At 25.7% G+C, this 133,466-nt stretch overlaps 5 protein-coding genes across 9 annotated transcripts; all 5 read right to left on the reverse strand.

Annotated features, from left to right (window-relative positions):
* Positions 1-9,834: 9,834 nt before the first annotated feature.
* Positions 9,835-16,360, reverse strand: LOC135922065 (trypsin-3-like). Its single transcript, XM_065456485.1, has 7 exons — positions 16,248-16,360; positions 14,539-14,735; positions 11,114-11,301; positions 10,942-11,033; positions 10,425-10,678; positions 10,065-10,207; positions 9,835-9,987 (listed from the first exon to the last, which is right to left on the reverse strand). The coding sequence occupies exons 1-7, from the start codon at positions 16,358-16,360 to the stop codon at positions 9,835-9,837; spliced, it is 1,140 nt and encodes a 379-aa protein (XP_065312557.1).
* Positions 16,361-37,259: 20,899 nt separating this feature from the next.
* On the reverse strand, positions 37,260-70,610 carry LOC135931608 (protein disulfide-isomerase A4-like). Its single transcript, XM_065468843.1, has 12 exons — positions 70,476-70,610; positions 70,217-70,355; positions 55,337-55,488; positions 55,159-55,230; positions 54,494-54,649; positions 50,073-50,221; positions 47,586-47,745; positions 46,766-46,876; positions 44,526-44,648; positions 44,220-44,420; positions 37,625-37,784; positions 37,260-37,446 (listed from the first exon to the last, which is right to left on the reverse strand). Exons 2-12 carry the CDS (start codon positions 70,339-70,341, stop codon positions 37,353-37,355), a joined length of 1,503 nt encoding a protein of 500 aa, XP_065324915.1. The 5' UTR covers positions 70,342-70,355; positions 70,476-70,610; the 3' UTR covers positions 37,260-37,352.
* An 8,514-nt stretch (positions 70,611-79,124) lies between these two features.
* On the reverse strand, positions 79,125-86,976 carry LOC135931243 (SOSS complex subunit B2-like). Of its 2 annotated transcripts, none has more exons than XM_065468219.1 (8): positions 86,856-86,976; positions 86,662-86,803; positions 86,549-86,620; positions 83,261-83,333; positions 83,169-83,217; positions 79,725-79,876; positions 79,455-79,633; positions 79,125-79,397 (listed from the first exon to the last, which is right to left on the reverse strand). In XM_065468219.1, the coding sequence occupies exons 1-8, from the start codon at positions 86,956-86,958 to the stop codon at positions 79,382-79,384; spliced, it is 786 nt and encodes a 261-aa protein (XP_065324291.1). In that variant the 5' UTR covers positions 86,959-86,976; the 3' UTR covers positions 79,125-79,381. The 2 variants fall into 2 exon arrangements, with proteins under 2 accessions (XP_065324291.1, XP_065324290.1); XM_065468218.1 differs by having other exon boundaries at positions 83,136-83,217.
* A 10,154-nt stretch (positions 86,977-97,130) lies between these two features.
* On the reverse strand, positions 97,131-102,237 carry LOC135931548 (serine protease 1-like). 4 transcript variants are annotated; one of them, XM_065468747.1, is made up of 6 exons: positions 102,040-102,184; positions 100,546-100,816; positions 99,004-99,065; positions 98,782-98,871; positions 97,854-97,999; positions 97,131-97,633 (listed from the first exon to the last, which is right to left on the reverse strand). In XM_065468747.1, exons 1-6 carry the CDS (start codon positions 102,080-102,082, stop codon positions 97,454-97,456), a joined length of 792 nt encoding a protein of 263 aa, XP_065324819.1. In that variant the 5' UTR covers positions 102,083-102,184; the 3' UTR covers positions 97,131-97,453. The 4 variants fall into 4 exon arrangements, 3 of the variants coding, with proteins under 3 accessions (XP_065324819.1, XP_065324818.1, XP_065324816.1); XM_065468746.1 differs by having other exon boundaries at positions 98,782-99,065; positions 100,546-100,801; positions 102,040-102,195; XM_065468744.1 differs by having other exon boundaries at positions 98,782-99,065.
* Positions 102,238-111,849: 9,612 nt separating this feature from the next.
* Positions 111,850-116,423, reverse strand: LOC135922232 (cysteine-rich venom protein TEL1-like). Its single transcript, XM_065456643.1, has 7 exons — positions 116,303-116,423; positions 116,160-116,250; positions 115,934-116,109; positions 115,751-115,851; positions 115,355-115,482; positions 114,513-114,639; positions 111,850-112,037 (listed from the first exon to the last, which is right to left on the reverse strand). The coding sequence occupies exons 1-7, from the start codon at positions 116,396-116,398 to the stop codon at positions 111,998-112,000; spliced, it is 759 nt and encodes a 252-aa protein (XP_065312715.1). The 5' UTR covers positions 116,399-116,423; the 3' UTR covers positions 111,850-111,997.
* Positions 116,424-133,466: the final 17,043 nt, after the last annotated feature.

Below are 133,466 nucleotides of genomic sequence, written 5' to 3' on the forward strand. Positions count from 1 at the left end.
TTAAATTTTTTTGAGCTTTTAAAATTTATATATAAAGCATAAAAAATCTAAATGTTGGAAATATGAATAATTATATTTTTTATGTAAAAGAAAAATATATAAGACATTAAAAAATGATAGCACAAAAAATATTATAGAAAAATATGAAATTCCTCATCAGCATTAGCTCTAATTTCTTTGAGTTCTAATAAAATTGTCTCTGCTATTCTCATCATCTCAATCAAAAATCAAATCAATATCAGGTATTTGAAAAGCATTACATAAAATAGTTGTATAATTAAATAATTTATTAATACATTCTAATGCGAAAAAAAAATTTGGTATAAGTATTGAATCAAGTAACTTGCTTGCTTCTGAAGAAATATCTTTTTCAGACATTGTGATATTTCTATAAGAGCATTAATAATCGGCTCTTCTAACTCGATAAAAGCTGTTACTGCTTGATGTCGAAGACTCCATCTTGTTGGACAAGATTTTTGCAATTTTTTTCTCCTTGTTGGGCAAGGAGTTTCAGATATAATTCTGTTCAAATTATTTTGACGCTTGGGGTATCTAAACATCTCATAGATGCTAGATATTTTACCTGATATAAATATAAAAAATTTAATTTAATAATTAAAAACCTAAGCAATTTGATATCAATGGTAAAGAACATGAATCCGATATTGCTAAGTTGAGTGAATGTGCAGCACAGTGGACATATATAGCTGTTGGGCATTTTTTTTTAATACCATTGAATTGTCCACTCATTGCACGTGCTCCATCATACCCTTGCCCACGTATCATATTTATATTTAGCTATATTTTTTAAAATAATTATATAATAAGATTAATTATTACTTTTAATTTTTTAAGATTCACAAATATTACATCAGCTAAAGCAGACCCAGTCATGCTTGAAACAGGAATAAATTGGAGAAACATTTCCTTGATAATGTTTTTGTATCTACATATAGCGCACACAACGACATCTGCTCAATGCCAGCAATGTCCGTGGTCTCATCTGCCAAAATTGAGAAGCATGGGGCAGAATTGATTTCAACAATCAATTTTTCTAAAATGATATTGTTGCAAATATCAATTATCTCATTTTATATCCTAGGGCTGAGATAAGTAGCATTTTTATTGGTACTAATGAGGCTCTCCATTAATACAGGATCTCCTAATGCTTTAAATTTTAAAAGTCCACGGAAATTACCTTCGTTATCATTATTATTAAAATTTAAGCTTCCTGAATCCTTGTGGGAACGAAGTGCTAGGCCTTGCAAGTCACAATATAAAATAGTCTCAATAGTTAGTTTTATCTTGCCTCTATTTTCTTTTGCAATTTTAACCCTATTTTTATCAATTATTGATGAAATGGGAATCATATCCCCCTTTTGAATTGATTCTTTTGAGGAAATCATCAGTTCACAGCTTTTGTTTATTAAATTATCATACTATACTTTTTTGCTTTTTGGCATGATTTTCACCTTCAGCGTTTTTTAAAAAAAAGTATAATATCCATGACTAGAAATTTGAAAATTATAATACCGGGAAATTTAAAAATAATAGATAAATATTACGCCACAAAGAAAACTTGAAAATGAAATTAATTGATAAAGTTAATTAGTAAATGAAAAAGGTAATAATATAAAAATTTAAAAAGAAATAGATATGAATAATTATAATAAAATATAAAAAATAATATTTTTGAAAAATATGTCTGGCATCTGCATTTTGGCTTGGGGGGGGGGGGTGTCCTCCTGCCCCCCCCCCCGCTGCGTACACCAATGTATCAAACTATTTTGATAATTTTTAACGATTAAATGGCTTCTTATACGATTGAAGTGAACAAGTTCCTTTTTAAATATTATATTATGCAATCATGTTAAAGCAGGTGAGTGAAACAAACTTACTCAAATAAAGTATTAGATGAATTGGGAATTTTTTATGCTAAAAGGTAAAGTAGTTATCTTGTTGAGTTTACTAAACACTTTTTTATCTATAATTTCTAATCAAAGGAAATATTAATTATATTTCTGTTATTACATTAAAACAAGTATTCAATGAATTTAAGGAAATTTTGATAATGGTAGATAACTATTCATGATCTTTACTCTGAAAATGAATATAGCAAATCAATATTACAATCCCAGAATATCTTAGAAGTTAGAACAATTATAAACCTCAGCTAAAATGAGAGATATATTGATATTGAAATGTTTTTTACAATTTGCATAAATGTTTATATAAATTTTCTGCAATTTAAATATATTTATTAAATTATTATAAACAATTACATATTTAGAAATAAAAACCTTGAATTATTTATTAAAGTTATGTGAATATCATTTATTATAATTTTAATTCTTTATAGGTTATAGCAGCATCCATAGATTTTCTATCTTTATCCCTTATTTCTCTTAAATACATCACTTGATTCAATATTGAAAACATGTATTATATATTTAAGATAGATATTCATTGCCTACATGCCTAGGAAAATGTTTTAAAACATGCTGTTTGGAAGTGGCCTAAGTATTATAAAAGTTAATTAATATAATCATTTCTATTTATATTAATATTAATATAACAAACTAATGCTATGCCAAATATTTTTATTACGGGTTTTCTACATTTGATTGCAATAAATTTGATTGGTAAATCATCACCACCTTCGCATGGCTCACCCCCAAAATGTGGAAAAGGTTTTGAGCATGATTTTATCCAATATTCTAAAGGTTGGGCTCCAATTATGCATTCAGTGTTTATACAACGTTGATAGGGTATCCATGGTCCCCATTTACCATCTGTAGGTGTAGGACGACCAAACCTATTAATACTTATAGGAGGTATAGATACACATTTACCATTGTAACACCAACTGTTTTTACCGCAATAACTCATTTCCAAAGCAGGGCCGCCTGCGCTGACTGACGTCCATCCTGAAGTATAGCCTAATTTTCCGCAAGGTAAAAGTTCGCAAATAGGTCTTTTATCCGCTTTATAATAATAACCACCCATTCCTTTATTAATATAGCATTGCTCATCTAACGATATATCATATCCATAACCGGGCTTATTATACGTATTATATTCTGACGGGGAATTTGGATTATCATACAAACATTTATAGCTAATTGTTTGTTTTAATAACACCTCTCGAGAACATTGTGACCAAAATTCTACTCTCTCTGCCGATATTGCTCTCATTATATAACCTTTATTTGTGCATGCTGGAACAGCCACATCATCATGTCCAAATCCTAAGCTAATTGTCAATTTAGTAAAAAAAATACATTTATTAGTCTATTTAACTTGTGGCCTAATTCATGTGTTATTTCTATAAATATGTTGTATCCTTTATGAAGGCCGCCTTCAACAATAGCACAAGATAAAGATTCGTGGCAAATTGTCCCAGTTTGTGCACCACCTACGATCATTGTCGATTGATCATCAAATAAATCAATCCTTTAAAACGAATAAAATAAATATAAGATTAAGGTTTGGTGTCTCAATAATAAATTATGTTTTTTTCTCTTATCCATATTATAATAAGTAAAATAAATTCACGCACTACCCCGTGTATAGCAGGGCATTATCCCATCTCTTATCCTTTAAATTAATCACTGGCGAATTTTTCGAAGCTTGATATTTGCAGAATAAGTTTAAGTATTCTTGCCATCTCCCATCGGTTTGCATTGTAGAAGGTTGGCTTGTCATAAATATAATTTTTACAATATAAATTCCTATAGATTTCCCTAAACTGGGATGTCTAAATATCATATTGGCCATGTTTATAGTAGCTAATATGTATTCAACAGCTTTTTTCTTATTTCCCGCCATGTATTTACTCATAAAACTATAAACATCCATAAAAACAGCTGTTTCAATTTTGAGTTGACTCGTATCATCCATTGTTTTCCTTTTAGATTTCACTTGGCGAAGTTTAAACATTCTTGCTGGGTCTGTATATATAAAAATAAAGTGATATTTTAAAGTATTCGTTATACTAATAGAAAAATTGGTATTAAATAACTAAATTATTGGTCAACGATGTCTGTGATATTTTAAAGTATTCGTTATACTAATAGAAAAATTGGTATTAAATAACCAAATTATTGGTCAACGATGTCTTCTTAATTTCTTTTAAATACAAATTTTTTTTATTAGTAAAATATTGTGTAAAACATAACATTTATAAAAACTTTATAAAAAAGTGATAAGTCACTGAAACTAGGTGAAATTTTAATTTTATTTTTTTTTAAATATTTTTTTATTAAAAAATAATAATTATGCGATCGTGTGACGATTGCTGTATTTTATTATGGCCATTAGTTAAGGATTTTTTAATTAGTAAATTTTAGTTTAACGTATAAAATTTAACAAATATTTTTTCCTCCTTTTTATGGATTACATAAATTTTACTGAGATCATAATCTCAAATACAAGAACCATGGCTTTCTTATAAATAACACGTGTAGTTATATTAGCATGAAATAGGAGATAAATGCAGCATCTTATAGATTAAGGTGCTCAACATGTTTAAGCTGCTTTTCTGATAATATTTAAATTTCAAGAAAATAAAAGGAAGTTATTTATAGTTTGCGTTAAATTTAGACAAAGAGAACTATATATATTTTAATAATTTTGAGAAGAATTATGTTAAAAATATCTTGTTACCTTAAAGCCCTTTTATTTTGTAAGTTAATATAATATAAGGTGTTTTCTTTAATTCCATTTTTTTATAATAACTTTTCAGGCCGCAAATTATAGGAAGGAGAACAGGAAGAAAATCTTCTTGTCATAAATTTAAGTAAGTTAATTAAATTTTTAATTGATATAAATTTATATAGAACTATTTTTGTTTTTCCTTAAAATTATATTTATATCTATTATATTTATTTATATATTATGTTTATTCAAATAAATTGCTTAATTATCTAGCATTTGATTTAATAGCCCTAACTTAGTAGCATCCACTATAACAGCCTTTTTTAAATTTAAAAAAAAATATTTTTTAGACTATATCCTATATATAAAAAAATAGATCTCGAAAATTAGGCGAATTCAACGATAAAAATATAGCCATTTTTAATGTAAAATTAAAAAATTGTGAAAATTTTCACAAAAGTTATGCAATTCTTAAAACTTCTGAGTAATGAAACTTTGAACATTATTACATCAAAGAATTTCCACCAAGCCATACGATCGCATATTTTAAATAAATAAAATAATATTAAAAATTTCCCCTAGTTTCAGTGACAGTTTATAATTTAAAAAACGTATTAAAAATCTTATTATAAACGGTTAAAATATCATAACCAAGTATTCTTTAGTTGGGTTCCCAAAAAGGAGCTATAGTTAAATTTAAACATATCAATTTACATTATTTTTGCTGTAGAAAGAGAAAGTCACTTGGTTCATTAGTAAATATCTTGATTTTTGAGCATAAAAGTTTTAAAAATTCGATTTTTTAAATATGATTTTATTAGTTGATTCTCTTAAGATCTAATAAAACAATCTAAAATTATGAAGAAAAAAAACAATTAAAAAGTCATTTTTAAAACTGATAAAATAATATTAATAAATATTAAGCAGTAAAACTTTAAATGCTTAAAAATGAAACTCTTCCTAAATATTGGAATGAAAATGAGATATTTTTAGCTCTTAATTCGCTAGCTTAGAAGATATTTAAATTTAATTTGTCATGAAAGATTGTGTTTAGTATACTAATTACCATTTAATTTTGATATATTGTTGATATGATACAAAATGACTAAATCGAAGAAAGGGCAAACTTCCCTAGAAACATTAAACTTTAATACATGTTTTGCATAAAAATTTGGTAAGCTTTTTATCATGATCTTTTTCTTCGGCGAATAAATGGTACCTATCTATAATAATTATAATAATTTTTAATAATTATTTAAAAATTAAGAAAGTTGATTAGAATTGAAAAATTTTCGATTAAAGTAAAATATGTATACTAAAATTGTACAATAATGAAGAAGCCCACCCTAAAGCTCTCAATGATCTATAAATTGTTATGGAACCTTTGTTAAGTATCATAACCACGGACATAGACAATTCAATTTAATTATTAAATATCTAGAATTTTCTAAGGCAATTATCGAACATTCTAAATCTAAATTGTTAAAAGTTCTATTCCTATTACTATCTATAAAATATTGATTTATATGTGTTTTAACAAGATTCATAAATTATTTTAAAAAAAAATTAATATAGAGATAGATAGTGCAATATAATTTATTGTTTTGTAACTAAATTGTCATAGAAACTCAAACTGATCATGCAGGAGATGCAATCTTTAATATATCCGACAAAATGACATGCATAACTCGAGGAATTGAAATCTATTTTGGTATGGTTCCCCGGATCATCATTAATTTCTATTATAAGATTGGGATCGAATAGATTTGTATTTTTATACATTATGGCTTCGATATTGTTAATAAACGGTTCTGTCAGTTTTGCTAAAAATATTTCTAAATCATACATTTTATGACATCTTGATGTAATATCTGACAGTTCTTTCATCCATTTATTTTCCGTTATTATATAATAATCAAAGGTGGGAGCTATGGGGAATAGAGTTAAAATTTATGACAATTAATATAGTTAAAAATATAAAATATTAGAGATTTTATAGAATTGGATTTATAAGAGTTAGTCAAAATTCAGCTACACCATTATCCTGTATTCAAAGTTAGCACGAATTCGCGGCGAAATATACAAAATATGCTGTATTTGTGTATATTTTTATATACTTCGCCACGAATTCGCGCTAACTGTGAATGTAGGGTAAACTACCATTGGTACATAACATATTCCTAGGTATTCTAGAAAGCTATACTTGATCAATCTGAGAGTTGGAGAATCTCAGAAAATTTAATTTAAAAAGTGTTTTTGAAAATTATGATGCTCTTTTATGATATTAATTTTTTTAATTCTAAAATTTAAACATTTAAATGTTTTTTAAATAATATAAATCTTTACCTTTACCTTTTTAATTTTAATGTATATTATCACTATGTCTAATTTATGATGTAAATAGTTATATAAATATAAAGGTTTAATAAATTAAAGATTTTATATAAATTATGCTTACAAAACGAAATATATTTTAAATATAAATATTGATAATTATATAATAGTATATTAAAAATCTATGAATTTTAATATTCATTCATATCAATGGGGGAAGAAATCTAAATGGAGTGTATAAAGTATCTACATTAGTATATTTCCACAATTTATTTTGAATATAATGTTATTGGTAAGTTGTTAGACATTATATCTATATGGCTTAAAATATATTTAAATTAACCGGAATTATTACATTGGGTAAAAATTTCAATATGCAAACTCAAAATTAAATTTTTAAATATTAATTCTGTGTCCTTTGAATAATTTCATCTTTTGGGTAAGCAATAAAATAAAAGAAAGATATTGAATAAGATTTTACTTAAAGATTTATCGTATATTTCAAAAAAAACTTGAATCTCTTGTTCATTCATCACCAAATCGATATATGAAGAATTTGGCAAATATTTCTATTGTGAATTTAATTTTTGAGAAAAAAAATATGACTTAACATTTCACAACCAAATTGTGTAAGATTTATAGTATATGTTTTTTACACGTGTTAGAGTATATTTTCGACAAAATCTGACTTTCAAACTTAAAAAAACCCCTAATTGATCATTACGCTATTTATTAACATTAGTTAATTTATTAAGCCCATTTTATAAATGTGAAATATCTGATTTTCCCGGAAATGCTATTAAAGGAAATATTATAATAAATTTAAAACATAAACATTTACTAGATTTAAATAATTACTTTTAATTAAATCAAATTATTTATATTTATTTTAACGGTCATAAATTTTAAGCAAAAAATAAAGACTTACATTTAAGCATTGAATTGATTTAAGAATTTCCAATGTTTGATATGATTTTGTAATCAAAATTAGGATAAGATTTTTGAATAACATATCAGAATATAATCCATCGCACAAATTCAATCAATTAATACTGATATAATAAAGAACATTTCTTTTTTAAATTTTAGAATTTATATTTTTTAATAAAAAGTAAAATAAAATTATGGTTTCCTGCATTCTTTTAGATATCTTATTATTCCTTGAAATAATAGTTATATCATACAATAATATACTAGAGCCAACAAAACTGTCTAAATCACCAAATAAGTGCAACAAACCTATAAGACTATGAAAATTATGAAAATCTTTAAATTTTTAAAGTGCAAATATATTTCTTTATCGGATCAAGGCTGACCTCTCCTCTGTAAAATAATAATTCACCGGGTCAGACAATATTTTTTATCTCCTGTTTGGATCTGCAAAATCAGGTTGGATGTATAGCTCCATTTATCTATCCATGACACTATAATATACAGAATAAAAAACCAAATCAAATATATTATTAGTATTCTATGAATAATGCAATATTATTTTGAACTAGAGAACTTAATGTTTGTTTATAATAATATAAGAGACTTTCTTTCTAGCATTAAATTTCACTTAATTTGTATCTTCTATGTTAATATAATATTATTGACTAAGCTTTTAGTCTGGAAAAACTAGGAATGTTAAAACATAAAACAAAGAGAAAACTAGCGAAAAATTATTTAAATGAAATTTTTTTAACATGAATTTTGGAAAAAGAGAACTTCTTAGACTTTTAGTTGCATTATGGGTCTCGATAGCTAGCTTTTAATGAGCGTGGCTGAGTTTACTTTAAATCAAGGAAGCATTAACGTCTGCATAGCTTCTAGGAAGTGTTATTTAAGAGGTGATATGGTAAAATAAATATTCAGGGCTAATATTTATTGGGGGAAGGGGATAGGGTTTGAAGGCCATGTTTGTGGGTCCATAATTTTTATTTTAATAAATTGATACCTTAAAAAATTAACGTTTTTTAAATATAAGTTGATAAGATAAATATCTTCATACTGACTTAGAATACCCAGGGATGTGAAACAAAATAGGGTTCAAGAGTTTCATGTTAAAACTACAGGCAAAACAGGAACTGATTTTTAAACAACACTTCGAACTCTGGGTAATATGAACCCAAGCGGGTTCAGACCCTTTTAGAAAAATAAATTTGATTATGTTCCTGTTATCATGTTTCTTTCTAGTTTAAAATTCCTGAACACTATTTTGGTTCACTATCATATTGTATATTTTTAATTTAACGTGATTTTTAAGATATTTATATAAATAACAAGTTATTAGTAATGTATTTAGAAAATATAGTAATTATAGTTAGAAGTTGATTATATTATTTAATTATGCCTATCCCTATTAGCGAGATTTATAACATTTGCAAGTAATTGCAAGTAAAAAAAACAAGTAGTGAATAGTTTGATATGTCAAAAGTCAATATAAATAAATGAAATGGTAATAAAGGCAATTAAATTTGGTAAATGTAAATGCTCACCATTTGTTTAATCGTTTTTTGCATCTTAATAATTTGATTTTGCCAATATTTATAGACCTATCCGATTTCAAGGTAACATAATACAACAAATGAATAAAATTTGAGCTAATCACCAAAATAAAATAAATATGGGATATTTGGGATTTTTTTCTTGTTAAAACTTTTATTCCTATATTTAAATTCAAATTTCTAAGATGTATATTTTACTAAAATAATAATATTATTATAAATATTTCACAAATATGAGGTATCATAATCTATATATTATCTAATTTTATAAGTTATCTAATATCATACAATTTATTAAAAATATATTAATTTATAAAGTAAAAATAAATATATAAGGCGGTAAATATTTTGAATTTCAAATGTTAGACTGTATCCAATCTAAAAACTTGCCAACATCAGTATAAACGCCTGGATATCCCGGTTCCCCGCAACCCACTCCCCAGCTGACAATTCCTGTCAATTCCCAATTTGTTCCAATTTTACAAGCCATAGGACCTCCTGAATCTCCCTTTAAATAAACAAAATATTATATTATTTTTTTTAAAAAAATAATAAATTCGATTTTTATAATTGAGAATTTTTAACTTGACATGAATCCTTTTTGCCATCCGATACTCCAGCACATATCATATTATCATCCACGATCCCCATGACATTTTGACACTTCACTTTATTGACTATATTTAGACACACCTCACGCAACCGATTAAACATAGGTAAAGATAAATCTATATTTTATTTATTTATTTTTAAATTAATGATGTTTATATATAATCGAAATGGCCCGATTAAGATTTTAGTCAAAATAATACTTTCTACCATCTATGAGCAAAATCTCCAGGATTAATTAATATTATTTTGGCAATCTTAATCCGGCCGTTTTTAAAAATTCCTAAATATGGCTTTTTAGCACTAATCGAAGCATATTTAATTAAATTTGAAAACTTTTCGTATCGCCCCATCCAGTTACATAACAGCCATATCCATCTTTGACTCTTTCTTCGGCACTGGGTAAGCATATAGGTTTGATCGCGTCACTGTAATCCACTAAGCTTTCTAATTTTATTATACTAATATCGTTTTTGACAGTTGTCGCATAGTAATTCGGATGTTTAATTACAGATTTGGCAGGAATTTTCACGATATTTGGATCTTTAAAATTATTACTCCCAAGGTATATAACTAAGTCTTCTGCAGATCTTTTTTTAAAAAATATATGATTTAGATGATCATAAATCTCAAATATCAATTTAAAATTTTATTTTAACCACTGATTTTTGCGAAAAATTTTTCATTATAACAGTAAAATTAAATGTTATACAATCTGATTCTCGTTTTTTCCCTCTCTTCATAATTTTGTTTTCAAGAAAATAAAATATTAAATAATTTTATATAAATTTTTTTTTTGGGGGGGGGGCATAAATTTATGGAATCTATCTGAGTGTGATTTTTTATTTAATACATGTTGACAGTGCAATGTGCGGCGGTCAATATAGTGTCCCGATTAATTAGAGTCCCTCCACAAAATGGTTGTCCATAATAAGTCAACGCTACCTATAAGATTGTTTATTTTTAATAATTTAAAAAATATATATATAATTCTAATGATTTTTTATCTATAAGCTTAAACGAACTTGCCACGGCCAGGATAAAGGATTGGATTCCTGTCCCCCAAGTATAGATTGACTTATTTTGGAACAGTCAGGAGCAGCAGGGACTTGTTTCGTAACACCACACGTGCCTTCTTGCTCGAAATGTATATTAGCTGGGGTTGTTGGCTTTATAGGATCACATTGATTTGGTATTCTTATGGTTTGGGAAGCTTTCATTTTTTTTAAGAAACATTATAGTTTATAAATTAAAAGTTTTCCCAATATAAAGCACTATTTAATATTTTTTTATTAGTTAATGAAAGTATTATTCATACCTCTATAAAATTTCTCATTTATAGATTTTGCAAAAAGGGTCACTCTTATAGACAAATAAAATAAGATGTAAATTTGATACATTTAAATTTTATTTTTTTTAGGTTAAATGTAAATAAGCATATAAATTAAAGATTACTTTTCCCTAGATATTATAACTTTTGCCAATATATTTTTTAAAATTTTTGTAAAAAATTTACCCCCAAAAATGTGTAAAAAAGCAATATGTTCAAACATGATTTGATAAAATTGGCTTGTTTAAAGATCGATATCGCTTATAAAGCCAACATCGTATAGTATATCATACATATACCTTTCATATATTTTTTAAATTAGTTGGAAATAGACTATCAATATTGTATCCAATTTTATTCGTGGTATAATAGTAATGATCAATTTTATTGTAATATCTAAATATAGTAGCATATTATCTTCCCCATAATTTGGAATTATAATAATTTTAATGGATTTTAAATGTAGAATAATTATTTGAATACTATTTTTCATTTTAAACTAGATTACATATTTCTGACAAATCACCAAAAAATACGATTTTCAACCCTACCCCTTCAAACAAATTTTTATTAGAGTTTGTACAAATTTTAATTAAGATAAAAATAAAATTTTAGTATCTAGCTCCAAACAGAGGCTGAAATATGGGCCTCTAAATGTCGAAAAAATAGAGCATTTTGTGTGATGTACATTCAGGGGCGGACTGGCCATAAAACCGGGGGGGGGGAGGGCATTTTGCCCACGAGGCCGCGAGAAAATGTTTATTTTTGAGGCCGATCAGAAGAAATTATCAAAAAAGAGGCCGATTAGGAAAAAATATTATTATGTTCACATTATTTTCTCTTATCATTTATTTATTTTTAAAAATATCTCTATGATTTTAAGATCACATTCCTTGAAAATTGTCATATATTTTAATACATAAAATATCAATAACGTCGCTTGACGTTATACATCATTACCATGTTTCTTTGTTTTTTTTTCAAATGAATGAAAACGCTTCCGTTTGATTAGGGTAAGCTAAGCTTTGATTAATTTATTATATTATATTTTTATACATTGCTTTATTGTAGAAATAATATAGCCAACATTTCTTGTTCTTAATTAATTGAAATCAAATAAAATACAGGTCGGTGAATCAGATAAAAAGATGGAGGCTTGAGTGAAACAGAATAATTCATCTGGACAAAATAAGTTGAGAAGGCTGCAAAAAATAGGTTAGATAAGGTAGTGGGGCACTTGAAAAAGCCCTTAGATGGATATATGGTAAAGATAGCATGCTCCTAATAACGATAAATGCACTTCAATTTATATTGGATAATAAATCATTTGAGGAAAACTTGTTAATTTATGTAAATTTAAGACTCTATGTACAGCTATAATATATTTGGAAATTTTTGAAATAATGAGCTGTCATATCTTCAAACTAAAAATTGGGGTACTTTGTCAGCATGGAAAATGATAGATGCTAAGTCTTCTATATCATCGATTATTACATCGATTCAAAATAAAGCAATAAAATGGCTTCTAATTTATATGAAACACTTCATATTTAAAGCTCCCGGAGAGTATCAGGGTACAGAATGCTCTGCCAAAAAATTGAATAGGACGAGCGAAGATAATATATAGTGACAAATGCCAAGATGAACGTCCTCAAGAATCGATTGACCTTTACAATATGATAATAACTTAGAGTGTGATAATAAATGTAACAAGTGTTTAATATGCGTGTATGAAATTCTTAAAAGATACAATATGAATACAAGTGACACTAATTTATTTTGCATATAAATACATATTAACTTTGTCATTTACGCAGGTTAATTGCGAGAGAACATTTAGTAAATTAAAAATTATAAAAATAAGCTGAGAGCTAATATTGACCAAGAAAAATTAGAAGCGTTTTTAATGATGTCATTTGAACGAGAACTATTAGCGCAGATTGAACTAGAAGATATTCCTGTATATTTCTGCAAAGTTTCAAAGTTAATGAGAGAATTATTAATGTAAAAATTATATATTTTCTTTATTCTTTTATTTGAATCTTATTAATATCTATTTACAATATGATCGGTGGCTGATTTTATAAGTGCAGCAATTTTATTCTCTGTAATATTGTATAACTGCAATAATTTTATTCATTTATATAACTGCAATAATTTTATTCATTTATATAACTGCAATAATTTTATATGTGTAATTAATTGATTTGGTGTATTGAGTATCTATTTTTTTTCCAAAATGGGGGTATGGGGGCGAAGCCCCCATATAAATGAGGCCGCTATAAAAAAAATGCCCACGAGGCCGTAGCGTCGCCAGTTCCGCTCCTGTGTACATTTTATAATTTTGTATATCTTTGGATTTAACTTTTTTAAATATAACTTAATGATAGGTTTTTAAAGTGAAATAATTTTAATATTGTTAAAATATTGTAAAAAAACCGGAAATGGAAAAACAAAAATCATCGTAAAATTACATCGGTAGTTTTTTCCTCTCACTTTTTTTTTTCAAAATCAGTTCATTTTTTATTTTTAAAAAAATAACTAATATTAAAAAATTTACATATAAATCTATATTTTAAAATAGAACATGAAAAATATTTAAAAAAGAACAAATATATTAAATTTAAGAAAAATAACATATTAAAAAATTAAAATATTTTTAAAAAAAGGAGTATTAATTATATTAAAAATTCAGGCCAAAAAATTTTAAACATAAAATAATTGGACCGAATTATTGTAATAGCTCTATTTTGTTTAAGTTTATAAAATGAGGAGATATATATTTTTTTCTTTATGGATTCAAAAGGTTTTAAAAAAAATTAAGAACAGCTTGCCCGAATAAGCAGAATGATGTAGCTGGATAATCACCCATCAGGTAGGAATATTTTTGGCATTTTAATGAATTAACCCTGAGATGAAGGTCATGTATATTATTTGAAGATTTTGTTTTGTCGAATAATTTTTGATATAAATTTACAATGGAGCGCATGGCGACAAAAGTCTTCGAACTGATTATATTTGTCGAAAGTGTAATAGTTTAATAATGCTATGTCCAGGCGCAAACTGGTTGCATAAAGAAAAGAGTCGTCATCTATTAATGATTATTTAAGATAGGGTAACAATCTAGCCATTCATGGCCGGAGTTGTTGAAATAAAGTGTTCCGAGGAAAAATTTGTATTGATAATCATCGCTCAAGTTGAGGTAAGCGAAGTAACGAAATACTAATCTTAGATCTACATCTTTTTGCTTTAATGAATCTGGTTGAGGTAAATTTGGCAAGGCAATGATGTTCCAGCAATTTAAGACTTCGTTCATCCTATCAATATCAATTACAATTATTTGGAAAATGATGTGTTTTAAGGAATTTTGTAGAAGATATGAAGGAAATAAGGGGAATAATAAAAGCAGATCGCAGTCCTAAGCCTCCCGATTCGCAGGGAATAGTTGCATGAAGCCAGGAGTTAGAATCGAATTTGATATTTAGTGACTCTAGCTTCATTCTTAAAATGTTTTATTCGTATTCTTTTAAAAAAGTTTCAAACGCGAAATCACCTAAGGTTTAATCAATATTAAATTTGCGGAATTAAAAGGGCATTTTTGAGGATAAAATAAGCTTGAGGGTAATTTATTTAAAACTGGTGGTCTGAGGAATATAATTGCAGGTGATATTTTAAATTTGAAAACTCCTTCTCCTCCTAACTGGGCTCCTAATATAATAAAATATTACAGGGGTGTTTGTCGAGGAGTTAGTAGGGGGTGGGGATGAATAAATTTCATATTTTTTGATATTTAAGGATAAATTGAGTTTATCAAAATGTTTATAATTATATCAAGGCATTGCTGAATTGGTGAAAGGGTCCCCGAAATCTGCAATCGTCTAGATACCAAACATGTAGAATGAGTTTGAACGAAAGAGCGATGTCACTAATAAGGTGTTTAAGAGTGTAGCAAAAAAGCAAAGGTCCTAATGGATCTCATTGCTGAAGGCCCTCAGCCGATTTAAGAATAAAATCGTTAAACCTAAGTAAGAAAAGGATTCTGTCAGGGAAAGTTTTTAAGAAGTAGTTCGATCACATTGAATTAAAATCATTGGATATGTAATACAATAAATTCTTCTTTGAAGTTGAAAAAAACTAATCGACTGCAGTGATTTGCGGCTCAGCCTTCTTTTACTCCAAAACCAACTTGGAGAGGGGTGAACTTGAAGCTATGGTGAACTTGAGGCAATTACAAATAATATTTGGAATAGCTCAACTGTAGAAAATTCTATTAGCCATTGGATACTTGGTTTTTAGATTTTTCAAGTGCGATTAATCGAGCACTAAAGATTTCTGAATCAAGATTATGTGGCAATTTTCCACTGATAGGGAGGGGGTATATTTTGGGTCTGGATGTGTTTTTTAAAAGTTGGTTTTTCATGCTTTTGTTGTCATTTGCCAAAGAGTTTTCACTGCAAGAGCTTAGGAGGGCTCCTTTGAGTGAAATTGATTTTACTATATATTAGTGTGTGTTAGAGGTTACTTGAAGATTTATTGGGAGGATCGATGATGTGTGGTGATAAGTTTTCAAAATTAATGTCAAAATTTTTAATTCCCTTAATGGTTTGAAAAAGTACTGTAGAAAATTCTAAATTTGATCTTTTGGGTTTTGTATAATTTTGTTAAGGGATTTGGTGTAGACAGGGTAAATTAGTTTAAGAGCAGCTTTGGTGTGAAATAGTAGGTCTAAAGTTAGATGTTTAAAATTAGAGATAATCTAAGTCTGGAATAGGATAATTATTAGTGTTATTTTCGGTTATGGTATATCTGCTTGTTGAGAATCAAATAACTGGTAATCATTTGGAATTGAAATCGATTGTGGTAAAGAGGTTCTCGGTGTAATGTTAAGGCTAGATTGCTCCAATATTGTACCTGGGGATATTTCTACCAGGGCACATAGCATCTGTTAGAACTGGGACCTTATTTTGTTATAAGATTATTATTTTTGGTATGTATTGACCTAACAGTATGAACAGTTCTTCTTGTTCATTAGGATATATAAGATATCTTAATAGGTATTAGTCAACCATTTTAAAATTTTATTTTAAGAGGATTATCTAATTTTATTGGTGTTGGAGTAAAAATATTAGTATTAGTTATCTGCATAGGGCCTAATCTTTTAAGCCCAGCTCAAATTTTTTTTATAACTTTATCCGGCCCAGCCCGATTCCATACGAAATTAAATTTTTCCCGAAAAGCCTGACCCGAAATAAATTATTTGCCCTTCCGGCCCGAATTTTTATAAATATAAAAACATAATCTACAATTAAAAATATAGCGCCTTGTTTCTTGCAAGAATTTTAAAATATATCAATAAATTTACAAAATGTAATGATATCTTATTTAAAAATTCGAGCCCTCGGCCCGTACGAAATGTTTTAAAAAAATATTAGGCTCTACCCAACCGAAAATTATTTTTTTTAAATAGGGCTGATGCGAAACCCGTTCCTATTTAGTACTATTATCAGATAGATTCAGGATGTAAATTATAAACTTTGATTTTTTACTACGCAGGATATGGAGTTTGCATATGCAAACAAGTTATTAATATACTCAAAAACTAAAATTTGATCTCTAATTTTGGTGACTTAAAAATATCATTGCACTATAAGTATGAAATGAAAATATAAATTATCTGCTGATTTTGGATTTATAGCTATTAAAAGTTATCAATCATATGAAATATTTATTTTGATCTTTAATTTCGTTATCTCAAAGTTAGATTAGAAGTTTAGGGGATATGATATCGAAATTAATTAATTTTGCATTTATCCCACTAGTAACAAACACCCTTGGGAAATCAAACTAACTTTCTATCATAGTCAATTAGTTTCAATTGCTATATGTCGAAGATTGCATTTCAAGCCATTCAGCGCCATGATAATTAAAACTTTTATTATATTTGAGTTTAATTTTTTTTTTTAGATTATAATGTTTTTTTAAGTCATGTTATTTTTTAAAATATATTAACATAACGAGCAGTATAATCAAAGTGTGACAAAATATACAAAAAAATATAAAATGTAAAAAAATTTTTATAAAAAAATATTTAATTTTTTATATTATAAAAACTTGTAATCTTTTGAGAGAATATTATGGGTAAAAGAATGAGCATGTTTTATTAATAAATAAATAGGAATATCTTTATATATTCGGAATCCCCAGAATTTGCAGTCTAATAATAATTATATCGATTTAAAATATTTTCAATAAAAATTTTAAAATATTTCTAAATTTTTGAAAACTTAATATTTTAAATCAATATTATATATATTATTAAATGGCAAATTTTGTGAGGATTCCAAATATATAAGGGTATCCCTATTTATTTATTAATAAAACATGTTTATTCTTTTACTTATAATATTCGCTCAAAATATTACAAGTTTTTATAAAAAAATGTTTAGAAAAAGGTATATAAATATTTTAAATATTTTAAAATATATAAAAATGTTTAAAAATATATAAAAATGTTTAAAAATATATAAATATTTATAAATTCAAATATTTATAAGTATATATAAAAATATAAAATGTAAAAAAAGTATTTTATATTTTAATATAACCATTTTAATAGGGAAAAACATTATAGGAGATGAATTATTAATGGTTTCACAATTTTATTGTTATATGATTAATTTAATTTTTGTGATATTCGTTTAATTTTTTAAATAAAATTTACTGAATTAAATTATTGCCCTAAAAAAAATTTTTTTAAGTTGCAAAAGATTCATGAAAGGGAAGGGATAATTTATTAGGGGTTAATCGATAAATGTTTTCTTCTGTAGTTGCTACCCTTCCTTTTTTAAACCTATAAAGCTAATAATATTAATTAAAATAGCACAAATGACAAATATTATAATTTTTAAATAAAAACTTATATAATATAGTAGGGAAGAGTGGGGTTAAGCTAGACTGCGTGACAAAGTTAGCGCATACTAGCCTTTTGTTTTTAGAACATAAAGACCATAAATTTAATTTGGAAGATATATTTTATATTTATATGTAATTTCTTACCTATATTCATATTTTGGATAATGTTTCTGGTATGATATATTTTGTTAAATACCATTTTTAACACATTAATTTTAAAATTTACCTTCTAGTATTTTTTTTTCTTTCAGCAAATTATATTGCTCCCAATGATTTAAAATTTTGTGCATAGGTTCCTTAAGTTTTCACTTTCGCTATAAAATTGAATTGATTGGAAGCTTATAGCTAAGCTAGAGGCAGTTGCGTATCCAGGATATATCCTTAAGGAAAGAAGGAGGTGGGGGGTTGAGAAAGAATTTTTTTTTGGGGGGGGGGCGACCCCAAATACGGTTTCGTATAGCCTCGGGTTTTTCTTAATAAATATATTATTGATTGGTTATCCTGAGATCATCTCCCTTAAAGTTTCCTGAACAATTGGAAGCATTATTTCTAAAATAGGTCAATGATCTGTGCTTACTAGTGTCTGATTTTAACTAATATAGTAGCCAACCTAAAGGAAAAAATTATTAGTTAAATAATTTACACCAACATTGCGATTAAAAGCAACTAAAAGCATTGTTCTGAAAATTAACAATGTTTAGTGCCTAATTGTAAATTAATTATATCCTTGGTAGATAGTAGAGAGAAGAAAAAAAATTGCCAAAATTGGCATTTTCTAAATTAAAAAATATTTAAAAAAAACTATATATCTGACGAGGCTAATATATTGTGCTTGACTACCTTTAATTTCTTCTCAATCAAATATGAGAACCACAAAAGGAAACTGTATTATAAACAAAATAAAAATTATTACATCAGGCTTTAAGCGTTAAATGAGACGAGAGTAGGGTTTTATTGTAAAATTTTATTTTTATTCTATTTGATAGATATTTTTAAAGCAGAAAAAAATTATTGGATAAAAAATAAAAAATTATTCAAATCAGGATCATACCAGAATGGGAAATATAAAAGTTATAACTATTTTGTTTGTATTAATATTTAGTGCTTTAATTCTTTAATAAATATACCCAGCCACAAAAAAATTACGAATCACGAACCAAAACTATTATTTAAATTTAAAATCAGCCAATGATGCATTATCTCTTATATTTATGTCAATAATTAGTGCGTATTTCATACTTTTTTAGAGTTTCAACTCTTTTGGTAGTTAGTTCATAGACATTATTGACAAAATGAAAATAGAATTGCCAAAATTGATATCATGCTAGAAGGAAAATTAGAGAAGCAATGAACAATATCAAATGCATGATTAGTACTTACCATTTCATTAATCAATCAGTTTTTTCACTCAAGGAATAAAAACTAGTTTTAAGCGAAATAAAAACTAACACGCTTAGGCCGAGTCTTAAATATTTAATTTTAAATTACTATTCAAAATCAATCATGTCTAAATATATTAAGGTTTATTTTTTTCCGATTAGAAATATTTTTGAATCTTATAATTCTATGATCAGATTTTGTTCTTTTCAATTTATTTAATAGATATAGAGTAAAATAGTTAAAATCTCATAAAATTTCAAATCGAGTAATATTTTCAAAAATTTGATATGAATCTGATATCAAGACGCAACCCTAAGCATGAAATTAACCAAACACTAATTTTAAAGCGCAAATATTTAAGCCTGAAGGTAAACAGTATAAATAAAAAGTTATTAGCATAATGCGAAAATTACTAAAATTAATATTCAAGATAAACCCGAATCTAGAAGCGCCAAAGTATAATAAAAAAAATTTTACCATCATAATGATAAAAAAAAATTTTTATCATCTTTATTTTGCTAGTTCAATACTTTTATATTTCATCGGCTGAATATTATAATATTCTATATCCATTTTTTTAAATTTATATTTTAAAAGGAAATAACACATGCAAATAAAATAATATTCCTAATTATATTTTAATATTTTTATTGTTGATTTGGAAGAACACACTATTGAAAAATTGTTTTTTCGAAAAAAAATGCACTTTGCAAATATATGGATTTAGAACACAATAATACTCAACCGTCGATTTAGTAGTGGTGACATAATAAAAAGTAGTCAAATAGATTTGTGGCATTTTTGGAAAATGTAATACCAAAATAAGATGGGTTTGTTTCGGTAAAATTGAAAACGGTTATAATAGCTGATTTTTTACCCTCGGGAGTTAAAGTTGAGACATTTTTTTAAAATTAAGTTTAATACTAAGTGCGCTTTTACAATTTTAAATAGAAAATGTCAAACCTCGATTCCATGCAAATTATAGCGTCTTTGGGAATAATCCCATTTTCATTTTTTTGTGCCTTTAATATTGTTCATTCGTAGTAGTTTAAGATTTTTTCTAGTGCTGTAAATATTTTTAAAAAAATCAAACGCGTTCGCGTTCAACGTTCATTGACAAAAATCGAACGCGTTCACGTTCAAATTCAAAAAAAGGAACGCGTTCATACGTTCAAAATTTTATGATAAATTTTTTTTAAAATTTAATTTAATATAAATAAATGCCTTATATTTTTCAACACAATATATTAACCATGATAAAAAATAATAGTTTTATTTTGATAATATAATTATAAATACAATATAATAGAGCGATAAAAAAATAAATTTATAAAAAAAATTTCTTATTAATTTTTAATAATTGCTTTTCAAAATTTTCATCTGATAGGCATGAACGCTTGTCAGTTACGACAGCGTTAGCTATACTAAAAACTCGCTCAACAAGGGCAGATGAAGGGATTGCGGTGTTATACTTGATAAACAATTCTTTTAAAAGGGGGAATTTATTAAAAACATTTAATGTTTTATCCATTGTTTCAAAAAATTGAGCTATGTTATCATCCTCCAATCTGCCCTCTTCTTCCTCGTCAAAAAAAAAGGATATCTCGAATTGATTTTAAAACAATGAAATATTTTTGATATTTGGGCCATGGTAATTCTAATTCATCTAATATTGAATTTTGATTTTCAGAATCTGATGATAAAATATTTCTATCCATGCAAATGCTAATCTATTAAATTAAAATATAAAATATTCAAATTAATACACTTTAATCTTATCTTCTCTAGCAGTAGCACTATGGTACGTTAATTGCAATATGAAAAAGGAAAAAGTAAAAACAGCTGATTAAAAATATAAGACTTTTTTGTTAAAAAATTGGATTAAATATTAATTTTTCAAATAAATAAAAATATAAGACTTTTTTGTTAAAAAATGCGGATTAATATTAATTTTTCAAATAAATAAAAATAAAAAGTGTTTTTAAAATTGAACGAACGTAAAATTGAACGCGTTCATCAAAGAAAAGGAACGCGTTCACGTTCAAAGTTCGTCAAAAAAAAGGAACGCCGTTCATCACCTTTTTTCAAAAAAAGGAACTTCGTTCACGAACGCGTTCGTTTACAACACTAATTTTTTCACATCCTTTAAAAACAGAATAAGAATTTCTTATAGAATTATATAATTAAGGAGGTTATATCAATTTTAAAAAATCAAATCAAATTTTCGTATTTATATTATAAAAGTATATTATTGTAAACATAAATTTTAATTAATCATATTTTCATCAAGGGGGTTAAACAACCAAACCTCCTCCTTCTATCCCTATGCCACTGGTTAGAAGTGATAAAATAAAAAGTTTTTAATAAATCTCATCTTGGGGACACCCTTTTTTAAATTACCTAATTCATATTCTAATCTCCTTACTCATGCAATTTCCTCTCGAATCTTATCAGAATACGCAAAAATAGTCCCCTCCCCTCCCAATATCTCCTTAAGGATTTTTTTTTAGTTTATTGACAGTTGTAACAAAAAATAGATTAGAACTAACCAAAAAAATGGTTTCAAATAAATTTAGCCATGAAATTGTATTTTTTTTTAAAAGGGAAATAAAGAATGCGAGATATTTTAACAATAACAGCAGTTAAATATATTTTCTACCATAATATAATACATGCATACACTTAATTCTGCATATTTACATATTTTTTAGTAAAAAAAATCAAATTATTATAAAATTATTGATATTCATCGTTTCGTTCAGGAGAATAAGGGTCGTAATTGGAATACTCGTTCGTAGAATCATTCATGGAATTCATTTCATATGTCGCATAATTATATAGCGGATCTATATTGCTAGTCGCCGGATCTTCCGTTTGACTTTGGGGTCTATAAGGGTTTGAATATCTCCACCAATTCCAGCAATTCGTGTAATACTCAGGATACAACGTTGCATCTTGTTGTCTTTTAGTAAATAATACGTATCCTAAGATAACGGCGAATATTGATATCCATATTAAATTCCCTACCAATATGTATAGTCTGATCGTGTTCTTATAGATGCCAATTGCAGGAAGAATAATGTTATCATCCTTCTTTTCTGGCTTTTTATCCAACAAATAGTTGGGCGGAAGTGGTGGATATACCAATACAGCTTGATTAAAATTCGTGATTATAAATCCACTCGAAACAAAATCGGACATTTTCCCTCGTTTAGGAGGCAAATCTTGTATCTTAATTATGCTAGAACATACACCATTTATGCATATTTTAGGCTCATCTTCGGCGCAAGGAACTCCGTCCGGAAGTTTCATTAATGGATACGACGAACTACCTTTCTCGTAATCACAATAAAGAATACATCTGTTAAAATCGTACTTCCTTTTGGAAGTTGTAAAAGTTCGAGCTCTTTTAGCTTCTGAGCAAAATTCAGGACTGATATCATCTAATGTTATTTCCTTTTCGCATTTATTAACCTATTATATTTTGTTCGCAAAATATATTTTTTTAAATTTGAATCAACAAAAAAAAATATATATAATCTTCCAAATAAAATTATTTACCACAGGTCCTGAGCATTCGACAAAATATTTTAAAATGGGGTTGGATTCTCCCCCGACGCAAGGTTTCCCGCCAAAATTTGTGGTAGGTTTGTTACAGCTTTTAATCCATGTTTCATAATTTGGGCCAGTTGGATAGCAAGATTGTTGACATTTTGCGTATGGAATCAAAGCACTCCATTGACCATCTACAATATTCGGTTTAAAACTCTTTGGCCAATCTACACAATTTCTTTTAACGCACCACCCATTTTCACCACAATAACTGCCTTCCAATGCTGTTCCCGCAAACTTGTAATACGCCGAATTCGTAGTAACAATTGCACAAGCTAAATTTTCACAACTTTCACTCATGGTATCCCTCATGTAATAGGAACCTACTCCGAATTTTGCCTGGCACTGTAAGTCCAAAGATCTACTTGTTCCGGGTTGAGAAAAGCCTGAAAAATCAAAGCTATTCGTTTTTTTAACTTTGTGAATGCAATCGTAGTCAGGTGCATATTTTTTTATATCTTCTTTACTACATAAGGACCAGTAGAGAAATGGCCCCGCTCCGGGGTCCATTATGAAATTACCAGTTTTGCATTCTTTAATACCAAGATCATGGTCATGAACCAAACCTAAACTGATTAAGACACATATATCAAATTATTATGTTATAACTATGTTTACAACTATACCAGTGGCCTATTTCGTGAGCAGCTGCCACATGAATGCCGTAGCCCATATGCAAACCCCCTTCCACTATTGCGCAGGCACCTCTACTGGTACACATATTTTTAACATAAGCCCCACCAGTGACCAAAACAGAACTATTACTCCATACATCTATTCTTGATTATATATATAAAATACATATAAAAAGAAAGACAGAAAGAAAGAAAGAAAGAAAGAAAGAAAGAAAGAAAGAAAGAAAGAAAGAAAGAAAGAAAGAAAGAAAGAAAGAAAGAAAGAAAGAAAGAAAGAAAGAAAGAAAGAATATAAATTTTAACTTTTATCATAACAATGACAACTCTAATTTCCTTTTTCAGAAAAATAGTGTAAAATGTTAGTGTTCTCTTCCAATGCTAATTAGTTGACTAAGCAATCATTATTTTTATTTTTTTTAAAATCTGTCACTGAAAAAATTACTACAAAATTTATTAATTTTTTAAAAAAAACTTTTATTATTAAAAGTAATACTATAAACGTTACTTTAAAAAAGTAACGATCGTTACTGGTTATTCAGAAAATCACGCGTCACTCGTTACTTGAAAAATTAAATATTATATATAAAAATCCCTATATATAATATATATAAAATTATACAAAAATAATATATTGTAAGATGAGATATTTTTATATTAATTTTTTTTCCTAAGTAGGGGAGACTGGGGTTAATCGAACCGATTTTTACAAAATTGGCTATAGCTCCTGGTTTTTTTAGATAATATAAAAAATATTATATGATTAGACACATAAAACTATACTCTATAAAGGTGCCTTATAAAATATTTTAAGAATATAATCATTTATTTTAAATTTTATTTTTTGTAAAAGTGAAAATTTTGTCCAACAAGCCCCAATAGCCAGGTGAAGAAAACCACTTCAAAGGGCTTCTTAAACCTTTGGTTAAATTGAAATGCATTTTTATTTATTAATAATCATACGTATAGAATAATTTTATTGTTCGAAATATCATAATACTTATAAATTGAAGCTAATTAAATATAAAAATTGAACTAAATTTGTTAATTTAATTAACATTTTGGACGTAAAAAAATAAGAATCTTAAGGAGAGATTATGATTTCTTAGCATAAATCCTAAATACCAATCATAAACACAAATTGCCTTTTCATGATTTAGAAATTTTTCATATAAATGCCATAATTGACTTGTATAGATTAGCAAGCCAGCTCTAAATTGACAAATCATGTTTATCTAGATGTAATAAATACTCATCCCAAATTATAGAAGACTGTTTAAACTTTGATATAAAATTAATACATATAAATGATTATGTATTTTATTAAAAATTAAAATTATGTCATGTAAAAATCTTTTGAAAATTTCATCAAAATTTTATTTCATAAGATTTTTTTTCTATAGATGTAAACTAATAAAAACTATAATATGATAAAATTTTAACCTACTGGTGTATTTAATTTTAAAATGAGATTAAGTGGTTTGCCAAGCCCCGGGGTTTACTTAACCCTAGTCTCCCCTATAATATAAATAAAATTATACAAATATAATATATTAAGATAGGATATTTTTATAGCAATTTTTATTAATTTTTAACAATTGATTTTCAAAATCTTGATCAGATAAACAAGAGAGTGCTCAACACATCTTTCGCCATGTAAAACACGTTCAACTGGTAATCTTGGTATGAGTTTTGTTTTTAAGGAATGAAAATAATTTTTCTTTGTCAAGATATTTTATTAAACGGGAAATAAGTTCAAGCTTTCTACATTCGTTGACCTATAAATATTCAGGGGGAATCTAATTTAAGTTGCGGGTGAATTATCGCTGATAGTATATATTCATCTTTATAGATAAGTTCGTATCTTTTGAAAATAAATACAATGAAAATATAAATTGTAAACATTATTTCAACTGCATATCATTTATCTATGTTTTACAGGATTATATTAATAGATACCTTATAAAACTTGAAATTATTTTAAGTTTTAATATTACAATAGTTATCCTGGGAGTGAGATATCCCAAATGTTCTAAAATCCAAAGATTAGTAGCAACAGGTTCCATAACATATAAAATCATTTATATACAAGTCATATTTTTTAATCAACACTACTAAGCATGCAATATATATATATGAATGACCTGTCATTATCTGAAAATCTCTGATATTCGTATTTATCACAAGATTCGTCAAATTGTTATTCTCCTTAATAAGACTATTAATTTCAAGCATAAAAAAGCTCCATCTTGTTGTAACCGGTTTAATCAGATATCTTCCCATTTTTTCTTTAAAAATGGCTGCACAGTTTCGAGGCTGCCCATATTTATTCCACAATTGACGAATTTGAGTTGGGACAAAATATATTGATTTAAAAAATATTTCATATTGGGGCCAGGACAGGTTAAATCTTCTTCACCTGAAGAAATATGTACAATTGACATAGTATTCTTTATAAAATAAATTATAATATTAGAGAATAAAAATATAAATTTACATATCTAGGTTGATTCAATATTAAATTAGATTAACAATCTTAACTGAAAATTTAACAACAAAAATTTTAAATAAAAATGAAGGAATTTAATTGTTGATTTGATTCTGACTTAACGGCTTAAATAATTAATAAAATTTATTTAATAAATAATAATAATTTTTATAACACAATAAAATATGTTTTTTCTATAATTTTTTCTTAAAAAATTTAAAATAATGAGTAACGTTTTGGGGTTACCATCACGTAATAAAAAGGAACGCGTTACTGTTACCCGTTACCTCTAGAAGGTAACGAATGGCGTTCCTTATTCAAAAAAGGCACCGTCGTTAGTAACTATTTTACTTTTTTGACGTTACTTTACAGTACTAATTAAAAGGTTAAAGAAAAAAAATTACAGAAATTTGATTTAATCTAATTATTAAATATCTTCTAAAATGGGTAATTTATGTCTTGATAGTGTTCGTTAAAAATTTCGATTTCAATTTAAAAAACGATATCCAAAGACCTAAGACGAGATTTCACAAAAAGAAAATCTTATGATTTGGGTAATATTTGTTTGGCTAAAAATTTGGATTCAGCCCGAAATAAAACTAGTTTTGATAAAAAAAAATTATATTAAAATTTTTCTAAATTAATTATGCATATTTTTTTAAATAATCATTTCCTATTATTTTTTTATTTTAAAAACAAATTTACAAAATAAATTCCAATAAAATTGATTTCGATTGATAATTTAACGGTTCAGGTTCTGGTTATGGTTATTAAAAATGCCTTGAACCCTGGATGAGAGTCTGAATTAGGCCCCGAAACTCTGCATTAGTAAAAGGAAATAATTGATAACCGAGCACACACACGATTGCGCATAAATGTCAATTATAATATTAAATAACAGTTTATATACCCCGTATACAAAATGGCCAAGTCCCATATCTTCTCATTAGTTTTGTTATTCATTAGGGCTTGGTAAATACAAAATTTGCTTAAATATTCTGTCCATAAACCTATAGTTCCCAAAGATTCCAAACAATCTGTCATAAAATATATCTTGATTATAGAAAATGTTATATCCACTCCTAGGGTTGGGTGGTTAAATAAAGCCTCCACCATGTTCATGGTTATCAAAATATATTCGGTGGCTTTATCCTTATTTTTGTAAAAATGATACATCCTAAAATCGTAAACATCCATAAAAATAGCTATCTCTATTGTGAGTGGCGTTACCCCGGCATTAATTTCTCTACGCTTGATCACCTTCTTCAAACGGGTTAGCTGTTCTATAAAAAAAAGAAATGAAAGAAAACTTAATTCTAAAAAAATAAAGAATAAAACTTAACGCTGCTGAATCGTTGGCTTCCATTAAATAGACGTTCCACGAGGAGGAATTTAACATTTTACCAAATTTTGAAGGGTATAATTTGGATATTTTATCAGGATTGGCCCTTTTTATCGTTATAATATCATTCGAAGTGGTAATAATGATGATCTATATTTAAAATAAAATCATATATCATATTAAAAAATGACGAAATAGATTTTTTTTTCTAACAGTTAATTGTGAAAAAAAATTTTTGCAGCTCTAAATCTTTATCTATAGTTCTAGATCCTTTTTGGGATCAAAAAATATTAGTTCTTTTCATTTCATATCATGTTTTCCAAATGAAAGTGTTAATTATTTTTAAAAAAAATTGTTCCCCTGCATGGGCGTAGCAAAGTTGGGGGAGGGGCGTTTTCTTCCTCCAAGAATTTAAATTTATCTGTTCCCTAAGCTAATAAAATTTCCTTCACACACCCTTAACCTTAATATTAAAAATAATTTGGATTTTTAATTTTATTTGTCCAAAATCATATTTGTACTGCAACCCAAGTTAATATATCATATTTTCATATAAATATATATATAATAGAGGTTAGCGTTGAAAGATCTTTTTCACATTTGAAATTCATTCTTACATATATCTAAGATGAGCAAACAACTCTTGGAAGATATTATGCTAATACTTTTTAATAAAATTTTTAAAATTGATACATTACTATGTTTTGTATTTTTAAATATATTTTGCCTATAAATAAAATAAATATTATTTTTTATACTAAATTTAAATCTAGTTTTAATTATGATTTAAATATAGAATATATTTTTTTTTATCAAAAAAATTCCTAAACCCGAGCTAAACCAGGAACCAACCCAAAAATATTTCCCTGAACCGAACTCGAAGCGAACCCATTAAAATATTTTTTACATTGAACTGAACCCGGCTAAATTTTGGATTTGCATCCCTGCTTATACCAAGCACTTAAAAACAAAAATTTAAAAGAAAAATAGGTAAAAGTTTATAGTTTTATGTTTTTTAAAAATATATAGCGTTATTTATTCACAGTATTTTTACATTGTACCCCTTCCGGGCTCCTGCAAATGGGAGAGCTGGAGGGATATTGACCTTTAGGGTCTGTCAAAAAAAAATTTCTTACGAATTTAAAAGTGGTAATTTAAAAATGTATAAACATTACATAAATTACGCTTAATATTACATAATTCAGTCATTTATATCCTAGCATAAATATTGCATAAATGTTACCTGATTCATATTCTAAGCTTCTTATTTGCGAAATTTTTTAAAGATGGCGAATCTTGTTGGTTAATTTTATAACTTTAGATCTTATGGAAATTGTTGGGTAGAGGGGGGAGGGGTTGAATGAAAGAGCCGTTGAATTCATTATCGCCCCTAGCCAAACGCCAAAAGTCTTGGCACATTCCTGTTTTCAAAACAGCTATCAAGTAGAGAAGATAATAAGAAAAAAAGAAGTTCGCGATTGAAAAAAAAGAGACCCTATGGGATTTTAAAAAGCTTTATATATATAATTAAAATATTAATCAAACAAAAAATAGAAAACCATTTTAATATAAATCGTTAACGCTACGCTGCAATGATCGCAACCAGCGATTGTACCAATAAAAACGCACGAATCCCAGATGAACGTAGAGGTTAAGTTTTTTAAATTTGGCAGATAAGAAATTTCTAATTTAGGCCGTATAAAATTTGATCTTTTTTGCAAAGAAATGTAGAATAGTATATCCTTGGTGGACAAGTCGTGAACCGATAAATTTATGGAATCATTTTTTTCGCACAGTCTTTTTGGATTCAAAATTGCGCGCCTTTTGTACATAATATACACCAAGCGTAGCATGGGATCTAATGAATAAGAATAATTTTTAGTATAAAATATACATATACAGGTATATAATTCAAAGTTTATGATAAATTTTTATAATGTATAACTAATTGTAACTAGTGTTACGTAATCGGCTAATTTCCGACTCCTAAAACGACTTAGCAGAGTTTTTAAGTAAAAAAGTAAAGCTAGGCATAACCGAATTTAAACTAAGTAATCGATAGTAGGCATCGGCTAAGGAGTTCGGTTAATCGTCCGTTAGCGTTACTATGAAATTACGTAATAAATATAAATGGAATAATTATATATAAATAACTTTAATAATTATAAATTAATAATTAGCGCTAGGCTTGGTGCTGCGTAACACTGATAAACCATTAACCAATATTTTAAATTTTATATGGTCTGAATATTATTTTTAAATGAATAGTAAAATAATCTTTTAATTTTTATAATAAGCTTCCCAATAAATAATTCAAATATGATTTATGTGCGAAGAGGTTTGAACAAGTTTTTCAAACTGTACCAATATTTATTTTTAATAAAAGAATAGAACCTAGATGATAAACCGTTATTTTTACCTAAACTTAAACTTTAACCACTCTCGATAACAAAAATATAAAATAGTATTAAAAATGGATACTTACTATATATGTCGACTAAATCCCTTTCCCTGTCCATGATATTTTAATGACTTATTCTTACCCCCCCACATATTAAAGGACCTGTTACTGTTAGGCCAAAATAAATATTTAATTTGTAAATATTAAATACAAGTTTTTTTTTTACTTTTGTCAAAGGTAATGCTCATCTGTTATATAAATATGAAAATATCATTATTTACAAAAAATTCTATATTATGATGAGATTATATGGTATATGGAACTTACAATGGAATAAGTGTATTGAAACATCATAAACATTGTTATATGTTGCAGAATTATAATTGTGGATTTCAAATAGTTCATCGAACATTCTAGCTCAATTTTTAATTTGTAAAAAATGTAGTTATTTTATTTATTTACTTTTATTTAAAAACCTAAAAGAATTCTATTTTTTTTTATCTAAATTATCAGATTATTTCTGTCTGCGTATTTTTTGCAGTATAATAAATAATTAATAAAAAAAAATGACATAAATAATCTAATTTATAAATACAGCATCAATGCTTGTTTAACCCGATTCGGGTCGATTTTTGAAATCCACTTGATTAAGATTCCAGCCAAAATATTATTATTCAAGTCTCGAGATTTGTCAAATGGAGACCTTTCTGCCATTTATGAGCAAATTTTTAGCCCATACATAGTATTATTTTGGTTAAAATCTTAATCGGGCCATTTTAAAACTTGACCCGAATCGAGCTTTTTAACAATCCTAGATTGGGGGAGATGAACTTTCCTTCCTCACCCATTTGCTTTATTTTTAAAAAAATATATTTTCTTTAGATAAAATAAAGATAAGGTAAAAAATGAGTATATAAGCGCCTAAAAGATAAATTCTATTCTATATTTCACTATTTTATTATAATTAATATTAAAACATTATCTTAAAAAAAGTGTAAAAAAATTAACTTGCTAATAGATGTTTTTAGATCATCTGTATTAGGCAGAGTTGTTAAAGTATCTAGATACAAAAATGTGGTATCTGTATCTAGATAGATTTTTGATTAAAGTATCTGTATCAGTATCTAGATATTATTTTAGAGGTATCTGTTTATCTGTTTTTAGATACTTTTTAAGATTCATTTTGATATACTTCTATTTAACGCCTTTTTATATTATAAATAAAAATACTTGAATGTAAAATATATTTTATTTCATATTTTGATAAATGTGATATCGAGATAAAAAATTTTAAATCATTTCATGAATTTTCACAATCCTAATTTAGGTTTATTCAAAACTTATCTAAGAGTATAATAAAAAATGTATCTGTGCCTAGATACATTTTAAATTGTATCTGTATCAAGATAATTTTTTAGAAGCTGAATCTGTATCTAGATAATTTTTTAGACGATGTATCTGTATCTAGATCCATTTTAAAAGTATTTTTTAACAACTCTGATATTAGGGCATATTAAATTACGATAATATATCTAATACAAAGCAATTGGTTTAATTTTAAATACTATCTAAGAAAACTCCTTACCAACTAAAAATCTTGCTCGCGTTAATTGAACCAACATTCCATTAGATTTTACTCCTATATCCATATTTTTACCGTAATGTTGCTGTTATTGACATCAAATTAATTTAATAACAAGTAATAAAGTTTCAATTAACGAAACTAAACATCTTGGATATTATATGATGATAAATAAATATATACACCTAGATTTCGTAATGAGAACGACCCTTAAAAATACCTAAATGCTTCCCACAATTCAAGACCGAGAATGAATTATCTAGTCTGAATGATCTGCCTCTGGCATTTTTTACTTTGAGAATGGCTCCAAATAAATTAAAAAAATTCTGAAGTCCTCATACTCTTAATGGCTTGCACGATTCATTTACATTAGAAACCTACCTTTACTTTCATTCCACACTTTAAATGGCATGCAAAAAAAGATATAGTATCCATCCATTATCAGTAATAGTTTACCATCCATCAACTATTTTATATTAATGCTTCGATTCGCTATAAAAAGAATAAATAATATTTTTTTAAATTATTCTAATTACGTGTCTTAATAAATCTAAATTTTTATAGAAAAGCTAAAATAGTAAACAGTTTATCTAATCCTCTTATTTCATGTTAAATAGTATATTTGAGTAACCCATTTGCATCTACAACAGCAAAACGAAAACTTTATTTCAATTTACGAGGGTTCCTCATTCAAAACAAATAAAATACTCCCTTAAAGTAGAATAGATTTTATATAAAAAAATTAAATTTCAAAATAAAATATATTTTAGCATTTCTAATTCACGAACAAATTATTAAAGATCTTTATTTCATCTGTTCAATTATTCAAGAAAAAAGAAAGGTAAAGAGTTTTTACTCTTTGAACATTATGCTAGTTCGCATTTACGATTCGTATCAAATTCAAATAATGCCTTAAAACATCAATCAAGTAATATGGAGATTAAATAAATCAATATCTCTATCCAAGTAGAAGGGATGATAGATAGATTGATCATGTTGTAGAAGAAATCATAGATCTCTAAAATAATTAAGTTATAGTATTCAAATAATATTATACATATTTGGAGTATAGTAGAAAGGCAATATTTATTTTAAATAAATGAAGCATGATATTGTTTCCTAATACCAATGATGTATATATACTACTAGATTAGCGATTCATTTATTAAATGCATTTTAAAATGTCCATACATATGAAGCGCCTATAGCGCCATTTTGTGGTTTGTATGTCCATTAAATGACATTAATGTGCATTCATACAATGATAAAGACAATTAGTAGAAGTGCAAACCACAAAATGGTGCTCTATGTATGAAAACTTATAATTAATGAATGGCCAATCTAGTAGAATATAATCATTGCCTCTTACTATAATCTTAACTTAAAGTGGATAAGACTCAATTCAAGAAGGAAGAAAAATAATCTAATAAAGGTGTGAGAAAAGTAGAAAGTGTTTTAATATATATTATATGATTTACGGGTATTTATTATAATTGATTTTTAAAGTATAGTTAAGAAAAAGTGCACATATCTTTCTAATGAGGATGTCATTAATTATTAAAGAAGTAGAGTAATGAGCAAAAATTCAAACCTATTAAATCTTGACTCCGAGTAAAATTTGAAATATAATTTGGCCTCCCAAATTATTTGAATCGATCAATCCAAAAGATTTAGAAACCTTACCAGAATTTCATACTATCTCAAAAAAATCCGAATAGTTCTTAAATAAGATTTAGTTCGATCCTGTTCCGGGGAAATAAAATTAAGAAAAATATTGGATTGAGAAAAAAAATATTCATTTTTCAATGAAAGTATGAAAAAAAATAAAAAAAATTTAAAAAAAAAATAACATAAGGAGAGTTTTTTAAATATATTTTTCCAACTTGTCCACAACTTTGACTATTGTCGAATAAAATTACCGAATGATTTATTAGATATTCACTTTCTATTTATTACATAACCGTTGTACTTATAAAAATGATATAATTTTAACAATCCTCATTAAAAAATATAAATTTTAATAAAGGTATAAAAAGCTTGCAAAAGTAATATAATCTCCGTTGATTATTATAGTGTTCTTTTAAATCATTATTTCCTATAACCAATTGATTAAAAAGAAAATATGGGGGTTTAGCATTTAACCCTTTGACGTCTCACTATTTTGCCATCATTTAATATAATTATATATATATTAAATTTATAAAAGCCTTTACATTTAATTTAACATCATATAATATAAATATAATAAAAATACGTAATTTATAAAATTATTAACTCATAATTTTTAGATTTCATCCAATCATATTTTCATATTTTTTTCTTTACCATTTTACTGAATTATATGATTTTATAACGAATTTTGTGTATAATATTTAATAATTCAAATTTTTTTATTCATTATTAAGATTATTCTTATTAATGTATAATGGATCTTTTTTACGAAAATATTTGGCTATTTTAGCAGCTTCTATTGAATATTCAACCTATTCGTATTTATACTTTTAAAGAAAATCTTATACCGTTATTGCTAGCAGTCTTTTTGAATGATATTGACCTACTTGGTATCACTTAATTATTTCCCAATCTTGGTATCTAAAACAATTTCACCTTCATTCACCAAATTAACTATATTTTCTTATTTTTCTTCTTTACAACATGTAAGCGTGGTTGGCGCTATTAGGTATTTCAGCAGAGACCTGAATAAATGATTTTTTTTAATTGGTAATTTTCTCTTTATTAAAATTTTTTTTGTAAATTATCCAAAAAATAAAAAATATTTCCCAGGAATCTAAAAAAAAAGGGGGAAGCGGCAATTTTTTTCTTTATAGATGAATAAAACATTGAAAACTGGCTATTAATTATTATTTATTCTTATTAAATACATTTACACATATTTTTTTTCACTGAATTTAATTTAGATTTTATGTAATAAGTGTTACTGAATAAATTTTTTTATAGATTCGATATCGGATATTGGTTAAAAAATTAGATCCGTTACTACTCTAGAAAAATATGAAAATTTATATAACTATAGATAATTTTTCTTCCTTTGTTGATGCGAAAAATAAAATTTAATTTAATTTACGAATTAAATGATTTTTTTTAAAAAGAAATTTATTTTGGAATTCTTTTTTTTCGTTGTGATTCCGAATTGAGAATCATAAATATTACAATTTTTTAAAAACTTATATCAACAATTTTTATATCTTTATTTTAACATCAATGGCAAAACTAACAAAAAATCAGAGGAAAAATATGGGGCAAACTTTAATATGCTCAAAGCATTTTGATTGCTAACAAATGCACCAGCATAAAATTATTATAAATCAACACATATAACAGTGTGATGGTATCAATGAAATATTTTGTTTATTCAAATAAAATCGTATATTTTCCAACAACTCACTTTTTCTTTAACTTCACGAATAAAAAAAATTCCCAAATAAATTGGTTATTATATAAATTTAGTTTTATTTTCCTGCGTAGAATATAACATTTCATTTCTAACATGATTTTTATTAGTTTAAATTTTTTATAAGTTATAAAAAAAATTTATAACAAAAAATAACCATTTTATTTATTTTAATAGTTATCAATATAGAATCAGAAAAATTTTTCCATTCCTGCTATCGACATCCTTCCACTTTACAATTCAATTAATATGAAATTCCATCTATAGAAAAGATTCAACAAGGTGATTCTCTTGGCCCATTGCTATTTTGTCTCGGAATCAAGGATATGATCAAGGCAATCAATGCCTCCTGCTCTCTCTCAATGTTTGTTAAATGGATGATGGTGTAATCTGTGGCTCATCCAATGAGGTTAATAAAACTATAGATATAATTTTAGAGATCGGCTCTTCTTTAGGGATAATTCTCATTCAAAGCAAAAAATTCATCTATCTAAACAGTTCCGAAATTAACTCACAATTTTAAAGTCATTAATCAAGATCAACTAATTTATTTTGGAAGGAAATTCAGCTGTTTGCACCTTTGTGGATTCAACCCTTGAGACTCTTATTTGGGTGATATACTTCCCTTCCTTTAGTAAGTCGTTATTTCTGTTGAAAAACTTTTTTAATATACCACGCACGCTCTGTTTTTTTGTTTATATAAAGACAATTTTTTAATACACATTAAATAAGGGATAAAATAAAACTAAAAAAAAAATTGTTGACCAAAATATGCATCAGAATCAGAATTTTAAGAAGAATTTTTATATAAAATAAATCATCATATGTTACAGGGTTAGGATTTGAATTTTAATTTTTAAGAAAAGTCTAAAGGCAATATGATTTAACATGATATTACAAACTATAATATATATGATGTATATATATTGATTTGTAAAAGATAAATAAACGGACGAAAAAAAAATAGAAACATTTCTGAAAAATTGGTATCTTACCGGATGAAAAGTTATTGGCAGAGACCAGTATTATAACCCTTTTTGAAAGGTTTATAACCGATAGTGCCAATTTTGTTCAATTCACGAGGGTAAAAAGTGAGTTTTTCAAATTAACTTCGTTTTAGTATAAAAAAATATTGAAGATAGATGAGTTTAAAAAAAACACCTTTGAGAGTAGTTTGAAATGAAATATCATAATTTTCATTATTCCAAGCAGGAAAAAAAGAAACAAATATACATAATAACCAATTTGTCTGAAAATTGGGATTTTTTTTCTTCGTGTAGTTAAAGAAAGGTTGAGTTATTGGAAAATATAAGATTTTGTTTGATTAAATAGTAATTTATTTCATTGATTATCTTACGTGTTGATTATAAATAATTTTATGCTGGTGCATTTATTGGCAAATTTAGTATATTGTTTAGAGCATTTTTAGGTTTAACCCATATTCTCCCTCTAATATTTTGGGTCTAGTTATGCCAATGTTATTATAATAAACAAATTGTTGAAATTTAATGTTAAAATGAAAATGTGTAAGCTAGCAGAAAGGTTTAAACGAAATCTCAAGGCTTCGGCAATATTTTTCTGGGTAAAATATCGAGTTAGCCGTTTTAAATAATCGATTCAAATAGAGCCGTTAATAACACTAACTAAAATATAACGTGTTAATATAAAAAAAACTGTTTTAATAACTATTTAAAAAACAAATATTAAAAACTCATTATTTTTAAATTTCCAAATAAGAGGTAAGAGATAATATCCATGAGTTTTTTACATTATATAGAAATTTTGTAAACACATGTCATTTTAAAATCATAAAATTGTGAAAGATTGTAATATCCTGCAAAGTTTATAATCTTATAAGGCGGTCGATGTCAATCATTTTTAAAAAATAGCGCTTTTTTAATGATTATATATGTCAATCATAATTTTTTAGACCTTCTTAATGTATTTATATTTTATTGTCTAATATATTTATTTATACTAAAATTGTTTGTGCAATTTAAATGATAATAAAAAAAATAACTAAAAATTGCATATTTTAATACAGTTCATGTTGTATAAAACTTTTGTCAAATTTAAAAATTAGATAAATGAGTGCATTATGTTTGAGAAGAATTCAAAAAAACATTTTAAAAATATGAATTCATTCAAATTTTAATTTATTATCAATATGTATTTAAAGTTCGATTCTTTCCATTTTAGGTTCGTCTATTGATGTTGTTAAATTGACCAAATGAGCTTCTACAAATTCCACTAATGAATCGAACTCCCTAAACGGAAATTTATGATAAACAATAGTATTGTTAATTACAATTTTGTTCAGTAGTCCTAATATATTTAAAATAATCTTAGTAAAAAATATAGTATTTTTCTAGTAAACACAATCCCGCTATATGCGCGAAAGTTATAACTGAGACTGAGAAACAGGTGTAAATAATTTAAATCAACCTTTTGCCTTGGTATATAACCGGAACTTTATTTATATGTGGCGGTTTAAAGAGTACGAGAGTAGGGAAGCCGGTAATCTGAATGATGTCCTTATCGATGTCATTAGCCGTAGCGTCTATTTTCGCGATAATTATTCTGTTTTCTTCCAAATATTTCTTACCTTTAAGTTATGTTAGTAATATGAGATAGTCATTAGTAATTAGGCCTATGATTCGAATTATTTGAAAAAATAATTCATTATTTGTTTATAAAGGGTCAACTTGATTTACGTTTTTGTATTAAAAAATAAATCACTTTCATGTTTTATTCTAAGAATGATATTTGTGATTGGTTAAAATAACCTCTAGTTATTTTTCTTTGCTTAAAGTATTAATGTAAATATAATTTGGAATAGACGAGACATGATTAACTCGCGCCTTTTTGAGGGATTATTAATTAGTGTTATTTTTATTTATAAGAACTTGGCTATAAAAGGACAGATTTTGGTTATTCTTATCAATTTTTATATTATTTGGATTTTATAAATTATAATGATTGAAAAGAGTCATTTTACAAAGATCTAGGGATATACCGATATTTTATATCAGATCGGATCGGGCCGATATTTCGCTCATTTTAAAATATCGGTTATCGGCAAATATTATAAAATTTTCCGATCCGATATAAAATGGCGCTTTTAACAAAATTTAAAAAAAATTATATCTAAAAAACCATTTATTTTTATAAATAAAATCGAAATACATTTTTATGTTTAATTTTTTTAATAGAAATAATTAGTTAATAAACATTCTGCAATATAGTTATTTTTTTCGCATTCTGTTTAAAAAAGTGTTCATTAATCTCTTCAGTATCTGTTTTTAGTGATGCTAGTGATATTAACAGTCCCCATCACCGCCGACATATCTCTGATATAAAATGAAATCTTCGATATATTAATTTTAAATATTAATTTCAAATTTCATAATATATTTTTTTATTACTAATTATGTAAATAGATTAATGTTATTACTTATTATATAAATAATAGCAATTGAATTGAATATAAACTATAACTGACCATTATAATATATTTAAATGACATATGTTATGGTATAGTAAAATTATAGATGTTGTACTAATAAAAAGTATATTAAAAATTAAAACCGGTATCTTTGCAGAATACAAAATTAGATATGATATCGGATCGGTTATCGGCCGATATCAATTTAATATCTGAAATATCGGATCGGATCGGCCTCCAAAAAGTGGTATCGGTACACCCCTACAAAGATCCAATGATTCCGACAGCCATTTCGCTATCTGTTGTGTTCATATTGTTCCCAAATCCCTACTTGGGAGGGGGGGGGGGGTTATTCAACTTTATCAATATTTGAAAACAAATTATCGAATAATTTACTATTCGATTTGTTTTTGAATACCTATTAATTATTAGTAAGATTCAGACAAAATCTGGGATTTTTTTTTCCAAACTGCAGTCTTCTTTTTATTTCCAAAAGTGTTTATAATTTATAAGGCAAAATAAGTCACATCGATTAATAATCATGCTGAGCCCTGTACCGGAATGCAGAGAGGATATATTTCAAATTCCTTTAAATTAAATTTAAATGCATGTCTTAATTCCTAGTATCGTTACTGTCAGACCCTCAACGCAGGAAGGGGTGGCAGTGTGGTAAATTAGTTGGTTTGACACGACCACGACCCTGGTTTTTGGTCGAAAAAATGAACCAAAACCAAAGCAATCAAATTGGTCGAGCACCGACTTGAGTACAGCATCGACCCGATTTATTTTATTTAAATTTGAATATTTGAGGAGAATATTTATTCATTTATAGTTTTCTTTTTTTTTAGTGATACAGTGATAATAAATATTTTCTTAGGTAAGTAACCGGGACATCGATTATGGTTTACGATAAAAAAGATGATAACATCGATTCGGCGTAAAAGTTTAACCGGTTAATATATATTCATGATTCTCCCCTGACTAATTATAGATTTTATGGGAGATACACTTTTATATAAGCTAACTTAGGTAGTCTGGCATCATCAAATCTATCACATCAATATTTATCAACATAAAAACATGATATTATAATTAGGAAATGAAATTTATATTATATTATGAAAATGGTTTGATGTTTTTTAATAAAAAAAATGATATGCTGCTAAATTGTAATATCATTTTAACAATAAATTAGTGATTTTCACGCCCAAAATTTTAAGCAAAATATAATCATAGTTCATTTGATAAAAATTTTAAATCTTTTATAGTTTTTTTTATCGTTTTTCTGAAATTATTTTTTAAGTATATTAAAAGAAGTGGTAATTTCTAAATAAATTATTTTTAAATATTTATAACAAACTTTTTTATGTTATTTATAAAATCATTTTAAGGATATTTTAATGTGTTAATTGTCATAATATTCGCTATTTTTTAACATTTTTGAAATTTTTTGGCACAAAAGGGTAAAAATGATTATTATAAAGATAATAAATTATAAATATGTACCCTGGATAAGTGACAATTATCATATCGTTATTTTTAAAGTTTTTTGAATTTTTTTGACGCATATTGGCAAAAATAAATGTAGCAAGCATGTTTAAATAAAAATTCAGGAAAGATGTACCCTAAATAAGTGGCAAGTGTCATAATATTAAATTTTAATTTGTGAGTACCGCCTAGATAATAGACCCGAGCACCAACTTATATTATTTTATTGTTTCGACCAAGCAAATTAACAATAATAAATATATGATTATTTTTCTGTTAATATTTCGTCCTCTATGCATAAAAATATGATTGGGCAAAATATTCACAATAATATAATATGGTTTGGAGTAGGTGCTCCGGTCCATGCTCGGGTCGATGAAAGGAACCTTTTAAATATTAAATATGAATATTTTTGTTAATTTTGAAATATTCGTCCTCTATGCAAAATATAATTGAGAAAAATATTCACATTCAGTTCACAATAAAATAATATAAGTTGGTGCTCGGGTCTGATCTGGTCGGTGTTACTCTCAAAAAATTTAAAAATTATAGATTATAACACTTGTCACTTATCTAGGGTATATCTTCCCTGAAATTTTATTTAAACATGCTTGCTACATTTATTTTTGGCAATTTGTGTCAAAAAAATTCTATTAACATTAAAAATAAGATTATGACAATTGTCACTTATCCAGGGTACATATTAACTGAAGTTATATTTAAATATATGCTTGCAATATTAATTATTTCCAATTTGCGACAAAAAAAAATCTAATACCTTAAAAATACAGATATAATTATCATTTATATAAGGAATATCTTCATTTCATTTATAATTTATTATCTTTATAATAAAAATTTTATTTTTACCCTTTTGTACTAAAAACTTTCAAAAATGTTAAAAAATAACGAATATTATGACAATTATCACATTAAAATATTATCCTTAAAAAGTTCTTATAAATAACATAAAAAAGTTTGATATAAATATTTAAAAATTAATTATTTAGAAATTACCACTTCTTTTAATATACTTAAAAAATAATTTCATAAAAAAGATTTAAAAAAAACTATAAAAGATTTCATTCACCTAAAAGATTGTTTATTTATATTAAAATTCACAAAAGAATTTCTCAAAAAAGATTTAAAATTCTTATCAAATGAATTATGATTATATTTTGCTTAAAATTTTGGGCGTGAAAATCACAAATTTATTGTTAAAATGATATTACAATTTAGCAGCATATCATTTTTTTTATTAAAAAACATCAAACCATTTCCATAAGGCTGTGTCTTAAATATCAAAAATTGCATAAAAATTATATCGCGCAATTTGCGCGAATCTAGCGAAAAAAATAATATAAGCCATTTTTAATGGAAAATTAAAATGTTGGCCTAAATGATTTTTTCGATTTTGCGCAAATTACGTGATTCTTAAAAATTATACGATTCGTAAAACTTTTTTATCAATAAACTTTTGCAAATTGAGGGAATAAAAATGGCGAATGAATATCAATTAATATAAGACCTTATAGACATTAGTAGTGTTGTTAAACGGCTCATTTTGAGCCGATTTTTTAAAACGGCTAACTCAATATTTTAGCCAGAAATATATTGTCTAAGTCTCGAGATTTCGATAATATATGCCTAGACCTTTGTTCCTTCTATGAGCAAAATCTTGAGGCTTAAGTAATATTTTTCTGGACGAATAATTGAGTTAGCCGTTTTTAAAAATCGGCTTAAAACGAGCCATCTAACAACACTAGACATTAGTGGTGTAATAGTGACCTTATATATAGATACAGCTGCAAGTAAAGACAAATGGGGAGAGATTATATAAATATTATTATATATTTTAGGTTCAGGAGCTGCTAGATGAACAGCAAGCACCTTAAATTTGGAAGATTTTTACTGGCTAAAAGAAAATGTGGAGGATATATGTAAGCACACTGAAGCAAGTTTCAGTTTTTAACAATCTAAGGATGCTATTAATGTACAAATATCTCCACATGTATTATAACATGAAATTAGAACTATATAATAATCTATATCTTAGGATTATGAGCCAAACATCCAAGATATGTTAAATGTAAAAATATCATCACAAATATTATAACATTAAATTAGAACTATATAACAATCTATATCTTAGGATTTAGAGCCAAACACACAAGATATGTTAAATGATATAGTCAATCAGAAACAAATTTGAATTTAAAATGAAATTTTCCCTTCATATTTATAATTTTCTATATTATTTTCCTATTTATAATTTTGTATATTATCTTCATATTTATAATTTTGTTATAATAAAAATTATTTTATGTTTAATGAATTTTTATAAAATGTGATTTAAGTCATTTTAGCAGTTAAAAACAAATCAAAACAACTCTTTTTATTGAATATTTATAAATAAATGCTATAACTTTGACAAATTTAAACATTCATAAGATAAGGTAATGGTAATTAAAAAATAAATGTATATGAAAATTATGGAATAAGGGTTCATAATTAATTTGTGTACAAAATAATATTTTGAAATAAGCAGTCAGCCTTAACAATTTGTATAGTATTAGTAATATTAGTTTCTGATGATTTATATAATTGTTTAAATTTGGAACTCATGAAACTTATTATCTTTTAATAATATAAAATATAGAATTAGTAAATCATTCACATCAAACATTTTATATATTATAAATTGAAAATAAATGTATGATTCGGGATATGTTTCATATCTCTCCAAACTTACGAAAGTTTTGCGATTCGCAAAACTTTTGATAATTTTTTTTTTTAATTTAGGACACAGCCTAATATAATATTATATAAATAAAAAATATTATATAATATCATGTTTCTTTGTTGATAAATATTGATGTGATAATAATAAAATATTCAAATTTAAATTAAATAAATCGGGTCGATGCTGTGTCGGTGCTCGGATCGGTGGATTTGGTCGCTTTGGTTTTGGTTCATTTTTTTGACCAAAAACCCAACAAAAAATTATGCTAATTCGACCCAACCAAACAATTTCACCATACTAGGTGGTGGTTATGACCGAATTGCGTCGTTGAAATCTTAAGGGAGGGTACCCTCATAGTTAATCTGCAGTCAGTATTAATTTTTTAATTGAATCATTTTATATTATTAGTAGAGGGGAAGAAGGAACCTCAGCACCATGTCAGGGATCTGTTTACTATAATAAAACAACGGAAAGATCATGAGCACTGCTTAACGTTCTCTCGAAAGCTGTATGCGGAATAAGAGAAAGTTATCTCGCATTCCAAATGCGTGGTTTATATAATTGCTTCTCTACTGTACATCTATAATCTTATCTGGGGACTGTTTTTAAAGAATCTAGGTAGCTATCAGTCAGTCTTGTTTTTGGTAGCTGATATATTTAACACTAAGAAATTGAGACCATATGCATGGATTAAAGTTATAATGGTTAAATCTAATTAAATCTTATGGTTTGACTACTAAATAGATATATGTATTATCAACAATAAAAATTGATCTATTCCAATGCAAATAAATTTAAAATACAAATTACACCTTTAAATGAATACGCCAAATTTTTAAAGATATTTTTTTATTGAAGGTAATGATTTGATTTACCAAGATTATAAAATAATAAATTAGCCGATAATAATCCTACCACTTTAAAAATAAATAAATTACCCTTAAAAAATGTACAACTAATTTTTAAATATCTATAAAAAAAATTATAATTATACAAGTAGTATTGTTAAACGGCTCGATTTGAGCCGATTTTTAAAAATAGCTAACTCCACATTTTATCCCGAAATACGCATACCTGAAGATTTTGTTCATAGATGGCACAAAGGTTTGCACATCTATTAGCGCAATCTCGAGACAATATTTTTTTGGCTAAAATAATGAGTTCGATGTTTTTAAAAACCGGCTCAAATCGAGCCGATTTAACAACACTACTACCACGTTTTTAAAAAATAAAATTTGTTTTACTCATCTTCCCACGGTCCTACTACTCCCAGAATTCGATTCCTTTTTCTATCTATCTATCTATCTTTTTTCCTTTCTTCCTTTATATTTTTTATAAAAAAAGTATTTATTCATATAACTAACCCAACTTATTGTATATGGGTTCCAATTTCTTGCAGTGGCCACACCAAGGTGCGTAGAATTCGATCAAAATTAATTTTTCCCTATTCCCCGTATCCGTAAAGACATTAGGCAAATTATGAGCCACCAACGTCTTAACATTAGCTTGGGCATTGGCAGTAACTGCGGGTGCAGGTTGAGACCATACAATAGGTTTGAGATTATCTTTTTTTTGGTTTGAAGAGAAAATTTTAAAATTCTGAAATATAAAATATCTATGGCAAAAAAAAAATTCGCGATTAGTATATTTTTTATAAAAAAACATTTAACCATCTTGAAATTCCTTTATGAATGAGCGATAGTTGTCGACCTCGAATTCCTCCGGATCCATTCTGAATCGCTTGGACTGTGTATAGCACCCGGCGTTCACTTCCTCGCCACTCTCGTCAAGTTCTTTTTGGTTATAAATTATATCCGCGCATTAATTAATTTTCGACAAGAAAATAATGAAACCTTGGCGGGATTATAACCCCGAACGGCTAGGGTTGAGTCGATTTTTATAAACAACTAACTCAATAATTTATTCAAAAATATATTATACAAGCCTTAAGATTTTTCTCATAGATGGCACACAGGTTTGAACATCTGTTAACTAAATCTCGAGTATAAGGCCATATTTTTCCGGCTAAAATATTGAGTTCGCCATAAAAATCGGTTCAAATATAACCATTTATCAACACTACCCGATATAGTTAACTTTATTAATTAAATCGGGTATGGCAAAAAATATTCTTTTGATCAATTTTTTATTTAAAAGACCATTCTTTTTATATATTAAACTATCAAAAATCGCGAAATTTTTGAGTGGCCATTAATTTAAATTGCATTAAAAAAAATTAGATATCAACTTAATTATTACGCAACATTCCGAGATAGACAGAACATTCATGTAGATCGCTAATATTTGGACCAGACCTTCAAATATGTTTTATGCTGAGTTATCATAATTCATGTTTTTGTATTAAAAATAAAGTGATGTTTTATTTCTGGAATGATATTTGTTAATATACCATGTGAATTATTTTTCTTTGTTTAGGTATTACATATTAATAATTTGGAATAGGTGGGTAATAATTGACTCACGTCTTTTTAGGGATATATATTGGTGTTACTTTAATTATTATTCATGTGTATTATTTTATTTATGTTATTTTTATTTATATCCGAAACCTGCAGAGGTACCAATTTTTCGTCCGGATTTTTCTTAGCCCAACCCGACTAGGATATTTTTTTAAAAATAACTTCTAAACCCGGATATATTTTTAAAAAATTAAAATATGGCGGACCCTGCAGGTCTCTGATTTATATTATAGTGTTGGCATTATTTTTCATTGTGTTTCTTCCCCACAAATAAAACAGTGGAAAAATAAAAATTGGGAAAATCAAATAAAAACTTAAAAAATAAAAAAAATTTGGAAAAAGTGGCTACCCTATTAAGTTAAAAAATATTATTGCGTAAAAAGGTAAACCCTCATCACAGTTAGCGCGAATTCATGGCAATATCTTCGCCGCGAATTCGCGCTAACTGTGAATAAGGGGTGATTAATTGCAAGAAGTTCTACTACCAGTTAGTGTAGTGAGACGAAACAAGTAAATAAAAAAGTTATCCTAATATTGTTTTTTTTATTTTTAAATTATTTTTTTAGTGGTAGTAAATTTTTTATTTTTAAAAAAGCAGTTTAATTAAAGTGTCAAATACAAATATGAACAATATCAAATTGAAAATATAATTTAAAAAAAATCAAATAAAAATATATTAAAAAATTTCTATAGAAAAACATTGGAAAAAACTATAAAAAAATTTAAAAATAATACATGTCACACTAGAGGAGAGTTTTTTTAAGGTATAAAAAATGGAAAAATAATAGTTGCACAGTGATAGTTAATAATTGAACAGTGGTAGTTTGAGGTAGCGAAATAGTAGAAGTATTAAAATAGTAAAGCAATGGCAATGTAGTAGTGAAAATTGAGGGAATTGTGTGTTGTGTGGTGTCGGTTTTAATTTTATTGATAGTGCCATATTTGACATTATATATCATTATTTCTAGTTAAGTAAATTTTTAATTTATGTTTATAGGAATCCCATATTTGAACAAATTGGATATGTGAGCAAATTTTAAAAGGGCGCACTTCCAGTAATAAAATAATCTATAAAACTAAAGATAAACGAATTTCCTTGGGGAGTTTAAAAAAAGATATCTTTTATTAAAATTGTACAAGTGCTCAGAAAGTCAGAATTAGGGGCAAGACTAGTTTCAATAAAACTTCACTAAACACAATGACATATAATACAGCACAGACTGAATATTCATTCAATTAAGTTGGTTTTCCATTTCCATACATTGTTATTATGAAAAAGAACCATAAATAGCGTATCACTAGCTGATTTGTATACAACGACGTTACTTCGAAAAAAAGATTTGCAGAACTTTGGATTTAAAAAGATGCTATTCATTTTTAAGGTTAATATTTATTTTTCCTAGTTAAATTTTTTTAAAAATCCGCATTACGCAATTTCTTTAATTCGTCCTGGAATTCCGTTTCGTCAGCGATGGCAAAAGTTATCCGTGGGTGAAAATCCTTGGCTACCTCTAACACTTTGGCCCTCCAATATTGAGTATCTATTTTTAATTTTAAATAGTAATAATGATGTTATAAACATAATAAATAATAAGTTATCAAAGCCTTTGCTTAACTACCCCTTCCCCCGCCTTCTTACCCTGCATTCAGTTAGCGCAAATTTGCGATGAGGTCTACATAGATACACATAAATACGGAATATTTTGTATTCGCCACAAATTACTGCTAATACTAAATGCAGGGTAACCCCTCGTTCTTGGTTAGCGCAAATTCGGGGCCAAGAATACAAAGATATAGCATATTTTTTATTTCATCACGAAGTCGCGCTAACTATGAATAAGGGGTTAAAGGTGAAACAAACTTTTAAAAATGTCAATCATTTAAGAATAATTTAGTGTAAACCTCAACCAATATATTTTTTTGTATAACCATTTCCAAACGAGACGTAAAACATTTTCGAGGCAGGTTTTTAGCCTTTTTTTACTTCCAAAAAACAACGTGCGATAATAATTTGACCTAGCAAATCTTTTTGCATAATATAATATAAAAAAAATACTTTTTTTTGTTTTTCACTTCAAACATCAGACGACAAATATAATCGTTTTAATAATAAAAACGCAAAATTGTATGCGATAAAAAAAATGGCCGTTTTTTAATCACTTTGAAAAATATGTCTTGTTTGGAAATGGCCTATAAGAAAGTATTTGATCTTGAAAATTTAAGTGAATTCTTTATTTTATATTGAAATACTTTGGATATGATCGAAACTCCAATCGATGCCGTAAAAAACGACGCATAGAGGTAGCGTTAGAAATAAGAATTGTCGATTAGCTTTCGTCATTTGACCCACCAATGGTCGCCTCCATTTTTCGCCGAATGATTTTAAAGTTTGAGAGGTAACTTCATCATCCTAGTGGGGAAACATGTAATAAAAATTGTGAGCTATTTAAAAATGGATTCTGATTATGATGCGAGATTTTAGTGAATTCATATGCTTCATTTATTCGTGTTATTTTTAGCTAATTTATTATAGACCGTCCTTAATTTGATGAATCAATTCTTTTCTTCTTTTATTCTCTCAATTTTTGTTAAAAAAACATTCATATTTAATCGTTCATTTAGATCCCATATAAAAATAGCATTCTTATAATAAAAAAAAGGAATTTGTGAAATTAATTTATTATCATTAAATATAACTCATCTTTAAAAAAAAATAACGAAAAATAGTTTTAAAAAATAAAATTTAAGAAAATTATATTTTATAAAATAAAATCGCAGCATTTTTAGATTTTCAAACAAGCTGTAATCACTTGTCTATATATGTATTGTTGAACGGCCCGGCCCGATTTTGATCTATTTTTAAAAACGACCCGTTTAAAATTTTAGCCAAAATAATATGCTGTAAGCTTACTCATAGGTAGCAGAAAGATACCTCTATTTGCCAAATCTCGAGGCCTGTATTAAATTTATTAGTTAAAATCTTAATCGAACCGTTTTTAAAGATCGACCCAAATGGGCCGTTTAACAACACTTGTCTACATGTGTAGCCATTTTTCAGTCCAACGATCCTTTGCCCTAATAAATAAATATTTCGCGCTTTTCCCTCCTTTATAGTGCCCCAATCATTAATTGCCTAAGGCAGCATTCATAGTGGGTCCGAATAAATAGAATTAATTAAATTAATATTAATAAAGAAAAATTATATTATAAAAATAGTTTGGCTGTTAATGTCGGGTCGGCCACTATGAATGAGGCCGAAGGGTGATAGAAAAATATTCTTCTTTTTTTAAATTATATTAATATAAAGGTATTAAATTTATAATAAATATAAAATATAATTTTTTATTTTATCCGAAGAATGGCGTGCTAAAATGTTAGAAGAAAAAAATAGCCAGTGGTAATCGTATTCTTCGAATCTAATCTTGAATAACTCTTATTTGCCTTTATGATAATGCCCATTTAGGTGAAAGTCATAATTGGGGCCAGGGAAGGAGTCATGGGGAAATCCCAACTTGTAAATATCATTTTAAGTTAATAAAAAATTTCCCCCTACACACCCCCCCCCCATCTCCCCAATATGTATGCCATATATCACTATAAACAACAATTTGAAAACTTAGTAAAAGTAAATAGTTTTTTTTAAACAAAAACCATGAATCAAAATTTTTATTAAAAAAAGAAGTGAAAATCCAAAATTATTTTCATAAAAATATAACATAGTTAAAGGTCAACAAAAATGACTAAAAAACCTCCAATAAAATTTGTGAGTTGAAACCCAACATCTAATACTACCCCCCACACCTCATTATAAAAATATTGCCTACCCTATTTTTTTGCAATTGCATATAGTATTTAGTTTTAAACCTAAGGGTTGGAGCGTTAGTTTTTAAAACTGGATGCCCTTCCTGACATCAACCCAAAAGTGACTTTTACACCCCGTCGAGGAAAACGGTCATCATATTTTCTATCACAGACAAGGGTAAACCTTTTAAACGCCGTCATTTGCACTTCCCCGCTAAGTTGAGGCAGAAGGTAGTAGCTGGTCTTTTAATGTGAATTTGTTGGGAGTAGGGATTTAATATGATGTCAACTCGACTTAAAGACCTATAAAATCTATTTTTTTGGCCAAAGCCTGTCCGAAGCTCGGCGGTAAAATTTTTTAGTACTAGGTCCTGTCCGTGGCCCGACATTATATAAATGGAATTGAAAAATGTATTCTCAAGATTATTACATAATTCTAAATCTATATTTTAATGTTAAGAATTAAATTTAAATATTCAGCAATAACTTTCCATATTAATAAGAGTTTGAAATACTCCTCAAAATAAAAAAAAATCTTCAAAGATCTTTGATTTGATTATATCGAAATGCTCAAACGGGATTAAAATTCCAAATCTTTTATATGTAAATCTTTTGTGATTTTTTATGTATAAAAAATCTTTCATGATGAAATCTTCTTTAGGCTGTGCCCAAAATATCAATAAAATTAAATTTACAAACTTTCTGAAGCTTTAATGAAAATAAAAAACTACTTTAAATATTAAAATAAAAATGTGTACATATCATAATTCTAGAAAATTTTATAAATTAATTTAACAAACGATTTCGTTATTTTAAAATTTGCGAAAATGAAACTTTTCTAATTTTTTAAAATGATTTTGGACATATCTAGAATAAGAAAATTTCCCGCCTCTCAATTTTTTTAACAAATCTTTTTCAAATCGCGAATAATCGTACCTCGGGGAAAACGAATCTTAAGCTCTCGTATTTCGATTGAAATTTTTCGGGTTGCAGCAATAGGATAGTATTATTGGGCACGCGCGTACTCATCATAACCTCTTGATTGAAGGTGTGCAAAAAAGTAAAATCATCCCGCAAGGAGCTACCTTAAAAAAAAAATTTTTTTCGAAAGATAAAAAAAAATTGTTTGTAACCTTATTATACTCACAAATAGTGTTGTTAAATGGCTCGTTTTGAGCCGATTTTTAAAAACGGCTAACTCAGTATTGCATCCAGGATAGTATTACGCAAGCCTGAAGATTTTGTTTGTAGAAGGAACAAAGGTTTGGACATCTCTTAGCGAAATCTCGAGTCTTAAATAATTTTTTTCTGGCTAAAATATTGAGTTAGCCGTTTTTAAAAATCGGCTCAAAACGAGCCGTTTAACAACACTACTCACAAAAGTTACTCTGATATTCATAATAATGGACGCTATTTGACGCTTATTTAACAGCTGAGTGAATTTTATATTTTTTTTACAAAAAAATTAATCAGATAATATTTTTTAAAATTTTTAGATAATTAAAAATAAATAAACTAATTTTAAAATTTACAAAAGTGAAAAGTTAATGATTAATCCTAATTGATATGAAACCAATTTTATTTATAATATAATATATTTACATTTTGAAACCTTTCTTTTTCTTCTTTTTTTTTACATTTTCAATTAACTTTAACAAAATAAAATTTGAATACTAAAGAACTTTTTGTCGATTATTACGATAATCATGACGATTCCCTTAATCCTTCCTAGATCTTTTTCGTTCCGTTATTACTTTCTGCAACGAGAACATTCATGATAAGGTTTAAAAGATATTCAACTTTAAGAGATATAACGCCACAAATCTGAAAGATGTTCATAGATAACTGTTAAACAATTATAATATCTTCTCCTTTGCTCGGATCTTATAGGTAAATATTAGGCGGCACATTTAATCTCCAAAGACACTTTTTCTTAATTAGATGATGTTGGATGGCTGGGCTCTGCTGATAAGCTGTCCACATAAACTATCATTTCTACCAGCATACCAGCCCTTCTAAAGTTTTTCATAGTCATAACGGACGTTATAAATTTTATTGAAATCAAAAGATTCGCTACAAGAGGTCATATTATTATAGTTTGCATGGATATGAATAAGAAGCTATTCAAATCAATTTACAGGCATTAGTGTGGCTATATACTGATCGTGGAAATCTATAATTATGCTCCAATAATTTCGGAAAACTGGTTTTTTTCATCCCCATTATAGCATGTTCTCGTTAAAAAAATTATTCCAATTTCAAAAATATCGGGAGATTTAAATCTATAAAATGGATTTAATAATAAATAAGGAAAACAAATATTTATTTTAACGTTTCATGCTTTAGACTAAATTTAAATTAGTTTGAAATGCCGAATTCCGGAAGAAAAGATACAAATAATTGAATTATTTTTTATGGAGTTTCAGCATCTCCGATATTTTTCGGCCCATAAGTTTATCAAAGTAAATAGATGGTGTAGGAATCAATCGACGACATTTTACCAATATGTGGGAGTATATAATAAATTTACAAGAGGCATATTATCTTCTGAGGCAGAGGATTCATCATTATATATTTTGATTTCTTTCTTTAAAACTGTTTTGAAGCACGAACTAATATCCTTTCATCAGTTGACGGCATTCTGCATAGTGGAATTCATTGAAGCCCATTTTTATTAATATAATTATTAAAAATAGGATGTATTATATATAAAAAAATGATATACATATATAAATTAATAAATAAATAATATATATAAAATATTACATTACCAAATTGAATACTTTAGAAATATGAATTTTTAAAATATCCGTTTGGGAAAAATCTGGAAAAATATACAAAGATATAAATATAACCTCAATATGGCGAATTTTATGAGATTTTTTTTAAAATGTTAAATAAATATCATTTATTTATTTTATTGGTACCATTTCGATTAATAACAGTTTTTACAAAAGTGATTAATAATTAATTTAATTGATACAATCGCGCTATATATATTCGTTTCATTTACATATTATATGAAAAGAATTCTTTTTTATAATATAATATATTCTATACACTATGGAGCAACCTTTCTTTTTCTTCCTTTTTCCTCCTTTTTCCCATTTTCGATTATTAACAAAATAAAATTAAAAACCTTTAGTTTTTTCTTCCTTTTTCCTCCTTTTTCCCATTTTCGATTATTAACAAAATAAAATTAAAAACCTTTAGTCGAGTTACAATAATTGTGACATCTTTTCACTTAAGACTGATAACACGACTCTTTTGCCAGATCAAATAATTCCAGTCTCAGCCATATGTCACCTTGATTAATGGTTAGAAACAATACCTAGTACTAATTTCGACTTGCTCCTAACCAATGAATAACTAAGAATAGCTATCAGTCTTTGTTTAGGTTGTGAAATCGTAAAGCCGACATGTGTCATCTTTAAAACTCATATCGATAGCCTGTGTCATCACTCTCTACTCGTTTTTCAAAAAAGAGATTACCCAGGCACTATGCAATCAATTTGATTATAAATAGAATCTTGAAATCTACAAATCCTTCTAAACAGGAACCCTCTGGCCTCAGACCTGATGGGATGACGCTAGTTTTCTGGAACCTAGGTTAGGTATACCCCTTGCTTGGGATTATACTTGTGTAAATCGTTTTGCCAGATCTTTTTCTGTCAACTCTACCATGAAAGCTGAAAATACCTAGACAAACCACCACCTTAATAATCTTTTGTTTGTTCTGGTAGTCTCACACTTATATAACATTTGGACTTCAAGTAAAATTATTCAAAACAATAGAGCAAAGTTTAATCACAGGTGATTCAAAAAATATCCGAAATTTGCCGATCCAACTGTATATCTATACATTGGTCATTAAGTCCCGCCGACCTAACCTAAATATATATTTTTTTAAAGTTTTCTATCCTTACTTTTATATAGATATGGTATGTTAATATTTAAAATCAAAATTTTATCTTATAGTAGTTTTAGTTAATATTAATTTGGAAATAAAAAAAAATTTATTATATAAAAAAAATATATATATTAATGATTATAGAAAATTTTATTAAAAGATTTTATAAACTCGATTAAATCATTACATCGTACCTATGAATTCAGTTTTGAACAAACTGACTAGAGAAATTTAAAAACGTCCCGAAAGACATTTTTTGACAAGATTTCTGAAAATGTAATCTTTTTTTTATAATCCTTTTCAAAGTGATTTTAAATCCCCTAATATTTTGCCCTAAATATGTTTAATTAGTTGCATTGTGTTGCAGCTCCAGTTAACATAACATTAATGATTAAATAGAATGATTGACAAAATATTTTAGGCAATGTTTCATTAGTGTATAATAGAGTGCATTGAATAAAATTCCCTCCATCTTGTTTTTTTTAATATTTGCCATTTTGAATAAGAACTATTTTTTTAAAAAAAAATTTTTAATAATAAATCCTATTTTGTCCAAAGAATTAATAATTTTAAAATTAGATAAAGCTAAATAATATATAAATAAAATTCATTTTATTTTATAATTTCGTGCATTATGTATAAACCGAATAATATCTAGATGTTCTTTGCTGGGACAAAAAAAATGTCATTGTTCTCAGATAAGTAAAATGAAGAGCAAAAATATAATGGTTTGATCACTTTTACTACTTTTAATATTCCACGCAATCAGAGGAGCCTAATCCCACTTCCTGACAAATAAAATGCAATAACTCATTTAGTCCCATTATAATGCGATGATATCGATACAACTTTCCAGTTATGTAAATTTCGTCTAATTAAGTTAAAATTTTCTCTTTTTTTTAAATATATTTCAAACCTAAATAATTCTCTAAAATTGATTTTACATTTGCACAAAAAAAAATTTCAAACCTCCAATGTCGACAGATAAATATAAAAAGAACGATATGTAATAACTAATTTCATACAGAGAAGAAAAAACAAAATTAACAAAGGCTTTTAGCTTACCCTTTTTACATATGTGATATTTAGTATTGCAAAACGGCTGGCTTTTTAAAAACGGCTAAAATATTTAACCAAAAATATTACGCAAGCTTGGTGATTTTACTCATAGATGACAGAACGGTTTGGACATTTATTAACGAAATCTCGAAGCTGAGTAAAAAAAAATTTGGCTAAAATATTGGATTCGCCTTTTTTTTAAATAGACCGTTTAATAACCTAATGATACTATTAGCACAGCACAATAAATATTTCTCGGTAACAAAGCTTTTTTGAACGCCTCATCCAATAGTATATAACCGCCTCTGCCCGCAAAAGAGGGTAAATCGCTTCAAAGTTAGGTGGGTAGATTAAAAGTAAGCTTCTATTAATTTTAATTTATTTTTACATGCATCAAGATAGACATGATATTTAGCATCCTCCCTAGATTCGAAAAAGCCAATGAAAGTGACCTCTTCTGGTGCCATAATATTTCTCATTTGTTTCAAGTTTTCGAATTCTTTGCTGCCATCGCCCATTTGATTCAGCATGTATTTTACGATATCTAAATTATAAACGATATTGATTTACCAGGATTATATTGGTAATATAGCCAATTATATTTTGTCAAACTTCATATTAAAAATATCGTTTTAAATCTCTCACAAGCATCACTTCAAGAGCATGCTAATTATACAGTAAAGTTTTAGATATTGATATTTTATAAGGTAAAATGCCAAAATAATTTTTTAGATTTAACAATATAAAAAATCATTTCATGACGATTATTCCTTTCTTTCTTTCTTTTTCCCTCTACATTAATGATTATTTTTAAATCGCCTATCTTTTAACTGAGGTTTTAAGTCATTTTTTTAAGCTGAAAGCTTGGCTTGCCCTAAGTGAAGTGATTTAATAATCATAGGACATTATTCACCAATAATTATTAAAATATAAGTATAAAAATCAAACCCTTTTATCTATTTAATAGATGTATTGGTTTCAAAAAAAAAGCGATTCACCAAATTATAATTACACTAATAATAATTTAAAACGAGAATAAAAATTTTGACTCACTTTCTGAACTATCGCGAGGCCCATTGTATTCATAAGCTACTCCACGCCTAAATATTTTCAGAGTGGGATAACCTTAAAATATCGAAATATAAATAAAAATTATTATTTCAACAAAAATTTATAGCCTTATCTTTTTGACTTTGCATTTGCATGAATTTTAAAAAAAAACATTTCAAACCTTTAACTTCATATTTCGAGGTTATATTTTTATTCTGGGTTGCATCGATTTTAGCCAGTTTAATAAAATCATGTTCATCCAAATCAGATATTTGGTTTAATTCCTTAGCAGCTGATTTATAATGCGGTTCGAGGGCCTTGCAATGACCACACCTTTGCCATTTAAATAAATATTTTAATAGTAATTATTTGGTTATTGCCAAGATCTGCTAAAGTAGGTCCAAACTGTACCTGGCTTAATTGAGCCATATTTTAAAAAAAATATTCATTTGGGTTAGACTAAAATTATAGATTGCTAAATTCCTATATATTTAAATATTGTGCAAATTTTGGGAGCAAAAAATGTTAGCAGTTTTTCAAAAAAAATTATATGAAATTGTGTCCAAAGCTGGCATCTAAAGTTTTAAAACTTTAAGAAACCCTAATATTAAAGTTTTTAAAATTTTTCAAATATGTTTTGGTCATATTTTTATTTTTCTATAACAAAATAAAGGTCTACTATATATCACAAATCCAATCCCATATCATACAAAGACAATCTGATAAAAAATAATGATTTATTCATGATTTTAATTTATCACATATCTTTAAATATTTTCTAATAATTAACTGTAAACTATGAAAACAAAAAACACTATAAGATTTTCAATTTGTCATGGGTAGTGTTGTTAAAACGCCGCGAGTCGCGACCCCGACCCAAAGCTCGGGTCGTTTTATTCGACTCCGACTCAATGTTTGGGTCGTTTTTTTCGACTTCGACCCGAGTTCAAGCCGAAATAAACGACTTCGACCCAAAATATGGGTCGTTTTTTTCGACTCCGACCCAAGTCCAAGCCGAAAAAAACGACCTCGACCCAAAATATGGGTCGTTTTTTACGACTCCGACTCAAAATTTGGGTCGTATTTTTCGACTCAAATTTGAAATTTGGGTCGTATTTTTCGACTTAAACTTGAAGTTTGGGTCATATTTTTCGACTCAAACTTGAAGTTTGGGTCGTATTTTTCGACTAAAACTTGAAGTTTGGGTCGTATTTTTCGACTAAAACTTGAAGTTTGGGTCGTATTTTTCGACTAAAACTTGAAGTTTGGGTCGTATTTTTCGACTAAAACTTGAAGTTTGGGTCGTATTTTTCGACTCAAACTTGAAGTTTGGGTCGTATTTTTCGACTCCAACTCAAAGTTTGGGTCGTTTTTCTGACTCAGACTCAAACATCGGGTCGTTTTATTCAATCCGACTCAAAATATGGATCTTTCTTTTTAAAGACGACTTAAAGTTAGGGTTGCTTTTTTTCACCCTTAACCCAATATCTAGATCATTTTTTTTGACCAAAAGTCAAATAACATTTAGTATATATTAATATTATAGGCGGGAAAGTTACTTAAAACTTCTTTAAATTATAATGCTCTGGATTAACTATTCATCATAGTTATTTTTTAAAATTTTTAAGTGAAGATGCACCATAGAAAAGAGCCATTTGTTATGATGGTTATTTTTGAACTTTTTTAAATGAAATAGATGAAAATATATATTCTAAACATGTTAAATTAAAAATTCAGTGAGGATGTATCATATATAGGTGACAATTGTCATAATCGCTATTTTTGAACTTTTTCAAATTTTTTTAAAGGAAATATCTAAAAATATATATTCTAAACATGTTAAATTAAAAATTCAGTGAGGATGTATCATAGATAGGTGACAATTGTCATAATCGCTATTTTTGAATTTTTTCAAATTTTTTTAAAGGAAATAGCTAAAAATATATATTCTAAACATGTTAAATTAAAAATTCAGTGAGGATGTATCATAGATAGGTGACAATTGTCATAATCGTTATTTTTGAACTTTTTTCAATTTTTTTAAAGGAAATAGCTAAAAATATATATTCTAAACATGTTAAATTAAAAATTCAGTGAGGATGTATCATATATAGGTGACAATTGTCATAATCGCTATTTTTGAATTTTTTCAAATTTTTTTAAAGGAAATATCTAAAAATATATATTCTAAACATGTTAAATTAAAAATTCAGTGAGGATGTATCATATATAGGTGACAATTGTCATAATCGCTATTTTTGAACTTTTTCAAATTTTTTTAAAGGAAATATCTAAAAATATATATTCTAAACATGTTAAATTAAAAATTCAGTGAGGATGTATCATAGATAGGTGACAATTGTCATAATCGCTATTTTTGAATTTTTTCAAATTTTTTTAAAGGAAATAGCTAAAAATATATATTCTAAACATGTTAAATTAAAAATTCAGTGATGATGTATCATATATAGGTGACAATTGTCATAATCGCTATTTTTGAATTTTTTCAAATTTTTTTAAAGGAAATAGCTAAAAATATATATTCTAAACATGTTAAATTAAAAATTCAGTGAGGAAGTATCATATATAGGTGACAATTGTCATAATCGCTATTTTTGAACTTTTTCAAATTTTTTTAAAGGAAATAGCTAAAAATATATATTCTAAACATGTTAAATTAAAAATTCAGTGAGGATGTATCATAGATAGGTGACAATTGTCATAATCGCTATTTTTGAATTTTTTCAAATTTTTTTAAATAAAATAGCTAAAAATATATATTCTAAACATGTTAAATTAAAAATTCAGTGATGATGTATCATATATAGGTGACAATTGTCATAATCGCTATTTTTGAATTTTTTTAAATTTTTTTAAAGGAAATAGCTAAAAATATATATTCTAAACATGTTAAATTAAAAATTCAGTGAGGAAGTATCATATATAGGTGACAATTGTCATAATCGCTATTTTTGAACTTTTTCAAATTTTTTTAAAGGAAATAGCTAAAAATATATATTCTAAACATGTTAAATTAAAAATTCAGTGAGGATGTATCATAGATAGGTGACAATTGTCATAATCGTTATTTTTGAACTTTTTCAAATTTTTTTAAAGGAAATAGCTAAAAATATATATTCTAAACATGTTAAATTAAAAATTCAGTGAGGATGTATCATAGATAGGTGACAATTGTCATAATCGTTATTTTTGAACTTTTCTCAATTATTTTAAAGGAAATAGCTAAAAATATATATCCTAAACATGTTAAATTAAAACATCAGTGAGGATGTATCATAGATAAGGGACAAAAAATGGTTATTATATATACGAGTAGTAAGGTACATAATATTTTTAAGTGATAAAATGAGATGCTAATATATTTCTTGTAATTTTAATTTATAATAAAATTCTTAAATCTTTGAAGTTACTAGTTAGGATAAAAGTTACTTGGCACATCATACAATGATATTTATACCTTGTTTTTTTTTTCGAGAATAAATTTTATGCGATATCTCATGAAGGAAATTACATACCATTGTACAGAGAAATAACTTTGTATATATTATCTGCACCAATATCTTTTATATCAATCTCTATCGGTGACATTTTAAATTATATTGGAAACTAGATTGTGTAGATTTCTAAATATTAATTTAAAGGATTAAGATTTTAGAATTAATTATAAATATATCTTAATAATTTTTATATTGCATTTATTATTTAAAATCTCTCGTTTTAAGCCTATTTAGCAAGAAAAATATTGACTAATCCTGAAATTACGATAATAGATATCTATACCTTTATATAATCTATGAGAAAAATTGCTCTCATAATATTCTTCTTAATAAAATAGTGAATAATTAACGCCTGAAAAAAAGTATAGCGCTTTATAACATGGTTCAAAGTTAATCCCAGTATCAATTTTAATGTGTAATTTTTCTCAAGTGTTCAAAATTCTAAATCTTAATATCAAAAACTATTTTAGTTATCAATTTAAAGTCAAATAATATTAAAACACTAATATTCTACAGTATTCATAAAAAACAACAGCCTGAAATAAGAATACTAAGCTCAAAACATCTTAAATATTTGATACATTTATAGTTTAAATATTTTTATTTAAATTATATATATTTATTAATGTACAAAAAATTTAATTTAACAATATATATAGATATAAAAATTATGTATAAAATTTATTATTCATGATATTGATATCCCATGAATTTAAACATAAACACTGTTTAAGTGTTTCGGAGGCCATGCGATTTCTTTTCTTTGTTACGGTGTCCACCCCTCTTGAGAAGACACGCTCGCTCTCAACGGATGTATTGCTGCGACAAAAAATCTTTAGCCATCATGAAAAGGTACGGAAAACGCTCAGAATTAAAGTACGACTTAAAAAAACTCGACTTAACACTACATTTATGAAAAATATAGCTCGCCTAAATTATTAAATTATATTTAAAAAAATTCATATTTTAATTGAAAAATGCATCCGGAATCGCAAATACTTATTTAAAAAATTTATTGTTTTATTAGTTTAAAAATTCCATATGGAAGTGAAGTGACTATTTAAATTCTAAAATTATAAAAGATATTTTATTTTACTTTTAGTGGTGCCAGCTAGACGGCAAATTTGTTGAGATTTTTTCTTTTCTTCATTGTTAGGGATAGGGATATGATTAATAATCATTTTTTTTAACTTTCCAAATTTTTTTTAACTTTCCAAATTTTTTTTTATTATTTTTAGGGGTATAAATCTAAATTTTTTTATTTTATTCATTTTTTGTTTTTAAAATTATAATTTAATATTATTAACATAAATTTTATTAATAAAAGTTGTCCAATTTAAATCATTTCTTAAATATTATTTTTATATAAAACTTTTCTTAGTGTGATGTCACAAAGTTCAAGTTCTACGCCATCAAGGTCAACTCAAGATGATAGAGAAAATCAAGTAAATCAATAACCATAAACCTTTATGATATTATTTCGATTTTATGCAATTATAACCTTTATTTTAATATATTTATAATTTTAGTTGGAGCCTTTTTCGGATTCACTAATAGAACAGGATTTAAATTCTTCTGCGATTAATAGTAGTTTCAATATTAAATCAAATTATAATTATAGTCCAAATAAATCACACAAAAAATGCAATCATTGCGAAAAAATATATCGTTCCACTACCGCTACAAGTTTAATAAATTTTTGTTTTTATATAGTTACATTAAATTAAATTTTCAAATTTAAAAAGAAATTATTCCTTATGATGGCAGTAATGTTTTTTAATATTTAAAAAAACATAAAATATTTCGGGGTTTTTAGGATTTTAATGTTGGTCTAGAATTGTTTTGTTTTCCTCCAGTTTTTAAATATTTTTAAGCTAAAAGTGGATAATAACTTATTTATTTTCAATATATAAAAAAATAAAAACTAAATTAAAAAAATTTTAATTTTTATGACGGTACAGCTCTGTCAATTTTGCGATATTTGCTTATAAAGATTTAATTATTACTTCATAATGGCCTATTTTATCTTATTTAAGTGCTAAATTTACCTATCTTTTTATTTTTTACTCTAATTTTTTATTATTTTAAACCTAATTAAAATATAGAAAATATATTCAATATATAAACCTGGCTATATTTTTCAAAAAAGGTAATAATTTATACTTAATATTAATTATTTAGAATATTAAGTTAGGTTACTATTTTTTTGGAGGGGCTCATTATTATGTTGTTCAAACGTCGCGACCCCGACCCAGAGTTTGGGTCGTTTTTTTGACTCGGACTTCTTTTTATATTGAATGTTATTTTTTTAAATGTTTTTTATGTTATTTTTTTTTGATATATTATTGTTCTTTTGTGATTGGTTAATTTATTTTATTTTTAAAATAATATACATATATTTTTTTATTTAGGATATTTTTAAATAATATTTTTATAAATTTTATATCAATATAAATACAGTTCTATTTATAATAAATTTTTATAGCTAATAATAGGTATTACAAATATTTAATTTACAATATACGGCTAGCCCGGCCCGGATTTTTTTAAAATATATTATATTTATAATAGATTTTTAGCTAATAAAAGCGATTTAAAATATTTAATTTGATATATATGGCCGGCCCTGTTCGGATATTTTTTTATAAATAATTTTAGGCCCAGCCCGGTGGTATATATAAAAAAATTAAAATACGATCTAGCCCTCTGATATATTTTATTTATTAATTTCTGATTGTAACTTAGCTTATTAACAACAAAATAGGTATTAATTCTTAGTATTATTTAATACTTCTTTGTAGGGTCATTGTCAAATCAATCACTTTTCGGCCGACCCCTTTCGATTTCTTAAAAATGGCCAAATTAGGATTTTAGCAAAATAATAAGTAAGCCTCGAGATTTGGTAAAATAAAAACCTATCTGTCATCTATAAAATCTCCATGATTACATAATATTATTCAGGTCTTTTTAAAAATCGATCAAATCGGGCTTAACATTAATGATAGGCAATATATCAGTATTAAAATTTTTATTAGTTAGTGCATTATGCATCAACATTCAAATGTTTGAATAATCGAAAGGAGGCAGGGTTTAGAATATAGTTTCTTTTGATTTATTTAATAATATATATGTCGTATTGGGGAATCATGTGGGATTCGGAATCCCAACGTGGGGATTCAAGATCTTGAATCCCCACGTTTTATTCGGGATCTTTTTTTTTAAATATTTTTAAAAAAAATATTTAAAAAATATTCCGAATCCCCATGCTCTTTTTTGCGGCTGGCACCATATAATTAAAAAACCAAAATAAGGGATTTAATAAGAGAATTTTTAAAAAAAGTAAATAGTATAAAATTAAGAAATATAATGAATGAAAAGGGATGAGGTTAAGGCTTTTTTGTTTTAAAAAATATATTTACAAAAAATCCGAATTATTGCAACATTTAAGCAGGGACCCGAACCGTTATTTATAACGGTTCAGTTTGGTTACGGTTCAGTATATAAAAAATTATAATAGTTACGTTTTGGTTACGGTGCTTGAGAAGGAATTTATATAAAGGTTCCGTTCGGTTCAGCTAATTATAAAGGTTCATTACGGTTAGAAATTTTTTTTTATTGAAGCAACACCATCTTTTAATTTATTTTTATTATAAGCATTTATGAATTATATATAAAAAAAATATATAAGATTCAAAATAACTCATTTTTAAATATTTATTTGAACATATAAGCTATATATTTTCAAGTATAAATAGATTCCTTTTTGTTCGTAGTGACGATAACACAAAAAGCCCTTTCTACAGAAATTTGTGTTGCTGGAACCTCCTGGTTCAGATATTTATAACAAAAATAAATTTTTTTTAAAAAAATATTTAAGGGGATTCGGAATCTTTTTTTTAAAAAAACAATTAAATTATATTTTCACCAGAAAATTTTATTTTTTAGAGATAATTAATATTGTATTACTTTTATGCTTTAAATCATTAAATACTCGAAGGCAATATTTTGTTTCACGCCCGAAAATTCACGGTGTTTTTAAATATTTCAAAACTTTAATGCTATAATTTTTTCACTTTATTGAATTTATTTTATTTATTTCTTTAATTCCATAATCCATAATAACAAAAAATAAATACATATTATAAATCCAAATTTTTACTTAGAAAAAGAAGAATGTCTATTTTTTTTATTTCAATTGTGTACGCCTTTCCTCTAATAGGCGATTGGCTACAGAAAAATAGCCTTTCACTAGAAACAGAATTTGCCTGGGCTGACAAAATTTTACCCTCTAATTTTCTCAAAAAAGGAAATAAATTTTCCTGCTTCCAAAACTTCTAAATATTGCCATTGTTATTTGTTTTATTTTTTAAAATTTTATTTTGATAATATTGATATTGTTATAATTTAAAAAAATATGATAAAACACTAAAATATTAAAACTATATAAAAATATGTAAAAAAAAAATATAAAAACTAAATAAAAATATATATTGGTCCTTAGCTTTTTTTAAAAAAAAACATTTTGATAATCTCAACTTAAAATTTGTTCGTTGTTATAAATAATTAAGTTTTAACAATCTCTAAATGAGTCTGACCTTATTTGTCTCAACCTAAAGATACATAGTATTTTTCCTTATTCATATTTGATATTTTAGAACGGCTAACTCAATATTACATCCAGAAAAATAAACCATTATAATTTTTTATATACTGAACCGTTATAAATGTTTGGATCCCTGCTTAAATGTTCAATGAAATGCCATATTGCATTGAATAATTGTTGCAATAATTCGGATTTTTTATAAATATATTTTTTAATATTTTCTAAAACAAAAATGTCTTAACCTCATCCCTTTTCATTCATTATATGCCTTAATTTTATACTATTTACTTTTTTTTAAATTCCCTTTTTAAATCCCTTATTTTGGCCTTTTAATTATGTGGTGCCAGCCGTAAAAAAGAGAAGAAAAAGTAATTATATTATTTTATTTTTTATTCATGGGGATTCGGAATATTTTTTAAATATTTTAATAAAAATATTTAAACAAAAAGATCCCGAATAAAACGTGGGGATTCAAGATCTTGAATCCCAACGTTGGGATTCCGAATCTCACATGATTCCATATCCCAAATACGACATATATAATATATATAATTTATTTAATAATATATATAATTTATTTTAGCCAATTTGCGCAAACATCTTCTAACCAAACATCCTGAAGTAATCAATGATTCGCACCTTTGCCTGATTCTATTATAGGGGCAAGAAAACTTACAACAGACGATAATTTTCATTTAAATAAATTAATACTCAAATATATCATCAATGAAAATATTTCATTTAGAACGTATGATAGTAAAAATTTTAAAGACATCTTTACATATTTAAACAAAACCTCCAAAGTTTGGTGCAGGCAAACTGCTATGAAATATTTAAACAATATATATAACGAGGCTAAAACAAATATTATGAATTCCTTCCATAATTATAAAAATAAGATGGCAATAACAACAGACATATGGACCAGCAATAATTTAATAAGTTATTGCGCCATAACGGTCCATTATATAAATGATAAATGGAATATAACTAATGCCTTATTATCAATTACGGAATTTGCCCACCCTCACACGGGTGAAGATATTAAAGAATTATTATTATCAATAATGACAGAGTACAAAATAATAGATAAAATATCATCCATTACCCATGATAATGGATCGAACATGCTTTCGGCGGGAAAGCTCATAATTCCTTTAATTCGTGAGACATATAACCAAAATTTTAACACAATTAGATGTCTTGCCCACATTATTAATTTGATTGTACAAGAAGGACTGCCAACAATCTCAACAGATTTAGAAAAAGTTGAAATGTTGGTGAAAAAAATTCATAAAAGTCCTTCCTTGATGCAGGATTTTGTTGATATTTGTAATTGCAAAATTCCATTAGATGTGTCAACTAGGTGGAATTCAAAGTATCTCATGCTTAGTAAAATTAATAAGGTATTAATATTAATATTTAATTTTTTTACTGTTTGATTTATAGAATTTAGAAACTATTGTTAAAATGGGGAAAAGATGTATCAATGAAAATTTTTACATTAATACAGATGAGAGTAGAATGTTAAAAGATATAGAGGATTTTTTATATCCTTTTTATAAAATAACGTGCGAGATAAGTACGAATACATCTACAATAGGGATGTATGCACTATATTTAGATACGATTCAAATATTACTGGTAACAAGTATTGAAACCAGTAATAATAATGTTATAGTAGAATCGTCTAGATCTATGTTGGCTAAATGCCAAAAATATATCAATATTATGGACAATTTCGAAATATATGTGTGTAGTTTTCTTGATCCACGTATCAAGAAAACATTCATACCTTTATGGATAAACAAAGAATGTTATTATGAAAAATTGATTGCTTTATATGGTAAATACCGGTGTAATATATCGCCAGAAATATCAGAAAAAGACGATAATTGTGAAATGATGTCAATAACTATCTTAAATAGTCTGAGAAGGTATATATTTAATATTCTATAACTATTTTAAATTTTCTCAAAGTTGATATATTTAATTTTAATAATTTATTTTATATTTTTAGGAAAGCCTCGTTAGTTCCAATGGTGAACGAGATCGCCGAATACCTAGCTGATCCAGTAGTCTCAGCAACGACTACAGTGTTGGATTGGTGGAGCTGTAATTCTGAGCGTTTTCCGTACCTTTGCATGATGGCTAAAGATTTTTTGTCGCAGCAAAGTACATCCGTTGAGAGCGAGCGTGTCTTCTCAAGAGGGGTGGACACCGTAACAAAGAAAAGAAATCGCATGGCCTCCGAAACACTTAAACAGTGTTTATGTTTAAATTCATGGGATATCAATATCATGAATAATAAATTTTATACATAATTTTTATATCTATATATATTGTTAAATTAAATTTTTTGTACATTAATAAATATATATAATTTAAATAAAAATATTTAAACTATAAATGTATCAAATATTTAAGATGTTTTGAGCTTACTATTCTTGTTTCAGGCTGTTGTTTTTTATGAATACTGTAGAATATTAGTGTTTTAATATTATTTGACTTTAAATTGATAACTAAAATAGTTTTTGATATTAAGATTTAGAATTTTGAACACTTGAGAAAAATTACACATTAAAATTGATACTGGGATTAACTTTGAACCATGTTATAAAGCGCTATACTTTTTTTCAGGCGTTAATTATTCACTATTTTATTAAGAAGAATATTATGAGAGCAATTTTTCTCATAGATTATATAAAGGTATAGATATCTATTATCGTAATTTCAGGATTAGTCAATATTTTTCTTGCTAAATAGGCTTAAAACGAGAGATTTTAAATATTAAATGCATATAAAAATTATTAAGATATATTTATAATTAATTCTAAAATCTTAATCCTTTAAATTAATATTTAGAAATCTACACAATCTAGTTTCCAATATAATTTAAAATGTCATCGATAGAGATTGATATAAAAGATATTGGTGCAGATAATTTATACAAAGTTATTTCTCTGTACAATGATATGTAATTTCCTTCATGAGATATCGCATAAAATTTATTCTCGAAAAAAAAACAAGGTATAAATATCATTGTAAGATGTGCCAAGTAAATTTTATCCTAACTAGAAACTTCAAAGAGGAAATATTTTAATATCCTTAAACTTAAAAATATAATATGAATAAAACATAGATGAGTTTATGTGATAGTTGATTTTCTGACCCAGTCTATGACAATAACATATTTAAGAATTTTTTTATAAATTAAAATTACAAGAAATATATTAGCATCTCATTTTATCACTCAAAAATTATTATGTACCTTACTACTCGTATATATAATAACATTTTTTGTCCCTTATCTATGATACATCCTCACTGATATTTTAATTTAACATGTTTAGGATATATATCTTTAGTTATTTGCTTTAAAAAAATTGGAAAAAGTTTAAAAATAACGATTATGACAATTGTCACGTATCTATGATACATCCTCACTTAATTTTTAATTTAACATGTTTAGAATATATATTTTTAGCTATTTTCTTTAAAAAATGTTAAAAATAGCGATTATGAAAATTGTCACCTATCTATGATACATCCTAACTTAATTTTTAATTTAACATGTTTAGAATATATATTTTTAGCTATTTTCTTTAAAAAATGTTAAAAATAGCGATTATGAAAATTGTCACCTATCTATGATACATCCTCTTAAATTTTTAATTTAACATGTTTAGAATATATATTTTTAGCTATTTCCTTTAAAAAAATTTGAAAAAGTTCAAAAATAGCGATTATGACAATTGTCACCTATATGATACATCCTCACTGAATTTTTAATTTAACATGTTTAGAATATATATTTTTAGCTATTTCCTTTAAAAAAATTTGAAATAATTCAAAAATAGCGATTATGACAATTGTCACCTATCTATGATACATCATCACTGAATTTTTAATTTAACATGTTTAAAATATATAATTTTAGCTATTTCCTTTAAAAAAATTTGAAAAAGTTCAAAAATAGCGATTATGACAATTGTCACCTATCTATGATATATCTTCACTGAATTTTTAATTTAACATGTTTAGAATATATATTTTTAGATATTTCCTTTAAAAAAATTTGAAAAATTTCAAAAATAGCGATTATGACAATTGTCACCTATCTATGATACATCATCACTGAATTTTTAATTAAACATGTTTAAAATATATAATTTTAGCTATTTCCTTTAAAAAAATTTGAAAAAGTTCAAAAATAGCGATTATGACAATTGTCACCTATCTATGATACATCATCACTGAATTTTTATTTTACATGTTTAGAATATATAATTTTAGCTATTTCCTTTAAAAAAATTTGAAAAAATTCAAAAATAGCGATTATGACAATTGTCACCTATCTATGATACATCATCACTGAATTTTTAATTAAACATGTTTAAAATATATAATTTTAGCTATTTCCTTTAAAAAAATTTGAAAAAGTTCAAAAATAGCGATTATGACAATTGTCACCTATCTATGATACATCATCACTGAATTTTTATTTTACATGTTTAGAATATATAATTTTAGCTATTTCCTTTAAAAAAATTTGAAAAAGTTCAAAAATAGCGATTATGACAATTGTCACCTATCTATGATACATCATCACTGAATTTTTATTTTACATGTTTAGAATATATAATTTTAGCTATTTCCTTTAAAAAAATTTGAAAAAGTTCAAAAATAGCGATTATGACAATTGTCACCTATCTATGATACATCATCACTGAATTTTTATTTTACATGTTTAGAATATATAATTTTAGCTATTTCCTTTAAAAAAATTTGAAAAAGTTCAAAAATAGCGATTATGACAATTGTCACCTATCTATGATACATCATCACTGAATTTTTATTTTACATGTTTAGAATATATAATTTTAGCTATTTCCTTTAAAAAAATTGAAAAAAGTTCAAAAATAACGATTATGACAATTGTCTATGATACATCCTCACTGAATTTTTAATTCAACATGTTTAGAATATATATTTTTAGCTATTTCCTTTAAAAAAATTTGAAAAAGTTCAAAAATAGCGATATGACAATTGTCACCTATCTATGATACATCCTCTCAAATTTTAAATTTAACATGTTTAGAATATATATTTTTAGCTATTTGCTTTAAAAATTTGAAAAAAGTTCAAAAATAACGATTATGACAATTGTCACCTATCTATGATACATCCTCACTGAATTTTTAATTCAACATGTTTAGAATATATATTTTTAGCAATTTGCTTTAAAAAAACTCAAAAAAGTTCAAAAATGGCGATTATGACAATTGTCACTTATCTATGGTACATCTTCACTGAAATTTTGATTTAACATGTCTACAATATATATTTTCATCTATTTCATTTAAAAAAGTTCAAAAATAAGCATCATAACAAATGGCTCTTTTCTATGGTGCATCTTCACTTAAAAATTTTAAAAAATAACTATGATGAATAGTTAATCCAGAGCATTATAATTTAAAGAAGCTTTAAGTAACTTTCCCGCCTATAATATTAATATATACTAAATGTTATTTGACTTTTGGTCAAAAAAAATGATCTAGATATTGGGTTAAGGGTGAAAAAAAGCAACCCTAACTTTAAGTCGTCTTTAAAAAGAAAGATCCATATTTTGAGTCGGATTGAATAAAACGACCCGATGTTTGAGTCTGAGTCAGAAAAACGACCCAAACTTTGAGTTGGAGTCGAAAAATACGACCCAAACTTCAAGTTTTAGTCGAAAAATACACCCAAACTTCAAGTTTTAGTCGAAAAATACGACCCAAACTTCAAGTTTGAGTCGAAAAATACGACCCAAACTTCAAGTTTTAGTCGAAAAATACACCCAAACTTCAAGTTTTAGTCGAAAAATACGACCCAAACTTCAAGTTTGAGTCGAAAAATATGACCCAAACTTCAAGTTTGAGTCGAAAAATACGACCCAAATTTCAAGTTTGAGTCGAAAAATACAACCCAAATTTTGAGTCGGAGTCGTAAAAAACGACCCATATTTTGGGTCGAGGTCGTTTTTTTCGGCTTGGACTTGGGTCGGAGTCGAAAAAAACGACCCATATTTTGGGTCGAAGTCATTTTTTTCGGCTTGAACTCGGGTCGAAGTCGTAAAAAACGACCAAAACTTTGAGTTAGAGTCGAAAAAAACGACCCAAAATTTGGGTGAGCTGCGTTCGAGCCGACTCGGCTAAGCCGATTAACAACACTAGTCATGGGTATAAAATTATAATCATCTTATTTATAATATGGGCAATATTTCTGGCTGAATTTGATTTGTTAAATTTTTTTTAAAAACATTCTCTTGTTGCAAATAATGTAAAAAATATAAATCTCACATTTAGCTACTTTCTTTTAAAATATTTCAATTTGTAATTAAAATATGATGAATTATACTGATTCTTTTATTTATATATTATAAGTGGAAAAATTATATATGAAAACAATAAAAATATAAAATTTAATTAGTTTCTTTTGAAGAAAATATCTATTCACCCTTTTTTTTAAATTGTAGCATTAAATATTGGGCCCAATTCAATCCAATATTTAATATCACTAACATAAATGTCCAAGACATAAAGGCCTGAGTAAAATACTTAAAACAAAAATACATTGGAATAAAATATGCTAAATTAGTAAAAAAAATTAAATACTTTAAAAAGGGGGTAAGTTAAAAATATTTTTCTTTAAACATTTAAAATTATTTTCAAAAATTAGGGTATTTGTGTCCCAGGTCCTTTTGTCTGAATGTCTTTTTACTCAGTGTACTTTTCTCTAGGTCTTATAGGACATTTATGCCAAATTCAATATCAGGCATATTAATTAAATTAAAAATTATATAGTCTTTAAAATTACTTTATATGTGTCCACTTTATTATAGCAAAAAAAAATATGCAAGATTAAATTTATTTATGATTATATATAATTTAAATACCAAGGGGCATAAAATTCAATGAGAATCAATTTGTATTTTGGAACAAATGAATCAAAGTTTTCATCTGTCAATATTAATACAGGATTTGCTTCTGGTTTCCAATCAGGCTGTAATACATTACTCATATATGAAATTATATCTTAAAGTGTAAAAAATAAAAATTAAGATAAATAATAAAATTAAATCTTATAAATCCTTAGTAATAACTTTAAGTGTAAATTGAAGAAATTAAGAATCTTTTATACTAATTGTTAATTACCTGATGAAGTCCTTGCTCCTTCATAATTGTGCCAAACCACATCTAAGGGATCATTTTTACCCTCTTCCTGACTTTCAAGAAATTCTTTCTTCCTAAATTTTAAAGTTGGATAGCCATTGATTTCAAAACTTTGAACAAAAGAAGTTTCCTTCTCAGCATCTGCATCAAATTTAGCTATTAAAATTTTGGAATTATGTGAAAAATATTGAGCAACTATTTCATATTCAGGAGTTAGAGCTTTACAATGTCCACACCTATATAAAAAGATCAAAATAAAATCTGGTATATAAAACAAAAACTTATGATACTTACCATTGGGCATAAAATTCGATTAAGGCAACTTCATAATCATTAACTACCGTAGTAAAATTATAAGTATTTAGTATTATCACAGAACTTGGTTCAGCTGATATATAAAAATTTTGTGATAAAAAAAATAAAATATTATAATGTAAATTAATATTAAGAAGATATAACAATTACCAAATAAAGAATTTCACATAAATTAAATTATTATAAAAACTTTCATAATATTAAATAATTTTTATACTTTGGAATGTAAAATAAATGCTTGAGAATATAAATAAAACGAGAAAACACATGTTTTTGAAAACGTTTTGTTTTTATTAATTCACATGGAAAATATTGTAAATTTAATATTGAATTATAAGGTCATTATAATAGAAGTAGTAGCAGAAGTAAAGTAATGGAAGTAAAGTAAAGTAAAGTAAAGTAAAAGAAATTTAAAGTAAAGTAAAGTAAAAGAAATTTAAAGTAAATTAAAGTAAATTAAGTAAAGTAAAGTAAAAAAAAAGTAAAGTAAAATAAAATAAAATAAATTAAAATAAAATAAAAGTAAAGTAAAGTAAAAGTTAAGTAAAGTAAAGATAAGTAAGGTAAAGTAAGATAAGGTAAAGTATAGTAAAGCAGTGTAAAGTAAAGTGAAGTAATAAATTAAAGTGAAGTGAAAAATAATAAAAGGAAGGCTGGGAGTTTAAAGTAAATATAGTAAATATAGTGTTAGAAGAAAAATTACGATCGTGAAATTATAAAAAAGGGTTCCCCTGAATCAAATCCATCTTAAAATTTTAGATGGATTTTTTTTAATGAAATCACTTCACGAAGAAAATGTAGAGACTGATTGCCAAACCTGTACAAACAAAAAAATGATAGGGTTTAACATACTCCTCTGCAATTTTTACTAACCATATTACAGTATAGTATTTATATGATAATTTTATGTTATAATAATATTATATTTTTTTCTTAAATTAGGGAAGCCATTTACGCATTTATACCCAATATATTATATCAAAAAGAACAGAGAAAACCAGTAAACTTCACCACCCAAAAAATAGTTCAAGCGTGTATATCAGCTTAATTTAATGACATTAATAAAATAAAATCAGTAATTGCTCAAAATAAAATTAATATTTAAAATAAAAGCTATTAAACCCTGCCCTGAACCCTAAATTTAAAAAAAATATCACGTTTCGGTTTAGATTCTGTAAAATATTGAGGGTACATAGAGTTCTGATTCAGAATGTAATTGAGTTTAATATTCCTGAAGTTATCAAGCGTATTCTCAAATAATTCTGGGATAGTTTGACCCCATGGTCCTCACCTAGATCCGGCGTCTACATGAACGGGGAGAGGGAGGGAGGAGCAGTTTGCATTCTTTGGGGGGGGGGGGGTGTAGGGGGTAGGCGGCTTTAATGGGGATAGGATACTTGGGGAAGGGGGGTTATCTATTAAATTTTGAGATCAAATAGGACAAAATTTATTGCTGTAAAAATTAATACTTTTATTTTAGACTTATTAATTCATCAACCAAATCTATATATTGCAAACATTCATAGACACTATTTTCCAAATAAAACTTTTTGCTATCTTTACAAATGTAATTTAAAAGCTTTAGACATTTTCAGCAATCACATAATGCTATAATAATGAATTCGTTGTAAATGATGGGGGTTTTGATTGAATTTATTATCTAAAAAATAACTCCTTTATATTGACGAAATGTCGATAGTTGGTAGTAGAGATAAAATAATTTAAGTTATTCTTTTTAAATTTTCTGATAGAGTATCATTATTATTAAAAAGGTAAAATTAAAAATGGAGACGCCGAAGGCGGTGGTAATTTTTTAGAGGGGTAGGCATATGTTTTTGAAGGGGGTTTGCATCCAGTGAAAATACTGTCATGTAGATGCTGTTTAGATCAGTGATTTCGATAATACAGTGGCTTCAAATTTCCAGATTTCGCACTATAACGTCTGATCCTAAAATATTCTTATTGGATTGTGATTTATGAAAAACAGGAATTGGATTGTATTGGATAATTCAATTAATAATTAGGGTTTTTATAAGATATCTATGGAATTATTGTAATTTTTAACTTAGTTTTTACAAATTGGACATATTTCCGTTTTGTTTGATGCTGACTGAAGTCGAGTTATTTCTACTCTGAAGTTTTTCATACTCATACTCATTTCCAAAGCTTATTAAAGGCAGTCGCGTCGCTAGGGGGAGGGGGGGCGCAGGGGCTCGAGCCCCCTAAAAAATTTGAATAGCCCCCTGAAGCAAAAAAATTTTTTTAATGGCTCCTTAATATCCCCTTAAAATAAATTTTTTTGACTCCCACTTAATGATTTCTTTTATAATTCTATTAAGTAATATATAGATATAATTTTATTATTTAGAAATTAATTAAATTTTTATTAAATAAATATTATATTAATTATTAGATTAGATTAATACATATAAATTATCTTTTCACTATGTCAGCTTGCAATCAAATTCTGTATTAAAAATATAATATCAATAACTAACTAAATATTAATTTAGATTTAACAGTTGATGTTTATTGATTTTTATTATTTAAATTATTATTTAACCCTAATTAAATAAATATAATCATATATTATTTGAAAATTAACAAATTTAATATTGTAATTAGTCGAGTTCAAAACGACTAATCAACTGTATATTTATTTTGAAATCATACCTTAAAAATATTTTCAAGGTCCAAATAAGTATAAGAGATTTCTTTATAAAAAGTAAGTAGACATATAGTTTATAATCCTCTACTATATACAGTTGTTTATAAAATATCAGATATAATGCTACTTTTATAGACGTATTTGACCGTTATATAATATATTAGTTAATATTATAATAAATTTTACTAATAAATGGTTTTGATAATAAATATAATAACAAATTGCATTCAAGTATTTAACGTCATCTATTTAGTTATAAATAATTTTAAATTAAACATTTTATTATTCATCCTGCAATAGATGTAATAAATTGGTTAATGATGCTTGGTACCTTAAGGTACCATCTATCAAATTTTTGTTCATTTTTCATTTGGATAGGCACTACCAAATATATTTATAATATATATTTGAAAAATCGTGATTTTTGGAAAGCCTCTATGGTCTAGTAGGCAAGAGCTTGGCTTACTTATCCTAAGCTCCCGGGTTCGAATCCCAGGAATGATCATGTTTTTTTTCTTATTCTAACTTGGTGGTTCCATCCTTGGGGGGATGATATATAGAAGGCCGGACTCGACCACGTGATTCCGTATTAATATATTAAATAATAAGGGTCTTATTACATTTAAATAATTTTTGGTCGGTATTTAGCAAATTAGATTTGTATTTAAAATATTTCCATACATTATATAAAATCTTAATTGTATCATCATATCATTCTGGTCCTTATCTTATAGTTAGAAAATGTTTCATTTCTAATATGGCATTGCCGTGTAAATAACTCCAGGCTTCAATATATTTGCTTAATTATTTCTTCCAAAGATTTTTAGTGTTTTTATTTTATCAATATTTCCAACATAATAAATTCTGATATTAGTTTGCATCGTGAGTGTCATGGCTATTACTGCAAATTAACCAGCATCTATTATTTATGTTGCTATGTAATTTAAGATTATTACTATAACAGCTGAGAGGATATAATTGCATATTTTAGATAAACAATAATGGTCAACTGTGTAGTCGTTTATATATCATTTAAAATGGAAGATAATCTTTTAGAAATTTAATATCTCACAATAATTTTCTCGATTACTTATCTAGCTTCCATAATGTCATCTAAGAGGAAGCTCTAACCATCATATAGTTTTATGATTTGGATTGGTCGTTTCTACAAAAATTGTTGATTTGGTTTAGGCCTATACATTTTTGCTTATTAGTCCATTCTATAAAACATTGTCTAAAATGGTTACAGAGATTTATACTAGTTTGATAACCTTTTATCAATAAAAGTTGCTAAATAATATTGCATTGTGTGATTTTTTATATGCCAGTTTATTTTGTATGCATAATATAATAAATGACAAAATTTGAAAATCAGAATAATTGTTCAGAGTTAACAAATTTTAAAAAAGTATAATATATTTATATAAAACCTGGCCGAATCCCCGGCAAAAGCGGGCCGAAGGCCAGCCCCCCATAAAAATTTTTTTAGTTGAGCCCCCTGAGAGTGTGAAGGCTAGCGACGCCCCTGATTAAAGGGTATATCATCAGTGGATAATAATCGTAACGTAATATCAAAATTTGTGAATCTTCTTTCAATAAACTGATCGAGAGAATTATCTGATGTATCCCCGAATAAACTAAATGTTTTTATCTTTGTCTGAATTGAATTATGGATTCACTGTTTTCTGGTTTAGTCATAGCGAATTTCTTCCTTTGTATTATCGCGTTGGTCTAAGTTATTTTTTAAGATTTTCGGTTAAATTTTGTCTAAACTCTGTATTCTCATATGAAAACGCACACCATGAATATCAATTACTTTTGCAGTAAACTTTTTATCTATTCTTACTTAATAAAAAAATTTAGATTTTATATGTAAATTAAAAAATATTTATGGAGAAAATTGTCTAAAATTTATAGGAATTTTTACTTTAACCAAAAGGAGTTGTAAATTTAAGAACAGAAATTCCGAATCCCCATTAATTACATATATTTCAATACGATATATTCTTATACATAGGCGTAGGGAAGCAGGGGTAGAAAAAGGGCTTTCCTCCATTCAAGAATTTACTAGTGATCGTTACAAAATTTAAGCCTATATAATTTTTTCTCTACTAATCTCCACTCTCCCAAAATTAATATACCCCGATAAAAAATAATTTGAAAGAAAAATAAGTGAGCTAATAATTTTTCTAAATGACTATTCAAAATTTTCTGAAAAATAGCATTTTTATATTAAAAAAAGTAAAAACCGAAAATTATTTTAGAAAAATGCTACATATTTAAAGGCCTGTAATAAGTGGACCTAGAAACCTTCAATAAAATTTATCGGGGAAAGCCCAATAGTGCTTTCACATTCCCTTAGAAAAATTGGTCACGCCTATGCTCCGGTTACTATTTATGCCACATTTCAATATTTATCTTTATCTCCGACTACTAATCCCAACTTTCCCCTTCCGAAAGCCTTACTTCAAATATGATAGGTATAATTATGACCCATTATCTTTAGGTTGAACCATGTTAAGTAAATGCATGATGAAAATAATTAAATTAATTTTTTTTCTGTAATGAAGCGACATTAAGTCTACACTTTATAAGTGGCTCAAGATACTCAATAGTTCTAATTTTGCTAACCATAATAAAAACATAATCAAAAAATAAATAAAAATATTTATATAAGTAACTGGTTAAATATATTTACTTCACCAAGTGTAACATTACTAGAAGAAAGAAATAAATAAAAAGGAAACATGAAAGGAAAGATGATACTGTTAATACTTTATTTCCTTATTTCATAAATTAATTATAAATGATAAATAAATAATATATTGTCAAACTATATCGCCTTTTCCAATGAATATAAAAATGCTACATAATTATATTTGATATTCGTATCATTGGTATTGGCCAATACCGGGTTCGCACAGGCCGTACCAATTTTAATATAGGTTCGAGAAAAAGGTGGTATATTATGTTATTAAATATAGGGCTAAATAATTAAAAAATAAAAAAGTTATTTTTTAATAATACATTTTATATTATGAATAAAAAAATTATTGGTTTATAATTCGCAAATCCTATTTTTATTTCCCATTGTTATATTTTTAAATAAAATAGTTTTTAGATTAGATTTAGTCAGGCGCGTATGCAGGAATTTGGTCTGGGGGGGGGGGGATAATAAAATTTTTTAAGAAATATTGTTTTTTAAAAATATCAAGCATAAATTTATCAGGACTAATAACTATTTCTAATACACCATTTTAAATTAATGTGAATTATAAAAAAATTATATGTAAAGAATCACTTAAATGACCCAAAATAGAAATTTGAATTTTTTAAGCTTTAAAATTTATATATAAAGTATAAAAAATTTAAATGATAGAAATATAAATTAATACACAAAAAGCTTAGGGAATAATTGTATTTTGTATGTTATATATTTACATGTAAAATCTAATCTTCGTTGGGATTGAGCTAATTTTCAATTATCTCATCCTTGCTTGTTGTCAAATGCCTATGAATAATCAAAAGATCCAAACCTTTCAATCTACTTTCAAAAGTTGTACTTCTTGGTATGTTTTTCAGAGATCTGCAGGCCCGGCCCCCGGGCTGGACAGTATGGCCGGGCCCGAAATTTTTAAAAATAAACACCCGGGCTGAGCCTGAATTTTTTAAAAAAATATTCGAGCCGGACTGTATATAAAACAGCCTATATTTGAAATCGTTATTATTAGCTATAAAAATGAAAAATAAATATAATTTATTTTTAAAAAATCCGGGTCGGGCCTGAAAATTTTATTTTAAAAAAGGCCGGGCCGGGCCTGAAAATTAAGCTTAGCCGTAAAAATCTTTAAAAAAATCAGGGCCGTGCCCTGCAAATGGTACCTCTGCAGGGCTCTTTTATTCTTCTTAAAAAAGAGAATTTTCTCTCATTAGTTTACTTATAGGAAGAGTTGCTAATATATATTAACCCTTTTAATACATTGGGAATATAATCTAAAATGTGTTTGAAATAATGCAGAGCATCCATAGCATTTTTTAGGACTGTATCAACCATAGATAATCTTATAAACATAGTTATCAGCTAATAAGGCATCATAAGATACTTTAACATCTTCATGATAAAAATCCAACAAATATTTTTTTTTCTATCACCATCTGAAAAAGGTTGGGAAGGCTTTTATGGAAAAATATTTACAGATTGATAAGTGCTGCATAATGAATTAAAAACCATTCATTTATTTGGTTTATAAATGTATTTGTATCTAAGATATACTCTTCTACTGATCCTATACTAATGTTTTAACTATGAGCCTGCAAGTCGAGTGAGACAAATATTAAACACGTATAGCTCTGCTTTTGACTTAACAATAACATATAAAATTCTTCATAAACATTAGCCCTAATTTCCTTGAATTCTAATAAAATGCTCTTCGCTATTCTCATCTTCTTAATCAAGTCATCATGTTTTTGAAAAGTAATACATAAAATAGTTGTACATTAATGAGAAAAAAAATTTGGAATAAGCATTGAATCCAATAATTTTCTTGCTTCTAAGGAAAAATTTCTTTCAGGCCATTGTGATATGTCAGTAATATCACTTCTAACTTTATAAAAGCTGTTACTGCTTGATGGCGGAGACTCTATCTCGTAGGACAAGGTTGCAATTTTTTTCTCCCTGTTCGACAATTTCAGAATAATTATTATTTGACTAGAAATTTAAAAATAATAGATAAATATTACGCCACTAAAAATTTGAAAATAATAAGATAATATTACACCGGAAAACTTGAAATCGAAATTAATTGATAAACTTAGTGATGAATGTGATAATAAATGTAATTAAATATATATTTAATATGAGATAGGAATAAATATTAACAAATATAAATTAATATAGTACTGTGTAAATTTAAATTAAAACATTTCCATATTTATTAATTTATTTGAAAATAAAATTATTTAACTTATAAAAAGTTGTTAAAATAACATATTTATATATTCTTATCAATTTTTACAAGTTAAAATTTTTATTTACAAACGAATTAAAAAATATGGAAATGTTTTAAATTAAATCTGCACAACACTCTAAACAAAAATATTTTTGAAAAATATATCCGGCATCTGCATTTTTTGGCTTGGGGGGGGGGGGGATTTGCCCCTCCCCGCTGCGTACGCCAATGGATTTAGTAGAAGGTGGATATTTTAGAAGATTTCATTACAAAAAAATTTTTATATAATTTTTAATTTTTTGACAACCTACAGCGTAATTATAATAGCTTTTACTCTGTTTTTTTAAATAACTGATATATATTTCCTTCCTTAACATAATAGAGAATTATATATGATACAACGCAATAATAATGATTTTGATTGATACTAGGTACCTCATAACTATTATACTTTAAAAGAATAATAAGAGCATTTTAAATTTTATTAACATAAATTTTATCAGAAAGAAAAAGCCCTGATTTCTAATCCTTTCCAAACAACTATTTTTAAATAAAATTATTTTTCAATAGTTTTTCTCCCTAATAGTAATAAATATAAAAATCGTATGTTTTCAGCAATTGAATTTTAAATCTAAAAATGCCCATCACATAATATAAATAAATTTAAAAATACTCTCAATTTATAAATAAATAGGCATTTATTTTAATCGAATATTACTATATATAGACACGAAAAATACAAAATGATATTCACAATAAGAAATTCGTTGCATTTTGGAAATAATATAAAATTAATTTTAGAAAAAAGAAGGTCATCGTCGGCACACAAACTTGTAATAAAACACATATTCCAAATACTTTATCACTATAGAATTTTTTGCAGTCATTTGTGTCACTGTAGCTTGTAAGTTGTAACTCATAATAGAAAATAATTTTAACACTATTCAGATCAAGAATCAGGACTTTTTAATCCTAAAAATAAAAAGGGAACATTCAATAACATTGCAAAAGTATGATAATTTATTTTACTTCTTAATTTTATGCGTGTGTTTATCATTATTCTCCTTCCTTTGAGTGTTAGAGGAATCATTTTTAGTGCGTATTCTGTCTTTGCTGCTGTGAGTGGAATTCGTTTCTATTTTTTTGACAGAATTATCGTTGGCCCCATTATCCTTCAAATCAGATCCTCCTGCAATTGATGTGAGAAGCTTTTGTAGATAATATTTAATTTCATTATTTGACTGTCCTTGGTGAGATAATTATATTAAATGATATAAATATAGGAGTAAGGTTTCTTACATTCTTGGAACCGATGTTGATTAGAGTTGTAGAGGTGAGGGTCGTGTTAGAAGATATAAATGTTTCAACAATCACGCCATTATTATTGTTATCGATGATTTGTTGGTTTTCTAACGAATTATTCGATGTAAGGATATTGGTGTTACTCGCAACTATTGTTTATGTTTATCATATCAATAAAAAATATCAAAAAACTAGCTATTAAATATATATATTCATTAAAAAAATTGTTATCCCCTTTCCCTTCCCAGGATTATGGTGCAGTTGTTAAAATATCACGCTATATTTTTTGTAGTGATTATAGATGGGTAATGGCTTAGTTATAGCTACTTTCGACATTGCTGTAGCTTATAAACCAAAGTCAATTTTAAAAAGCTCTGGCTAGGGTCTTGAACTGAGATTTGGTCGAAATAAGAATGTAAATAAAGTCTTTATTTGGGAAAACTAAAATAAATTCTTCGTTTAAGTAAAGTTTTTATCTTTAAAAACAAGGGAAAAGTCTTTTATTGTAAACTATTTAACTATGCGATAATATATAAATTATATAATAATCTTTTTTTATGAAATAATATATATATTTCATTATAACATATCCAATTAAATTAAAGCCTTTAACCATGATTTATAAAATAAACATTATTATAAAATGAAATAAAATATTATTTATAATATAATAACAAGTCCAAATATAACATAATGCCTTAAACAGTAAGCTTTAAATGGACAATTATAATCACGTTTACGACAATAATAAATAAAAAACTTTAAATTGAAATGTTACATACAAAAATACATTTTAATAAAAAAACTACTACCGACAAGATACTATTACCGACGACAATTGACTTATTATTATGGTGGAGGATAGGGGTACCAGCTTATTGTAAGCTTTTGCGCGCCTGGTATTAGTATGATGAAGATGTAGAGACGTTTTTAAGAGACTGGATACAACATTTGCGTTCTTGGTATGGGTCTGAAGATGAAGATGGTTGTTAAAAGAAAGATTCATTATTCTCGATATTTTGTCAAATAATTTAATAATAATGAGACATTTACTAAGATAAATATAAAAATTAATTTACATTTTTTTAAATATAAATCCAATATAAATACTGATCTACCATATTTTAAATGTCTTAAACCTGAGACACAAATGAAATTAAGCCAGAATAATAATGGCGCTCTTAATAATCATATCTAAACTAAAATGTTATAATATATATCCTTCTAGGCTTATGAGAAAATAATGATCAAATTATGAAGAGTATGATAGTTAAATAAAATATAAAGGAGGAGAAGTCTATATTTATCCTTTTTGAAAATTTAACAATTGTTTTTTTGAAAGTTGAAGAAAAACATTATAATCCTCAGTCAATGTAGCATAAAAAAATTGGTGATACTGCGCTACCTTTTGAAAATATGGCCGTGATAAATTATAAAATGAAATTTCACAAATTATATTATAAAATGAGAAAATATAAACAATATATATGGTGAATTTCATGACAAATCAACAAAAAAAAACACCCGACCTTTCTTAATTTTTTACAAGGTTTGAATATATTATAATTAAGAAAGAAAATTTTTTTAGTGTATAACATCAAACAGCGGCTGAGAAAGGGACCACTAAAGGAAAATTGGGCATTTTTGGCAAAATGCACTCCATTTAATTATAAATATCTTTGTAATTGAAGATAAAATTTTAATTTTTTTAAATTATTGTAAATTGAATCATTTTCACAATATGAATATAATTTAACTTTAATTTTTCCTAAGCATAAAAGCATGAAACTTTTATATTTCAGAAATAGGTTTAACCTTTGGAACTAGATAACTTTTCCATATTTATCATCCATATGCGAAAATTCCAGTGATATTTACTTAGCAAAAATTAAATAAATCTAAGTTGCTTAACATTTGATTCTAATAAGGATGAAGACTAGCTCTTGCTAACAAACCTTTTGGTAATGTTTGTCAAGGTCTATTAAGTAGAGATGCCATTCGCTTTGATTCCAAAAACAAGTTCATGATGGCTTATATTATGACTTTTTATACTTATATCAAGTTACTGCATCATTAGAAAAATAACATTTTTAATAAATTTTGATTTTTTTAAAAAAATCAAATATTTTAGTTTAAAATAAATATATATAAAATTCGTCTTAAAAACGCAAATTTGCTACAGCTTACTCCTGTATCAACATGAGTTTCTTTAAAATTAGAATACAAATCCTTAAGATTGCATAAAATGAGTATTTTCTTCAATTGGCACATCTCTCCATTAACCTTTATTGATATAAAAAAGTTTTTTATCAGCCATAGGACTATTTTAATCGGAATTATAAAATTTTCCAATAATATCTTTATTATAATCTTTAAAAAAAGCTCCCAGTATTATTTGGATTATATAAAACACCCTTTTTCTTGGCCAATTTTTTTGTTATTCTTGCCATGAATTCAGTCGCATAAAATTCTTCTTGTTTTTAAGGTCCTATCTACTGAAGAAATTTTTACAATATCTTTCTCAATTTTATTCTAATATATCTTTTTTCCCTCTTAAGCATTTCTTCTTAAATGATGTCTCACCCATTAATGGCAATGAATCATTTATATGTTTAAGGGCAGCATAGAATGTTGAAGGAAATATTATACTGGTTGAAGCATGTAATATTTTACAACATATACTGCAAATTTTTATATTTTTAAGATTTATTTTGGTTAATCATCCAAGGAAGTATAATTCTTAGAGCCTATGTTTGTCCAAATTTGGATTGTAATCTACTGTTTAAAAAAAATAAAAATTTTATGAAAAGATGTATATATATTATATAAAATAACAATACCCCCTTCCCCCACCTTTTACAATTTTTTATTTGAATATACAAAATATTAAAGAGTTTTAGACCTAAACATATAATTAATGATTTATCAAATATATTAAGAATTTACACAATTCACTAAATGATTAAAATGCCATATCTCCTAAAACTGTGCTCAGCTCAACTTGAAATTTTGCTTATTTTTTAATTAATTATATACCTATATATTTTAAAAAAATGAGAGAAAAAAGACATGCCAATTCGATTTTAATTACCATTTTAGGTTTTCTATTTCCAGTTTTTGACATTTACATTTTTAAACAATATTTAACATTATATAAAATTAGGACTGACATAGGTTACATAATAAATTTTAAATGAAGCTTCTAGCTCAATTATATCCATTAAAGGGAGTCCATTTTACCCCAAATGCCCCATTTTTCGACCTTTAGAGTCATGTATCTCAGCCGCTGTTTGTATTTGGAGACTTAATTTAAATTTTTGGTTATAATATATGCTAACTCTAGTAAAAATTTTAAAAAAATCTGAGTGGATTGAGTTGAAACTCATATTGATTTTTCAAGGATTTTACCATTATACGTGTAAAGGTGATGTAAATTATAACCTATTGAAGTGGTCATTGAATCATTACTAACATTTTCTACCAATGGAACCTATTAACCAAAATTTAAACACATTTTTAAATAAAAGGTATACCGGTTTATTAATGTTGATATATTCTTGACGAAATTCACTCATGTTGGGAAGTTCTGAAAATATCATACAAAACCTGTAATTTAAGATAATAATTATTATCCTTATTTTATTATAAAATTTGATTTAACTATAAATCAGTTTTCATTATTCAAAATAATTAATTTTTCCCATTATTTGTGAGCACATTTACACAATTTAAAGCAGAATTATTTTCAAAAAATGTACTTTCTTTACTCGTGAAGTAAAGGAAATTAGGATTATTATAACTCTACTTCCACTTTTGTAATAGTAAACTACTACCCAAAACTTTTAATTGGTTCCAAAATTAAGTTATTTGAAATTTTTTACTTCTTCCCTGCTTGAGTAAAGAAAATTAACACTATCTATTCCAAATTACCACAAGAGATTTTCTAATACTGACCTAATGCCCAAATTTAGGCTGACCCAACCTCAAATTGTGTTTTAATGCATTTTAAAGTGTCACTATGTGGTAAAAAACTTATCAATAAATAAATTATCATTTTTTTAAGTATCTAAAAGATGTTTTATTACATTTATACAAATAATTTTTAGTTTAAGATGATATAAATCATCATAAAATATTATAATCATCTTTCTAAAACTAATTTAAAAATAATATTTTAAGATATTAATAAATAAAATAATTGTTCAATAAAAATTAGAAATTTGAATTATATCATTTATTATTGAATATAATATTATACATAACAAAACAGATGCAATTGGCACACTGTCATTAATTTTTTATAATATATAACTTTGCTAATTTGATTTCTTTAAAATGAGCTGAATTAAAATATATATAGAAATATCGGCATAATTTTAGATCTTTATTGCAAAGAGAAAGGCTTAACAAATTATAAATTCAAACTCAATTATGTAATTGCATATTTATCATGTATAAAAATAATTTTATTTAGATATGTCAAACATAAGTATGATCTCTTCCTTTTCAATAGTGTCCTAGTTGCCGTAACACATAATTATTTGACTGGAGTTAAAAGTTGAAGTTCGATCCTCTTTTCACACATTCTGAGAAAGACATTTTTTGAGAATATGGTATTCTTGTTCTAAGTCACTAGTGGAATCATATAATTTATGCTTGTTGTAATGTTTATTTGCTAACCTTGTTGAATAATTTGTATTTGATATTTCTTATTAGTTTTCAATCTCAATATTTACTTATCTAACATTATTAAACTTTATAAGTTTAAAATGTTTAATAATAAATTCAGATGATGTGCAATTTTGCTTTATTAGATATTTTGTCATAATTTTAAATTTTAGGTCTAGCAGAGAAGCCAACACCTAGATAATTTTTGAAATAAAAAGTAATAGTAAATTAAAATACTATGAAACAGGAATTCACATCAAGTTTCATATTTTACTTATATGAAACATTTCTGATCTATAATTATTACTATTAAATGCATTTCTATTTCATTTCTGAAAAGTTATGTTCAATGTTAGCCCATTTTGTGAAGATAGATTTCTTTCCCAAAATAGATCTGATTTTAATTCATTCTCCCCTGATGAAATTTACAAATATGAACTAATAGCTAAGTTATTGTTTGCCTTAAGTAAAATATACAAGACAAGCTTACCATAGGTTCCCAATTACCATACTCAAAATATACTTTTATTTCATATAAATAGTATAATATTTTCATTATTAATATATATATATTATTTTTAAAAAACCTCCAAAATCTAAAATTATTTCCAAATATTTTTAGTCCTTGTATATTGCTGTTATTTTTTATTATGATTTTAAAAATAATAAATCCTGATAGAAATGCAGAATTGGGCAGTCAAGTTTCAAATAATGAATAAACATCAAATTCATTTATAGCTTAAGCTCATAGAGTTCTATAAATAGCAATAATAATTTAGAACAATAACATTACATTTTTAAGGGGAATGACCATTTCACACCAGAACATGCGTTAAAGCTTTAAAATTCCTGAACTTGCTCCTTCTAAGAAATTTATGTGGGTGTCTGGATGTTCTGCAGTTTTCTAAGTTCTGCCTTATTATTTTCTTAACTGTGCATACATGCCTTTCTGCTTGGCCAGAGGTGATGCAAATACTTGCTTTGCCCCTCTATCTGGCTCTTAATAGTGCACACAAATCGAACATTTCAATGCATTGTTTCAAAGCACAAATAATGCATTAATGTATTCAGTTAAATTGGACAGCATTTTTTTTGTTTTGAATTTAGATGTTTCATATTTAAAAAAAATAATAATTAATGATTCAATTTACGTTTGCTTTTTTTTTGCGTTTTGAAACACTGCATTAAAACATTCAATTTGTGGTAACTATAACTCACTCAATCTAAATGGTGCTCTGTTATCTGATACCAGAATTCCCAAATTACCATATATGTTTCAACATTTCCACTGACCTTTTGATTGAACTATTATCAAATAATGGGTATTTTGAATTGAGCCCATAATATATGTAGCTATTTCCAGTGGTCTTCCCTAAGCCAATTTGGGCCAACTACAACAGGCCATGTGTCCATGAATTTTTCTCACCTAGAGCAGATTTGTATTTCTGATCCTTTTACAGCCTAACCTAGAATTTTTAAAATTTTGTTTAAAATCATTTACAAATTGTTTAAAAGGGAAATAAATATAATGAATAAATGGTCAGGGCATAGATACCAATAATTAGCTAAAGATTATGCTACAAATCACTTAACAATTTTATTACAAATACCTTTGAAATATTATTTAAGCTTATTTTGGAAGTTTAATAAGTGAAAATTAAAGTAGTATTTATAAGATTTTTTCATTAAAATATTTAAATAAAAAACTAATTTCCCAGTTCCTTTTTAGTGCAAAACTGTTTCCAAATTTGGATTGGATTGATCCAAAAAAATTTGATTCTAAACTTTGAACTCAATTAATTATTTTAAAGCAGTTTGAAAAAAATTACTAAAGAGGAAAAATTTTTGATCAAATTTTACCAAAAATGCCAAATAATTTTTGCAAAAAATCTTATTTAAGTAAATAATTTTCATGATTAAAATTTTCAAACTGAAATTATAAAAAAAATTTCAAACTCTGTTTTAAAGTGGTGTAGAAATATGATTTACTTAAACATTAAGATAGTGCATTGCAACAAAATGCAATTTCCATTCTATAGGCATTGCTAATTTTCAAAAATGGTTAAGCAAAAATTCAACATTAAAATATTCGCAATAAAACCAGCTTTATTATTAAAAAAATTATATAATTTATGTATTTAACATTAACATACTCTCCTATTTTAAGTATTTCGCCTCCTTTTCCAACATATAATGTCAGGCAACCCTTCCAAATAGAAGTATACCTACACATATAATAGATAAGATATCTGAGTAATATAAAAACCCTTTATGAAGTTTAACTATATCTCCTCCCTGTAAAAGCTCTCCAGGTTCATCCCAAACTGATATATTTATACTTCCAGTTTTGTCTGCTATCTTAAAAGTTTTCACTGAATGGCCATCCTTGGTAATATTTGGCTTTCCAACTGATATAATTAGTTTATTTATAATTTTTAACATTTAATAAATTATATTGACCTATTTCTAAGACGATGAATTTAACGTATAAATTTTTTAATCCAGGTTTAATATCCTTTATTAAAGTGAAAAGTGGTTCGGGTGGTAAGATATTCATTTTCATGTCTGCATACAATTTTATGCCAGGAATATCCGAAAATAAAATGAATGAAATGTGTTGACCCTTTTATAATAGGAGTTGACAAACGCTTATACAAATATTTTTTAGTTAATGATGTATAATTAGCGGCTGATCAAACGTGTGAGAGGGAGAGGGATCTGCTGAGTATGATGGCCCATAATTTTTAGGGGTGGGGATTATGGGACCTGATTTTTGAAATTTTAGTTGTCGTGAAAAGCTACAAAAACGAAAAAGAAACTTCACAGACGAGTAATTAAATATGACAATAGTCGCACCCCAGTATTAACGGGAGTTTTGTTTCATCAAAAGGGTCTGTAACTATTTAAATTCTTAGTTGGACCGTAACTCTTTGTACCTAGGTCATATATTTTATAACCGAGACGGAACCGCTCTGTAGTATGAGTGCGGATTTCATTATAAATTATATTGTAAATGAAGGAACGGAATTCTCAAGCAGTATTTGTGTAAATTTTAATATTAAATTAATTTTAAAATGAAAGAACGAGTTTTTCAGAACCGAAGTCTTAGAGCTTAATCCTAGATTAAATTGAAGAAGAAGGAATAAAATTTTCCGAACCGAAGTAGTAGTGAGGCTGTCATCTATATTTATTTTAGGGGTTAATAAAGGACCAATCTACGGTTATGAAACATCAGTTATAAATTTATTTTCAAAATAAATGATGAGTAAATTTTTTTATTATCAAAATTTACAATTTATTTTTAAGTAAAATCAAGAAAGAATTTATTTAATATCCAAAATTATAATTTCCTTCAAGTAAAATGAATTATGTGACGTAAAAATTAGATCAAAAACATATTAAAAATTTTCATTTTTATCGTCGCTATCAGAGTTGGTCAATATCTTGAATACTTGTATCTAAGATAAAAGGTCCTTTTTTATGTAAAAATGTCTTTTACCATATACACTCAATAATACAAAAATTGCTGTTAATTCTAATATTCTTCTTTACTTCAAAAATATTCATCTCAAAAGAAGAATTATATTAACAAAAGAATGCATCAATGAATAAATAAATCCATGAAATAAAATGAATGAATCAATCAATGAATGCTTTATATAAAAAATACAAAACAAAAATATCGCAATATTGAGGGTTCTTATAATATATTATTTAATTTTCCATTTCCACCAGCTGCAACACGCCCACCCTTCATAAGTCTATTGTACATTTACTGATGGTACCTAGGAAGTTGAAATTTATCTATCTTCAGATTCATCCCATTATCGTAATTTTGGTATTGACCCCTTTTTTTATTATTTATCAAATCGTCCTTTGAATTGTATCGACTTTGAAATTGTTTATCGTCCATGGTATTCATCGAATCGCACAGTTGAAATCTGATTTATAATATATACCTTACGAAATGAAGTTTGACATATTCATGTTAAATATAACTTAAATTATAAATATGCGAAATTGATAAAAATGAAAATTTCAAATCTTACGATCTTTGAAATATTCATTTTTATGTTAAATATAACTTAAAATATAAATATGCGGAATTGATAAAATAATATATTCCAAATCTTACCCTTAATGAATTTCGGGTATATATTTTATGAATAATTAGTTATAATATTTTGAGACATGATTTCATACAGAATGTTGTTTCATAATAAAATTCAATAAAAAAAATAAAAATATTTCAAATGAACGTTACTGATTCATCAATATATAAGGAGTTTATCCTAACTGCAGTTTCAAGGTATGACACAATTGTATTTTTCTTTTAAATTTAAGTGGTCAAATTATAATAAACTATATATAAAAAAAATACCATTTCCATCTAATTTCCATATCGATTCATGTAAGCAAATATAATTTGTGATTTCTGTTTATAATTTGTTTTTTCTTAACAAAGTTGCAATGTACTCATTTTCTTTATGTACATTATAATAAAATTGTTAATATAAATATTTTAAAAAATATATATAATAAACAATTAACAAAAAAGAACTTTCGTTCAAGTATCGATTTATAAATATACATAATATAAAAAAATTAACAAATTCCAAATATGGTATTTAACAAAAAAAAAACTTTTTTGTTTTCAAGAAAAAACACACATTATATATCTCAATTACATTGCATATTTCATTTATAGTTCACATCTCATATAGAACCTGCTCGAACCAAAGCACATATCTAATTAACTCCTTCCTCTCTATCTTTTTAATTAATTGTATTAATATGATACTCATTATTTACCAAATCTAACAAAAACCATAACAATAGGGACCTGTGTTAATTAGATGGAATTATTTAATGAACCTCGCTTTCTCATTAGGTGCTTAATGAATATCATATATTATATATGTTAATTGTACTCCTTTACGATATAGTCCCGTTCCTACATAAAATATAATATTTATATATATTTTAAAATACAAGGGTTCCAGATTTTGCAGGACTTTTTATTTTTATATGCTTACCATCTTATGAGCCAAGGCAGTTTGCAAATCCATGTTTCTCAAAATATTCTTGTGAAATCTAAAAATATATTAATATCTAAATTTAATATCTTGAGTAAATTCGCCATATTATAAATCACTTGGGAATTATTATTGACTAAAATTGCTATGATGATTATCATTAGGCAAATATTTTTTAAAAGAACATTATTGGTTAAATTTGATTGACGTTTTTTGAGGATTATTATGATAGATAAAGTTAATATTGTGTTATAAAAAACATTTATTTTTTGACCTAATTGACAGGTCAAATATCGGTCAATTGACCGAAACTTATTTTACAGGTCAAATGCAAAGTCTGTGTATGCATGCTGAATCCACCTTTGAGAGCTTTGAGCATCATTGTAGAAGATAAAAAACATAGTTGAATAAAAATGATAATAGACTAAATAATGTAAGATATGAAAATTGACAAAATTATTATTATTTATATTTTCCTTTATTCTTCATTAATTATAATAAATTATAGTAAAAATATAATAAATTAACATTATAAAAGATTATAGTAAAAACTTATAAAAAATTAAAGTTAAAAAATAAAAAAGAATTCTTTGCAAAAATTGAAAAGTATCATAATATTCACAAAATCTCAAATATATATAATTCCTTTAATCTTGGTTTACATAATCTTTAATATTAAATAATATCGTAATAATTCTTCTAATTTGAATAAGACATTTTTCTATTAAAAGTATCATCTGAATATTACAACACCTTCATATCCACGGATGGGTTACAACCTGAGCACATATGAGGATGGGTGTTGGAGAAGTTATGGCGAATTAATAAAAACATGGGTTTTCTATTAAAAATTAAATATTTTATTACAATATTTTTATTTATGCGTCAAATTTTATTAATATTTATTTTATTGTTAAAATTTAAGGTCTTTTTATGAAAAATAAAAATATTTATTGTAAAAAACCTGTTTTCGACTTTAGATTTAGAAATAAGTTATTTACTATTAAAAAAATGATTTATCTATCATAAATTTTTTTTTTATATTTACTATCCAGATATTTTAATCATTAAACACCATTACCGATTTTTGACCATATTTTTTAAAAATATTATTGAATTATAACTACCTTTAAATAATATTTATCCATTCTTCCTACTATTGTGCTCTATAGCGAATTACAGTCTATCCATATATATTTGTGTATTATCATAAAATATATATTAATGAATACGTAAAATAAATTAGTTAGTTTACCAAAATATTTTAAACATGCCAAAAATTATTTGGTAGGAGAAGAATGTAGCCATACTTAAATTTATTTATGATTGTAATTTTTTTGAGAATGCACAAATTCAATATTGTACCCCCACCACCAAATGAACTATAGATGGAGCTAAAAATTATATGTGTAATAATGGAAATTATATGCCCATTTCCACTTCTCAAATATATTTAAAATCCGAATTTTCGTATAAAGTTAATATTATTTCATAATGTAGTTTCTACAAAAAAAATAAGCGATATTAAATTATTATTTTTGTATTAAAATTTAAGGACGATACCTTGTAAAATTAAATATCTAAGTTATTACCTTCTCCTATTTTATGTTAACTATTTGGATTATTCAACATTAAATGAGCATCTAGCCGGACTTTCAAATTTACTTGATAATAGTGAAATGAAAGAAACTTTATCCGAATTAACTATAACATAGGCATGTGATATATATAATATTTAGGTGAAAAAAGACACGAGGGGAGGAATAAAAATGAATAACTAAACAGTTTTACTCAAAAAATGTATTTTAAAATAAATTTCTATAGAAAATGTTATGATATGTACATTCAATTCCTAAAAAAATAAAATAATAATTCGATCTTTCAGTGGACCGAACACCATATTACGTTTTCCGATTTGAAAATTTAAAAATATCAAGAGCAATGCGCTTCATACCTCCATAAGCAATAACGCTGAGATTCTTTTGAGAGAGTAATTAGGGTGAAGGGGGGGCACATGCCCATCTCTCATAAAAATATTGAGCCAAATTTGTAGGAATATTATTTATCTTTTTGATATTGTTTTGCAGATATAAGTTAATAAAATATAAATTTTATATATTAACTTTCTATAATAATATACATTAAATTAATTTAATATAATTTATTTTCTTGTTGAAATAATATTCAAATGTTTTTTCTATACAATTAACTTTCACCGAAATATATATATTTAAAATTGTGATATATATGATTATTTTATTACTTAAATATATATTTTTAATTCTTGTCTAACTCGATCACTAAAATCCTTATAATTTAAAATATTTTAACTGCATTGAGCAAAACTTTAAATAAGAGCTAAGGGGTGTGGTTAATATTGATAGGAAAATTTTATAATTGATATGAAAGAGTAAATCAGAATGAACGATAATTTTATTGTTGCAATTTATCTGGTATAATCAAAATTAAATATATTTTATTCTTTATTTTCCTTCAAATATGTCGATTTTTATACATATATGTAATGTATCATCAGATAGTGTTAATAGTGTTATTTATTCAAATTTGTAAAATAATTAATTGAGTATTAATTTAAATGTTTTGTTACATATTGTGTTGTTTATTCAAATTTGTAAAATAATTTATTGAGTATTAATTTAAATGTTTTGTTACATATACCAGTATATATACCAGTCAATGTTATACATATTATAATTATTATTATTTTATTTTTTAAAGTAGAAATAAAATTTATTTAAAACACAACTTAATTATTTACTTGTTTCTTTTATGGCGCCCCGTTACGTTTTTGTAAAAAAAAAAGAAGAAAATATATAAAATTAAAATAAAAAAGTAAAAAATTAAATTAAATTCGAAATTGTGATGACTACCTATTGTGACGATTGCTTAATCCATTGAGATGACTCTATTTATATGACTACCTATTGTGGTGACTACCTATTGTGGTGACTACCTATTGTGGTGACTACCTATTGTGGTGACTACCTATTGTGGTGACTACCTATTGTGACGATTGCTTAATCCATTGAGATGACTCTATTTATATGACTACCTATTGTGACGATTGCTTAATCCATTGAGATGACTCTATTTATATGACTACCTATTGTGATGATTGCTTAATCCATTGAGATGACTCTATTTATATGACTACCTATTGTGACGATTGCTTAATCCATTGAGATGACTCTATTTATATGACTACCTATTGTGATGACTACCTATTGTGTTGATTGCTTAATCTATGGAGATGACTAGAATCAAACATTAGCACTTTCATGCAAAAAGCTTCTTTCTTCATGGTGTCCTGGCTCTGGATGTTGGACTGGAATATGATAACCAGCACCTAACCTAATGTGACAACCTAGAAAGAACCAATATGGAAGTTGGACGTTAGGTTATGAATTCTATATTGTGAGACCAATGATGATCACTTATTATTCTAATCCACGTAAGAAGAAAAGTTATTTGAAATTAAAATTGAGATAAAGGCATGTTGTAAATTTACTTATTAAAATAACTTAAATGTAAATCAATAATGGACATATTTGAACACATAAAAGCCTTAAAAAATTATTTACTTAATTTCTTAGTGAAATATTGATATTATTTTTTTTTGGATTTCTTGTATGATGACCAATTGTTGTAAATTAACTAAACCTAAAGATGAATTTTTAGATTTAATTAAAAATAAACCATTAAAAATCCTAAACAAGAAGATAAAACTTTAATTTTAAATATATTAAAATGTAATTAAAACATGAATTAAAAGGTTTAAATCACATGATAGATTTACATAACCCTTATAAGTAATACTTGATATGATAAAAATGTTTTTGAAATAAAGCTTTTGAAGACAAAAGGTTATGTAAAAATTAAACATCATTATTATAGAAAAATATTGTGTGAAATTTAAATTTTTTTAAGAAAGGGAAATGTGCATAATATTTGCATATTTTAACCTCGGAGATTGAAAATAAATAAAAATAAATTAAATATTAAAACGCTAATAATTAAATATTAAAACGCTACTAATAAAATATAAAACGCAAAATTTAAAAAAAAAAACGCGAAATTTTATATAATTTTTTTGATTTATCATTCTTATGTTATTCTACATTCCAAAAATTTTATTCCAAATTCTTTTATTCCAAAATTTTATTCCATATATTCAAACTTGATCCTTATAATAATGATAACGTACAGCAACTTTTCTAACCTACAAAAACGTATGGACTCACGCCATCAGACAGACTTATGCGCCCTCTGAACAGCAACTTGATGCTTTGTCGAGGAGGGGAATGTTAATAGTGTTGTTTATTCAAATTTGTAAAATAATTAATTGAGTATTAATTTAAATGTTTTGTTACATATTGTGTTGTTTATTCAAATTTGTAAAATAATTTATTGAGTATTAATTTAAATGTTTTGTTACATATACCAGTATATATACCAGTCGATGTTATACATATTATAAATATTATTATTTTATTTTTTAAAGTAGAAATAAAATTTTATTTAAAACAAAACACAACTTAATTATTACTTGTTTCTTTTAGATAGTTAAATATATACTTTTTAAAATCAATTGAACATAATATAATATAAATGAAATTAACGCCTCAAATAGTAAGATATAAACTTTTAAAATCAATTGAACATAATATAATATAAATGATATTAACGACTCAGACAGTATAATATAAACATTTAAATGTTATTTTACACTCATTTAACTAGAAGAACATTATCACTCTCATACAATATGACTCCATCGTTAATAATATTTATCATTATTTTATTCCATAAATATAATTGAGAAAATGTTATAAATATAAACTAATTTTAGAATAGATTAAATTATTGATTTCAAATTTTATTTTTAATAATAAAATAACTAAATATGGCTTAAAATTAATAAACTAATGATTTAAAAATAAAATTAAGGTCAACAGCTGCTCTGTCTTTAATTTAAACTCACAACATCCTTCCATGTTATTTTTTTCAACAAATCTTGTAATAACATAATTCCAATTAATATTTTATTTATGTATGTCCATCCTTTAATTATTTATTAGATTATTGTTATATATTTTATTATTCGCTTTATTTAATAAAATAGTAGCAGGGTTACATTAATCAATAATAAAGAAACTTTAGATCTCATAAAAAACATGCGCAGCCAAATGTTAGTAATATGTAAAGAAAACATAATGGAATCAACTCATAAAACATAAATCAACATGCCCTATAATTCTCGTTCGTCAAACCCCGGTTATAAATACTATCGCAAAATGTAATATAGATATTTTTTCATTCTTTTCTTTAACAATTTTACCTTTTTTCCTCATATCTTATTTGATAAAAATTTGTTATGCAAGATGGGATACGTATGACTAATCAACCAACTCGATAATACTATAAATGTCATGGTTGTATATTTAGACTTTCATATGCACACTCTTGCGAAAAATATTGTGAATATAAATCAGCTGATTTATATTTTGGTAAGAACATGATAAATTAAGTGTAGTTCATTCTAAATAATTGTAGCTCGAAATTATATAGATTTTGCCACCAAGTCAATTATTTAAGATTTTTGAAAAACAGGAATATCCATTTAAGGAACTTTACTAAATTCAAGCTACTCGTTAAAAGCACGCATATTATCTTATAGATGAGGTCAAATCATAGTTTTGATCACAGGTTTCAATCATGTTTGTTTTGAAACTTTTAGATTAGAGATAAGGTTTGTCTAAAGTCACTACCTAATAAAATAACTTTCCCTGCAAAAAGTCTATTAGTTGCCTTATAACTTTCAGTAAGCTATCAATACAACACAATGCATATTTTGTCATCATAGACGCCTTATCTATTAATATAATAATTTTATTAGATATTTTGATTTAAAATTTTATTTTATTTTATATCTTTCGGCAAGATTTTATTTTTAGTTTATATTAACGTTTTATTTTAACATTGCAATTTATATTTTTTGTTATATCTTTTTTTGTTGTTTCTTAACTTAAATCAATTTATATTATGTTTTATATTTTCGCTAAAATTGACAATTTTTTATTTTCATTTTTGCGTATATATATATATAAAGAACATTTTTTTTTGTCAAACAAAAAAGATATGCTTATATGAATATATTTTGTAGAACTTCGATTGATAAATAAAAATAAAGAAAATATCTTAGATTTAGAATTTACACTAAACCATCATGAACCTTATTGACCTCAAAAGAAAACTAAATATAAATTCAGCACCAAAAATTTATACAAATTCAGCATGGTGACCACAACAGAAATTAATAAAATTCAGTTAATTCAGCAAATTTAATATCCATTACCTACGGAGACTTCAGATTTGCTACGGATATAAAGGTAGCCAATGTGTTATAAAAAAAAGATTGAAGATATGACAGTTGTTGCAAATGATAATAAATATTACCCTCGTCTTAACTATGATGCAATAAAGTATTATAAAAAAACATCTTGTCTGACAGGACCATCATAGACCTCAGCGGTAGTCAGTTTGTTATGTGGTCAGATCACATGAGCACAAAAGATTATACAAACTGTCGTTATATCGAATGTTATTCAATTTTTGGGTTGAGTTATGTAAATTTGTAAACTTTATTTGGAATATTATATTGTGTTTTTTTTACTATTTATGATTTACATGAAGGTAATGTAAGAAATTTTTGTTTGAAGTTTTTTTGTAAATTCTAAATTATTAATAAAATTAATATGTAAATTATATGTTTTTTTTACTGTATATATAATATTAAGCTAAATATTGTAGTTTAGACTATTTTTTTTATATATTTTAACTTACACAATTATTTTCTAAGCTAGGAATTTTATTAATAAACATTTGAATTTTACCATTGATTATTATTAAGTAAATTAATTAAATAAACTCTTTTATAAATTTAATCCGACTATTATTGACTTATAACATTAGCCATAAATAGAATGATACCCTCCAATCAATCTTTTACCTGATTTTTTACTATGGTAGCCTAAGTTTTGCTTGATAAGTAGACACGCGTGCAGGATTGGATATACAATGTAGTCCATTTTCAAAACCTTGTGATGTTCTAGGTCAAACTGTTTAAACTTAGAATCGGCATATATTTACGGATGAGAGAAGAGCAGTGGTGATATATCTTGCCATGAACAGAGAAACAATATGGGAGGGAATATCAGAAACCTGTGTATTACGGAGGCAAATGCCTAAGAAGAGTTATAAGCCCTAATATTCTATATAAAATGAGTATGATGAGGATCAGATAGATTTGATAATAAAGTTTTTAAATAGAGGGCATAATTGTTTTCTAACATTTTAAGCGTGCCTTCAGGGATTTTAAATTTACCATCAAAAGTTTAATAAGCAAAAATTTTTATAGTTACAATACATTATATAATGAAGACTGGTCCTTGCAAATAAAGGAGCGGGCTGATAGAGCTACCTGAGGACTTCAAAATAATACTATTATAAGGGCTTTCAAATTTTGTAAATTGTAATTCTTGAAAATTATAAATATTACTTAAATTAACCTTAATAATACTCATTTCAGTAATTTATTACAAAATATTAATATGAACGAGTTTAAATTAAACCAATTTTTGAATATAGTTCGTTTATTATAAAGTGAGATTGTCATAGGTGTTAGAAGCACTTTTATTTTAATTATATTGTTCGTGTTGTTGACATATATTATGAAAAATTAGAACTATATTAGTAAATATAGTTTCCTTAAATAAATTATAATGTAATCATTGTATAATGTGAATTTTATAGTTATCCGATGTTAGAAAAGGATGAAAAACATATAAAATACTAAATATGGTATCCTTAAAAAAATATAATGAAACATAATATAAAAATGTAATAAATGTGTAAGTAATGTAATGTTTGCGGCTATTATATAATATAGATGAGCAATGTTCATTTTAATATAATTATAAACAATGTATTATCATTTTGATGTTAGGGCTCAAATTGTAACTTTTTTGAATTCGTTTTAATCCAATCTATATATTTGGATAAATCCAGATAAACTCCAGGTTTGTTCGATTCGGCACAACCTTTCCCCCAAGAAACCAAACCAGAAACTTTCTTACTGGAAGTGGCTCGTTTATAGCACAACAAGGGTCCTCCTGAGTCTCCCTTATATATATATTATAAAAATACTGTTAATCCATTTATCGAAATGATATATTCAAACTAATGTTTACACGTAAAGTTGGGAAAAGGTTATACATAATTGCCCCTTTTATTCTTTCTTCTCATCCACTTTCCTCCACTTCCTTCTTCCCCCCCCTCTTTTTATTCTTTTCCTTGATTTCATCTCTTTTTCTTTATATTTAATATTAAAAGAGTTATTTACGTGACAAGAATCTATACCACCAGACTCTTCACCGGCACAGATCATATTATTTGATATTTTACCATCATAGAATTCTTTCCTATTACATTTTAACGTACTCCATGTGGGTATACATATTTCATTTAGGACATTTACATCGCCGTGACCTTTAAAATCAAAATTTATTATTATTTCATAATCTATCTTACATGTTAAATTGACTCAACTGTAAACAACTTAGTTTAAGCAGAAGCGCCACTAGTGGGAGTGGCACAGTGGCTTGAGCCTTCTATAAAATTTGAAAAGCCCCCTCAAAATTTTGAAATTTTATTTTTATACCACTAAAAAAAGGTAATTTAGAATGATGTTATCTAAAAATGGTTATTTTGAAAATAATTTAAAAAGATTTTTTGAGCCTGAGTTTGTAAAGGCTAGTGACACCTCTGAATTTAAAGTTTTGGACATTGCATTTGAAACGTAAATATTATCATCTAACGAGGATAAATAAAAAATAATAAAATGAACAAAAATTATGTCAATTTTTATCTGACATTATCTAACTTAAACTTCAGAAAATATGGTGCAACATGGTACTTAAGTATTTTTGGACATACTTTTTCATATAGTATTTTATATTCTATAATATTGTAATCATTATTTTTCTATCTAGTTTTCACATAGTATACTATAAAACCATGATATTATAATAATTATTATTCATACCATTTGCGTATAATAAAATATTAAAAATACCATGTTGCAACAGTTCCTCAATTAATACCATATTTATTTTTCCATTTGACAAATCAGTTTCACACCTTAGAAGATATATAAAGATAAATAAGTATCATTTTAAACATAATTCAAATTATTATGAGGATCCCTGATATCAAGAAATCAAAATTAGATAAATAATATAATTTTTTTATAAAATAATTTCTTTTACAACCTTTCGTTTTACCCCATCCAGCCACGCAACAATAGGTATTTGGGGTTATTTTTTCGTTTGCCTTGGGTAATTCAGCCTTCATGATATTGGCTGTAAATTTTAAGGTTTCATTTAGTTTAATTATAGCAATATCGTTATCATATTGAAATTTATTTTTCTGATTATCTTCCCTAACATAGTTTTCATGAATAATTGCTGCTTTAATGGAAAAAACTTTTTGACCTGGTTCGTTGCCATATATCTTGGATTTACCACAATGAATCGTATATAAGGAATGCCGTATGCTTCATCAGTAATATATAAAAACACAAAATATAACTACAGATCTTTTGGCCTAACCCGGGTTTTGTAAAAAGAAAAAAAATGCGGCTCAGTCTAAATTTACAATTGATTTTAAGTCACGAACCCTATATGCATCTATAAAATATAATAATATTCGATAATGAGCTAATGTTTTTAAAAATTAAATTTACTTGTATTTATTTTAAATACTTATTTTTTAAAAAATATTTATTATAAAATAATATAGAGTTAAGGATATTGAATTTTGACAAATTTCTTAGGGTTCTTAGGGATTTTTTAAAAAAATATTTATTTCTTTGACAAATTCCTTTTCACCTTTGGGTAAAAGGGATAAAATAGTTGTTAAAGTATCTCGATACAAATAGGGGATACTCTTATAAAAGTTTTTATATCTAGATATATTTTTACTACCTTTATCTATTTTCAGATATATTTTAAGTTAAATTTGAATAAATATTTCCAAAATGAGTGTCGGTATTTCAGTTTATTTAAAGATTATTCCAATATAAAGTTGTTATTTGTAAAACATAAAGCTACCGTCAAGTATCCCGTTAGAAAGACTTACTTTCTAGTGTAACTAAAAAATCTCTTTACAGATAGGGATGCCCTAATAATAAAAATTTTGAGAAAGCTCTGTTATGAAATCTAACAATTATTATTTATAATCATTTAATATATATTTTGTGTATGGATAAGATATCAATTCAATAAATTTGTTAAGCTCACTTCAAAATTTGTATTTTATAACAATTAGGCTGCATTCATAGTGGAGACGGATCCGATTTTTACATCCGTTCCGTCAAAAGTCAATCTTATTAAAAATGATATATATGTTCATAGTGCATCCGTTCCGATACCTTCCGTCTTAAAAACGGATCCGGCAAATTTTGAAGTCAAAACATTTTGACTTTTTGATCCGGCAAATCTTATAGAGCGTTATAACGTTACTTACAATTTTTTTATAGTCTATGAACATTTATATCATTTTTAATGAGTTTGAATTTTGACGGAACGGATGTAAAAACGGATCCGTTCCACTATGAATGCAGCCTTAGAGTCTTAGAGCATGATGTACACTTTCATAATTAAAATAAAATATATCTAGGATAAATTTATATCTGCACCAAGAAACATTTTAGAGAATGTATCTAAATACAGATACATTTTTAGTGATATAAATTTGTATCTATATATATTTAGACTATGTAACTGTATCTTAAAATATTTTAAAAGTATCTTTTAACAACTCTGCTAAAGATCATATATTGTTTTTTAGAGTCTGAGAAGCTATCTCGTTCAAAAATTATTTTCATTTATGGTAGATAAGAGAAAATTCTATTGTTTTTTTAAAAAAAATTAAAATGTTTATTCTTTTAAAAACCTAACCATGAAATTCGATTATTGATAAAAAAATGAAATTGGAATCCTATAAAAATGATAAAAAACTGATATAATAAATACCCTGGTTTCATACAATGGGCAACAGTTAAAATTTTGTCAGAATCAATGATGATACCGGCACAATCATACTTGTCATTCACTCTTATAGAAACAAGAAAAGGATATTCTTTGATTTTAGTCCTAATGCCTCCTACAACAGTTGGAAAGGAAATGATATTCTCTTCTATTGGCTTGAACTTTGGATAGAACATTTTGGACGTCGTAGTTTTAAAACTATTATCACGGGCGTTATTTGAGGTTGCACCGTGAAGCCAAGCTTTTAAGTAAAAAACTAAAGATGAATTTTTTTTAAATATTTTTTTTAAAAAAAATTTTCAATTATGATTATAAAACTACAGGGAATTTAATTTAAAATTTAATAAATTTTAACAGGGATAAATAAGTAGAGAAAAGAGGGTAGTCTGCGGCCCAGAACGTAAATGGTATCACAGTATAGAATTCCATATTTGATATGTTACTCATAAATCTTGGTAGGGAGGGGGGAGAGATAGCCATGGGGGACCCGAATTTAGCCGGAGGAGGGGTGAGTAAGTTTACTGTCAAACCCAAACGGAGACCTTCGAGCCTGAAACCGAGGAATGGATTTGGGTACATTATTATTTTTTTTAAATCATTTTTTTGGATATATTGATAATAAAATAATAGTAAAACAAAAAAGGTATAAATATGCGAAACCCCGATACTGAAAACTGATAGGAAAATTTCGACCCCCTAAACTCTCGAAATGTAAGGGTGGTAATAGTTGGCCTACAATTTCTTGCCTTAATCTTTCTTATATAATTATTTTTTTAAATTATAATAATATAATATCATATTTTCTTTTCTAAAAATAAAATAACGAATAGCTTATCATTAAAGAAGAATAGTATTGCTTGGATTTATGCTTTATTGTAAATAATCTCTGTCATTAAAATTAAGCAAAATTATGTCCTGGTGTGTCTTATTTTTTTTTAAACCTAACTTCTGTTTAGCCCAATATAAACAAATGTTTTAAGTTTGATAAATATTATTTGTTTTTAATATTTTTTTCTACTTCAAATTTTACCAAAATACATAAAACTTAAATAGTCTCTTTCTTTTTAGGAAACTATATAGATGGTTAAACAGACGACTGTTAGAAATAAGACGAGCCAGAACACGTCTAATAATTAAAAAAAAAAAACCTGAGTTGTTTTATAACGAGTGTTGTTAAACGGCTCGATTTGAGCCAAACCTTAAAAATGGCTAACTCAATATTTTATCCAGAAAAATATTGACTAATCCTTAAGATTTCGTTAATGGATGTTCAAAACGTGGTGCCATCTATAAGCAAAATCTTAAGGCATGCTTAATATTTTTCTGGATAATTGAGTTGTTTTCAAAAATAGACTCAAAACGAACCATTTAACAACACTATTTATAACTAAAATAAAATTGATGTTTATATGTAAATATTTATTCTGACAGTATGTATATTTTAAGGAATAAAAATGATAATTATATTTATAAATTTACTTAAACATAGTGATATTTCCGAATTTTGTAATGGGTAAAACATTCCAATTAATTTTGATTTATATTACTAGACAATATAGTCGCAATGATAAAATTTGACACAAAAAAAAATATTTTACAATAGGTATATTATTTTTCTTATTTAATATAATTAATTATGAATGGAAAAAATTATTTTTTAATATTGCAATTTTTTTTTTAACTTCTTCAAAATTTTAAAACATATTTTAATGTAATTTTTAAATGAATAATTATACAAAACATTTTCGAGATTTTTAAATAATTTATCCTTCGCAAAGAATTCAATGCAAGTTATATATTTTTTAAAAAATTTCAAAATCAAGGTCCCGGATCAAGGGCATTTTTGTGTTCCTCTGCAGGTCCGGTAAAAAAAATTCCGTTTCTTATTAATGTTCCTAAAAAAAATAACTAATTTAGTTTTATATCTTAGCAAATTTTATTCATTCATTTATTTATAAATATCATTATTTATAACTTTAAATTAATTATAGCATCAAAATGTATTATAGCCATGTTGTATTAGGCCGTCCTAAAGAGAACGCATGTGAATTATTCGAGGCCCCTCCTCGTATAAGTGCACTGTTTTTTTTTCACAAGACAGCCGGAAAAACCTTGTTACCAAGATTATAATATTGCGAGAAAAGGAACTAAATTATAATATAAATTGACTTTAATATTCTATAAAATGTAACAAATAAATATACTTATCTTTTATAATTGAATATTTAGAATGATATAAGATAGTGATCTGCATTAGACCTAATTTTCCAAGCCCGCCCAGGCCCAAATTTTTAAAAATATTAGGCCTATACAACCCGAATTGGCTCGGGCCGGGTACGGGCTGGCTCAGAATTTGCATTTCTTTAATAAGGATTGTTTCCCTTTTTTGCAAATATAAGAAATTTTGCCATTATTCTTTTCCAATCATGTGATAATTATTTGAAAATCAGACGATATTTCTAGTTATTTAAGAATATCCATTAATATTAATTAGTAGTTTACAAATTATTATTTAAGAATATCCATTAATATTAATTAGTAGTTTACAAATTATATAATTTTTAATAAACGTTTATTTTTTTAAAAGTAATATAATTTTAAAATTAGACAGGAGAAAAGAGAATATTTAATATTAAAAAAAATATGAAAGCCTCTTAAACCGGGTAGAATAAATGTATATTAAGAGAAACTCCCTAATATATTATTTTGGTCTGATTTTTGTTTTGTTTTAAAAATATAAGGATTTGTTTCGGTCATTAGGCCACATTTATAGTAAACAAGTTTTATTCAAGTGGTGCGGAATTTAAATCTATCAAAATCACAGTTAATTTTTCACAGCTGATTTTTCACAGCAATAATATTTTTTGAAATATACGTCGCAAAATATGTTTTTCATATTTTATAATAGCTTTTTTATCGTTTCGCTCCATATTTCTAAATTATACCTATTTATTGGTTTGATTTTGTAAATAACTTAACGTTAAACGCCTAGCTTGAACAAAACGCGTTTACTAAATTAATGTAAATATTTATATCATATTTTGTATACTTCGCCACGAATTCGCGCTAACAGTGAATGCAGGGTTAGTCAGGATCATTTTTCAAGCTATTAATTTTAAAGAAACCTTTGTGTTTAATGCAAGTAATCCAACATGAAGGTTTCCATCTATGCCAAGAAAAATAACCCAGTAAAAACATTTGAAAATCAAGCCTTATCTACTATTTTGACTCTATTATTGTATTAATTGTTTTATGTCTCCAGACACAGTCTTGAGGGGTGTAAAATGTTGGATCCTACTTTTATAAGCTAATAATAAACATCTCGCTCATTGATGGAACATGGTATAGCCCTATTGCGACTATTAATTAATTCAGTTAAATAACATTCTTATATTATGGCTAGGTAAAGCAATGATGGATATTTTTTGAGCCAAAATGAGCAGGATGATATCATAAGAGCAACAGGGTAAGTATTCTAATTACTGGAAGAGGTAAAGAAGGATAAACACATATTTATTGTCTAATGCACGATAATAAAATTTCTAGAGTAAATTGTTATACAATGAGATCATGGGAGCCTCTTACTAATTAGAAGCTAGCTAGGGGATTTATTGACAGAGGAGTGAATCCATGTCCGGCCATTGTAGAAGATAAGAACTATGATATTCAATTGAATACACTAAATTTTAAGTTTAAAGGTTGTCTATGAAATGTTTAAAATTCTTTACTAGATACAATAAGCACAGATTGTTGAGGAATACAGCATACAATTTAAACTTATTAAAGAAAGTTTGGGTATAAATTAATATTTTTTTAATAAGGAATAGGAGATAATATCTTATATAGCTCATCTAGATTTATGAATTCAAATGTCTTCTGTTATTAAATTTGAAAGTATTTGAGATATGAATCAATGATGCATAAGGGTATCCAGGATTTTGTTAGAGGGGGGGGGGGGTTAAACAATATTAGGTGGTGTTTTCCCCATAAATTTTATTGGGGATCTTTAGATCCACCTAATATAGGCCTTTGGCTATGTTGAATTTTTATAAAAATAATTCTGGGTTTTCATTTTTTATGAAAAGGCCTTTTTCTAAAATTTTTAATTATGGTCGTTATTTTAAAAAGTTATTAATTTTTAGCAATTTTTCTTTCAAATTCTTCCTTTTAGTGATATATTGTATACATAATTTGGAGAGAGGGGAATGGGGGGGGGGGTGAATGTGTTTGGAGGGGGGCGGGGGTTATTAACTTAAAATGATATATAAAAGAACAGGCAAATATGCGATCCCCCCTCCCTGGTCACGTGCTGAAACGATGTATGCTACATATATGCCTGCCAATTTTAATAAACTTAGACAAAGTATGGTAAATTGAGACTTCAGGAAGCAAATCTCAGTTTAAATCAATAAGATTGTGATATTATAAGATAATCTCTGAGTGGATATACTTAACTGCATCTTGAGATAAATTGCTACATAAAGTACTAGCCTCTAAATATTAGTATCATATATTCATAACAATGTTAAATTTGATCTTTAACATAGAATTTATATGGAGATTAAATTAGAGAGGATTTAAGCTCCCTTTTGGATACATTTCTATATGTTTAGGATTATGGGGCCATAACTAAAAATGATAAATGAATATCAAAACCATTTTTGAAGTCAGGCTTATATGTCACTATATAGAAAATAGGTTAATAAGATTTTCGCTCCTTAGACTGCCATTTCAATCTTCCTTTTTTTAACCAAAGCATAACTAGGTAGGAGTTAAAAATTATGTGACTTTGTTGCTTATCTATTAATTACAGTTGAAATTAGTTTTCTGGAAACAACTATCGGCTATAGGTCTCAGAACAGTACGGTTGGCCCCAAACTGCTTTGCTATTTTTAAAAATAATTTTCGGCTCGGTTCATAAAAATTTTTCCCGGTTCGTGAAAATAATTCTGTACAACTTCTATCTTGGGTCGTAATATTTTTTTCTTAAGGAAATTGGCATATATTTTTCTAATGTTAATCAATAATTTGCTAAATTCTGGACCGACACATAAAAATATGTTACACAATAGGTTTAGTCAGAACCGGCCCGATAAATATTTTTTTAAATTACCCGGCTCAAAAATCTTGAACTCGGCTTGGGCCGGGCATCGTCGATTTTTAATCTAATACCACTATCAGGATTATCTTGGCATCGCAGAATATATGCCTGACTTACTGGCTCAGGAATAGTAAATCTTAATATTTTACTGCTAAATCTATTTTTTTTTAGTAAAGATTTTGCTAATATCTGCAGGTTTGACCTCATCTAGACTCCTTTTAAATGATCTAAGAGCTAGAAATACTTCATCAATGGATAAAGAATGTGGAGACGAAAATATAAAACAGATTATGATGTGGTATGTTTAATGTGATATTAAAAGTCTTTTGATCAATTAACTCGTTTTTATTATTCGAAAGAGCAGTTATTGATGAATTTGAATTTATACTTTTTTCGCCAAATATTTTAAGAAGTAAATTCGTTCATGTTATCGGAAAACATTTCGGTTTGTTCGAACGTCGATTATGATCATCGAAAGAGAAATTGGATAGAGCTTCAACAGAAATATGATAAAATTTAATTTTAAAAAATTGGAACAAAAGATTGCCTCTATTTCGGATTCCTGGTTTTTTATAATTTAAATATTCTTTGGCCCAACCAGCTACCCCCCCCCCCTTCCCCTTTTCTCCAAATTTATATTTATTTATAAAATGTGATTAAATATGTTAACAGAATCATTGGACTTTAAATTAAAAAAACATTGTGCTATGCCACAGAGTATAAATATGCTCTAATATAGAGTTTCTGTTTATGACATTTTTCATCTTCGAAATATTTATTTGGGGTTATATAACTATCCATAAAACGTTTCTCGCTTCTTGATTTTTTTTCCATACATAATATCATTAATCTTAGCCTTATGTGATTAGGTTTTCTGGCTTAACCCCTTACCCAAAATCCACACAAAAAAATTCATATCTCTCGTTTTAAAATAATCTAAAATGGCTATTTTTTTATTTTTAAACATACGATTTTATTAGAAATGAACTCCAACATGGGATAAAGTGCCTATCCTATTGTGTATTTTTTAATTTTTTTCAAATAATCTGCTTAATAGTGTTTTAACAGTTTATTACTGTCTTGTCTAAAATTCATAGAAGCAATTTACTGATTCTGAATTACATTTCTGGTAATATCAGCCTTTTCTTAAGTTTAACGCCCTCGTAAATTATTAGAATTAAGAGACTCCAGATCTTCACGTATTCTAAATAAATTTTAATCCTCATTGTTCCCTGAAATGTTTAACGAAGATAAAAAAAATACAATATGGCCTTCAAAGCAGAGTCTAAACAAAACATTTATAATTTTAGACCAAAATGTGTGCTACATATGGGAAAAAAGATTATTCGCCTAAGCGTAGCCAGGATTTTGCTAAGAGAGGGGGGAAGTATACTATTAAGTGTGCCCCCCCCCACCACAAATTTAATTGGATACTTTAAGTCCCCTTATAGTAGGCCTTTGGCTATATTATATTTTTAAAAAAGGGTTTTCACTTTTATTTTTATAAAAATGTTTTTTTTCAAAAGTGTGGAATTATTATAGTCGTTATTTTAAAAAGTTATTAACTTTTACAAATTTTTCTTTAAATTTCTTCTTTAATGTGATAAATTGTTATCATATATGAAAATATATAAATGATAAATAGAAAGGAAAAAAAATCGTACAAAAACATTCAATCATTTATTTTAATTTGGAATATATTTTTAATATTTTTGTTAATTGGAATATATTTTTAATATTTTTGTTAATTGGAATATATTTTTAATATTTTTGTTAATTGGAATATATTTTTAATATTTTTGTTAATTGGAATATATTTTTAATATTAATTTTTATTTGTAATGTGAATATTATTTTGATATAGATGAAGAATAAACTACACAATAAAAGATTTGTTACACAATAAGAGGTGATACCAATTATTATCAAATATATATATCTTATTATTTTTGAGAACTTAATAAATGGCGCCGTGACATATAATTCACATAACTAACCTGGGTAAAAGAAAAATTTGTAGAAGAATTATATTGAACAATTTGAAGAAATATTGAAATAGAAGTATAAAGAGATATATTAAATTAATTTGAATAAAAATCATTTAAGTAATTATAAAGAAGTTGATTATACAATTGAAGAAACATCTTTTAAATAGAATTAGAAATAGAATAGTTTAGAAAAATTTTAAAAAAGAAGAAAATTAAATTTAAAATTATATAAGAATAATAATTTGAATTTAGATTTAAGAATATAATAGTAGAAAATAAAATAAATAAATATAAGTCATTGGATTAAAAGATTTTGAAGAAATATAAATTAAATTAAAGTTACCAGAATTATAGTAAATGAGTTCTAATTTAATTAAATTAAACTAATGTATAAAAAAAAATTGTATAATATATGTTATACAATAATTATCTTATTAATAAGCATTATTATATACATAAGAGAAGTAAGAGTAATAATAGTAAAATTATTATAAAACTTATAAGAAAGATCAAAGAATAAGTTTAAAATATTATAATGTACATAACCATAAGTGAAAAAGATAAAATTATAAGTAATATTTTAGCAAATATATGCACCTTATTAGTATTAAAGGTAGGAATGTTATTAGGAGGGAGAAATAGAAGAGAAGATATAAGGGAGAAGACAAAAAGTTACAAGAGTAGAGAGTATGTCAGGTGTTATAACTGCAGTGAAGCAGGACACTTCGCAAGTTAATGTAGGGATAATAGATATAAGAGATACGAATCAAAGGAAGAGGAAGGAAGGAAAGATAGAAGGTAAGGCATGTGATATAAAAGTTTAAAAAAAGGATTTTGTGTAAATAAATAAATTAATTTCATAAATATACATTTTATAAATACATATAGGAATATTAAAATAAATGGATAATTAGAAATTGTAAAAAGTAAGTATATTTGAATATTAATAAGTGAACTCTATTAGGTGAGAAGGTAGGAAATTATAGGTGATAAATAAGATAAGAAAAAATATTTGAATAATAGTGATAATAAAATTTGAATCTAATATAGAAATGAAGGATTATTAGGGGAATAAAGAAGTTAAGAACTAAAGATATAAGGAGTTAATAAAAGGTTTAATTGACAAAGAAGTTTATCTATATTACATCGGTTAAACCAGAATAAATTTCATAGGCGTACGTCATAGTACACTTAATCCTACATTAGAATTAAGGTAAAGGAAGGAAGATTATTATATTTGCTTCAGGTTGAAGATTTTATATACGTACGTCATAGTACACACAAGCAATTAGAATTAAGGTAAAGGAAAGAAGATTATTTTATATGATTCAGGTTGAGCATGCATCAGAGTATAAGTCTGCATTACTATAATTATTCTGGTAAGACAATGAAATAAATGAAAATTATAGTACAGATAAACTTAAATTAAATGGAGATAAATTTAGAAGAACAGATAATTTCAATGTTAGGGAAATAATGGGGATTTGTTAACATAATTTTAGTAACTTGGAACTTTTAAAAGAAGATTAAAAGGGAGGATAACTTTATTAGGATTAAATTTTCTTATATAAAATTGAATAATAAAGTGGAATAAGAAGTGAGAATCAAAATTATGGATTTTGATAGAATGATCACAATTAGGGAATAATGATTTTAAATTGAGAATTCATATAAAGGGTTATGAAGGAAGGATACAGAGGGAGAGTGAATTTATATAGAATTGAAATATTTTTAGAAATTATGGGAATTTGTGAATGTGGTAAAGTAAGAGGGTTAGTAGGAAACTTTTGAGTTAATTATTAATGATTTATAGCGAAAAGGGTATGAAGTAAAGAGAGACAAAGCAATATAAAAAAAAGGTAGAAGAAAGTAAGGAAAGATATTTAAGGGATTAATAAGGGACAACATATAAAGACTCATAAGAAAAGATCGTTAAATTACATAGGTCACTAAAGATAATACAAGTCGAGCAGCGAATGACAAGGATTAGATCTTAGTTATATTTTATCTATTTTACATTTAAATTCTCCTTTTTCTACATCTTAATTAATTAGTTAACAATTATTTATAATTTTAAGTTATATTTTCTCTAGCATTAAATTTTTACAATCATTATCTAGATTAAATTATTTTATTTTTTTTGCACATAAATTTTTGTAGTGCAAAATAAAATAAATAATATTGCAATAATTCTATACCTACACTCACACCAGATATAACTTATTGTTAGACACGCAAACAAATTCATAATATTGTATAACAGATGCACACTTATATAACATATATTTGTAAAATGAACAAACATAAATAGATTTACTTTATTGTAACAATAAGCACAATAAAATAATCCTAAAGGTGACAAATCACTATTTATGTATACATAAGGAAATAACCGGAATTAAAGGAGGAGTGAGAGTAGATTGAAAGACAAGAATGGACGCAAAACGAGGAAGGGAGACAGACGTTAAAGTACGAAAAGATGGAAATGAAGTGAAAAAGTGGAACAAAGGAAATGATAACGATGAAGACTAAAATAAATGGTGATGGTGAAACAAATGAATTGTTTTAGTCGGAATACGATGAATGACGAAAGTATCAGAGCATTGGAGTAAGAGTAAATCAGATGGAGAGTAGAAAAAATAACAACATTGATAACAATTGATTACAAAGATTGAATTTGTGTTGTAAGGAATTCGATACTGAGAGAGTAGAATGAAGGAAACATGAAAGCTATGAAAGAAACTGATCGAATGGAAGATGAGTGAAGGATCGGGGACAAGCAAAATAAAGAGGGGAGATGTCATATATGAAGTAAATTAGAAAGAAAAAAGAAATATCGTACAAAAACATTCATTCATTATTTTAATTTGGATATTCTTTTAAATTTTTTTAGTTATTTTATTTTATTTAATATTAATTTTTATTTCGTGATAGGAGGGGGCAATTTGTTCAGAGTGGGGATTCAAATGAAGAAGTAAGTTGAATGAGGATAAGAGACTATCTCTATAAAAATGTATAGAAATAATCGTTAAAATCAGTGTGTTTATATGAATTTCAATGTTAAATAAAAGTAAAATAAAGGTCTATGATAGTCTACTCTATCCCATTTCGCTTAAGTCGTCATATTCTAATTTAATCTTCTTTTTTTCCTATCAATATAATTTTAGTTACCTTTTTTGTTTATTATTATATAGTTTATTTTATAACTCCTTTTGTTTTGTTTTCGGATAATATTGTAGTTATAATCAAATTTTTAATAATGTACAAGAGTTTTTAATAATCAAATTCATTCATTTTCGTTGATAATAGATTAAGATCTGAATGATAAGAACCAAGGATTCTGAGATATTTGAGAGCTAAAAGAATCAAGTCATCATATACTGAATATATAAAGGATCAGCTCTGCTTCTTATAAAAAAATATTACTAAATATGTAAATTATGTAATAAATCAAGACAATCTGATAGTTCTTATAATTCAGACTTGCTTATTTTTGCTTAGATATAAAATATTTTAGACAAAGACATCTGGTACTCAAACCGAACCTGAACCAAATTTAAACCGGTATTAACCATTATCTACCAATAAACAGAACAATTAAAAAATTTTTTACCGGAACCTGAACAGAATCCTTAAAAAATACTAATAATTAGTTTTAAATTTTAACTCTTTAAAAGATGATTGCAACGCTATTATAATAATTTTTCAATGGTTGTAATATTTTATTATAAAAATCAATTTTATCAACTATTATATCCATATATAAAATATATGTCGTATTGGAATATGGAATCTATAGGCATTTATTAAGAACAATTTTTAAATTTTGAAAATATAAATTGACCGGAAATGTATTTAGGCATAAATTTTAAACAATTTTTTACTATTAAATTTATATGGGATTTAAAATTGAGAAATTAAAAATCCTCATGGATTCCATACCCCACTGCGGGATAGATATAAAGAAAGTATAAATCTTTTATATTATATACATGAAAATCGACTATAAATTTTTTTTTGAGGCATTTTTGTTTTGTACAAAAATATAAATATAAATTATTTTTTTACTCGTTTATAGTATATTTGTTTATAATAAATATAAATAATTAACAAAAATATAATATAATAATATGTAATCGGAAGGTAGTTTTTTTTAATCTTCTCCAAATTCACTCTTTCATTATTTTTGATGGACTTAATAATTGGTTTTATAAATTGTAAAGAATTTTAATGGGGAAAAGAATAAATTCGTGAGCTCAGAAATACCTTATAATGAGCTGTGATTGTTCTAGCGATTTAAACGATATATTTTTTAGGTAAAGTTTCGATGCGTGGAACCAATTAGCTATCATTGGACTTCGTTTGTTAATGTGAATCGATTTCCATACCTTAATATTTTAGGTTGGGAGGAGGAAAATAAAAATTAGTATCCAAATCACCAAATCTAATTCGTTTATTGACAGAATATAAATAAAAATTATTCAATCGTAAATGATCAAATTATCTGAAATCAATTAGGATCGGTATTCTGTATCTACTTGAATACATTTTTTGGCGGATTCAGATTATATAAAAAAAGCTTTAAAACAAAGATCGTTCCAGGCGCGTACGCAGCGAGAAGGGGGAAAACAAATTTCCCCCCCCCCTCCCTCATCTAAAAAAACTAAGAAATGCAAATGCCGGAAATATTTTTCACAAATATTATTGTTTATATTAATTTATATTTTATAATATTTATTCCTATCTCTTTCTTATTAAATATAATTTAATTACATTTATTTATCACAATCATCTACAAAGCTATTTTATCAATTAATTTCGATTTCAAGTTTTCTTTGGCTTAATATTCTATTACTTTCAAATTTCTATTCAATTAATAATTATTGATATAAGGAAATTTTATACACATATTGATGATGATGGAATTCAGAATCCTAGTCATCTTACAAAAATGTATAAAAGATAATTTTTTAACATTTTATAATATTTACTCTTAGTAATTAAAATCTCTCCCATAATAAATACAAATAATGAAAGAATAGTTGGAAGAATAATTGCTGATATAATTGAGAGTCAGGATATAGAGCTTTTGAAAGGTTAATTATACTAAATAAATATTTAGGCAGTTTTTAATGAGAAATGTGCAGCAAAATTAATCAAAATGGGCAGTTATTTTAATTAAACGAGTAGTAGAAAAAACATTTGGTTGGTTTTTTGGCAGTTAATTCATTTTCATGGGCAGTATTTAAAATAAATAGGGAGTTTTAAAATTATTAGGCTAGTATTTTATAAATAATTTTCTATTTTTATATATTTATGGAGGTTTAATTTTCTTTTTTTAAACATCTACTTTGGAAATGGATTTAATTATGTAATGAAATTACTTTTCAAAAACATAACATTGACTTGATTGAGACGATGAGAATAGCGGGGAACATTTTATTGGAACTCAAGAAAATTAGGGTTAATGTTGATGAAGAATTTCATATTTTAGATGTTATTGTTGAGCCAAAAGCAGATAGTTTAATATTTGTATATCCCAACTTGCAGCAAAGCAATCATGGTCCAAACATTAATTTAGGGTCAATAGAAGAGTATTATAAAATAAGTCTTTATCCCTCTCTTAGATACATTCATAACTCAAATGAATAAACGGTTTTTAATTTATCAGGCAGCATTTACCAATCTTCAGGTATTACTCTAAAAACCTTCTCAACCTTTTTTAGATGGTGATAGAAAAAAATAAAATATTTGGCAGATTTTTATCACGAAGTTGTTAAAGTATCTTATGATGCCTTATTAGCTGAATACCAACTATGGTATAAAAAATTAACTATTGCTGATATAGTTCCAAAAAATGCTATAGATTGCATCATTTCAAACATCTTTTAGATTATTTTCCCAATGTATTAAAATTATTATATATATTAGCAACTCTTCCCATTAGTACTACAACTAATGAGAGAACATACATTTTCTTCTTTAAGAAGAATAAAAACCTACAGAAGTACAACTTCTGAAAGTAGTTTGAATGGTTTGGCCCTTTTGAATATTCATAGGCATTTGAACGGGTGAGATAATTGGAAAATTAGCGCAATCCCAACGAAGATTAAATTTTAATGATATTTTTTGGTCAATTTTATTTTTTAACGTGTTATAAATATTTTCATGAATACTATAAGTTATTATACATACAAAACACAATTATTCATAAGAAACTTTTTATGCATCAATTTATATTGCCTACATTTAAATTTTTTATACTTTATATATAAATATTTTAAGGGCTCAAAAAATTCAAATTTCTATTTTGGGTCATTTATTTTATAGTTATTCATGCTGGTTATATTCACTTAAGGTTTTTTCATATTCATTTTATTTTTCATATGCCGTCGGTTATATCCGTATAATATTATTTAATTCACATTTATTTTATAGTTTTTTATATGCCGGTTTATATATTTAATTTTTTATAATTCACATCAATTAAAAATTGTTTATCATAGTTATTAGACCTAATAAATGCTTGATATTTAAATAACAATAATATTATCTTAAAAAAATTTAATTCCCTAGCAAATTCCCGCCTACACTCCTGGATTGTGATTTACCAACTTTAAATCCCGTTATTTACAGTATTTTTTTTTAATTTTAATAAACTAATATTTTTCGGAACATATTTCCAGCAAGTTGTAAAATGCCTATCCTATAAATTTATATAATTTTATAAGATATTAATTAAGACAATATGCGTATATTGAGGGATTATGCGATTAAAATATAATATATCTATAAATTCTCGCTTTTAAAGTAAACCCTTGTAATAAAAAATAAATGAAAATAAATTTATAATTAGTGCTTACATTTCTCTGCAGCGGTCATCGAACTCTCTGGGACAATGGTGCTTAAATCTTCCTTTGTAATATTTATTGTTTTTGTAATTACGATAGTATTCTTCACAGCGAGCGTAACTGTTATGGCACGTTTTGTCTGGGAATAAAAAAATAACATAGAAAATAGTTATGTATAGTTAGGAATATAAGACAAAATATTTAGTGTCTTAGAGTGCGTCCTAATTTGACTTATTGCTGAACAGCTGGGTGTCTAGTTATCTATATCACTTCGACTAAACAGCCAAAAAAAAGGGAGAAAAATAAAACAAAAGAAACGGGAAAATATATATGAAAAATAACCATGTCACCAAACACATGAATTAAAATAGGATATCCTAGTTAAAAAGCATTTAGCCTAGGCTAAACATAAATAAGTATCAATAGGACACACCCTTATGTAGTCAATTCCGTGCAATCCACAATTGCGCGCATAGATATTTTGCATTGAAATATCTTTTTTATGTGTTTTTTTATAAAAATATTAGATAACATAGTATAGTATATCCTTACATACCAATATTTTACTTATCACTTTTATAATGGCAGTTGTGGCTTAGAAGAGTCAGATACTTTTTCTAAGATTTAGCAGCTTCATGATATATGCCAATTCACGTAATATTCTATTATTGTCTGAAATTTATAAGGTAAATATTATCCACATGCGGCAATACATTACCCGTTAAAATCAGGTTTTAAAAATAAAAAGAGACTTAGTAATTATAGTTAAAGTTGGAAAATAGCACAGTTAATTTGTTGAGCGAATTTTTAAAATTTAAAAATTATTTTTTATAAAAGGTAGCACATTATCTTACCGCATTTGGTATATAATTTCCCCGCGAATGAACCACGCGTCTCGCACCTTCCATTTTCCAAGCATTTTGTGCAACCTTGACTCTTCCCCGCGGTATACGGGTGATCCATTTCTGTCGGTGTGTTGCCCCTGGTTATTTTTTTTAAAATATGAAAAACTAACTTAAGCTAATCTATTGAATTAAATTGGAGCAGGTAAATGATCAAAAAGTTTCTTTCTTTCTTTGGAATGTTATTTAGGAGGTTGAATGAGGGGTATGGGACAATCTTATTATAAATAATATTGATTTTAGACTCCATATTTAGTCTAAATTTTTTTTCTGAAATTTAAATTATAGTTATTTGTAAAAAGAAATATTAACTTATTACTTTTATAAAAATTTAATTATTTTTTTTACTTCGGACAATAATTGCAAGCCCAGTGAAAGTATAACCCGCGAGGATCATTGGGACAATAAGAAATAGCACATCCGACATATTGCGAACTACTCCATACTAACTATATTTTTCGAAAAAGTTATTGCATTTGAAACTGAATATATATATATAACAATAATAATTTAATATGAAATCTATTTAACTTGCACGTAATGTGCAACAGTCGGGTAATATGGCTTGCCCTCTCTATAAAACGTTTTTTGTGGTCCTCCATAAATATAACTATATTTTTCAGCATCCCAAGCATTGATAACATCATCCCAACCGCCCAAATGTGATGTGTATGCTAAATTTTGTCCACATCCATATTTTTTGAAATCTAAAAAATAGTTTATTATTTTTAGAAATAAATAATTTTTTGTTTCAAACATTTAGGTGTTCTATCTGATATATTGTCATGTCCTGTTATGCAACTAATTGCCCAATTTTCTGCCAATTTTTGTGCTTCATCATTCCAGCTCTAATAATCGTAAATAAAATGTTTAAGGGGAAAATAATTATTAGAAATTTACTAATGCCATCATATCTTGAGCTGGTGGATAGACATTAGCACGTGCATAGTTATGAGTTGTGATTATAATTCTTTTGTCGATAGTATTCATTACCATTAATTTTACTTTTCCATACCATTTGTATTTCTTAAATTATATATATAGCCTAATATAACAAACCTTATTTTTTTTACATCAATATTATATTTTGTGTTCATTTCTTGAGTTAAACATTGGTATAACACAACTCTTACCACTCACCACTCTCTTAAAATATTGATATTATTTCATATCACGTGAAATTTATACGATCAAATTAAAATAAAAAATTTTAAAATGAGGTTATTAAGTTTTCATAAAGGGATTCCCAACTACATGGAAACTTTTAAAACTCTGTATCTGTTACTGTTAGAGTTTTTTTTTAGCCATTGAATAAAAATAATAGAATAGAATGAAATTAGATTAAATTAAATACCGTCGATGAAATTGCGCTCTTTGGCTTCCAATTTATATTTTTAGACGTAAGTTGATGAATTTTATCACGAGATTTTGTCATCTTATTTTCGATTCTAGTATAATGACGACCTTTAAACATAAAATAAATATAAAATTATTTATAATCATCAATGCACTTTGATAAATATTAAATAAAAATAAAATTTATCTATATAAATTTTTATAATATTAATTTATTCCCCGAAATATTTTTTATTGTTAATTTTAACTATTTCTAACATGCACCTGATCATATATTAATTCCTATTAGAATTTGGCATATATTTAATTAACTTTTGGAGCCTTTAGAAAACCTTTAAGGACATGAGAACCAGTTTATAAGTGGTAGGTACTTCTACCACGAGATCAGCGTCTACATGACAGGATTTTCACTGGATGCAAACCCCCTTCAAAAACCTTGTCTACCCCCCTAAAAAATTTTCGCCTTCGGCGGCGGTGTCTTATTATTTTGATACTCTTTTTAAAGAATTTATAAAAAATAACTTAAATTAATCTATCTCTACTACCAACTATCAATATTTTGTGAATATAATTTATTTTTTAGATAATAAATTCAAATAAAACCTACATTATTTACAATGAATTAATTATTATGGCATTATGAGCTTGCTGAAATATCTAAACCTTTTAAATTACATTTAAAAGGATAGTTTATTTGGAAAACAATGTGTATGATTGTTTGCAATATATAGATTTGGTCGATGAATTGTATTATAATAATACTATAATAGTATTAATTTTTACAGCAATAAATTTTGTCTTATTTCATCTCAAAATTTAGTAGATAACCCCCCAAAAAATTTATCCTACCCCCATTAAAGCAGCTTACCCCCTACCCCCTCAAAAAAATAGGGTGCAAACTGTTCCTACCCCTCCCGCTCATGTAGACGCTGCACGAGATAAGTGTGGGGGGGGGGGTTAACGTTCCTATGAGTAAGAGTGTGATAGTGTATAGGAAGGGATAAGCTATTTCAAGTTAAAACTTATTTTATCCTCATAATTGCACATGATTTGTGATGTCATTACCTAGTAAATTTGAGTTACCAAACTGGGGTTTCAAAATGTTGAAATAAGAACGTGTTTATATTTAGTTTTTTTAAACATTGCTAAAAATGGGAGAAATATCTTAAGAATTTCAGATTTGAATCTTGATGACATTTCCCCCCCATTTTTAGCCATTTTAATAAAAAAAAATTAATACAAGTGTTCTTTCAGTATCTATTTATATTATTTTCAATATTGCTTTAAAAATCATCTAGGAGATATAAGCAGGATTAGCATTTTTGGCTATTTTATAAACAAAATTTTCAAAAAATTAAGTAAAAGTTAATAATTTTTTGAAAAATAATATTGTCTATAATAGAAATAGTTTGTTTTAAAGTATAAACCCGGAAATTACTTTTTTGAAAATATAATCCTGAAAAAATCTTATAAAGATGCCCTTCCCACTCAAAAAATTTTACTTTACGGTGAAGAACCTCAAAATTACCCACCCCCACCCCTTCCCATCCTACTTCCCCTATGGATAACTTATTTGATCAAATAATACTCTCATTATATGTTATATTTGAACTCTAATTTTTAAAACAAAATATTACGCCACTTGCAGCCCGGGGCCAAATTATTTTAGACTTGGGCCCTGCTAACCTAAATTTTAAAAAAGTAGCTTGTAAGGAAGAAATCTCATAATATTTATTTATAGATCAATTTTTGTTTATGTTCTGCAATTAATTTTAAATATTTAATTATATTTTGATAATTTGATTATATTCATCTATTTTTATTTTATTTAATATAAAATACCTTCGCTTTGGTTTTTATAAAAGTAACCCGCCAATAGCTATTTTATAGGTTTCGCTACTTTACATTCTTTTATGAAAAATATACATAGAAATTTGAGATTCAAATATTAAACAAAGTATATAAATTTATTATTGTAACTTGTTTGAGAATCTATTTTGGGAATTTTGTATATATTTTCCTCATTTTTAGCGATTATTGTTTATTTTAATTTTATTAATATTAATTTCAATATTATTTACTATAATTGTCTAGGAGGTATAAGCAGGATTCCAAACTTTTTAGCTATTTATAACCAATCATAATATTTATTTTTTTAAAGGAAACGTTTATTAGTGCTACCTATCAAAAAAAGTAGCGCTCTATTAGCAATTATTTTTTAAAAGTAGCTTTAGCTACTTTTTTGGCTACTTTTTATAAAAAAAATTAAATTGCTTATAGTGTAATTGCATATAAAATCATCATTTATAAATATTTAAATATAATTAGTTTTGATTATCAAATGTAAAAAGACTATAATATATGTAATTAAATAACTATCTATGGTAATATTCATTTTTTATTTATTTTGTTACATTTTATTATTAATAAAATCAATTCTATACAATCATCCCCAAGTCTAGAACGACGATCAGAAAGTATAAGTTTCGCCTTACTGAATAATCTCTCAACACTAGTCCTTGAACGCAAGGCAGTATTTAATTTTGTATCAATAACTTTATCAGCCAATTTCTGAAAAATATTGGCATGTGCAATATTATAAATCAATTTAGCTTGAATTGAATTGGTCTTTTTGAATGTAGTCGTCTCTATACCAAAATTATTAAGATGTTTTTTTCATCTTTATAACTGTCACGAACATTCTTATAGAAAAAATATACTATTAGAATTTAAAAAGGAGAATTACCTTTAAGTGTTTTTGGAGGTTGTAGCTACTAGATTTATTTGAAAATAAGGGAAATGTGCCATGAATGGCCATGTTTTTGCTTTTTTGAAAAAAGGTATTTAAAATTTATGTTTAACCAAACAAATTTTATATCAATGTGTAGCCTAAATATTAATCTTTAAAATAAAATTAGAATCACGCTCTATGTATAATAGTTCATGAGCTAGATGAGGGTGTTAACTCTCCATAATATATTATTTAAGAATTTTATTATAAATTAATACAATATGAAATACTTGTAAAAGACTTAAATTTATATTTCTACATTTTTTAGTTATATAAAAAATTAATTATACACTAATTTAATTAGTCAATTTATTACCACATCTATTTAATGATAATATTAAAAATTAATATCTTAATTATCATTTTACTAAACATTCTTAAGCTTGTTCATCATTTTATTTCACCAAATGTTGTTTTGCAAGAGCTTTTCATTTTAATATGAATATGTGAATGAGCAAATTGTGGCCAATCAATATATGACCAGTCAATACCCACCTCTCTATTATTATTAAGCGCCTTATATGTTTATTAAATAAAGCTTTTAAAGTCTAATTTTTTGTGTGAATAATGCTAAATGCTTAATGATAATATTTATATAAAATATTAATAATCTAAATTAGTAATATTTTCACCAAACAAAAATGTGTAAGGTGATTTTTCCAGAAAGAGGTACTAAAATCAGTTTATTTGAAATATTTTTTTTGCTAATGAACTTAGGTAAGGTACATATCATAAATATACACATTTTGACCAATTTTGAGAGAAATTGGTCCAATAGATAAAAAGTTAAAGGGTGGTGGCCAGTCTTCAACCATGGCAGTTTATGGCACATTTCCCCTACACATTTTTACAGTTTCAACCACCTTTTGTTTTTACATTAATTTAAAAATATTTTCAAATTTTGGAAATGGGAAATATGTATTATTGTTATCAAAAACATTTTCTTCCAGGGTACCTTTCATTTTAATGATACCATACATGTCTGACTTACTTAGATCGATTTGGATATCCATTTGCGATGACATTTTAAATAATTTACACCAGATGATTTAGGTTTATAATACAAATTGAAAATATAAATTTCAATTTTAAAATATATAATAAATTATATTATATTTCATGTCTATAGTTACATTCATTATTAAATTAAAAAATAGCCAAGCGCGCTACTTAGCTACTTTCAAAAAAAAGGAGCGCGATAAAAAAATAAATAATTGGAAAAAAAGTAGCGCGCTATTAGCTATAGTTACCAAAAAACATAGTGCACTATAGTAGCGTGTTACTTTAACATCTCTGCATAAATTGACAAAAATATATGTAGGATAAATTAAGTTTTTCCTTGGAATCTCTGCCCATGATATTGGAATTTTTAATTTTTAGCAGAGATGCAACGATACATTTTCACATATAAAGATACAAATACAACACTATTATGGCCGATACAACTGTGATACCAAAAACATTAGGTATTTTTTGTATATTTAGTCACCCAAGTTCGCGTATATAAATTATCTCAACCATTGCAATTTAAAACTCGGAAAAGAATTTTGAGAATATTTTTGATTAAATACCTCAATTATCAAATTTTAGAAAAAAAGATAATAAAAATTATTTTGTAAATAGCACTTATCGATGGAACAATTTTAATAAATGTGTTATGCGGGAAAGTTAGAACAGGTTTTTAAAGTGTTCAAACCATCCGATATATTATTTTATCTTAACCGAAACCGATATTAGTTACGGTTCGGATCGCTCCTTAACGGTTTAGAAATTTCTAGCCATTTTTTAAAAACATTAATTTATAATCTTAAGGTATAAATAAAAATTATTTTTTAGTTTGTGAAGATTAATTATCATTTTTGGGTAGAGGTCACTCGTATCGGTTAAAATTAAAATTTATCGTGAGTCAATACATTTCTGGTTTTTATTCCCACGTTTATGTATAATATATTTAAAAAATTAGAAAATAAAGTTTAGGATTTGAAAATTTAACATTGTATAAAATAAGCTTTTCGTTCCAAAAATATAATAAAAAATGAGCATAATAAATTGGAAAAAACCTTGTTATTGTTTATGTGACCAATACTAATATTAATTCTTATCACGTTTTTTAAAAAAATTTATTATATTATGATAAAGAGTTATTTATAATATTTATTTAATAATAAATTAGAAAGTGGGAATGACACTTTAACATTCCCTAAAAAATAATATGTTGAAATAACCTTTTCGCGAAAATAGTCCCTTATATTAGAAACCTATTTCAAGGATTTATTTTTAAATAAATATCTATTAATTATGATCATGCATAGCATGACATCTAGCAAAAGTTAAATTAATATATTTTACCTAAGTCAATATGTATAATATTTTATAAAATTGTCTATTTTATAGGGTAGGTATTTTACATATAAAGTTCTGAAACAATAAAATTATAAAATAAAACGCGTTATGTAAATTATTTAAAGTTGTGGTAAATAACACATTTATATGCTAAAGGCGTAAATTTGAAAAAAAATATATAATTTTGCCGAAAATATAATTCAATATGTTAGAATAGCTATTCTATACTCAAAAAATTTGATCATAAACTTTTGACTCATTTTAAGTTTATATATATTGACAAAACTCGAATCGACTGTAACAAATATAACAGAATTCAGCACACCACAAACCGAACCGACTCAATAATGATAAAATTACAGCCGGCCGATTAATATTTTCTGTACAAGTAACCTCATGCAGGTTTCTAATTTATAATATAATGTGATGTTTGAATTTTTAAATTAATTATAAATAAACTTTAAATATTTTACTAATAATTAAAAACTAAAAATAATTGGTATAAATAATAAATTTCTTAAATTGATTTATAGTGTTTAAAAGTATATATATATATTCTTTGTAATTTATTTTACTAGTTTGAGCGTAGGAATCGAATGTGAGCCAAAATATTGATAGAATATAAAATCCTTTTGAAAAGGTTATCAAATGATTTTTCATAATTGTGTTTGTGGAAATTTAATTGATTATTGTTAAAACATAAAAACAAACAAAAAATAGTTAAAATTAGCTATTTATATATTGCAAAGGAACTAAATTTTGTAAATATAAAATTAAAAAAATTATCTAATTTTTTTTTACAGATATAGATTTTGAGGTAAATTTTTAAAAATGGATCTAGGATTCAATAAAGATTATATATATTAATTTAGTAATTTCCTAACAAAAAAAATTGTCTAAATTTTTTATTTTTTGATATTTTAAACAAACAATTAATTATTATCATTTTATTATGATTGTTAGTATGGTTTGGGAAATTATTACGTGCAGGTTTTAGAAATTATCATCATTATCATTTTATTAATGGTGAAAAAAAAAATTTTTTTTTTTAAAATATTTATTAAACACAATTCATGTAAAAATAAATATAAATGCCAAAGTCTTTCAAAATATATATCCTTATATTACCAATCGTCACATTAAGAATTAGATAGCTTTAGAAAATGGCTAGAAGTCATGTTTGGGGTTACCTTTGATATGGATGAAAACAATGCAAGTATTAATTATACCAAATATTGTTGTATTTTTCTAAAAAGCCTCACATCAACAAAAATACCCAATTGATGTACGATTAAATTTGCATATTTCCCCATAAATCAAAAGAGTATATATGATTTCGAAAATTGTCCTTAGGGTGTGTTAATGGTAGATAAATATGTGCGTAAAATTATTTGGAAACAAACGTCATTAAAAAAATACCTTTCATTCTCTATAACCGATAGTTCCTAAAAGAAAATTTCGATACTGTAACTTTCTGTTTTATATTTATTTATATCTAAGCCATTTTTTAGGTTATTATAATCAATTTAATATTTGAACGTTTAGTTATTTTGTAAATCTTTGATTTCAGCGCTTCGACATTTTCAATGATAATATAATCCTTATAAATTCTTAAAGTCACATAAAAAAAATAATGAGAATATATTATGTATATATATCGGCGACTATTAGACCTACCAATATCTGTAATTATGATAAGCATCATTGATATTTGAATTTTATGTCGTGTGTTACGTGGAAATTTACTATAATAATGATTGTAAAGTTTCAGAAAAAATAGATAAAAAATTTTACAATTTTCTAAGAAAAATCATAATATAAACCGTATAAAATTTATAAGACATTAAAAAAGACATTAATTTTTTTTGTTGATATTAAGATAATTATAAACTTTATAGTTAAATAAATTATATCATAACTATAGTATAAAAATTTCAACAACTTAAATGATCATTTTATAGTTTTAAAAGAAAATATAATTATACTTTTCTGAAAATATAAAAACCCTATCAGACTAAGTGGTTAATATTATTTCTAATGAGTTTTTTTTTAATTAAAACTTAATAAAGGCTTGTCTGAGAAAATTATTTTTCGATTATTCGGCCAACCAAATCTTTCCCCGAAAAAAACAAAATTTTGACATTATGAACTTGACATGAGTTCAAATGCCATTAGCCCAAGGGAGAAGGGAGGGGGGGGGCTCTAGTGCATAATATGCATAATTTTTAAAAAGGACTCTTCAGTTCTATACCAAATCTCATTGATAAAAATGAACTAACAATATCACACTCTTGGATTCAAAATGTTTAGATTCCTTCCTCCACATATTAAAAAATTAAGTCATTTTATTATTGATTTAACAACTTAGTAGAAATATCAAGAATCTTTTTAAAAAATTGATGTTTCAAAATGCAATAGTTCATAGCTTTAGATTATTCATCCTTTTTTTATAGTTATTATTTATTTTTTAAAAATTTTTATACACGAATCTCCACATTAATACTTGATATATATATATATATAAGAACATCTAAACATACCTGATTTATGAAATATTCATTATTACAATTATATTAAAATTCTTTTTTTTTAAATATTCTTGGTGTATTATTTAATCTATTGTATACTTTTATTATTGCCAAAAGCTAAAACCAAATTCCAAATTTCATTAATATTTTATAAATTTAGCTTCGAGAAATTCTATTATAATATTTCTTCATAATTATATTTATAATATATAAACATTTACATAATAATTTTTTTTTTGTAACCATTTTTAGTACATTTTTATTCAGGGTAAATAATTTAAAAATGTTTTATTTTTTTTAAATATGGGGAAAAGGTGTTTCTGAAATAAAAAATAAATAATTAATATCTTGTAATATGTTGAAGTTGAGGCAATTTTTAAAAAAAATATAATTAAACATTTTGAGCTAAAAATAAATTATTTATGTAAATTAATTTAAATATTAATAGTAAACTAATTGGTATTCAAGAGATGCAATATTTATTTTACCCTCTAAATAATATCATACATAATAAAGATATTAATAAGAATATCTCATCTGATTATTAATTTAGATTCTTTTAAAGTGATCATTTAAATTATGTTATTTAGATTTGGTAGAAAATTTAAAGATCAGTTTTAGTTCTATTATATGAAGAATAACTGACATTGTTTAAGAGATCTGGAGGCCCCTATAACCCCCTCCACACTCTCCTGGATTATTTATTCAAACTACATCCATTCCTTGACCAAAACCTATAAACATCCCATCCCCCCACTTCAATAATCTATTTTTAGGAAATACACAAAATCATATCATATGGTCAAAGTATTTTTTTATTGCACACAAAATCAAAATTTTTTGGATGACTCAAAATATTCTTTTTAATATAATTTATTAGTGATTTTCACAATCTTCTTTGTAAATACATCTTTTATTAAGGAATTATATTGTAAATTTTATTATATAAAAAAACAATCTTTTAGGTTAAATCTTTTATAATTTTTTTTTTATCAATTTTGTAAAATTATCTATTTTTTTTATTAAATGAGGTGTTTTTTTTAAATAATTTTTTAAAAATATTTATATTAAACTTTTTTGATATTATTTTATATGATCTTTTTAAGGATAATAATAATACTTTAATGTGACAATTGTCATAATCGTTATTTTTAAAGTTTTATGATTTTTTTTGACGAAATTAGATAAAATAAGTATTGATAACATGTTTAAATAAAATTTAGTGAAGATGTACCATAGAAAAGTGACAATTGTCATAATCGTTATTTTTAAAGTTTTTTGAATTATTTTGACGAAAATAGATTAAAATAAGTATTGATAACATGTTTAAATAAAAATTTAGTGAAGATGTACCATAGAAAAGGGACAATTGTCATAATCATTATTTTCAAAGTTTTTGAATTTTTTTGACGAAAATGTGTTAAAATAAGTATTGATAACATGTTTAAAAATTTAGTGAAGATGTACCATACAATAGATAAGTGACAATTGTCATAATTGTAGTTTTTAAAGTTTTTTGAATTTTTTTGACGTAAATGGTCTAAAATAAGTATTGATAACATGTTTAAATAAAAATTTAGTGAAGATGTATCATATAGATAAGTGACAATTGTCATAATCGTAGATTTTAAAATTTTTTGAATTTTTTTGTCGTAAATAGGCTAAAAAAGTATTGATAACAGTTTAAATAAAAATTTAGTGAAGATGTACTCTAGATTAGCGACAATTGTCATAATCGTTATTTTTATGTTTTTTGAAGCAAATGGGTTAAAATTAATGCTATAATTAATTTTATAGGTTAAGAAATTAAAATACAAATATTTATTTTTTTTCAAGCTAAAGATAATTTGATTGATAAATAATCACTTATTAACTCGACATTTTTTTCTTCTATTTTTTCATAAAATTTGATGTAAATATTAATAAATTTCTTTTATTAAATATTTTTAAAGGTGATATTTATTCATATTAAGTGTTGTTTATGAATTTTTAAATGTGTTTTGTAAATAATTAATTTATGAGATATCAGTAGAGGTGCTATTTGCATGACCCTAATTTTTAAAATATAAAAATTTTGTCCCGGCTCCTTTTTTCAAAATAAATTAGGCCTGGCCAGGATTTTTAGTCCGTACTTTATATATTCAGGGCTGGCTCGTCCTGGATTTTTTAACGTTGTTTTATGTTAAATATGTTTTCAATACTTATTTTAGACTATTTACGTCAAAAAAAAAACTTTAAAAACTACGATTATGACAATTGTCATTTATCTATGGTACATCTTCACTAAATTTTATTTAAACATGTTATCAATACTTATTTTAACATATTTTCGTCAAAAAAATTAAAAAAACTATAAAAATAACGATTATGATAATTGTCACTTTTCTACGGTACATCTTCAATAAATTTAATTTAAACATGTTATCAATACTTATTTAAACATATTTTTGTCAAAAAAATTCCAAAAACTTTAAAATAACGATTATGACAATTGTCACTTTTCTACGGTACATCTTCACTAAATTTAATTTAAACATGTTATCAATACTGTTAGTGATGGCAGGGACTTAGACAAGATTTAAAGAATATTTTTTATTTATTAAATTTATTTTGACTAAAAAAATTCAATAAATTTATTCTTTATATATAAAAAAAAATCTATTAAATAATTTAAATAAAACTATTAAGTGAAGTTAATATCAATTTAGTATAAAATTATATCATTAAGTTAACAGTTTTGTTAATAAAATGAATGCGAAATATAAAAACTTGCGCTATATAACAACCAGTAAATAATTATATATATATAGATCCATGTTTAACATTCCACTCTCTAAAGGAACCCCGACTAGGTTCTCTTTGGTTGTGTTCTGATGGAGTTTCTCATCTATTTTGATCATGAAATCTGTCAGGTTTTGTCATGGAAAATGATAGTTATTTTGGTTGTTAAATCGTTGGTTGCTATAATATGATCGAGTCTGCCATGGTTGTCTAATATTTGTAATTATTATCATAATGTCTGTTGCTCTCAGTATATGGCATCATCTGGGTATTGTCATATCTAGTAGTATTAGTTGGTTTTTGTTCTTAAATTTTCTTATCTTGTCTAACTCCCTCCAAATCTTCGAAAAACGGTTTAGTTGTTCATATGATTTGACTTTGTCATCCTTCTGTTAATTATTATCTTTGTTTTTATTAAATATATATGCGAAGATTTTGAATGATTTTAGAATGTAGGTATTATTGAATAACGTCGTAATAAGATAAGAATCGTTGAGTAATCCAAATATAATTAATTTAAAGAATATCGAATTTGATTAAGAATAATTGAAGCAGAATAAATTTATCAAATATTGAATAATTGAAATAAAATAAATAATTGGTCGTTTTATTTTTATATTATTTATATTGCGTTTTAAATACTAGCGTTTTACGTTTCTCAATATCGCGTTTTATAAATAGATTTCATAATGTATTATTTTATATTTTTTTTTAATACAGCGTTTTAAAAAATTTTTTTTTTATATTTTATGTATTTTTTAATAAAAGATGATATGTACGTCTGTACATCTATCTCTCTCTTCAGAAATTTAAACTTTTTGCCCTTATATTTTAAAGCAAATAATAACTCAAAATTACTGTTTTCTTTTATCTTCAATAAAAATAATGTTTTAAAGTAGTCGTTATTATTATTACTTACATATGTTTTGTCCTTTAAATATAATTTAGATTTCATTGTTTTTAAAATTTTAAATTTGGAAAATTCGTCCACTTTATCATTAATTATATAAGGTAAATGTTTATTTGTATTGTCTATTCTCTTGATTTTTTTATATTTGTAAGTGTCAAGCTTTAATGATTTGGATTCTATTTTTTTTTTTAATTTTGTGTATGGGAATTTCATCTATTTCATTTTCACTAATTTTTTCAATACTAAGATTTATATCATTATTTTTACAGTCATAATACCCTTTTAAAATTTCACCATGTGATCTTATGGGTATATTTATATTTTCATCATTTTTATCTTTAGATACTAAAATTATTTCAAATGATATTATGTCAACAAAAATTTCCTTTAAGTATTCATTATATGTTTATCAATAAATTTATTTATAAGATTTATATCATTACTTTTATAAAATAATTTTAGCCTTTTCAGCAAAGCATCTGGAGATTCAAACTCCTCATCTGTCGATATGGCCCTAACTAAGTTAAAAATGTTATCAGGTAAATTAATAGTAAATAGCATAGCCTCACATCTACTGTTGAGCTTACTATCTTTAAAAAAATTTTCAGCCTTAGCAATATAAGATTGCATGTCGCCGCCATATTCCGGAAAAGATAATATTATAATATTTATGTGTTTATTTTTTTACAATATCTTTATTTTATAAATATTTTAGAGATTTTATAATTAAAAATTTTAATTATTTTTCACTTTTCAAATTAATCACTTCTTATGTGTTTTTAGAATGAAATAAATATAACATTCCAGAACTTTTTTTATCTCGTTGACTATGTTCCAGTAGCTAAAATCATATAAAAAATTTGAATAGCCCCCTGAAGCAAAAAATTTTTTTTTAATGGCTCCTTAATATCCCCTTGAACTAAAAATCAATTTTTTTGATTGCCCACTGAATGATTTCTTTTATAATTCCATTAAGTAATATATAGATATAATTTTATTATTTAGAAATTAATAAGACTATTTAAATTTTTATTAAATGAATATTATTTTAATTATTAGATTAGATTAATACATATAAATTATATTTTCATATGTCAGCTTGCAAAATTCTGTATAAAAAATATAATATCAATAACTCACTAAATATTAATTTAGCTTTAACAGTTGAAGTTTAATTGACTTTTATTATTTAAATTATTATTTAACCCTAATTAAATATATATAATCATATATTATTTGAAAATTAACAAATTAATATTGTAATTAGCCGAGTTCAAAATGACTAATCAACTGTATATTTATTTTAATTTTATTATCATACCTTAATAATATTTTCAAGGTCCAAATAAGTATAAGAGATTTCTTTATAAAAAGTAAGTAGACATATAGTTTATAATCCTCTACTATATACAGTTGTTTATATAATATTAGATATAATGCCACTTTTATAGACGTATTTGACCGTTTTATAATATATTACAGTTAATATTATAATAAATTTTACTAATAAATGGTTTTGATAATAACAAATTGCATTCAAGTATTTAACGTCATCTATTTAGATATAAATAATTATAAAAATTAAACATTTTATTATTCATCCTGCAATAGATGCAATAAATTTGACATCTTTTCCTCTCTTTTTTACGTGTTTTTAGGTAAGCTATTTTTTTCTTTTTCGAAAAACAGTCTTGAGTTAAATTTTTAATATAAGTATATTTTTGATATTATTACAAACTACTATTATTTTAAGATATAATATATCAAGGTGGTGTGACAATATGTAAAACCTTAATTGTTTCATCATAACATTCTGGTCCTTATTTTATAGTTAGAAAATGTTTAATTTCTAATATGGCATTGTCGTATAAATAACTCCAGGCATCAATATATTTTCATAATTATTTCTTCCAAAAATTTTTAGTGTTTTTATTTTATCAATTTATCCAACATAATAAATTCTGATATTAGTTTACATCGTGAGTGTCATGGCTATTATTGCAAATTAACCAGCATCTATTATTTGTGTTGCTATGTAATTTAAGATCATCACTATACGGCTGATAATTGCATATTTTCGATAAACAATAATGGTCAACTGTGTAGTCGTTTATATATCATTTAAAATGGAAGATAATCTTTTAGAAATTTAATATCTCTCAATAATTTTCTCGATTGCTTATCTAGCTTCCATCATGTCATCTAAGAGGAAGCTCTAACCACCATATAGTTTTATGATTTGGATTGGTCGTTTATACTCTCTCCTTCAAAAATTGTTGATTGGGTTTAGGCCAATAAATTTTTCCTTATTAGTCCATTCTATAAAACATTGTCTAAAATGATAACAGAGAGCTATACTAGTTTGATAACCTTTTGTCAATGTAAGTTGCTAAGAATTATATTATTGCATTATGTGGTTTTATATGCCAGTTTATTTTGTATGCAAAATATGATAAATGACAAAATATGAAAATCAGAATAATTTTCAGAGTTAATAAATTAAAAAAATATAATATAATAATATAAAACCCGGCCGAAGGCAGGGCAAAAGTGGGCCGAAGGCCCGCAAATTAAAAAATATGGGGGGCTTCGCCCCCCATAAAAATTTTTTTAGTTGAGCCCCCTGAGATTGTGAAGGCTAGCGACGGCCCTGGTCTTGGATTAAGAATATTTTGTAAGTCATCATAGCCCAATTTAAATTAGTTCGTCTAGTTTGATATCTAGTTTAACAATTCTCCTGCCATTGTTGATTTATCCATTTGATCATCATTTGGTACGATTCCAGTGTCATAATCTAAATTATATTTTGCAGAAAATTTTTTTTAAAAGATTTAAAAATTGGTTGGCAGGGAGTTAGACAAGATTTAAAGAATATTTTTATATTTTTTATTTATTAAATTTATTTTGACTAAAAAAATACAATAAATTTATTCTTTATATATAAAAAAAAATCTATTAAATAATCTAGATAAAACTATTAAGTGAAGTTAATATCAATTTAGTATAAAGAAAATTATATCATTAAGTTAACAGTTGTGATAATAAAATGAATGCGACATATAAAAATATGCGCTATATAACAACCAGTAATTAATTATATATATAGATCCATGTTTAACAAATACTTATTTAAACATATTTTCGTCAAAAAAATTCAAAAAACTTTAAAAATAACTATTATGACAATTGTCACTTTTCTACGGTACATCTTCACTAAATTTAATTTAAACATGTTATCAATACTTATTTAAACATATTTTCGTCAAAAAAATTCAAAATACTTTAAAACTACGATTATGACAATTGTCACTTATCTATGGTACATCTTCACTAAATTTTATTTAAACATGTTATCAATACTTATTTTAACATATTTTTGTCAAAAAAATTAAAAAAACTTTAAAAATAACGATTATGACAATTGTCACTTTTCTACGGTACATCTTCACTAAATTTAATTTAAACAAGTTATCAATCAATACTTATTTTAATCTATTTTCGTCAAAAAAAATAAAAAAACTTTAAAAATAACGATTATGACAATTGTCACTTTTCTACGGTACATCTTCACTAAATTTTATTTAAATATGTTATCAATACTTATTTTAACATATATTCGTCAAAAAAATTCAAAAAACTTTAAAAATAACGATTATGACAATTCTCACATTAAAAAATATTATCCTTAAAAAGATCATATAAAATAACAAATATAAATATTTTTAAAAAATTATTTAAAAAAAACACCTCATTTAATAAAAAAATAGATAATTTTACAAAATTGATAAAAAAAAATTATAAAAGATTTCACTAAAAGATTGTTTTTTTATCTAATAAAATTTACAATATAATTCCTCAATAAAAGATGTATTTACAAAGAAGATTGTGAAAATGATATCATTATAATCCACGTATAACGAAATTTGTAAATAAATCAACTATCATCAACTGTAGTCGTTTTTTTTATAATAAATTATATTAAAAAGAATATTACATTTTTACAATAGCAGCATATTATTTTTTTTATTAAAAAAACATCAAATAAATAAATTTATTTTCATTTCAAAATAAAACAATATAAATAAAAAATATTAAATCATATCATGTATTTGTTGATAATAATCATTGATAATAATAAAATATTTACATTAAATATAAATAAAATAAATTATTTTACTAAAATAAATAAATAATAATTAATGCTAGGCATCGATGCAGAATTTTTGACTAATTTATTTTAGCCAATTTTTAGGCTTAGCCCATTTTTAGGCTTAGCCAATTTTTAGGCTTAGCCTAATTAGGTTTAGCCGATTTTAGGCTTAGCCGATTTATTCACCTAAAATCTCGGCTTTGCCGTTTTTTAGTCGGCTAAAATTAGCCGATTACGCAACACTATGTGTAACTTCAGTTAGCATGTACATGATTAAAAGGCTCGGCTTTATCATTACCCCTTTATCATAGTTTTGCTCAGTATAACGGAAGATTTAATAAATGACCCTCCTTAGCCAATGATGTTTTCCCAAGGTGATGCATGCGTAATAAAGAGATTTATGATTGTTTGAATTAGGGATAATACATAATATCTGAGGTCCTATAGTAATGATCCTGGAGATAAAATCATTATTGGCATTGGTGGCAAGTGATGGTTGATGAGAATGGAGGGAAATAGTGGAATAATTAACATTTAGAGAAAAAATAAATAATACTATAGATTTATTCATTTAAATAAAGATAGAACAATAATGAAAAAATGTCTTTATTCTAAGTCCTATATTTTATATATTTATCTTTTTAGATATTAAACATTGCAACTTTTTTATCTCCTAGTTTTTACCTCAGATGAAGCTTTCTCTAGTAATTTTGTACAAAATTTTATATTTGAAAGATTTTCTACACAAATATTATTAAAATAATTAATTGATAAGAGAAAAAATTATACAAGATGGAAAATTTCTCATTTTATCAAAGCAAATATCATTTTATGGTGAAAAAAATAAAATATGAAAAAGAGAAAAAAATTGAATTAAAGAAAAAAATCCTCCTATCTCTTTTTCAATATAAAATATCTTCGCCGGAGAATTAGGTTATTCCATATCCACTTTTTATCAAAAATTACTTTTTTTAAATAATAAATCATTTTTTTTAAATTATACTATTCTATTTATGCAATAAAATTCTATACAATTTATAAAATAAGTTAAAATTTAGCCAATATAACGTTGTAACATTATATTGGAAGTAAGAGAAACTTAATTTTTAAAATTTCTCTCCTATAAAAATTAAAAAGAAGTGGAGATGGATTAATTTAATTCTCAGGAGGTGATACTTTGATTAAGTGAAGAGATAATTTATCTC

This window comes from Gordionus sp. m RMFG-2023, chromosome 1, assembly GCF_954871325.1.
Source record: "Gordionus sp. m RMFG-2023 chromosome 1, tfGorSpeb1-WG-v2, whole genome shotgun sequence".
NCBI classification, from domain to species: Eukaryota; Metazoa; Nematomorpha; class Gordioida; order Chordodea; family Parachordodidae; genus Gordionus; species Gordionus sp. m RMFG-2023.

Excerpts from the sequence above, each read along its gene's own strand:
- LOC135922232 (XM_065456643.1), bottom strand. The coding sequence starts at position 116,398 with ATGGTAATGAATACTATCGACAAAAGAATTATAATCACAACTCATAAC. Across the intron at positions 116,251-116,302 it reads CTCAAGATATGATGGCATTA|AGCTGGAATGATGAAGCACA; the intron begins GTAAATTTCTAA and ends TACGATTATTAG. Across the intron at positions 115,483-115,750 it reads GCTTGCAATTATTGTCCGAA|GGGCAACACACCGACAGAAA; the intron begins GTAAAAAAAATA and ends AAAAATAACCAG.
- LOC135931548 (XM_065468744.1), bottom strand. The coding sequence starts at position 102,082 with ATGTTTTACCCATTACAAAATTCGGAAATATCACTATGTTTAA. Across the intron at positions 100,817-102,039 it reads GGAAATATCACTATGTTTAA|TTTTTTACTTAAAAGCTTGG; the intron begins GTAAATTTATAA and ends ATTCATCTTTAG. Across the intron at positions 97,634-97,853 it reads GTGGTATAGATTCTTGTCAC|GGAGACTCAGGAGGACCCTT; the intron begins GTAAATAACTCT and ends TATATATATAAG.
- LOC135931243 (XM_065468218.1), bottom strand. The coding sequence starts at position 86,958 with ATGAAAATGAATATCTTACCACCCGAACCACTTTTCACTTTAATAAAG. Across the intron at positions 83,218-83,260 it reads ATATCAACATTAATAAACCG|GTTCCATTGGTAGAAAATGT; the intron begins GTATACCTTTTA and ends TTTGGTTAATAG. Across the intron at positions 79,634-79,724 it reads TCAACATCGGTTCCAAGAAT|CTTCTCACATCAATTGCAGG; the intron begins GTAAGAAACCTT and ends TATCTACAAAAG.
- LOC135922065 (XM_065456485.1), bottom strand. The coding sequence starts at position 16,360 with ATGCTATGTGCCCTGGTAGAAATATCCCCAGGTACAATATTGGAGCAA. Across the intron at positions 14,736-16,247 it reads TCAATTCCAAATGATTACCA|GATGAACGAAGTCTTAAATT; the intron begins GTTATTTGATTC and ends TGATATTGATAG. Across the intron at positions 11,302-14,538 it reads CGGCCATGAATGGCTAGATT|CTTCCCAAACCATAAGAATA; the intron begins GTTACCCTATCT and ends AAAAAATGAAAG.
- LOC135931608 (XM_065468843.1), bottom strand. The coding sequence starts at position 70,341 with ATGAGTAATGTATTACAGCCTGATTGGAAACCAGAAGCAAATCCTGTA. Across the intron at positions 44,649-46,765 it reads GGACGAATTAAAGAAATTGC|AACTTGACGAGAGTGGCGAG; the intron begins GTAATGCGGATT and ends ATAACCAAAAAG. Across the intron at positions 37,447-37,624 it reads GTTATATACCAAGGCAAAAG|GGAGTTCGATTCATTAGTGG; the intron begins GTTGATTTAAAT and ends ATTTCCGTTTAG.